This window comes from Lepidochelys kempii, chromosome 26, assembly GCF_965140285.1.
Source record: "Lepidochelys kempii isolate rLepKem1 chromosome 26, rLepKem1.hap1, whole genome shotgun sequence".
Lineage (NCBI taxonomy): Eukaryota > Metazoa > Chordata > Testudines > Cheloniidae > Lepidochelys > Lepidochelys kempii.
Genome location: NC_136405.1, coordinates 15,400,558 through 15,514,878, shown reverse-complemented (window position 1 = coordinate 15,514,878; position 114,321 = coordinate 15,400,558). Strand labels below are relative to the sequence as shown.

Genomic DNA, 114,321 nt, shown 5'->3' with positions numbered 1-114,321 from the left:
GGGGCAACCAGGCCAAACCGGAGGTCACAGCACCACTGAGGGTTGGTGCTCTTGATTTCTGGGCGTTCAACTGACCCCATGAGCCCCCAGGCTCAAGGCAGCCCTGCCGTGACATAACCTCCCTGTGCACAGATACAGTATCCAACGCGGACCGCCTGGGGCACGGGCTCTGCCCTGTGGAGGGTTCACCCTGGTGTCAACCCCCCCCGCCTCATTCGGCGCTGGGCAGGGGGCAGTGGAAAGGGGACCCAGGGCTCGGTGTGGGGGGCAGGGGGCTGAACGCGCATGAAGGGGCCCGGTGCCCCGGTACAGGGCAGCGCTGGGCAGGGGGCAGTGGAAAGGGGACCAGGGCTCGGTGTGGGCGGCGGGGGGCTGAACGCGCACGAAGGGGCCCGGTGCCCGGTGCTGGCGGCGCTGGGTAGGGGGCAGTGGAAAGGGGACCCAGAGCTCGATGTGGGGGGCGGGGGGCTGAACGCACATGAAGGGGCCCGGGTACAGGCGGCGCTGGGTAGGGGGCAGTGGAAAGGGGACCAGCGCTCGGTGTGGGGGGCGGGGGCTGAACGCGCACGAAGGTGCCCGGTGCTGGCGGCGCTGGGTAGGGGGCAGTGGAAAGGGGACCAGCGCTCGGTGTGGGGGGCGGGGGCTGAACGCGCACGAAGGTGCCCGGTGCTGGCGGCGCTGGGTAGGGGGCAGTGGAAAGGGGACCCAGGGCTCGGTGTGGGCGGCGGGGGGCTGAACGCACATGAAGGGGCCCGGGGCCCGGGTACAGGGCGGCGCTGGGCAGGGGGCAGTGGAAAGGGGACCCAGCGCTCGGTGTGGGGGGCGGGGGGCTGAACGCACATGAAGGGGCCCGGGGCCCGGGTACAGGGCGGCGCTGGGCAGGGGGCAGTGGAAAGGGGACCCAGGGCTCGGTGTGGGCGGCGGGGGGCTGAACGCACATGAAGGGGCCCGGGGCCCGGGTACAGGGCGGCGCTGGGCAGGGGGCAGTGGAAAGGGGACCAGCGCTCGGTGTGGGCGGCGGGGGGCTGAACGCGCACGAAGGGGCCCGGTGCCCGGTGCTGGCGGCGCTGGGTAGGGGGCAGTGGAAAGGGGACCAGGGCTCGGTGTAGGCGGCGGGGGGCTGAACGCGCACGAAGGGGCCCGGGGCCCGGGTACAGGGCGGCGCTGGGTAGGGGGCAGTGGAAAGGGGACCAGCGCTCGGTGTGGGGGGCGGGGGGCTGAACGCGCACAAAGGGGCCCGGGGCCTGGGTACAGGGCGGCGCTGGGTAGGGGGCAGTGGAAAGGGGACCAGCGCTCGGTGTAGGCGGCGGGGGGCTGAACGCGCACGAAGGGGCCCGGGGCCCGGGTACAGGGCGGCGCTGGGTAGGGGGCAGTGGAAAGGGGACCAGCGCTCGGTGTGGGGGGCGGGGGGCTGAACGCGCACAAAGGGGCCCGGGGCCTGGGTACAGGGCGGCGCTGGGTAGGGGGCAGTGGAAAGGGGACCAGCGCTCGGTGTAGGCGGCGGGGGGCTGAACGCGCACGAAGGGGCCTGGTGCCCGGTGCTGGCGGCGCTGGGTAGGGGGCAGTGGAAAGGGGACCAGCGCTCGGTGTAGGTGGCGGGGGGCTGAACGCGCACGAAGGGGCCCGGGGCCCGGGTACAGGGCAGCGCTGGGTAGGGGGCAGTGGAAAGGGGACCAGCACTCGGTGTGGGGGGCGGGGGGCTGAACGCGCACGAAGGGGCCCGGGGCCCGGGTACAGGGCGGCGCTGGGTAGGGGGCAGTGGAAAGGGGACCAGCGCTCGGTGTGGGGGGCGGGGGGCTGAACGCGCACGAAGGGGCCCGGGGCCCGGGTACAGGGCAGCGCTGGGTAGGGGGCAGTGGAAAGGGGACCCAGGGCTCGGTGTGGGCGGCGGGGGGCTGAACGCGCACGAAGGGGCCCGGGGCCCGGGTACAGGGCGGCGCTGGGTAGGGGGCAGTGGAAAGGGGACCAGCGCTCGGTGTGGGGGGCGGGGGGCTGAACGCGCACGAAGGGGCCCGGGGCCCGGGTACAGGGCGGCGCTGGGTAGGGGGCAGTGGAAAGGGGACCAGCGCTCGGTGTGGGGGGCGGGGGGCTGAACGCGCACGAAGGGGCCCGGGGCCCGGGTACAGGGCGGCGCTGGGTAGGGGGCAGTGGAAAGGGGACCAGCGCTCGGTGTGGGCGGCGGGGGGCTGAACGCGCACGAAGGGGCCCGGTGCCCGGTGCTGGCGGCGCTGGGTAGGGGGCAGTGGAAAGGGGACCAGGGCTCGGTGTAGGCGGCGGGGGGCTGAACGCGCACGAAGGGGCCCGGGGCCCGGGTACAGGGCGGCGCTGGGTAGGGGGCAGTGGAAAGGGGACCAGCGCTCGGTGTGGGCGGCGGGGGGCTGAACGCGCACAAAGGGGCCCGGGGCCCGGGTACAGGGCGGCGCTGGGTAGGGGGCAGTGGAAAGGGGACCAGGGCTCGGTGTGGGGGGCGGGGGGCTGAACGCGCACGAAGGGCCCCGGGGCCCGGGTACAGGGCGGCGCTGGGCAGGGGGCAGTGGAAAGGGGACCAGCGCTCGGTGTAGGCGGCGGGGGGCTGAACGCGCACGAAGGGGCCCGGGGCCCGGGTACAGGGCGGCGCTGGGTAGGGGGCAGTGGAAAGGGGACCAGGGCTCGGTGTGGGGGGCGGGGGGCTGAACGCGCACGAAGGGGCCCGGTGCCCGGTGCTGGCGGCGCTGGGTAGGGGGCAGTGGAAAGGGGACCAGCGCTCGGTGTGGGCGGCGGGGGGCTGAACGCGCACGAAGGGGCCCGGGGCCCGGGTACAGGGCGGCGCTGGGTAGGGGGCAGTGGAAAGGGGACCAGGGCTCGGTGTGGGCGGCGGGGGGCTGAACGCGCACGAAGGGGCCCGGTGCCCGGTGCTGGCGGCGCTGGGTAGGGGGCAGTGGAAAGGGGACCAGGGCTCGGTGTAGGCGGCGGGGGGCTGAACGCGCACGAAGGGGCCCGGGGCCCGGGTACAGGGCGGCGCTGGGTAGGGGGCAGTGGAAAGGGGACCAGCGCTCGGTGTGGGCGGCGGGGGGCTGAACGCGCACAAAGGGGCCCGGGGCCCGGGTACAGGGCGGCGCTGGGTAGGGGGCAGTGGAAAGGGGACCAGGGCTCGGTGTGGGGGGCGGGGGGCTGAACGCGCATGAAGGGCCCCGGGGCCCGGGTACAGGGCGGCGCTGGGCAGGGGGCAGTGGAAAGGGGACCAGCGCTCGGTGTGGGCGGCGGGGGGCTGAACGCGCACGAAGGGGCCCGGTGCCCGGTGCTGGCGGCGCTGGGTAGGGGGCAGTGGAAAGGGGACCAGCGCTCGGTGTGGGCGGCGGGGGGCTGAACGCGCACAAAGGGGCCCGGGGCCCGGGTACAGGGCGGCGCTGGGTAGGGGGCAGTGGAAAGGGGACCAGGGCTCGGTGTGGGGGGCGGGGGGCTGAACGCGCACGAAGGGCCCCGGGGCCCGGGTACAGGGCGGCGCTGGGCAGGGGGCAGTGGAAAGGGGACCAGCGCTCGGTGTGGGCGGCGGGGGGCTGAACGCGCACGAAGGGGCCCGGTGCCCGGTGCTGGCGGCGCTGGGTAGGGGGCAGTGGAAAGGGGACCAGGGCTCGGTGTGGGCGGCGGGGGGCTGAACGCGCACGAAGGGGCCCGGGGCCCGGGTACAGGGCGGCGCTGGGCAGGGGGCAGTGGAAAGGGGACCCAGGGGTCGGTGTGGGCGGCGGGGGGCTGAACGCGCACGAAGGGGCCCGGGGCCCGGGTACAGGGCGGCGCTGGGTAGGGGGCAGTGGAAAGGGGACCAGGGCTCGGTGTGGGCGGCAGGGGGCTGAACGCGCACGAAGGGGCCCGGGGCCCGGGTACAGGGCGGCGCTGGGTAGGGGGCAGTGGAAAGGGGACCAGCGCTCGGTGTGGGCGGCGGGGGGCTGAACGCGCACGAAGGGGCCCGGGGCCCGGGTACAGGGCGGCGCTGGGTAGGGGGCAGTGGAAAGGGGACCAGGGCTCGGTGTAGGCGGCGGGGGGCTGAACGCGCACGAAGGGGCCCGGGGCCCGGGTACAGGGCGGCGCTGGGTAGGGGGCAGTGGAAAGGGGACCAGCGCTCGGTGTGGGCGGCGGGGGGCTGAACGCGCACGAAGGGGCCCGGGGCCCGGGTACAGGGCGGCGCTGGGTAGGGGGCAGTGGAAAGGGGACCAGGGCTCGGTGTGGGCGGCGGGGGGCTGAACGCGCACGAAGGGGCCCGGGTACAGGGCGGCGCTGGGCAGGGGCGTGGGGCACACGCGGGGTGCAGCGGAGGCTGAGCGGTCTCCGCTCCAGGGGGTGCAGGGGGCGCCCCTGGGCGATTGGGGGGGAGACGCGGGGCTGGTCCCGGGGCGGGGGCCGGGGCCGGGGCCGTCTCCCGCGGCTGCCCGCGCTCGGCCGGGCGGGGCCGGGGGCGGTCTCAGGGCCCGGCGCCGCCGCTCTCCGGCGCTGGGCGAGGCGGGGGCCGATGGACGCGGGGCCGGAGGCGGAGCGGGGCCCGGCCTGGGGCGGCTGCCGGCCGGGGGGGCGGCTCGACATGAGCCACGGCTTCGTGCGGCACATCCGGCGGAACCAGATCGCCAGGTACCGGCCCGGACCCCCGGGCCCGGATCTCCCCGCCCCGGGACCGGCCCTGGACCCCGCCCCCCCCCGAACCGGACCCCGCCCCCCGAGCTCCCCAGGACCGGACCGGACCCTGTCCCCGCCCCGGGACCGGCCCTGCACCCCGCCCCCCCGAACTCCCCGGGACCGGACCCCGGATCTCCCGGGAGCGGACCGGACCCTGTCCCTGCCCCGGGACCGGCCCTGGACCCCGCCCCCCCGAAACCGGACCCCGCCCCCCGAGCTCCCCAGGACCGGACCGGACCCTGTCCCCGCCCCGGGACCGGCCCTGCACCCCGCCCCCCCGAACTCCCCGCGACCGGACCCCGGATCTCCCGGGAGCGGACCGGACCCTGCCCTCGCCCCGGAACCGGACCTGGACCCCGCCCCCCCGAGCTCCCCGGGACCGGACCCCGCCCCCCCGAGCTCCCCGGGACCGGACCCCGGATCTCCCGGGACCGGATCCTGACCCCGCTCCACCGAACTCCCCGAGACTGGACCCCGGATCCCTCGGCACCCGACCCTGCTCTCCGGGACCGGAGCCCGCCCACCTGGTACCTGAACTTGGCCCAGACCCCGCCCCCCTCCAAGTGCAGGATCCTGGGCGCGGACACGCCCCCAAGTACCTGACCCCGGCCCCCCACCCCCACTCGGCTGGGACTCCTGGTCCTTGCCCCCAGAGAACCCCCCACCCACCCACATGGGAGCTCCCAGCCCTGCAGACCCCCCCGCACCTCCGGCTGGGTGCCCCCCAGCCCTGCCTGTATAAGGCCGGAAAGGGCTGGGGGAGCTGGACCCTCACTGGGTGCAGAGCTGGGAGACCCTGGCTGTGGGGGTCGGAGTTTGACGCCTCCCAGGTCATGCCTGCCCCTCCCTGGGCACATTTTGGGTTACTGGCATGGCATCTATGTGCCTGCCAGTTCTCTGTTCAGCGGTGGAGTCTCGGGGGACGGGGGGGATGGCAACTGCTAACGCAAACAGCAAGTGGGATGCCTCTCTCCAGCCAGGCCAAAAGGGTAGATGCCTATCCCCCACTCCCCTCTGCAGACCCTATAAGGGGGGCCACTGGAGAACAGGGTAAGATGGGGAAGGTAACACCCCCAGCCCCACCGCACCAGCCCCTCGCCCTGCCACCAGACCTATGCGAACCCACCCCATGTGCACCCCCTAGGCTTGACGAATCAATGGCATCTCCAGGCAGGCCTGTCCCGGCTCCCAGCCCCGCCAGCCCCATCCCCAGCCGCAGCCCCAGGCCTCACTCTCCTCCCCATCAGGGACGACTACGACCGGGAGATGAAGCAGGCCAAGGAGAAGGTGAAGAAGAGGCACACGCCAACCCCGCCCCGGCCCAGGAAACCTGACCAGCAGGTGTACCGCCCCTGCCGGAGAAGTGAGCACGGCCGGTGCCCTGCCCTCTGCGCTCCCACTGGGGAGCGGACGTGGCACGTGTCCAGCAGAGCGGGGGTGCCCCGCCTCAGCTGGTGTTGGCGGGGGCCGCCGGGCGTTGTTAGCTCCCGCGCTGATCCAAGTCACTGAGTTTGGTGGAGGCGAGTCCAGGCTCCCCCCAGCACCGCGTCTGCGCCTTTGGTGCGATGGGCGTCCGTTCCAAGGGGCGGCTGGCTGACCAGCCAGAGTTGGGCCGTGGCCAGGCCGAGGGATCAGGTTGGGACCGGCCTGGCCAGCCCTTTCCTTGGTCACTGGCAGCACCACAGAGCAAGGGTTTAACCACGCGGTCCCTTCGCCCGGAGCCTTGGGTCCAAATCTCAGTGACGGTCGCCCGCGGGACCTGGCTCTGGGCCTCCTAGCTGGTGCCCATCGCAGTCCAAAGATGATCACAACTGGCCACTTCTGCTTAGCAGGATTCTGAGGGGCTGTGGGTCGGGAGTGAGGGGCACCGGCAGAGCTGGTGGGGAGCCCAGGGCTGGGCTAACAGGGGGCTGCGGGTCAGGATTGAGGGGGACCAGCAGGGCTGTGTGATGGGGAGCCCAGGGCTGAGCTAGCAGGGGGCTGTGGGTCCGGAGTGAGGGGCACAGGGAGAGCTGGGGGGAGCCCAGGGTTGGGCTAGCAGGGGGCTGCGGGTCGGGAGTGAGGGGCGTTAGACCAAGACCCCTTAAATCTGACAGATACCTGGTGCCAGGTTCAGGGACTCCATTTCCAGACTGCTGTGCCCGGGCCCTGTGTTCTCTGGGTGGGTGCAGGCACCATCTGGCCACACTCTCCTAATCAGCTTCCTTTTGCTCCCCAGGTCGAGTGGACCCAGCCTGCGGCCTGGAGTATGAGGGGTCTAGCGAGAGCAGCTCCAGCACCGAGCCAGATCCCCGCAGCACAGAGCTCTTCTGCCTGGAGTATGAGGCTGACAGCGGCGAGGTCACCTCGGTCATTGTACACCAGGTGGGTGCCTGGCACACCAGGCGGGGGTGGGAGCTAGTAGGGAGCTGACCCCAATGACTGAGCGAGGTGTTAGGGGGCTGCAAGGAGCAGGGTGTGGAGCTCGGCGGGGGGCGCCGTGCTGTGGGGGGGGGCTCAGTGGGGGGCCCCGTGGTGTGGGGAGCAGGGGGGCTCGACAGGGGGTGCCGTGCTGTGGGGAGAGGGGCGGGGGCTTGGTGTGGGGTGCCGTGCTGTGGGGGGGGCTCAGTGGGGGGCCCCGTGGTGTGGGGAGCGGGGGGGCTCAACAGGGGGTGCCGTGCTGTGGGGAGAGGGGAGGGCGCTCCGCCTGGGGCACTGTGATGTGGAGAGTGGGGGGGGGCTCAGCAGGGGGTGCCATGGGGAGTGGGGCGGGGGGCTCAGCAGGGGGTGCCATGATGTGGAGAGCAGGGTAGGGGGCTCAGCAGGGGGCGCTGTCACAGGGTAGGGGGCTCAGCAAGGGGCGCTGTCACAGGGTAGGGGGCTCAGCAAGGGGGCGCACCCAGTGTTCTGTGCGGTCCCTCCATCCTGTTGGTGTCTCCCCATCTCTTGTGCTCTCCCCTTGCTCCCCCGACTCTCCAGGGGCAGAAGGCACCAGCCGATCCCTCTCCCTTCACATGCCAGCTGCCGGCCCAGCAGCCCTCCCCTCCCACAAACGGGCCTGGACCCGCAGACCCCATGGCAGAGGCTGCAGCCAGCACAGAGTGACGGAGAATTGTCCAGCTGGGGCGTGCTGGGGCCCTGGCACATGCTGCCCGGGGTGGTGCAGGGAGCTGGCATTCAGCTGATTGCTCCACTGGGACGGAGGGCTGGGCGCATCCGGGAGCTGGGTGGCAGGAGTTTCCGGAGCTGACCGCGGGCCCTGCCCCTCTTGCTGCAGGATGACAGCCCCGAGGAGGTGACGGAGAAGGTCTGTGCCCAGAGCCCGCTGGAGCCGCCCCTGCATGAGGCCCTGAGGCAGCGGGTGCAGGAGGAGCTGCGGAAGCGGCGGGCGAAGCGCTGAGGCCCCGTGGCGGCCGTGCTGGACGGGGAGCCGGGCGCACGTGGGGAGCTGCGGCACCTTGGCTGGTGGGAGCTGGAGGCTCTGGCCCCAGGGAGCAAGGACCCGGCTACCCCAAGCTCTGATAGACTTGCGGAGCGGGTTTGTTCCCTACCGCTTCCAGCCACCCCCAGCAGCCAGGGCCCAGCACTGGTGCCCCCCGGAGGAGCTGGCTGCTAGGTAGGGGATCCTGAGCTGGGCGGCCTGGGGGCTCCTGGGAACTGGGGCAGATGAAGCCCTGGGCACAGCCTGGCGGGAGGAGCCTCGCCCAGCCTCGTAATGCCTGGAGGGTGCACTTGGTGCTGACAGGCCCCATGAAGCCACTCTGCCCCCAGGGTCCTCCAGCCTCCCTTCCCCCAAGTTCCCCTGCTCCCCCTCCTCTCAGGCTCCCCCCACACCCAGCCCCCCAGCCCCCAGGGTCGCGCAGCGCCCAGTCCCCCTGGCTCCCCCATCAACCTGTTCCCTGATTTCCATGCCCCCAGGGTCCCCCATCCCCGTTTCCCCAACTCCCAGCCCCTGGGGTCCCCTCTCCTCCGTTCTGTGGGTGGCTGAGCTGCTCAATTCCTGGGGGGCTCACACCCAGGCAGACTGTTGTTTAAGGGAGCTCTGTGGCTGGTTGAAGGTGCCAGGCTGTTGGCCAGCAAACAGCACAGGACCTGGCAGCTGGGGCCGTGGCCGGAGGACACCGGGATTGGTCTGGTCCCTGAGAGGTTGCCACGGGCCCCATGCCCCCACCCAGGCAGGAATGTGCCACTGAGCCCTTTAGGGGACGCCCTGTGTCCTGGGTGGGGGAACCGGCTGAACCCCATTGGATCTGCCCTACATGCATGGTGGAACCGCCCCCTCGGAGCCGGGCTGCGTCCGGCATCTCAATTCTAGTGCCTGTTGGCCCCAGGGGCGCTGGAGAAATGAATGAGCCCCGTGCTCCAGTGCCATGGCCGGCCAGGCCTGCCCCAGGGAGCTCTCGGCACCGGGACCGCAGGGCCCTGTGCTCACAGCACCAATAAACACGCTGACAAAACAGAACCAGGGTGTGTAGTAACGAGCATTCCTGTGCGACCCCTGTCTGGATGGGGATCACTGGGGCCGCGCTCTGGGGGTGTTCTAGCCCCCAGCCCCCTTAGTCTCCCAGGCTGCTGGTCCTTGTCCATTTCAGGGGTGGGGCGAGGATAAGTCAAGTCTTATCAGCCTGGCCCAGCTCACCCAGCAGAGCTACGAATGGGTCCAGCTCTCCTGAGCACCAGCATGGTGCCGTCACTGCTATGCCATGCTGCCCCCCATCCAACTGCTGCCATGGGCCAGCAGCTCTTCCTTCCCCCCGGGGTCTGGAGAGGCTTCGGCTGCCGTCCCGCCCCTTGATTTGTTGGGGAAACTGAGGCGCAAAAAGCAGAAATGACTCGGGTGAGCTCAGGCAGCCAGTCAGCAGCAGAGCTGGGAACGGAACCCAGGAGTCCGGCTTCCCTGTCCTACGCACTGACCACTGAGCAATAAGAGCAGAAGGCAGCTCTTGTACTGCCCAGTCCCTGCTGGTGTTAGGTCGCCCCCTCCCCCAGGTCTCTCCACGCCAAATCAGGCCCTTGTAGGACCAGCTCGCCCCCTGCGCTCACTCCCGGGTCACGTCGGGTCATCTCCCCTGGGGGCAGAGAGGTGAGGCCACCTGAGGGAGGGTATAATTCCCACTAGGGCCTGCTCTGGGGCAGGGCAACCCGTCCGCTTCTCTGGCACATCGCGGTTTGGGGGGCAGTGATCAGTTTTCACCAAGCCCAGAGCTCGCGTGAGCCCAAAGGAGAAGATTCTCGCCCCCGAGGTGGGTTGGTAGATGGGCCTGCGGGAGAGCTGTGCCCTTTAAATGGAGCGAAACCATTGGGATTCCCAGTGGATTGGGAACCGGTTCAAGCTGACATGCAATCAGTGTGTCCTCATGGGGGTGATGCTGGTTTCACTAAACTGGCACAAATCGTGGGTGGGGGGGCTGCCTTTCCATTGTGTGGAGTCCCAGGTCCTGTCATAATCCAGATACTCACTCAATCCCGCAAACCTTTCTGGGCCTGGGTCACTTTCAGAGCGTGCTCATGTCTAGCTACGCACAGAATGACTGTGCCACTGAGCTCTGCAGCCGTAGATCTCAAAGCGCTTGCAATGGGCACCATGGCTACCCCCATTTTACCAATGAGGAAACAGGCACGGGAAGGGAAAGTCCAAGGGTCACCCAGCAAACCAGTGGTCTAGCCACCTGGCTTTCCTGAAATTAAAGGGAAGAGAATAGTCACCTTTCCTGCAATGGGATTGGGCCACGCAGCCATTTGCACACAACGGTTGCACGGCCAAATACTTGTCCTTCTGCCACGTTCTCGCAGTGATGGGGGTCTGCGGGGGGGTGGGAGCTCTGGGAGGCACACCATTTTTGCACAGAAAGGTGGTCTTTGGGTGTCTGTTTACCATTCAGAGTTTACAGCCGCAGTGTCCGAGCCGGACCCTGCCTGCTGGCTGTATTCCTGCGGCATCTCAGTCTTTGTTCTGAACCACCAAGGGAATGTCCAGCCCATGGGATAGTGAAGAAACCCCTGAAAACGTGCCCTGTGAGATAGCACTGCCTGCCTGAGTCTGCAGAGAGCCTGCAGCAAGGGCTTGGAGAGCTGCGAACACGGCACTGATCCCAGTGAAGTGTTGACTCCAAAGCCCGTTGATGGCACTTTCAGTGTCTGTATTCGGTGTCCCATTGCGGATTCTTTGAGCAGCTGGAATGGGGGTGGAGCGCTCTCCCGGGTGGCGACGGCTGACGGGAAGAACGGGAAAGATGCCCAGTGCCAAGGGAGTGGGGGGGAGAAATGGGGCAGGGGCAGGGCTGGTCTCCAGGGAAGCAGAGGCTCCCATCAGGCCACGCTGGATGCGAAAAGAAGGGCCTGGGAATAACGACGAGAGTTGCTACCTGCAGGCCACGTTCTCCCCCTGTCTCTGTGCAGCTCCCCTTGGTGTCAGTGGCGGCTCCGAGGGAGCCAGGGTGTCCTGGGGCCATGGCCAGGCCACGGAACGTAGCATCCAACCATGTTCACCAAATGAGCTTGTCAGCAGGGGTTTGTAACAAGCCTTCACCCGTTGCTGCCCCCAAACACTGCTGTGAATCCAGGGCTCTAGACCACCACCAAGCGCATGGTGCATAGCCGGCTGGGCCCCAGGGGTTTGGTCATCCGGAGCAGCCGTGGGTTAACATAAGAATGGCCAGACTGGGTCAGACCAAAGGTCCATCCAGCCCAGTATCCTGTCTACCGACAGTGGCCAATGCCAGGTGCCCCAGAGGGAGTGAACCTAACCCGTAATGATCAAGTGATCTCTCTCCTGCCTGCCATCTCCTGACAAACAGAGGCTAGGGACACCATTCCTTACCCATCCTGGCTAATAGCCATTAATGGACTTAACCTCCATGAATTTATCCAGTTCTCTTTTAAATCCTGTTATAGTCCTATCCTTGACAACCTCCTCAGGCAAGGAGTTCCACAGGTTGATTGTGCGCTGAGTGAAGAAGAACTTCCTTTTGTTTGTTTTAAACCTGCTACCCATTAATTTCATTTGGTGACCCCTAGTTCTCTCAGATGGGTTTGGAGATCAGTTATTTGCCTGTTATCCCCTGTGCCTGCAGGCATGTGGCAAGCTAGGGGAAGGACCCAACTGTCCTGGGCCCTCTTACCTGTGAGAAGCACTCTCCTGTTTCACAACCCTGGAGCCACAAGGCCTCTAGCCACAGCTCGGGTCCAGGGGGAGCGACCCCCCTCTAGGCAGCCTGTCTCAGCCCTGCTCGGGGGGATGCGCTCTAGGGAGCGGAGGGGATTCAGCCGATGGCCTTCCTGCTGGGACTAGCAAGGAGCGGTGACCGGTGCCGAGAGGGCTGGGTTTGTCCTGTGGACACCTGCCCTGCTACGACCTGCACTGAGTCCCTTCAGGCTTCCTTTACAGCAGTGGGCAGCATAAGCCAGATTTGAACCCAAGGGAGAGGGGATCTGAGTGTAGGGCAGAGCATGACTCCCACCACTGGGAGTCTGCAGTGCCTGCCAGCCAGAGATCCCCAGCCACTCCATGCGGGAGCGACCTAGCTGCCCAGTGGCGCAGGGCAGTGTCCTCTCCTCCAGGCTACAGATGGGGAAACTGAGGCACAGAGTGGGGAACTGGTGTGTTGAAGGTCAGTGGCAGAGATGGGGCTAGACCCCAGGAGCCCTGAGTCCCTGCCCCTCTGCTCCAGCCCAGGGACACGCTTACTCCTGTAGCTGCTTCGAGCTCCGACCTGATGAATTCCCATTTCACTCCCCCCATATGCACCCAGTCTGCTGTCAGCAAAGTCCCCGCCCTGCTCCTTGCTGCTCTCATTCACCCTGCACCCCAGGCAGCAGCGCGGCCCGGAAACCGACAGCCACCTGCGCTGCCCCCTGCTGGTCCCTACCAGGAACCTGGGCTTCATCATGCACCTAATTGCCTAGGCAGGCAGGCAGCCCGGGAGCTGCAGAGCAGGTGCTGACAGCAACCCACAGAGCTGTCAGGAAGGGCCTCACAACACCGGGGCCTGGAGTTGGAAGCAGCCAGTGAGGAACAGGTCTTGGGTTGTCAAATCCATGGTCTCCCATCCCAGGGCCTGGGACAGCCAGGGTAGGAGCGATTTTGGGAATAACCAGGGGACTTGTTTATAACCTCCCAGGCTCGGCTCTGGCGTATCTCCCCCTTCCCGCTGGCTGGGATGCTGGGGTTCCCAGGGGGATGTGGGGAACCGACAGTGCAGTCTTGGCTGCTGTCTTGGAGGCCCGTGCCCAGGTACCCTGGCCAATTGATGGGGGGCCCAAAGACATGGGCACCCCCATGCCGCGATGTGCTCCGCCTGGCCACCCAGCGCTCCTGCTGGGGGGCAGGGGAAGCCCCCACTTCCCAACCTCATTTCCCCAGCAGGAGCGTGGGGGGGGGCCCACTTGCTTTGGTCCAGAGCCCCACAAAAGCTTAACCCGCCTTTGCTTGGAGGCATGGGGTCAGTGCTGGCAGGGTCCTGGAGGGCAGAAAGGGTGAGTTGCAGGCCACAGGCTTCTCCAGACCTAGGGAAGACCCGAAAGCAACCAGTGCCCCACTGACACTGTTAGGGGGCTTATTCCCTCACTCTCCCACTTCCCTGGTCCTTCTCACATGAACAGAGAACGACAACACCCGAAGTCCAAAGGTGCAAACAATTCAGTGTTCATTGGGGTGAACTTCCAGCAAGCTTCAATCCAAGTTCCTTTTTCCTTATTTTCAAATCCCAGTTTACTTCCTGTTTGCCCCTAATTTATAGAGTAATATTCTTAGCTATACCTTCACCAATCATTCTACTGAATGGTTACCTAACCAATCCTAACATATTGTAACATGATTAGCTAACCAATTACATCCCACCACCTTAATTAGTTTACACCCAGCAAAATTAATTATTCAGCAGACAGGAACAATCACAGAACCAGACAGATCATGCAAATAAACAATAGCAAAGTGAGAACTATAATTACAAAACAATACAGAAGTGAGGATTTCACAACTACATCTATAAAGACATGACCAGCTGTGTCTACCGATAAGTGAGGTCGTACCAGACAGAAAACTATCAACCTAAATTTCCTTTTACATCTTCTAGGCTCGTCCCTTTCTCTGGAGGTGATCGATCGGATCACCTTCCTGACAGCCCCCGATTGACTGGTTTGCAATGTGAGGAGGTGACCGGTCGCTTCCCAGCGCATGGCTGCCTCTGCTGCTTAGCCAAAGGCCTTAGCCTACGCACAGGGCCTCCGACTGTCACGGTGCAAGAAGGCCCTTACGCAGATTCTTTCTTGTATACCTCTATTACTAGGTAAATGATAAACATAGACCTACATTTTTAGAGTACAGGCCTTTACAGGCAGGCCTGAATATCTAGATCCTAACACTCCACCCTTTTTTTTTTCTTTTTTTCTTTTGGGATCCTCCTGCCCAGGTATCCCTGGAAAAGCATAGGACGTATGGCGACACATTTCCTGATAGGGCCAGGCCTCAAGCTGGAAGGTGTCGATCCTCCATCTGTCCCACTGCCCCTTGTGTCGTACCGTGCCCTGCACCTTCTCTCGTACGGGCATACCACACCTATTCCAATTAGTGTTCCAGACTTGCCAGTGTAGTGGCCCGAGAAGGTTGGGTCCGGGCTGTCTAGTACACTGGGGGCGGAGGGCTTACTACATTACTTATAGGTTATAATTAGTGGCTGTTCTCTAGGGGGTTGTGCCCCCCTTGATCATTTCCATATGCAACGTAACACACCAGTTAATACACCAGCTGCCATGATAATCCACAGCAACCCCGAGAGTCCTGACCACTGCAGTATGGTCCGACATCCTGGCCACCACCAAAAACACTGCTTCTCCTCCTTCGATAGGGTTAAAATTTTGTCAGCGCCATCCTGTATTGTAAGTGCGTCCAGCTGTTGGCTCTTGCAGCAAGTTGCTCTTATAATCTTTGTGTACCTTTGTCCATATTGTGTGTCCATTGAATATCCACAGTGGAGTTTGGTATTGTCCAAACCAATTCAACTACTTGGTACGGCATGGGGTAGTAGGTGCTGGGTCAATTGTTTACAACGATTAGGTCCACTGATCCACTGGTGCACCCTAGGCCAGGTGGCAGTGTATAGAAGTTCATAATTTGGTCATACACTGGAAGGATTTTGCCTCCCAGTGTTATATTGCAGGATTGCATACATTCCCAACAGAATACACCCTACCCCATGTACATTTCCCCAAAATGCCCCCCCTTTGCAATAGGCCATTGATCCTGCTCCTCCATAGTCATAGAAGAGGGGCACATCCATATTCCTCCTCTGGATATGCAACTGCTTAATGTGATGACAGTCCAATTTACCCCACTGCACCCTCCCCCCCCCACCTATTTGCTAGTGGCTCCCAACGCGCTCTCCCTTCCCTAGTTACTCCCATAGGATTCAAGGGAATCACCTTATTTGCATTTCCTTCTCAAGGTATCATAGTAACAATTACACAAGAACTGTCCCCACAGGTCGGGGATGTTATTTTCCAGGTAGATGGGTATGTTTTTGCAATTGTGAATAAATATGGGCTAGCCTCCCGATTTAATACTGAAGGCCATTGTTCTGACCAAGCGTCTCTCATAATAGCCATCAACATTATTAACTGAGCATTTTGAGTACCTACACACACTTCTCCCCATGTTAGCCTTCTGAAGCCATCCCCACCCATGTCACCAAGTCCCCTGCCCAGTGAGTTAACTGCAAGTTTACCTCGACTGTGTCCTCCACCCTGTGGCAACTGCCAATACTTGCTGTGCCTTTAATTCATTAATTTGTTGTTGAAATAAGAGGGATTTTGTGGTGAGGAATGTGGCCTGATCCACTCCTCATTATCTGGTTTACATGGCTGGCAGGAATGGGGCAAGGCCCCTGACCCCAGCACTCAGCAGAGAGAAGGGTCGCCGCTGGCGTGACCGGAAGAAGATCTCGCCCACACAGAGCTGGTGGCATGGGGAAGCACTGAGATTGGGTGGGTCCTTTCCAGCCTCTCCGAGAGGTGGAAAGCTTCTGGGCCAGACATGCCAAACCTTAGGGAAAAAAAGCAGAAATTGGGCTTGTTTTTGTCTTAATTGGCTTGTGAGTTGCTTGTTGGCTTGTAGCTTGTTTGGCTTGTAGCTTGTTGCTTCTTTTTTTGATTAGCTCCTGGCAAGCAGGGGCAAGAGGCAAGCAGAGGAGAGAGTCAGGGGTGCAGAGCGGGCCCACCACAGACCCAGACTGCATGTCAGGGGGATCTAGTCACATAGAGTGTTGGGGTTCTTGGGGATTGGCCTGTGTTGGCCTTGTCTTGAAATGGGAGTAGCTTGATTTTTGGCTTATTGTGACAGTCGGGGTGCTTATTTACCACGTGAAAGTTGGCAGCTGTGTTCTGGGCTGATCCACTGCCAGGCTGTTTGTCTGGGGACGGTTGGATACATCGGGGCGGAGGGAAGCCAGCAGCCAATGGTGCACAATGCGAGCAGGGCACCCCGGAATGCATGGCAGGGCCAGGGACACAAGCCCTGCGCAGCCCCCACCCAGTAATATCTGTTCTTCTCCGAGTGCTTGCTCGTATCGATTCCAATTAGGGGTGCGCGCTGCGTGCACGGCCGTCGGAGGATTTTTACCCTAGCAACACCCGGTGGGTTGGCTCTGGAGCCCCCTGTGTACGGGGAGACTTTGGCAAACCAGTAAAGCGCCTGAAACCACTATGGCTTATTGCTAAAGGCAGCCAAGCCAGCAGGCTGTAAATTGGCCATTCAGCACTCTCAGTTTGACCAAGGCAGGAGTGGGGGGGGGGGGGAGTTTTGGGTGCCACAGAAAGGGCAGCTTGACCCCGTGTCCTTCCTGATAAGAATTGTGTTGAAGTGGCTGATACATGCATTTTTGAAGAGCAGGATGTGCCCCAGGAATGTCTATTGGGGCCTCAAGGCTGCAAACTCTGGAAAAACCCACACCTGGTTAATCGATAATCAGAAGGAACCTCTTGCTTGACTATTGAAACTGCTTACTTAACAAGTTTTCTTTAAGGGACATGTCATTCTATTACTAATGTATAAATAAGCGGGGAAAGTTTGAGGTAGTTGGACTCCTTTTGGACTCTCCCTCTGGATACATCTTGCAGTCCCCACCTGCAGACGGAAGATTTGGCCACCGGAAGCCTGCCGCTCTGCCACTCGAGAGCCACACTCAGCTTTGGTAATTATCAAGGGTTGGGTGTGTTTTACTAACTTTTTGCAGACGTGTGTAAGTGCTTGAGACTAAGTAAAGTTTAGCTTTAAGTGAAAGCACTCGTGTTGTCCTGTTTGTGCCAGCCATCTATCGGTCGGATGGCCGTGTCTCCCCTGATTTATTCCCTGACACCACCTCACACCGAGTAAAAGTTACCAAGAGCTTTGGGTTGAAAGAACCCCGGGTAACACCTGGAGTGGTGCCTTCATGGCGCTCGATATATACCCCAGCCGCCCCAGCGCCCCTCAGTTCCTTCTTACTGCCCGTGACAGTCGTTGGAACTGTGGAGTCCTGCTTCGTTGCTCTCCACTCTCCTTAGCGTATGCCTCATAGTTTTGCTAATAGTTCATAGTTAATAGTTGTAGTTACAGTGTTTAATAGTTATAGTTGTTAGTGTTAGTAGGGTTTCCCCTCCTCCCTGATTCTTCTCTCGGGCTCATGGCCAAGGCTCCGGGATTCAAGCCCTGCGGTTCCTGCTCTAAGCCCAGGCCAAAGGGCGACCCCCATGACTCTTGCCTGACGTGTCTGAGGGAGCCTCATAGAATCACAGAATATCAGTCCTGGAAGGGACCTCAGGAGGTCATCTAGTCCAACCCCCTGCTCAAAGCAGGACCAATCCCTAATTTTTGCCCCAAATCCCCAAATGGCCCCCTCAAGGATTGAACTCACAACCCTGGGTTTAGCAGGCCAATGCTCAAACCACTGAGCGATCCCTCCCCCCCAAGCAGAGAAGTGCAGGATCTGCAAAGGGTTTTGTCCCTGGACTAGGAAGGAGCGGGACTTTCGTTTAAAACAGCTCCTCTTAGCCCTCAGCCTGCAGCAGCGCGCCAAGATCCAGCATCGAGCGCTTCGGGGCACGGCACTCCAGGGGCAGCGGTAGGAACGGCACCGCGGTTGGACTCTGACCAATGTTCCCTCTAATTTTTGACAGGCTGTGTGCGCAAAAGAATTTTTCTGTGCAAATGTTTGTGCACGTGGTGTTTTGCCATGTGTGCGGGGTTTGGGATCTGTGTGCGCACAGCTTAGAGGGAACAGCGACTCTGACCGAGACCCGCAGCACAATGTTCCCCGGCACCATCAGCCCAGCACCGCTCCCATTCTCCTGGCCAGAAGCGGCACCGGAAACCGGAAAAGACTGGCCCACCTCAGCAAAGACCAGCCTCCCTGGAACCGCCCGCGGAGACACATCCCGCAAGGGAGCGTCTAGGGGACAACCTGCGGCTTTGGCACCGTTGACTCCAGCACCAAGGTCAGAGCTGTTGAGTCCGGTGCCCCTGGACTCCCCGACTTGCAGCGTGGTTGAGGTCCGGTTGCTCTCTACCCCAGATACCTTCGCGGCTGCAAGGGATCTTATTGCCTTGACAGTATCGGCGTTCCCGTGGCACCATCCAGGGGCAAGCCAGCGCTCATCCACCCGCCGGCGCCGTCGGTCGAGCTGCGACACCGATCCCATTCTCGGTACCGTTCCCGCTCCCGACGCCGCTCGCAGTCCTGCTCTCCGTCGCGACGCCAGTCGTACTCGCGGAACCGGTCATACTCACGACCCCGCTCAAACTCCCAACACCGGTCTCGGCACCGCTCCATCCGCCGTCAAGGAGCAGATCCCGGACCCAACGCCGCTCTCGACGCCGGTCATCATCTCGGCCCAAGTCCAGATCCAGGTACTGTTCCAGATTCCAGTACTGGTCCAGGTCGCGGCACTGTTCCCCAGCATCGCGGCACCACTCTCCATCGCCTCATCAACATGGCTTGGCGCAGATCCGCTCGGCAGCCCCTTGGCCATCACGTTCCGCTTCTCGTTCTTCAGGATCGGAGGCGGGGTCGCGTTTCTTGGAACACCGCCATTTGGACCACAGCCACCTGGACTCAGGGGCCGGACATTGGCAGGTCAGGAGCAAGGTCCTGCTCAAGAGTCCACTCAATGGCTGTTCTGGATGCCCTGGGCGTACCACCAGGCCCAGGGTGCTCCGTCTGGGACTTCTCAATCAGCCCTGTCCAAGCCATGAGTACAAGAGGATACTGCCAGCCAACCTGCCCTTGGAAGTATGGAGACCATGATGGCTTCTCTCCCTGCTTCAGGTCTCCCTCCAACTCAGGGAGGTTGCTGGCCCTGAGGTCGCTGGCCCAGCTCCGCAAGAGGCCCCAGATGACCCTCTTCCTCCTGTGGCCTCCTCCTCACCCAACGAGGCAGTGGCGGGCACTGAAGTATCGGGTCCCCCTTTGATAGACCTCCGCGCCCACCAGGACCTCCTGCGCAGGGTGGCGCGGAATATGAGCCTGCAGGCAGAGGAACTCCATGCTGAAGTTCAAGGAGTTAGTACCTCCTGAGTCCAGAGAGGAGTTTGGGGCTTTAGCAGAAGAGGGCAAAACAGTGGCACAGACCTCGTTGCAGGACTCGCTGGATGCTGCGGACTCCGCCGCACATACTTTGTCCTCAGGGATCACAGTGAGGCGTATCTCCTGGCTGCAAGCCTCCGGCCTGCCACCGGAACTTCAGCAAACATTGCAGGACCTCCCCTTTGATGGAGCGTGCCTGTTTTCAGAAAAGACCAATTCAAGGCTACAGAGCCTTAAGGACTCAAGAGCGATAACGAAGTCCCTGGGCATGCACACACCAGCTACCCAGCGGAAACCCTTCAAAGCCCAGCAGCCTCCACAGCGCTCCGATCCCCCTCTTTGGCCGAGGCAGGAATTTTATAGGAGATGGGGGAAAACCCCCAACCACCAGTCCGGGCAGGGCCAGGGCCTATCCAAGCCCTCGACAGTTCAAAACAAACCTTTTGAAGGGACGCCTGAGGACAATGTACCGGACCGTGTTCAGGATCCTATCCCACCTTTCTTGAATCATTTATCCTGTTTCCACCGTGCTTGGTCTCACATAACCATGGATCATTGGGTCCTCCGCACAGTGGAAGCGGGATATTCTCTCCAAATTTCTTCCTCCCCACCCTCCTCCCCCGTCTCTCTTCAGGGACCATTCTCACAAGCAACTCCTTATTCAGGAGGTTCAGACACTCCTCGCCATGGGGGCTATCGAGGAGGTTCCGAGGAAACTAAGGGGCAGGGGGTTTTACTCCTGATATTTCCTAATCCCCAAGGCAAAGGGCGGGCTTTGGCCCATTCTGGACCTGCACGGAGTCAACAAGTACATGGTAAATTTGAAGTTCCGCATGGTCTCCTTGGGCACCATTATACCTTCCCTGGATCCTGGAGACTGGTGCGCAACCCTCGACATGAAGGATGCGTATTTCCACTTAGCGATTCATCCAATGCACAGACTCTTCCTCCGCTTTGTGGTCAACCACGAACACTATCAGCTCCTGGCCCTTCCCTTTGGTCTCTCTACGGCCCCCTGGGTGTTCACCAAATGTATGGCAGTCGTGGCGGCCTTCCTTTGTCGACGACGGATGCAGGTATACCCTTACCTCGATGACTGGCTTATGCGGGGGCGCACCAGAGAACAGGAGTCCCACCTTAGTTTGGTCTCGGACACGTTTTGTCCGTTAGACCGCCTCCTCAACGTGGCAAAGTTGACACTAGAACTGACCCAGAGAATAGAATTCATCAGGGCAGTCCTGGACTCTGTGCAGGCTCGAGCTCTCCTGCCAGACTCTCGTTTCCAAGCTATAGCGAGCCTCATCCGGAGCCTTCAGAGCTTCCCAACCTCATCGGCAAGAAGTTGCTTGAGTCTTTTAGGACATATGGCTTCCTGCACGTACGTGACCATGCATGCCAGACTTCGACTACGCCCATTACAAGCCAGGCTGGCATCAGTCTATCGCTCAGGTCGAGACAGCCTGAACTTGGTGGTCACCATCCCAGAGCAGATCCTAGCTTCCCTCCACTGGTGGCTAGATCCTCAGGTGCTATGTGAAGGAGTCCCCTTCCACAACCCTCAGCCCTCCTTGTCCCTCGTCACAGACACATCAGCCCTGGGATGGGGCGCCCACCTCAAGGACATTCAGACACAGGGCCTATGGCCCCCGTCTGCACTCTTCCTTCATATCAACCTCCTGGAGCTGATGGCGGTACGCCTTGCCTGTCAAGCCTTCCAGGATCAGCTGTAGGGTCATTGTGCGGCCGTCCTCACAGACAACACCATGGCCATGTTCTCCATCAACAAACAAGGGAGGGCCCGTTCCTCTGTCAGGAGGCCATTCGACTGTGGGAATTCTGCATAGCCCACTCTATTCACTTGGTGGCATCCTTTCTACCCGGGGTCCAGAACACGCTGGCGGACCACCTGAGCAGGTCCTTCCGCTCCCATGAGTGGTCACTTTCGACCAGATGTCATCCACCCCATCTTCCGAAGGTGGGGGTTTCCCCAGGTCGACCTGTTCGCCTCCCGCAGCAATCGGAAATGCCCGGCTTTCTGCTCCCTCCAAGGCTGCTCCCCGGGCTCTCACAGACGCCTTCTTGCTCCTGTGGATGGGTCGACTATTTTACGCCTTTCCCCCTTGTGCACAGGGTCTTGCTCAGAGTGCGCAGGGACAGGGCGCGAGTGAGTCTGGTGGCTCCGGCGTGGCCCAGATGGCACTGGTTCACTGTGCTGTTGGAGCTCTCTGTGGACACTCCAGTCCCATTGCCGCCTCTTCCCGACCTGATTACTCCGGATCACGGTCGCCTCTGCCATCCCGACCTGCGATCTCTCCACCTCACGGCATGGATGCTGCGTGGCTGAACCCTTCAGAACTTCTCTGTTCGGAATCGGTACGGCACGTGCTGATGGGCAGCAGGAAGCCCTCCACTCGGGCCACATATACAGCTGAGAAGAAGCAGTTTTCATGCTGGTGCACTCAGCACAACACCCCCCTCTCCAAGCGTCCGTGCCACTCATTTTGGAGCATCTCCTGGACCTAAAACAGCAGGGCCTGGTGGCATCCTCTGTCAGAGTTCACCTGGCGGCCATCTTGGCTTTACACCCGGGTGCAAATGGCCGCTCTGTCTGCGTCAATCCCATGGTTGGCAGGTTCCTCAAGGGCCTGAACCATCTCTACCCACAGGTTCGAAAGCCCCACATGAGACCTTAACCTGGTCCTCTCCAAATTCATGGGGTCCCCGTTCGAGCCGCTAGTCACCTGCTCTCTTTTATACCTCTCCTGGTAAACGGCTTTCCTTGTTGCTATCACGTCGGTGAGGCGTGTCTCTGAGCTCAGAGCCCTTACCTTGGAACCACCCTACATGATCTTCCATAAAGATAAGGTGCAGCTTTGGCCTCACCCGGCCTTTCTTCCCAAGGTGGCATCTGCCTTCCATATCAGCCAGGACATTTTTCTTTTGTTTTTTTATCCAAAACCGCACGCCAGTCACCAGGAACAGCAGCTGCACTCCCTTGATGTCCGTAGGACCCTTGCCTTCTACGCTGAGCGTATGAAGCCATTCAGGAAAACGACCCAGCTCTTTGTTGCGGTGGCGGACCGGAGGAAGGGCCTCCCGGTCTCCTCTCAGCGGATCTCTTCATGGATCACGTCCTGCATCTGTGCTTGCTATGATCTGGCCGGTGTTCCGACCCCGCCTCTCACTGCTCACTCCACAGGGGCCCAGGCCTCGGTGGTGGCTTTTCTGGCCCAAGTGCTGATCCAGGAGATCTGCAGAGCCGCAACTTGGTCCTTGGTACACACTTTTGCTTCGCACTATGCCATCATCCGGCAGGCCAGAGGCGATGTGGCGTTTGGTACAGCAGTCCTACAATCCACGTTGCTTCACTCCGACCCCACCGCCTAGGTAGGGCTTGGGAGTCACCTAATTGGAATCGATATGAGCAAACACTCGAAGAAGAAAAAACGGTTATTCACCATTGTAATGGTTGTTCTTCGAGACGTGTTGCTCACGTCCATTCCAAACCCGCCCCCCTTCCCCTCTGTCGGAGCAGCCGGCAAGAAGGGAACTGAGGGGGCGCTGGGTCGGCTGGGGTATGTAGCGAGCGCTATGAAGGTGCCTCGCCAGGGGGCTCCACAGCCGACCCACCGGGTGTTGCTAGGGTAAAAATTCTCCAACGGCCGTGCACGCGGACACCCATTTGGAATCGGTATGAGCAGCACATCTCGAAGAACAACCGTTACAACGGTGAGTAACCGTCTTTTTCTCCTTTTCCTGAATCTGTGTGGGACACGAACACCGCCCCCCACAGCCCGGGCTCCTGAGCTCAGCCCTCCAAGGCCTGGGCTCAGCCCAGATCCAGGATTTGGATCCTGAGCTGGGACCTCTAATTCAGGACTTGGACCTGTGGCAGGACCCTTGGCCCTGACCAGGGAACCTCCAGTATTACCCCCCACCCCAACCTGTGCCGAGGACAGGACTCGAACCTGCAACGAGGGAATTCCCGAGGGAGGGGGACCATTGACTCCCCCTCCCCATCTCAGAGATGGGTCAGTCCAGCCTGACCCCCTATCATTCAAACGTCAAACCCCGCCCCTTCTCAGGGATCCCTGTCCGTCGCAGAAGCCCCGCCCCGTCCAGTGGAGCTGTGCTCTAGCCCCGCTCCATTCTATTGGGCGGGGCGGGGCGGGGCCGGCGTTCGGCCCGTCCCGGCTGCCGTCGCTTCGCGCGGCATGGCGGGAGTTGTAGTCCTGTGCTGGGGGTGGCTCGGAAACCACAGCCCCCGTCGGGCCTTGCGCGCCGCGGTCAGCTGCGCGGGGGCGGGGCCGGCCTGGCCCGTTCCAGGTCCGTGTGGAGCCGGCGGCTGCGGCGCGGTGGGGCCGGGCCGGGCCGGGCCGGGGAGCGGGTGAGAGGCGCCCCCGCCCGAGGAGCCGCGCTTGGCCCGGGCCCCCCTACCTGCCCCTCCCCCCCGGCGCCGGCTCTCCCCCCCGGGCTCTCCGAGCGCGCGCGGCGGGGTCTGGCCCGGGCCCGAGGATAACCCGCCCCGGGGCCGGCGGGCGGGCGGGCTGAGGCTCTGTCTCGGCGGGCGCGTGGCGGTCCCGCTGCTCGGGGGGTCCCTCGGGGCGGGGCGGGGGCGGGGCCCTGCGTCTGCCCCGGCCGCCGTGGCTCGAGCGCTGTTCTCCCGGGCCGGCCGGAGCCCCGCGCCAGCGAGCCCGTGTCCTTGAACCCCTGCGCCTGGGGAGGGTGCTGAGCCCTTGGCTTGGACGCCAGCAGCGGGGCGGGGAGGCGAATGTCCTGCTTCCGTGGCTGGGTGTGCACAAGGAGCTGGAAGGAGGAGGAGGAGGGTTTGGGGGGGCCTGTAGCTTGGGGGGGGGCTCAGTGGCAGGGGGCTGTGTCGGGGGAAGAGGGGTGTTGTATCAGAATGTGGCCACGCAGCCGCAGCGCAAAGCGGGGCACCCAGGAGCACAGGGGAAGGCTGGGCTGGAAGAATCTGCAGCTGTCCTATGCCCAAGAAGTGGCTCCCTACCCCTGATGTCTGCTGCCCTCCTGTGACGCTTGCCATGTGTCCCAGCATTGGCCCGCATTGTGCCCTGGGTGCAAGGTCATGGGTGACTGGGGGAGGGCTTTGTAGTGCTACCAGGGACTTTCACTAAGTGCCAGGAGGTGGGAGAGCAGCGGTGCAGTGCGGTGCTGTGTGCATTGGCTAAAGCTAGGGGGTGGGCCTGGGGACTCCTGGGGGGGTGGGATGACGGACACTAGCTGTCCAAGGGACGTGGCTATTAAAGAGGAAAATGGTCCCAACCTGAGGGGCTCCAAGGCAGGTGACATCCCCCCAGCTGTGTAACAATGGGTCTGGCTGCTGCTGGTTGACATCTGCCCCCCTCTCTCTCTCTCTCTCTCTTCCAGGCAGGTGCCTTCAGATGGTTCCGACTGGAGGCCTTGGGTTGTAGCTGGTGCCCACCCATTCCCCCCCCTTCCCTCGTCTCTGAGCCCCCCCCCACCCCCACATGTTCTGTACCTGGACTCCCTAATGACAGCCTGGATCATCCTCCCCATTAGCCTGTCCACCTTCTCCATCACCGGGATATGGATCGTGTAAGCAGCCACTTCGCTCTGATTTGTGTACTGACGGGGGGAGAGTTAACCAATGGGGGCTGGGATCTGGCTAGTGAACGGGGTGCTCCAATAGCCCATGAGATTGGGTGGCTAGTCCATGGGCCGCTTCCTCTGACAGTCTAAGCCCAAAACCAAGTGACTTTGAATCCAGTGAAGAGCAGGTTCCTGCCACCTCCTCTCTCTTCTCCTTCCCTGCCCCCACTTTAGTAGCCTCCTATGCTATGAACTGACGGATGCCACCATGTTTTACTTGAGTCTTGGGTTCACTCCAGTTCTGCCCCCTCCTGGTGTAACAGTGGCTGGCGGCTGTCTGGTGTGCCCCCAGCCCAGCTCAGATTCCAGAGTGGCCGCTGTCTGGGGTGCTGGTGGGGGTCATGGAGGGAGCACTGAGGTTTGCTTCGTGATGGGGTGGGGTAAATGGAAAGGTTTGGCAGGACTGGGGTGCAGGACCCCAGGAGCAATTACTTTGGGAGGTGCAGATACCACTGTTCCAATGCTGGGGGCACCTCTGGGACCCCTCTGAGCCCTGCCCCGATGTGATCAGGGCATGAAACTAGCATAAGCTGTGTGATGAATCCTCTGTCGCCAGGCTCCATCAGCAGCGAGCCATAGTTACCTGTGGGCCTGGCCAACATCTTGCCACTTCAGTATGTTCCCCTTGGCCCCGTGTCTGACACGGGAGCCTCGGGGGGAGACGGTTAACTGGATCCCCTTTGCACAGGTAAATGGTGGTCACTACAGGGCTCAGCATTCTTGTGTCTGACCCGTGGTATCTGCTGAGTTTGGCTTCAGGACTGGCCTTAGGAGCCCAGAACAGGACTTCCTGCCTGCAGGCTGAGCAGCTCGGGGGCTGTGTTCCAACCCAGGGCAGCAAAGGGTCCACTGACAGCTGCAGTGCTCCCACGGGTGTGGCCCTCTGGCACTTACCCACCCCCTCCCAGTGATGGGGAGCTACCAGCCAGTGTGTTTTCAGGTGGCCCCAAATGCTAGTTGAGCTGGGCGGGGTCCCTCTCCTAATCCTCCTCAAGGTAGGGCTGGCTGCTGTGTCTCCCCCACCCCTCCCCACAGTCGTCAGCACGGCTGCCTTGACAATAGCCGCCCTTGTCCTCCTCTCTGAGAGAGCCCAGTGTGTCCCTAACTCACCCTGCAGTACCAGGGTCCAGCCACTGGGGGGACCCGTGTCCGCATCCACAGGGGCAGAGCCAGAATCACCCCAAGCCGTGCTGGGCTGAGTGCCCCTCTGCAGGAGGGGAGCGCCGGGGGGCTGCCAGTGCCAGGGGCAGGATCGAGGGGAAGGGCCTTGCAAAGCTGCCCAGGAAACGGATGGAATTCAGACGCAGAGCGATAACTTAAGCATAAGCCCCTGGATCTGGCTGCTGCCTCACCTACAGGGCCCCCTACCCCATGAGGCCTCCACAGAGCCTACTGGGGCAGGCTGGCAGGCCCGCCGGCCTTCCGGGACCCCCTCACTGCCCCTGAGAGGCTCTTGCGCACACTGGGTGCTTAGAGCAGCCAGCAGTTGTTGCTGATGGCTCCAGCCCTGGCCTGGAGCCTTGGCAGTGAAGGTGACAGCTTGGTTAAAGGCAGGGAGGTGTGAACTCATTATAGATAGTGACCGGAGGCTTGTGCAATTAAGTAGAGGGTAGCTCAGAGCCCCCCATATCTCACCCCCAGCTGCTCCTGGGGTTGGTGAAAGCCCACCCCAGCACACACACGCTCTCCCGGAGGCACTCGGATATTGCAGGGAGTGGGAAGGCTGTGCCAGTTTGGCCCAGTCTGGAGTGGCAGGAGCTCAGGGGTCGGGGGGAGGCCCTGCCAGGGCTCAGCACCAGCTGCTCTCACTGACTGTAACTGGAGGTGGGGACTTGGGACCCTGATGGGAAGCAGGGCCGGGTGGGGCGGAGGCAGGAGTGAGGGCCCTCAGCTAGGGGGCCTGGTAGATGCGGTGTCAGGCCAGGCCATCAAGGTCAACCCCATCTGCTCCCCCAGTAAAAGGAGGTATGGGGGCGGGGGGCTGTGCTGGGCAGCTCTGCCCCCAAGTGAGGCAGGGGCCAAAGGTGGCTGGAGGCTCCACAGAGAAGTTTGCCCTTGACTTTGCGTGTCAGGGGACCGCTGACCTTACAGGGTCCTGGGCAAGGAGCGCAGGCCTCCGCCTGCGCCAGGAATGAGCCGAGGCGCCTGCCGGGCTGCCCCGAGCAGTGTGGACACAGGGCGCAGCCCTTGGCCCCTGCTCAGGGAGGGATGGGCAGGGGGTCGCAGGCCAGGAGCTCAGCTGCCCCCCACCAGCTCCCAGGCCTTTCTCGTGCTATCAAACCGTAGTGCCCTAGCCGTGCCAGTGCGGGAGTCGGGCTCCACGAGGGTCATGGCAGCGGCACTGCTGTGCCTTAGAGCTGCCCCCCCAGCCCTGCTCCCCACGGAATAGCCCCTCACCCGCATGTCCTTCCTGCCTTTGCCCACTGGCCTGCCAGACTGGATCAGGCTCTGAGCTGGTGCCCCCAGACCCTCTTCATTCTGCTGCCACCAGGAGCACGAGTACCCCTCTGCAGCCCCTCCCTGCCCCCCCCCCACGGTGCTCTTTGCTCTAGGGTGATGGGCACCAGGTGCACAGGGCTGCTGGGCAGGGTCCCCTCACCCAGGGCAACAAAGGGGCTGTTCTGCCCCTCTGTGCCAGGGAGCTGGTCTCTCCACCAAGGCGGTTCTGCCCGGGAGCTGGGGGGGTGGGATCTGGGCTATGTTGTGTGGACGTTCTTGGCGCAGGCCCAGGGAGGATGGCTTGTCCCTGCGCTGGCCCCAAAGGCGGCTGTTGAAGCTAAACAGCTGAGCGTGGCAGCGGACGAAGGGCACATTCCTTCACGTTGTCTTGGCTGCTGCTTGGCCCGGCTCCCCTGGTATCTTCCAGCTGGGCCGAGCGTGTGTCACTCCACCAGCAGCCCAGACACCAGGGCGATCAGAGCCGTCGTGCTGCTGGGGAAGGGGGGGATAGGGAAAGTTGGGGACCTCTCAGAATCGCTGGTAACTTTCCAACCCCCCACTCGGTCTTGGGGAAGGCAAGAGCCTCCGTGCACCCCATCCCCACGCAGGGTGGCAGCCCGTAAGGAAAGAGCCCAGCATTTGCAGAGGTCAGGAAAAAATTGTCTCTGTGCCTGTGAGCCAGGGCTGCTTGATGGAGACTCAGGGGGGCAAAGACTGAACCCTCGTGTGCTGTAGCCGGTTGCGCTTCAGCGCAGAGCCCTGATTGGGGTTCGGCGACGGAGCCCCTGGCTGCCAGCGCTGCAGCAAGCTCCAAAGCATGGAGCTGTCTGGTTCCTCCAGCAAAGCGTGAGCCAAGCAGCTCCCTGGGCAGGGCAGAGCAGGGCACTGGCTCATGTCCCTGGAGGGATTTGCAGGGATGAGAGTGGTGGGGCAGAGGTAGCTGGATATTTGGCCTGCATGGCACAGTGGGCAGGGGCTGGCTGTTCCCGTCGCCTGTGTCACGTACCCCCAGGTGGGCTGGATGAGGGGGGCGTGGATCGCAGTGCCAGGTCTCTCAGCCCCGGTGGCTGGCCTTCCCGGTGCTGTGTCCATTCCCAGCACCCCCCAGGCTCTTCAAGGCACCTGTCTGGAGATGGCCCCGTTACCCAAGGCTCGGCTGGGGGCACTGGATGCCTCTCAAGGGGTTCTTAAGTTGGGCTCCCCTGCTCCAGAGGCTGGGGAGGTAAGAAGGCTCCTATGGGACAGGAGGCCGGGTGGGTGCATTAATTCCGCTCACTAGATCAGGTGTCGTGACCCTGGCTCTGCTCCTCGCAGGTACGCCATGGCAGTGATGAACCACCACGTGTGCCCCGTTGAGAACTGGTGAGAGCAGCCCCCCGTCGCTGGCAATGCGCAGGCACTGCGGGCCCCCCCGCTTCCTTCCTTGCCCTGGCCACAGAGTCTCTGCTAACCGGTATGGTCCGGCTCCGGGCCAGCCCCTGTGCTCCAGTCCAGTTCCTTGGCCTGGGTCCAGAGTGCTGCCCCTGGGATGGAGGGAGCAGGGGGTGCCCAGGATGGTCCAGAGCACGGGCTGTAACCTGCCCCTGCCTGCCTAGTGGGTGGTGCCTGGCAGCAACCATGTTAGAAAGGCCCACTGGTGGGGGAAGTAGTCCCTCTGTGCTGCCAGGGGAGGGTGCCAGGGCCTCTGGGCAGCCTGGAGGAGGTGGGGCCATGTCTCCAGGCTCCCAGGACAGGGAGAGGAGCCCCTATGGTCTCCCCTGTGTATGGAGGGCACCATGCCCAGGGATGGGTAATATGGACTATACCACTGCTCGGGGAAGTGGCAGGGCAGAGGTCAGTTGCTCCTGCCCCCCATGTCCTTTCCCAATTCTCCCCGCCCCCCCGTGCTGTTCCGGCCCCTTTCATCCCCTTCCTACGCCCCCCTCCCCCTCCCCCCCCCATTTACCAATTGGTTTCAGGTCCTACAACGAGTCATGCTCCTCCAGCCCTGTCAAGCATGGCTACCCCAAAAGCTGCTGCACCTTGGAAGATGTCCCTCTGATCAGGTGAGGCTGGAGGGCGGTTGGTGTGATCGGTACCTGGGGCCTGTCGCGCTAGGGGCTGTGTCCCACCCCGAGGAGCTTGCAAGCCACTAGCCCATGAGGCGAGAGGAGCTGCACTCTCTGCCCTAAGTGAGGGATCTTCACAGCTCCCTCACCCCAGGGCAGCCCCAGCCTCGCTGGCTGCCTCACTGTCTGTCTCCTCTTGCCCCCATCCATGTATCACTCAGGGCTGGGGGCGGGGGGCTGTGGTTGCTGTTTGCTGGGCTTTCCGGAAGTGCCAGGCGCCCAGAGGCCTCTGGCAGCATGTGCTGGAATGAGCCGTGGCCAAGACTCCCCAGCCTCCCGCTGCCTTTGTGCAACAGGGAGATGGTGCTGTGGGCCACTCGACCCACAGCTGGGGGGCCCAGATGGACACCCACAGGCCTGATCCCCACCCTGCTAGGTGGGCAGCCAGCCCACCCGAGCTGTGGCATCTCCTCATGCCAAGTCACATGCAGCCTGCGTGGCATGGTGGCGGGGGAGTCAAGGAGAGGATAGAGGAGCAGCACACCTGGGGGGCCCAGGGCCTGGCGCAATGTGTTACAGGTTCCCCCGGGGTGCTACCTGGAGCTGGGGTACCATTGAGCCCTCTGACCCACCAGCCTGGGCTCCCTCTCACCCTGTGCTGCTGTGACAAGCTGCAAAGCCCTCCAGCCTGCACTTTCACCAGCATTCACACAGGTAGGGACACACCCAGCTGCAGTTACATGCAGGCTCTCTAACAGCCAGCCTCCCAGCTTGGGACCCCAGAGCAGTACCATCCTGCCCTGGTCCAATCTGGCCAGTATGTGGGTTTAATACCTGGTCCACCTCTCCCTCAATGTGAAGAGGACCATGCACACTTGTAGTAACCGAGCTGAGATTTTCCCCAGACACCTTAGGCAAATGTACACTGGTTTAGATTAAAACATAAAATAAGTTTAACAACTACAAAAGGATCGATTTTAAGTGATTATAAGTGAGAGCAAATGGATCAAAGCAGGTTACCTGGTAAATAAACAAAACCACAAACTAAGCTTAACACACTAGATAGGTAGGAGATGAATTAGCAAATTCTCGCCCTGAGTGACACAAGCTGGCAGATGCTTAAGGCACAAGCTGCCTTGGCTTTCCCAGGTTTTCATACACAGGGTAGAAATCCCTTAGCCTGGGACCATTACTTCCCCCAGTTCAGTCTTTGTTCCTCAGAGGTTTCCAGGTGTGTTGTTGTAGGCAGAGTGAGGTACCCCCATGTTGTCATTTCCCTCCCTTTATATCTTCTCCCCACTTGCTGGAAAGCTCTTTCTCTGTGACCTGGGTCAAACGGTTCCCATTGTATAGAGCAGGGGTCTCAAACTCAAATGACCACAAGGGCTACATGAAGACTAGTGCATTGGCCCGAGGACTGGGGCACTGACACCCCCTTCCATGAGGCCCCGCCCCGCCTCTTCCCACCCCTTCCCTGAAGTCCCCACCTCAGCTCTGCCCCCTCCCTGCCCCCAGAGGGTGCAGGAGGAGTGTGGGGTGTGGCAGGGGGCTTAGGGCAGGGGGTGTGGTAGGAGGCTCAGGGCAGGGAGTTGGGGTGCAGGAGGGGTGTGGGGTGTTGCAGGAAGCTCAGGGCAGGGAGTGCACAAAGGGTGCGGGTTGGGGTGCAGGGTGTGGCAGGGGGCTTAGGGCAGGGAGTTGTGGTGCAGGAGGGGTTCAGGGTGCAGGCTCCAGCCTGTTACCTGGAGCGGCTCCGGGGTGGCAGTGGTGCGCACCAGGGCCAAGGCAGGCTCCCTGCCTGCCCTGGCCCCGCTCTGCTCCGGGAAGCAGCCAGAACCACGTCCCTGCTGCCCCTGGGGCTCTGTGCACTGCTTTTGCTGCTCCTCCAAGTACCTCCCCCAAACTCACATGGGCTGCAGTTCCCTGCTCCTGGCCAATGGGAGCTGCGGGGGGACCTGGAAGCAATGCATGGAGCCCTCTGCCCTTCCCCCTTCCCCTCCCCAGGGATGTGGTGCCGGCAGCAGCTCACAGCGCCGGGGGGGGGGGCAATCTTGGCCCACAGGCTATAGTTTGCCCACCCCTGGCCCAGAGGTAGGCAAGGGGGGGGGGTTTGTGGGGAGCTTGGCGGGCCACAGGACATAGCCCCGCGGGCGGCATGTTTGAGACCCCTGGTGCAGAGCTATCTCTGAGAGGTTTCTCTTGCACACAGTTCCTGGGGTAATCCTGGTGCCTGTGTGCATTTTCTCAGTGAGCCATTAGCATTGTTTGCCCTTTTGACTGTTGTACCTGAAAGGCTGCTTGTGGGTGTTTTCAGCCTCACAACACATTTCAGTAGCACGTACCCAGCCCAACCTCATAACTTCACGTAGGACGGTAGCACATACAATCCAACGAGATATGACTGTCTAGCAGATCAAGACTTTTAGAAAGATACCTCACAGGGTGTGCTTGGTGCAAAACATAGCATAATTACATGACAGTGGTGAATACTGGGGTGCCAGGGTGCCACCATACCCAGGAGGCATGTGAGGGCCCAGGAGCCAGGGCGGTGAGATGGGCCCAGGAGCCAGGGCGGTGAGATGGGCCCAGAGGGGTGCTGGAGGGGGGTCACACCCACCCGCTTTCCAAGCCCACCACGGGGACGCGTGCGCTGCTCCAGCCATGTGCTGGCTTTGACGGCTTTCTCCTTGCCCTGCAGTAAGTGTGGCACATACCCCCCTGAGAGCTGCCTCTTCAGCCTTATTGGGAACATTGGGGCTTTCATGGGTAAGTGTCCACCCCACCTGGCCCACTGAGGAGCCAGGTTGTGGAGAGGGCCCCTCTCCTGCACCTGCCTGGGCCTGCTGGCCTCATAGCCCACACCAGGCTTGGCCTCCCTGCTGTGGGGCAGGATCTGGGGCTGCATTTGCTGATCTGGCTCTGTAGAAGGGACCCTTTGCTGTTCTGTCCCCAGGGCTGCCTCTGCATTGGACTGGGGCCCGACCTCCAGGCTGGGCAGACAGCAGATCCCCCCCGGGGCACGGAGTGGGCTGCTCCCTTCCCAAAGCAGCTCAGTGGTGGGTGGAAGGTTTATTTTGCAACATAAGTGCTGGAAACTCTCTGTAAAAATGTTATGCCTGTGGGATATGCTGGGGATCCCCCGGACCAGGGAGTGGGTCCTTCGCTGCCAGTCCTGTGGCCTCAGGAGCCCTCACACCAGCCACTAAGTATAAAGGTCTCACCTTGGCTTCCACTGGCCTGGTTACTCCTTTCATGGTGACCCCAACTGCCCTGCAGGTCCCCCGGCCTCCCCAAGTTCTTAACTACCAGACAGTTTCCCCTTTGATTTGTCACCCCCAGAGGTGTGACTCCAGCTCCCCAGTCACTGTGGGGGACACACTCCCCACAGTTTGCACACCAGCAAGCTGCTTGGGGTGAAAATAACCAGTTGATTTAATAGACTCCCCCCAGATTCAGAGCTGAGATAGTAATGGAGGGAACAAGCTTCCCCTTGCGCAGTCAACATCTGCAGGCTGTCCGCAGATTCCCCACGTGCCCCTGCCCCAGGCTCCAGCGCTCAGGCAGCCCCTCGAGGTCTGGGGACCTTCCACTGTAGAAGGGTGGGGGGGTTTCCCATCAGCCACTATCAATACTCACAGTGTGGGGGAGTGATGAGTTACCCCTGGGGTGCCATCTGGAAGTGGGGTCGCCCTGACCCACCCGCCTGGGCTCCCTTTATATAGTAGTGCTGGGACCAGCCTGTCAGGTCCTCTCCCAGGCTTCAGCACACGCAGAGGTGGGACACACCCAGCTGCAGTACATCTGGGAAAAGGGGTAAACAGGGAGGTGGCCGAATTTGCAGATGATACGAAACTACTCAAGATAGTCAAGTCCCAGGCAGACTGGAAAGAGCTACACAAGGATCTCTCAAAACTGGATGACTGGGCAACAAAATGGCAGATGAAATTCAATGTTGATAAATGCAAAGTGACGCACACTGGAAAAAATCATCCCAACTACACCTATAAAATGGTGGGGTCTAAATTAGCTGTTACCACTCAAGAAAGAGATCTGGGAGTCCATGGGTGGTGGGTATCATAGGCATGGGAAGGCGTTGCCTTCCCAAACAGCCTGCTGTCCCCTGGCCCCAGGGCCAGCTCTAGGCACCAGCAAAACAAGCAGGTGCTTGGGGTGGCATATTTCTAGGGGCGGCATCCCGGTGCTGGCCATGCTGCCCCTCGAAATGTGCCCCAGCTCGCCTCTGCCTGCTCCCCTGAGCGCGCCACCGCCGCTCAGCTTCTCCCCCGTCCCTCCCTCCCTCCCGCCCAGGCTTGCCGCGGGCCAAACAGCTGTTTCACGTGGCAAGCCTGGGAGGGAGTGGGGAGAAGCCGAGCGGCCGCGCGCTCAGGGGAGGCGGCGGTGCGGGAGGGGAGGGGAGCTGGGGCGGGGAGCAGTTCCTCTACCCCCCCCGCCCTGTTACTTCCTGCACTCCTCACTCCCCTCCACTCCGCCTGCTCCCCTGAATGCGCCGCCTCTCCCTCGCCTGACCAGGAGGGGGGAGAAGCGCAGTGGCAGCATGTTCAGGGGAGCAGGCGGAGGGGAGGGGAGCTGTTGCGGGGTGGAGGGGGAGCCACAGGAATCAATGGGAGTGGGGAGAATGCTGCATGCCTGGGGGAGGAGGCGGGGCCGGGGATTTGGGAAAGGGGTTGGGAAGGGGTGGAGTTGGGGTGGAGCCAGGGACGGGGGGGCATGAAGAAAAAGCGAGGGCGGCCAAAAATTGTTTTGCTTGGGGGGGAAATCCTAGAGCCGGCCCTGCCTGGCCCATACTCCACCCCCAGGTCCCATCCCACCTGCTGTTCCCTGGGGCAGGCTGGGGGCCACATCACGCTGCCCATCCTCCTGGGGCCAGGCCTACTCCACCTGCTCAGCGCTGGGGCCAGCAGCTCTGCCAGGAGGTGCCCTCAGGGGCAGGCTGGGGAATGCCAGGCCTGGTGGCGCAGCACTCTGAGTGGGGGCTGGGCTCTGGTGGGCATGGAAGGGGCGGGGCGGGGTTGGGGGCTAGCCTCCCCAAGCCAGGGGTTCACCCACCATCCATGTTGGAGTCCTTGTGGAGAGTTCTCTGCAAACATCCACTCAATGTGCAGCGGCTGTCAAAAAGCGAACAGAATGCTGGGACTTATTAAGAAAGGGCTGGATAATAGGACAGAAAATATCATAGTGCCTCTCTATACATCCATGGTACGCCCACATCTCGAATACTGCGTGCAGATGTGGTCGCCCCATCTCAGAAAAGATATATTGGAATTGGAAAAGATTTGGGAAAAGGCAACAAAAATGATTAGGGGTATGGAACAACTTCCGTATGAGGAGAGATTAATAAGAGTGGAACTTTTCAGCTTGGAAAAGAGACGGCTAAGGGGGGATATGATAGAGTTCTATAAAATCATGACGGGTGTGGAGAAAGTAAATAGGGAAGTGTTATTTACTCCTCATAACACAAGAACTAGGGGTCACCAAATGAAATTAATAGGCAGGAGGTTCAAAACAAAACAAAAGTATTTTTTCACACTGCGCACAGTCAACCTGTGGAACTCCTTGCCAGATGCTATGAAGGCCACAACTATAAACAAAACACGCAAACGAAGCTGAATATACTAATGGGATTGGATATGAGTCGTAATGTCTCATCTCACGTGATAGTTCAAGCAGGCTGCTGAGGGCCAGCTGCACTTGCTTACAGCTTAAAACCCAGGTGTTTCCTTCACAGGCTAAAAATCCCTCCAGCCTGGGTCCAGCCCTTCCCCCCAGTTCAGTCTTTGTTCCTCAGAGTCTCTTGGGGGAAGTCAGTGAAGAACCATGATGATGTCACTCCCCCGACCTTAAATAGCTTTTGCCTGTGGTGGGAACCCTTTGTCTCCAAGCGTGGTTCCCACACCTTGCAGTGGAAAATCACGGGTATGCCAAGGTGGAGTCCAGCACCAGCTGACCTGGTTACATGTCCCTGCAGTGCCGCAGCAGCCATTGCTCAGGGGCCATTTGTAGCATCCTCAGGAAGAGCCCCAGGTGGGGAAAAGCGCCTTCTGAGGCCTATTGTTCTCCCTTCTGATGCATTCATTTGAATGGGCCCTTCCCAGCCAGCCGTCTAGAACAGTGATTTTCAAACTGCCGGTCGGGACCCAGTACTGGGTTGTGGTGGCTCTGGTCAGCACCGCCGACAGGGCCATTAAAAGTCCTACGGGCGGTGCGGCCTGGCTAAGGCAGGCTAGTCCCTACCCGTTCTGACACTCTGCTGCACCCCAGAAGTGGACAGCAGCAGGTCCAGCTCCTAGACGGGGGGCCATGGGGCTCTGCCTGCTGCCCAAGCACCGGCTCCGCGCCGGAACCGGCCAATGGGACCTGGGAGGGGGGCGGTGCCTGCAGGAGAGAGCTGCGTGGAGCTGCTTGTGCGCCTCGGCCAAGGACACGGACCTGCTGCTGGCCGCTTCCAGGGCGCAGCGCGGTCCACGGTGCCAGGACAGGCAGGAAGCCTGCCTCTGCACCCTGGCTGTGCCACTGACCGGGAGCTGCTCAAGATAAGCCTGTGCCCCAATCCCCTGCCCCACCCCTGATCCCCCCAACCCTGGAGCCCCTTCCTGTATCCCAAACCCTTCATCCCTGGCCCCACCCCAGAGCCTGCACCCCCAGCCCAGGGCCGCCCCCTGCATCCCAACCCCTTGCCCCAGCCCTGAGCCCCTCCCACACCCCAAACCCCTCTCATCCCCAGCTCCATTGGGTCGTGGGTATCAACAATTTTCTTCAATTGCGTGTCTGGAAAAAAAGTTTGAAAACTACTGGTCTTTTGCCTAGTGGGCATCCCCAGGTGTAAACACATTTGAAATACAGACAAACAGGCAATGTTTCTCACTTCAGATACAGAAATGATACCTGCACACAAGTAGGATAATCGTATTCAGTAAATCAATAACCTTTCCAATGACACCTCCCATGCTTTATCTTCTATAAAATATATCAGCATTATGCCATAATAATATCGCTATGAAGAATATGGGGTGTGCTGTCACAGGAGCAATCCCTGGTTGTCTCTTTCCAGTGGCTTTCATGGCCCTTGTTGCCTTTCCCTGGGGTCTGCAATGCCTCGTTGCTGCAGCTGGGTTTTGTGAGCACACCTGGCTTCGGGGGGGGGGGGGGGCGCTTCCCTCAGCTGGTTGCGAGGTGGGGCTGACTGTTGCCAGCCTGGTTCTCTAGCCCCACACACCTCACGTCAGAGCCACGGCCCAGCCATGCAGCTGGTATCCCAGAGGAGGAGTGCCCCTGGTGTGGGTCTGGGGTCCTCCTGCTGTGAGGTAGCCCCCAGGCCTGCTAATGGCCTGTCTCTCGGCAGTGGTGCTGATCTGCTTCCTGCGCTATGGGCAGCTGATTGAGCAGCGCCACCGGTCCTGGGTCAACACGACGGCGCTCATCGCGGGCTGCACCAACGCTGCCGGCCTCGTTGTGGTTGGCAACTTCCAGGTGGGCTTGGGCCAGCACCCAGCAGAGCCAGGCTTTTCTCCTGCCCTGGTACCCTCAGCCTCCCCTCCCATGGTTGCCATGTGGCCCCTGCCTCCCCTCCCCCAAGCTGGCTGTGATGTCCCTTTGCTGGGGGGAGGCTGCTGCCTCTCTGGCCATGGGGGGTGGGCAGATGCTAGCTCCCCAGAAGGGCTGGCTGAGAAGAGAGGAAGGGGCTTGGTAGCTGTGGAGTGGGGCCTGTCCGGGGCATAGGGGGTGATAGGGAAGGCAGCGCAGAATGGGAGGAGCTACTGGGGTGCAGAAGAAGCAAGCCTGGGATGGGGAGCGGGGTTTGTGCGGGGCCCCCATGGCGGGAGACCAGCCAGGCTGAACTGGTGGTAGGTAGCCGGTTCCCGTGGGGGGGAGGATTGGAGCAGCAGTGAGGGGGGGGGGCTGGAGAGGCTGGAGGGACAGGAATGGACCAGGCTCACTGCTGCCCCTCCCTCTGCTCCAGGTGGACAACGCCAAGTCCCTGCACTACATTGGGGCGGGCATCGCCTTCCCGGCGGGGCTGCTCTTCGTCTGCCTCCAGTGCATCCTCACCTACCACACTGCCGTCAGCGCGCTGGATAGCTGGATGGCACACCTCCGCGTCTCGCTCACCGGCGTGGCCTTCATCTCCCTCGTCCTCAGTATCCTTCTGGCTGCGGGGCTTGCCAGCCGCCCACCCAGCCCCTTCGCATCCAGGCAGGCAGGTGTGGCATGGCATGGGCTCAACATCCAGGAACATCACCTATGTAACCGTGGGGCTACGTCCTGCAGGCTGCACCAGGGAGCCTGCTGCTGGCTCTGAGTTAACGCAGCGGCCCCAGGTTCGATCCCTGGGCCCGATGCCCCCCCGGCTATCTCATGCCTAGGGAAGATGCTGTCGTGTCCTCAGAGGGCAGGGTAGTTCCCAGGGCTGTAGCAGAACATCAGGATCTCCCTGCTGCAGGGCAGGGGCATCAGCTGGGGCCATGTCTGCTGCTGAAGAGGCTATAAACTGGCAGCCCCTCTCTGAGCCCCACACGAGATGGCCTAGCACAGACACTGGGAAGGGCTGTGGCATACGGTGCCCTCTACAAGTCTGTGCCCACAGCAGGTTGGCTGACCTCCCTGGTGGCAGGGTGCCCCAGCATGCCAGGGGCTGGCCCTCTCCTGCTGTACTGATACATGGCAGGGTCCCCTGCCCCAGGCCTCACCTGTACCCACAGCCTCTAGTGATCAAGGGCTGTGCCACCCTGCAGGCAGCACCGGGTTAAAGATGCTCATTTGCCTGGAGCTAGAGCCACATAACCCTCCCCATGGGCACCTCCTGCATACAGGCTCGGGGGGCGTGAGCTGTAGGATACCCAGGCATGGAGGGAGGATGCCCAGGCTGGGGGCAAGGAAGGGTCATAAGGTTCATGCCAGGTGTGAGCTGGCCCAGGGGGCTCCTGGCATGCATACCCTCCCCTCCTCCTGAAGTGGGGGGCTGACCGCAGTCAGTCCCCGGGGGGGGATGAGGGGAGCTGGTACCCCTTCTCCCCATAGCTGATGGGGGTGGGGGGTCTCTGACTCCACCCCCTGCAGAGGCCACACCCAGTGGGTGCCTTTCCTTAGCCAGCCCCTAGGCGGTGTCTTCTTCATCCACGAGAGCCCCCTGCTGCAGCACCTGGCGGCCGTCTGCGAGTGGGTCTTCGTCATCGACATGCTGGTCTTCTACGGCACCTTCGCCTACGACTTCGGGGCCGTCTCCACCGACACCCTGGTGACGGCGCTGCAGCGGGCCAGCACCCGGGGCTGCAAGTCGCCCGGCGGCAGCAGCACCTCCACCCACCTCAACTGTGCCCCCGAGAGCATTGCCGTGATCTGAGCGGGGGCTCCCCCCTCCTTTATTTTGTACCAAAAAAGAAATTTTTTAAAGGAAAACACATTATTGGGGCTGCCCCCCACAGCAGGGCCCAGCCCAGCAGCACTCCCTGCTGGCCAGCCTGGCTGCTGCATCGACAGCCAGAGGGCACCCTGTGGTGGGGCTGCTAGCCTTCTCCTGCAGGGGCTGGCTCCCGGGGGCCTGCTGGGAACCGCCGGCCCTCACATCCGCTGCAGATCAGACCCCTGCCGGCAGTGGCTGCTCAGGGAAAGGTGACCGGAGCTGGCTGCAGGGCACGACTGCTTATGCTGCTACCCCACTCCGCTGAGGGCTTTACCACCCCAGGCGGGGCAGCCTCTCCTGGGCGGGAGGCCCTCTGCACAGGTTCCCTTACTCAAGCCCCTGCCCCACCCAGGAAGGATTTGGGGTAACCCCACAGCAAAGTGGGGGAGATGCACAGGGATGTTCCATGGTGTCTGACCTTGCTGCTTCTCCTTGGGAGGGAGGGTCTTTTCTCTCCCATCCCCATTAACCCCTCTCCTTCCTCTCCCCCTCCTGGGGGAGGTCTTGGGGGTGGGGTGGGGGATGAGGTGGTAGGGGGCAAAGAGCCTCTCTCCCCATCCTTCTGAGCTGGTTTCTTTTGGTAAAATGGTTTGGTATTTTTAGTACTTTTTATATCTATAGGTGTGTATAAAGGGACTTGTACGGGAGCAGCGTGTGCTGCTGGTCACTGGGGAGCTCCCTGCAGAGGAGCCCTGCTTACCTGCCGGGCCAGCCTTGGGCACGGCCAGCCAGGGCCCGGATCCCCCCTTGCTCATGACACCTTGGGGCCCCTGTGACAGGTGGCTGCCCCCTCCAGGCCGTGGGAGCTGCCCCACACGCCCCGGGGCAAGCCCTCTCCTTGTGTAAGGGTGTGTGTGCGCACGCGGGGGTGCTCTGCTGCAGATGGCTGGTTACTGAGCTGGGCCGGAGCAGGGGCACCCACCAGCTTTTCATCCAGCATGGCTGTGCCCTCCCTTCTCTAGATCTCCTCTTCCTCCCTCCCTCAGCCGAGCTTCCATTGTTGGGGAAATCATAACCCCCCTGGAGGCCAGGATTCTCCCAACGCCCTGCAGCTGGGTGCTCCTACCTAGGGGTGAGCAGAGAGCCCTGGGCCACACCAGGGACAATGCTGCCCAAACCCCTTTCCCATCGAGCTGGGAGGGGCAGCTGAATCCAAGAGAGGGTCCCCCGGGCCCAGCTCCCCCTAACTGGGGAGGGGTGTCACACCAGCAGCCTCATTAAACACAGATTATGAGGAAACAGCCCCAATCCCCTGGCTCGGAGTGACCCTCACCTCCCAGCCCCAGCTGTTCTGAGCCCGGTGTCAGTAGGAAGCAGGGAACACCGGGGCTGATCAGCAAAGGAGGGGCTCCATTCTCTTCAGGAGACACCCTATCACCCCGGTCCACCCCCCTGGCACCAGCAACATGCTGTGATCTCCCTCTGAACAGCAGAGAGGGCCTGGCCTGGCCTGCTGTTACCCCACCACTGGGGGAGCCAGAGCCAGGGACCCTCGGACAGCTGTTGCAGGCATGCCCCTAGGTGGGGAGGGAGTTCAGCCCCCAGGCAGGTTCCAGGCAGCCAGCTGGCTGTGGGGACTCTTTCAGGGGCCAAGGCTTAGCGCCCAGGGCAGGGTTCAGCACCCATGGGAATAAAAGAGGCCAGGAGGGTGGGTCTTCTATCTCCCCCACAGAGACGACTCCATACCCTAAGCCCTCCACCCCCATTCACACTCCATAAACGCTCTGGGTCAGAGAAAAACACCTTTAATCAGCCTGGAGAGATGGCTGGACAACGGGGGAGGGGTTGGTCAGTGTTACCCCTGCCCCTACCCCACAACAAAGTGGGGGAGATGCCGAGGGCTGATCCATGGGGATGCTGGGGTTGCTCAGCAAAGGAGGGGCCCTGTTCATGTCAGGGGACACCCCCTGTGGACCCAGCTCTGGAAAGGAGGCAACTTTGTACCGACGCTGAGGGGTCACCCCCACTGACCCAGAGAGGGCATCCAATGCCCCAGGCAGGTGGGGGGCCAGGGTGGGGCACCCCCCAGTCACGTGTACATGGCCCCATGCAGGTACTCCAGCCGGTGCTCGCGCTGCTCCCTCCGCACCTGAAACACAACCAGGACAGGCAGTGGTCAAGGCGAGCTCCACCGGCCCCACCTAGCACATGGCCACTGCCCAGCATGGACATCAGGAGGCCCATGTACCCCACCATGTTCCCCGCCCGCGCTGGGCAGTCTGCTGGGGCCCACAGCCAGACAGGGTGCAAGGTATTGGGCTTTGGTAGCACGTCACTGCGATTACCATCACGCTTCGGGCCAGACCCCCACACCATCATCATCCGATGCTGCCACCTCCAGCCTCTTCCCTGGGCATTGGGTGCCCTGTGACAACCATACCCCTGGCCGGCCAGGGCTGGAAGGGCAGAGAGGCTGTGGGTCAGCAGGGAGGGGCACCAGCAGAGCTAACAGGGATGGGGAAAACTGGCCCTGCTCCATCCAAATTACACTCCAGCCCAGCAGGCCCTGAATTCTCCCCCCTTCCTGGGCTCAGCGTTCAATCTTCTAATGCTTTGCTCCCTGGACACTTGGCTTTAACCATTTAATGGCAGGAACAAAGCCTTTCCGTGCACACCCACCCCTGCAGCAGGACCCCACGCTGCCCACCCCTGCCTCCCTGCAGGGGGCAGCGTGGTAACAAGCACCCCACCTTGTCTTTCTTGTATTCCTCATATTCCTGGTCATCCGTGGGCAGCTCGTGGCGGCAGAGAGGGCAGGAGTTGGTCTGGGGGAGAGAAGAGGAATCTCGCTGAGGCGCCGTCCCCTCGCCCACCTGCAGCTCTAGACCTTTCGGGTGTCTCCTTGGCACCGCCAATTCAGGAGAGGTCACTCCCCATTGTCTGTGCTTCCAAAGGCCTGGGTCCAGCCACAGCCAGGGTAGGGGAAGCACAGCTGGCCCTGCAAGCTTCTGAAAGGAGCAGCACCTACCTTCCCCAGCCAGGGCAGGATGCAGCCTGAGTGGAAAAGATGCTCGCAGGGCATCTTCCTGGCCCCCTCATCCTCCTCGAACTCCAGCAGGCACACGGGGCATTTCAGCCCTTTGTCTGGGCAGCGGCGCCGGGCAGCGGGCAGGGGAGAGAGAAGAGCATCAGGCTTGTCCTGTCCCAGGCAGCAGGCGCCCGGACCCGATGCCCCAGGACCCCATGGAAGGGGGCACCACGACCCCGTCCTGAGTGCCACAATCCGGCAATAACCCACCCCGCGGGGAGGGATCGCTCAGTGGTTTGAGCATTGGCCTGCTAACCCCAGGGTTGTGAGTTCGGCCCTTGAGGGGGCCATTTAGGGATCTGGGGCAAAAACTGGGGATTGGCCCTGCTCTGAGCAGGGGGTGGACTCGGTGCCTTCTCGAGGTCTATGATTCTAAGGGAAGCAGAGACCCCCGAGGAGCCAGGCAGGCTGCAGGCGCAGCAGAGCGTTTCGGTCAGCCGGACACCTGGGTCCCATCCCTTGGGGCAATGGGGCGGGGCCCTAGCAGAGCCCCCGAGCCCTGACCGGGGGCTCCCTCACCTGCCTGGGCCGGCGTCACCCGCACCGTGGGGAGGCTCAGCACGGCCCGCCGGGCGGCCGGCGGGGGCAGCCGCTGATCCCAGTCGGTGAAGCCCACGGCACCCAGGTCGATCTGCTGCCCATTGAACAGGGTCCTGCGGGGAGAGTCCGGTCAGGCGGCGGGACCGGCGGGGAGAGTCCGGTCAGGGGGCGGGGCCGGCGGGGAGAGTCCGGTCAGGGGGCGGGGCCCAGCTGGACCAGGCAGCGACCCTGCCCCACGGGGCGACAGGCTCCTGCGGGGGGGCGTCCCGGGGGGGCGTCCCGGGGGGCTCGGCCCCCCACGGGGGGCGGGGGGGACACGTTCCCTGCCCCCCATCCCCCAGGGGCTGCCCACGCGCCGGGTCCCAGCCCCCACCTGGCGAGCTCCAGCAGCAGGTTCTCCCGGGCGCGCTCGCCGGGCTCGCAGTTGTGCTCCTCGAAGTACGAAGCCATCGGGGCCAGTGACGCCTGCCCGGCCCGGCCCGGCCCAATGGCCTCGCGAGACGGCCGCGCCAGCCAATCCCCGCGGCCGGGGGCGGGGCTGGATGGGGAAGTAGCCGGGGAGCTAATCGCCCATTGGCCGAAGGCGAGGCACGCGAACGCAGCCAGGAGCCAATCGGGACGCGCCGTGCGGAGAAGGGCGGTGATTCGTGCGGGACTGTCTGAGCTCCCGGCCCGGACTGAGCTGGGGGGCGGAGCTGGGAGGGCACCGCCCTGGGGGTGCTCACAGCCTGGGGGGGGCAGGCACGGCCCTGGGGACACTCACAGCTGAAGGGGGCAGGCACCGCCCTGGGGGTGCTCACAGCTGAAGGGGGGGCAGGCACGGCCCTGGGGGTGCTCACAGCCTGGGGTGGGATGAGGCACTGCTTTGGGGAAGCCCACATCCTGGAGGGGGTGCTGTCCTGGGGCACTCCCAGCTGGGGGGGCCAGGCACTGCCTTGGAGGCGCTCACAGCTGAGTGGCACCATCTTGGGGATGCTCACAGCCTGGGGGGAGGGAGGTGCTGCCTTGGGGAGACACAACCTTGTGGTGCTCACAGCTGGGGGGGGACAGGCACCACCCTGGGGGGTGCTTACAGAGTGGGGGGAGGGGTGCTGCCCTGGGGGCACTCACAGCCATGGGGGGGCACTGCCCTGGGGGCACAGCCATGGGGGAGCACTCTCAGCCTGCAAATGGGGGTGAGGCACTGCTTTGGGGAAGCTCACTGCTGGGAGTGGAGTCATTCAGGATCATTTTTTTCAGTGTTATGGGGGACTTGGAAACAGGTCCCCCCCTTGGTGATGCAGAGTGCGTCTCCCCCCACTCCCTCCTTCCTAAACAGGGGTGGTTCATGCTCATCACTGAGCAACAATTCCTCCTAAAGAGAGACCGGCGAGGGTGTCGCCCGCAGAACCGCTCCGCTACCCGGAAGCTCCAGAGATCAGCCATGAGCTGTTAGAGACGTTTGCCTCCAGGTCAGGGGTTCCAGGCCAGCTCAGGGTGGGAATGGCTGGCAGGTCTTTGGTGGCCCTGGAGTTGGCGGGTCTCAGCCCAGTTCTTAGCAGACAGGTGCCCACGTCCCACACACTACGCATTGTGCTGGGCACTGTAGGTTATTTATGAGGTGTATTACGGTAATGCCCAGGAACCCCAGTCCTGGACCAGGACCCATCATGCTGGGCGCTCATACGTTATTTATTAGGTGTATTACGGTAGCACCTCGGAGCCTCCCTCGTGGACCAAGACCCCATTGTGCCAGGCGCTGTCCAGACCCAGAGCCAACAGACGGGCCTTGCTCATAGGTGCTGGGGGTGCAGGGTTTACAGTGTGGTTCACTGGCTCTCAGCACCCCTACTATACACATTGTTCTGCTCCAAAGAGTTAATCTACATATGAGATGAAACTACAGCTGGAGACAGACCAGGAGCACCAGGAAACCACAAGTGGCTATTGCCGTTCAGCCATGGGCTTGGCCCACCCACAATGTAACTGCTGGCGAGTTTGTTATAGGCATGATGGCAAAGGAGCGTGCCGACCGTGCTCCGAGCACACCCTCGCTGCAAGCGTCTGTGTCTGACTCTAAGAACATAAGAGCGGCTAGACTGGGTCAGACCAAAGGTCCATCTAGCCCAGTATCCTGTCTGCCGACAGTGGCCAATGCCAGGTGCCCCAGAGGGAGTGAACAGAACAGGGAATTATCAAGTGACCCATCCCCTGTCACCCATTCCCAGCTTCTGGCAAACAGAGGCTCGGGACACCATCCCTGCCCATCCTGGCTAATAGCCATTGATGGACCTGTCCTCCATGAACTCATCTCGTTCTTTTTTGAACCCTGTTATAATTAAGGGCACAAAGGATGCTTAACCTGGAGATCCGATTTGACTCTGGGGTGCCAGGGAGCTGGGGGAACAATGGGAAGGGATCGGGCACCCCTCGGCATGGATCGCTGCTGGGTGCATCTCTCTGTCCACCTCCATTTGTCCCTCCCCAGCAGCCATACCAGAAACACGAACATTTTACAAACAATCTGTCTTTACTGACCTGCCCTCAGCAGTGCTGGGACTGGTGCGAAAGGCTGCGGCGCAGGGCAGCGAGAGCTTTAAACAGATCTGGGGGCTGGTCTTAAAACCAGGTCTACCACCCACGATACACTTCATGAAGCACAACTGTCTGCAAACCTCTCCTCCCCACCCTACAGTAGTCTATCTAAAGCTTAAGGCACTTGTGAGCGTTTATCTACCTGACCTGCTGGGAAACCTAACGCAGGGGCCTTCTCCCTTGCTAGGGTCCCTTCCCAGGGACTGCGGGTGTTATTGTAGGGTTGCTGGGGCTGATCCCAATAGGTTGTTATTGGGGGATTGTATGTCAGAACTGGGCTGCACACATTGGTTTGTTATTGTAGGGTTGCTCTTGAGCCCTGGGCTGATCATTAGGGGGTTGTTTTTGTAGGGTTGCTCCCTGGAGCTGGGCTGTCAATATTGTTTCCTAGTGTTGTGACCCATCTCCAAAGGGGCCTTTCCAAATAGCTAAAGAAAATCCCCAGCTCCACTGGCAGCCCCGGCAGTCTCCCCGCGCGCTGTGTCCATATTGCACTGAGCCCAGGGCAGCTGCGTCCCTAGCAGAGAGGACGCTGGGTCGTCTCCTTCCCTCAGTCACCCTGCGTGGTGGTGGCCCGGCTCTCGGCGGCCTGGTTCCCGGCGGCCTGGTTCCCGGCCCCGCGCAGCGACAGCCACAGAACCACGGCCAGGATGATTAACGCCATGAGCACCACGACCGCCGCCAGGACTATCCTGTACTTCCTGTTCTCCCAGCGCTTCTTCTGCGCCACCGTCTTTGTCGTCTTGCTGAAGGCGGAGCTCTAGGAGGAAGCAAAGCGAGAGCTGTCAAGGGGCAGCCGGGGACCCGCCCCCAGGCCCAAGGAACTCACCCCAGGCTTCAGCTTCCCTCCGCTCAAACCCTGTACAGCCGCCACTTGTCACGCCGGGTACATCACTGCCCCCTGCTGGCCGGAGTCGGAACCGGGCAGCTGTGTATCATGGGGCCCATATTACTAACAGGAATTCTCCTTTTAGCCCAGCAGTGGGAGCCCATTTGCAAACCCATGGGTCTTGGATTCGCACCCCCAGGAAAGTGATGGTGCACGAGCAGCCCCCTCCCCCCCATTGTGCCCTGCCCCACTGCTCCCTCCCCCCCAGCACACCATGTTGCGGAGCTCATCTGCTCTGTCGTCCAGGTCACTGAGCTTGACCTCCCGGTCCAGCACCTTGGAGTAGTTGACCAGCATGATCTGAGTCACCTCCTCTGTCTCCTTCTGGCATCGCTCCAGGTTCTCCTCCACCTGCAGGGAGGACAGGGTTAAATACATGATGAAGCAGGACATTTCTTAATGTTTCCTCTGAATATTGTGGGGGTGCCTCAGTTTCCCCTATGCGGTTCTTAAGTATCTAGGGGGTGGGATAAGGGTGTATGATCGTTGCAGAGCCCTAGAGGGCAGGTGTGTGCAGGGGTCTGGACACAGAGAATGGCCGACACCCTGTTTCCTGGCAACTAATGGCCTGGGCCCTTCCCCCCTGCAAGGTGAGAACTAAAGGGGTTGGAGAACAAAGGAATCAGGTGCCCTCCTGGCCCGGGAAAGGGACAAAGCCCAGAGGAGGAGGGGCTGGAGGGAGTTTCAGTTTGGGGCTGGCTAGGGACATGGAGTGAAGGGCAGACGGGGTTATCTGGCTCACCGCCCCACAAAATGGACCCAGCTGAGGGGTCCTGTTCTCTGCACCTACAAGCTCTGTGTTAGACCATGTCCCTGTCGTCTAATAAACCTCTGTTTTACTGGCTGGCTGAGAGTCCCGTCTGACTGCGGAGTTGGGGGGCAGGACCCACTGGTTTCACCAGGACCCCGCCTGGGCGGACTCTCTGGGGGAAGCGCAGGGAGGGGCAGAGGATGCTGAATGCTCCGAGGTCAGACCCAGGAAGGTGGAAGATGTGTGAGCTGTGTGTCCTGCAGACAGGCTGCTCCCAGAGAGGAGGCTCCCCCACAATCCTGCCTGGCTTCCTAGGGAGCAGTTCCAGGGCATCGCCCGGGGACCCCATGACAACAGGATGGCTGGGCTTCAGTGGTCTGGGCCAGCTGAGGGGGCAGAGGGTCAGCGGGATAAACCCAAAGGCACATTGGGGGCCTCTTTGAGCCTTCAGGACGGCAGGAGCAGGTCCTGGGGGCTAGAGGGAGCTCACTGGTTCTATGACTTAACGACTGTTTCCTGAACTCTGCCACGCTGTGACCCCCAGCCTCATCTCCTACTGGGACCCCCCTGCAGGAGGGGGGCGGGGGGAGCCCACTCTGCACCCACCCAGGCAGTGGCAGCTCCCCACTCCGGTCGTCACAACCTGGCGCACCTGGTCCCAGCGCCACTCAGCCTTGGCCCCTCCATAGATGGAGACCCACCCCACCCCCCGGCACTCTTTGATCCACTGTTTGCCAACAGCTGGGTTAATCCCAAGCAACAGCAGCTGCTCCAGGGACCAGTTTGTACAGGGGGCTTAGGGACCAGACCAGCCTTCCCTTGTGGTCCTTTGAGGGAATGATTTTGAAAGCCAAAGGGTAGATGGGGGAGGGCTCCTTCTTCCCCATAGGTCGGGATATTGTATTTAGTGAGGCCTGTGGTCTCGTGTGCCCTACACCTTCAAATCCCTCAGAGCCATGCCAGCTGCAGAGACCACGGCCAGATAGTGTCTGTTACTTATGTTCTTTCTTGATTCACTTCTCCTTAACTCTGAGACACATCTTGCCCAAGAGGCCCTATTTGCTCTGTGCTGGGGAGGGTGCAGCCCCTGGCTGAGAAGTGCTGATCAGAGCACGCTCTCTCCGGCACATCCGGCCAGGGCTGCTCATGGAGGACCGGGTGGCCAGAGCAGGAAATATCCACAAAGAATAAATTCTCAGAGCAGACAAGCGGATGCCCTCTGACCTCCACAATTCCTGGAGTGATGTTCCTGGCTCCTGGGCTGGCGGGATTCAAATCCCCCTGGGAAATATTCTTTCCACAAAGAGGTAAAAGGACTCAGATCAGACCCCAGTCTAAGGGTGGAGACACCCGAGCTGGGTGGGGCGAGTCTGCTGAGCCAACTCCAGCAGGAAATGGGAACAGGGGAGGAAAAATCCTTCAGCGACTGCAGGATGCGGCGACCGGAAGCTAAGATCTCAGCGCAACCAGCAACAGCTGGGCTTCGGAGGAGAGACCTTCAGGAAATGCCCAGCACGCTGCAGGATGCGGTGCTGTCCCCTTGCAGTCAGTGCTGACCCCAAGGCAGCACAAAGGGGCACTATACCGCATGGAGCAGGGTGGGATCTGTGTGCCCAGCCCCACTGCTGCGACTACTGCACCCCCATCCCTGCCCAGAGCCGAGGATAGAACCCAGGAGTTCTGGCTCCCAGCCCTCCCTGCTCTAACCACTGAACTCTACTCCCCTCCCAGAGCTGGGAACAGAACCCAGGAGTCCTAACTCCCTGCCCCACCCCCGCTCTACCCAACAGACCCCACTCCTCCCAGCATGGCCAATGCACATGTCCACAGCCCCTCGAAGGCCCAGTAACGGATGCTGAAGATGACAACACACAAAACACCCTGCTGCTCTGAGCATCCCAACCCTCAAGCTCAAAGCTCCCCACAGATGCCCATCTCCTACCACCTGCTGCGTAGTCCCCCACAAGGTGAACAGGCATGGGGCTGTCGCCTGCCCCCCAGCCAGCCACCCCTCCCCATCTCACTGCGGGGGGGGAGGGCTGGGCTAACATATCCCTCTCACTGGGGGCTGGGGTTGGGGTGTGGAGGGCAGGGATTGGAGGATTAGGAGTTGGGGTACAGCGTGAGGGGGTTGGGGTGTGGAGGGCAGGGATTGGGGGGTTAGGAGTTGGGGTACAGCATCCGGGGGTTGGGGTGTGGAGGGCAGGGATTGGGGGGTGAGGAGTTGGGGTATGGAGTGTGGAGGTTGGGGTGTGGAGGGCAGGGATTGGGGGGTGAGGAGTTGGGGTACGGCATGTGGGGGTTGGGGTATGGAGGGCAGGGATTGGGGGGTGAGGAGTTGGGGTACAGCGTGAGGGGGTTGGGGTGTGGAGGGCAGGGATTGGAGGATTAGGAGTTTGGGTACGGCATGTGGGGTTGGGGTGTGGAGGGCAGGGATTGGAGGATTAGGAGTTTGGGTACGACATGTGGGGGTTGGGGTATGGAGGGCAGGGATTGGGGGGTTAGGAGTTGGGGTATGGAGTGTGGAGGTTGGGGTGTGGAGGGCAGGGATTGGGGGGTGAGGAGTTGGGGTACGGCATGTGGGGGTTGGGGTATGGAGGGCAGGGATTGGGGGGTTAGGAGTTGGGGTATGGAGTGTGGAGGTTGGGGTGTGGAGGGCAGGGATTGGGGGGTGAGGAGTTGGGGTACGGCATGTGGGGGTTGGGGTATGGAGGGCAGGGATTGGGGGGTGAGGAGTTGGGGTACAGCGTGAGGGGGTTGGGGTGTGGAGGGCAGGGATTGGAGGATTAGGAGTTTGGGTACGGCATGTGGGGTTGGGGTGTGGAGGGCAGGGATTGGAGGATTAGGAGTTTGGGTACGACATGTGGGGGTTGGGGTATGGAGGGCAGGGATTGGGGGGTTAGGAGTTGGGGTATGGAGTGTGGAGGTTGGGGTGTGGAGGGCAGGGATTGGGGGGTGAGGAGTTGGGGTACGGCATGTGGGGGTTGGGGTATGGAGGGCAGGGATTGGGGGGTTAGGAGTTGGGGTACTGCATGTGGGGGTTGGGGTGTGGAGGGCAGGGATTGGGGGGTTAGGAGTTGGGGTACGGCGTGTGGAGGTTGGGGTGTGGAGGGCAGGGATCGGGGGGTTAGGAGTTGGGGTATGGAGTGTGGAGGGCAGGGATTGGGGGGTGAGGAGTTGGGGTACGGCGTGTGGAGTTTGGGGTGTGGAGGGCAGGGATTGGGGGGTTAGGAGTTGGGGTACGGCGTGTGGAGGTTGGGGTGTGGAGGGCAGGGATTGGGGGTTAGGAGTTGGGGTACGGCGTGTGGAGGTTGGGGTGTGGAGGGCAGGGATTGGGGGGTGAGGAGTTGGGGTACGGCGTGTGGAGGTTGGGGTGTGGAGGGCAGGGATTGGGGGGTTAGGAGTTGGGGTACGGCGTGTGGAGGTTGGGGTGTGGAGGGCAGGGATTGGGGGGTTAGGAGTTGGGGTATGGAGTGTGGAGGTTGGGGTGTGGAGGGCAGGGATTGGGGGGTGAGGAGTTGGGGTACAGCGTGAGGGGGTTGGGGTGTGGAGGGCAGGGATTGGGGGGTTAGGAGTTGGGGTACGGCGTGTGGAGGTTGGGGTGTGGAGGGCAGGGATTGGGGGGTGAGGAGTTGGGGTACAGCGTGAGGGGGTTGGGGTGTGGAGGGCAGGGATTGGGGGGTTAGGAGTTGGGGTACGGCGTGTGGAGGTTGGGGTGTGGAGGGCAGGGATTGGGGGGTTAGGAGTTGGGGTACGGCGTGTGGAGGTTGGGGTGTGGAGGGCAGGGATTGGGGGCTTAGGAGTTGGGGTATGGAGTGTGGAGGTTGGGGTGTGGAGGGCAGGGATTGGGGGGTGAGGAGTTGGGGTACAGCGTGAGGGGGTTGGGGTGTGGAGGGCAGGGATTGGGGGGTTAGGAGTTGGGGTACGGCGTGTGGAGGTTGGGGTGTGGAGGGCAGGGATTGGGGGGTTAGGAGTTGGGGTATGGAGTGTGGAGGTTGGGGTGTGGAGGGCAGGGATTGGGGGGTGAGGAGTTGGGGTACAGCGTGAGGGGGTTGGGGTGTGGAGGGCAGGGATTGGGGGGTTAGGAGTTTGGGTACGGCATGTGGGGGTTGGGGTGTGGAGGGCAGGGATTGGGGGGTGAGGAGTTGGGGTACGGCGTGTGGAGTTTGGGGTGTGGAGGGCAGGGATTGGGGGGTTAGGAGTTGGGGTACGGCGTGTGGAGGTTGGGGTGTGGAGGGCAGGGATTGGGGGGTGAGGAGTTGGGGTACAGCGTGAGGGGGTTGGGGTGTGGAGGGCAGGGATTGGAGGATTAGGAGTTGGGGTACAGCGTGAGGGGGTTGGGGTGTGGAGGGCAGGGATTGGGGGGTTAGGAGTTGGGGTACGGCGTGTGGAGGTTGGGGTGTGGAGGGCAGGGATTGGGGGGTGAGGAGTTGGGGTACAGCGTGAGGGGGTTGGGGTGTGGAGGGCAGGGATTGGGGGGTTAGGAGTTGGGGTACAGCGTGAGGGGGTTGGGGTGTGGAGGGCAGGGATTGGGGGGTTAGGAGTTGGGGTACAGCGTGAGGGGGTTGGGGTGTGGAGGGCAGGGATTGGGGGGTTAGGAGTTGGGGTATGGCGTGTGGAGGTTGGGGTGTGGAGGGCAGGGATTGGGGGGTGAGGAGTTGGGGTACAGCGTGAGGGGGTTGGGGTGTGGAGGGCAGGGATTGGGGGGTGAGGAGTTGGGGTAAGGCATGAGGGGGTTGTGAGGTGCATTCCCCCATGCTGTTGGGGTAGTTCAGGGACAGTGCCCCCCTCCCTTCACCCAGCCATGGCTGATCCCAACCCAGCGCTCATTTCCCCCCGCAGCCTCTCTCTCCCACTGCCGGCTCTGCTCAGTTGAAGACAACGCTCAGGGCTCCCCCTGCCCACCCCTGCCCCAGCATCACTCCCTACGAGTCTGGGGGGCCCAAAGAGACACCCCAGGGTATTTTGGTCCCAGCCTGTTCTCACAGGCCATGGCCTGGTGCCAGCACTGGGCCAGGGGAGCATTTCCTGTGGGGCCCGAGGTGTCAGGACATCCGGCTGCTGGAGCGCGTCCCAGTCTCTGAGCCGGAGTGGGGCTGAGCCGAGTGGGTGGCCCGGGGGGCGGGGGGGGGTCGGGTTTGGTTACGGGAATCAGCCATGTCACTATTGTTTGTTCTAGGCTCCTTTGATTGATGCCTGGAGGCGGTTAGAGCTGGAAAAACAAGTCACCAGGGTAGGGATTTTCCAGCACTGCCAACATGGGCTAGGCCAGGGCCAAGGCCTCGGGCTGGGACCTACAAGATGGGGTTCAATTCCTGGCCTGCCATGGACTCCCCATGTGACCGCAGACCAGTCACTTCATCTGGCTGGGGCTCAGCACCCCAATGTGTAATGGGATCCTTCCTCCTTCCATCCCATCAGACCAAACTCTTTGGGGCACGGAGAGTCTCTGTGGGTCTCGGCAGCGCCCGGCACAAGGGGGCCCTGATCTCAGGTGGGGTCTGGGCAGTGCCCGGCACAAGGGGGCCCTGATCTCAGGTGGGGTCTGGGCAGCGCCTGGCACAAGGGGGCCCTGATCTCGGGCGGGGTCTGGGCAGTGCCCGGCACAAGGGGGCCCTGATCTCGGGCGGGGTCTGGGCAGTGCCCGGCACAAGGGGGCCCTGATCTCGGGCGGGGTCTGGGCAGTGCCCGGCACAAGGGGGCCCTGATCTCGGGTGGGGTCTGGGCAGTGCCCGGCACAAGGGGGCCCTGATCTCGGGCGGGGTCTGGGCAGTGCCCGGCACAAGGGGGCCCTGATCTCAGGTGGGGTCTGGGCAGTGCTCGGCACAAGGGGGCCCTGATCTCAGGTGGGGTCTGGGCAGCGCCTGGCACAAGGGGGCCCTGATCTCGGGCGGGGTCTGGGCAGTGCCCGGCACAAGGGGGCCCTGATCTCAGGTGGGGTCTGGGCAGTGCCCGGCACAAGGGGGCCCTGATCTCGGGCGGGGTCTGGGCAGTGCCCGGCACAAGGGGGCCCTGATCTCGGGTGGGGTTTCTAGGTGTGACTGGAATACATACAGCAACTGCAACCCCTTCCCATGGAGTGGCAACAGCCCCTGAGGTGGCTGGGGAGATCTGGATCACCGCAAGGGCTGAGACAGAAGGATCCTCCTTGCACAAAGGGGGTTTCTGAGCAGCTCAGAGAGGAAATACGGCTAATCACATGTGCTGAGCCCGTGCTGAAACAGGCAGGTGGGATTCCCCGGGCAGGGGGGTCAGAGGCCCACATACCAATGAGAGAATCAGTTTTGGGGGGCCCTGGGTTTCTTGGGGTGCCTGGGGCCTGACTTTCCAGGCTGCTGCAGGTGCTTGGCTCCTTGGAGACTCCCTGTCCTGCAGCCCCCACCCTGGGGTGTCCTCCCAGCAGAGCTGCGCCAACCCCTCACAGCCCAGGGGATGGGAAGGGGCACAACCTGCCCTGAGCAGAAGGGCCCCTGGCAGCCTGATCCAGGAGCCCCGGGGGGGGGGGGGAGAATAAGCCACCTTTCTCCCCTCCCTGCAATGGGGCACAACAACAGATAAATCCCCACAACCCCCAGGGAGTGGGTGCTCCGAGCAGCCAGTGGGCAGAACCCTCCTTCTTGTCAGGCAGGGTCTTTCTCCACCCTGCTCTCGGACGATCTCATTGTGCGTGCTCCCCGCTTGGCTGGGGCCAAGCCGCGGTTCGCAGCCAGGTCAAACTGCCCCCGCAGGTTAACAGCAAACTCCAACCCACCGATCTCAGGCGGGCACTGTGGATGTTGCTTTATTAGGGGTATTACGGTAGCAGCTAGAGGCCCCAGCTGAGATAGGCAGCCCACCATAAGGTACTGCTCAGACAGAGCCAGAGACAGCCCCCAAGAGCCGACAGCCTCATCAGAGAAGAGAGACAAAGGGCTGTTATCCCTCTTTCACAAATGGGGAAACTGAGGCCCAGAGCAATTCAGTGACTGGACCAGCATCTGTGCAGAGCCAGGAATTCAGCTGGTTCTCCTGAGGCCCAGCCCGACCCCTGATCTGCCAGGCCACTATGTGAATCTCTTTATGAGGCTCAGAGCCCTTGGCACTGACACCAGGCCCCCAATCTAACAGGGCTCACCGCAGTGGCTCAGGATCCTGATCCTGCATCACACATGGGGAAACCGAGGCCCAGAGCAGGGGAGGGACTTGCCTGAAGTCACCCAGAGAGGCAGAGCTGGGAATAGAACCCAGGAGTCCTGCCTGCCAGCACGGTCTGGTGGGAAAGCTCCAACTCCTGTGATGGCTACTGGGCTGCTCAGAGCAGCACGTCCCCAGGGAGCCTTGAATAATTTAAACACCACACACCAGCCCCCACCAGTGGGACGTCCAGCCACCCTGGGCTGGGCTGAGCCCCCCAGGAGGCAGCCAGGGCCAGCCGGCTTGCTCCTGTCCCTCCCTGTTCTTTGGCAAGGGGCCAGCCCCAAGGAGCCCCGGTCTCAGTCAGGGCTCTTGGGCACTGGGGGATTAACAGCGCTGGTGGGCATGGCAGATGGCAAATGCCCCTGCCCAGATGAGGCTGGCTCTCCCTGCCAGCACACGGCTGCCCCTTGGGGAGGAGCAAAAGCCTGTGAAAGTGGAAGCAACGGAGGCCGCAGAGAAGGGGTGGGGTGCGGCAGGGCAGGTCGCACAGCCCAGGACCTCTCTGCCCCATGAAAGGAAACAAAGCTGCTCAGCCACAGGAGCATGTGATCTACCCACATCCCCAGGGCCAGGCCCTGGGATCCCGTTTGCCACCGCCCTGCCGGCCGGGGGCTAAAGCTGAGCCTTTTGCAGTGGGAGGAAGGAGGGGCTGAGCCCTGGAGCCTAAACCAAGACGGGGGCCTCTCTGCGAGGTTTCCTGTTGCCTTTTGCAGCGGGGTGGGGGCAGGGGGCTGAGCCTGGGCTGTTTGGTGGAGCCGCCCATGCTTGCATGAGCTGCCCTGCTGGTTCCTAGGATCGGGCCCTGCAGCCTGCAGACAAACACAAAACTCCCTGGGAGGGAGGGGGGCAGGTGCCTCCGAGAGACCTGGGTGCTGTATTTACAGCCCAGCACAGGGAGGCTGGAGTCCACAGGCCAGATCCCTGGCTAGTGCACATCACACAGCTGGCTCACCCAGGTCTGGCCGCACGATGCCACATCCGGAGCACCAAGGCGGGTACAGAGCAATAGAACGGCCCTTCCTCAGAGGGAAGCTGCCAGACCCCACTCCTCGTAGACCCTCCCACTGCACAGGGGTCACAGGCCCTTCCTCATCTCCCCCTGGAGGGGCTGGGGCCAGGACAGGCTGCCTGCCAAAGCAGATTAACCCTGTAGGAACTGTCACATGCACCAGCATGGCCTCTGAAGGCCCTTTCTCCCGTGGATCAGAGTGGGTGAGACAGAACCACAGGCCTCCCCAGGACCTGCCCCAACAGTTGGGGGTCACTATGGGAGATCCAGGGGGCCTGACCCCTAGAGCTGGGGCGCACTCAGGCTTCCTGGCCCCAGAGAAGGGGTTGCAAGGGAAGCTAAGAATCATAGACTATCAGGGTTGGAAGGGACCTCAGGAGGTCATCTAGTCCAACCCCCTGCTCAAAGCAGGACCAGTCCCCAACTAAATCATCCCAGCCAGGGCTTTGTCAAGCCTGACCTTGAAAATCTCTAAGGAAGGAGATTCCACCACCTCGCTAGGTAACACATTCCAATGCTTCACCACCCTCCTGGTGAAAAAGTTTTTCCTAGTATCCAACCTAAACCTCCCCCACTGCAACTTGAGACCATTACTCCTCGTTCTGCAATCTGGTACCACTGAGAACAGTGTAGATCCATCCTCTTTGGAACCCCCTTTCAGATAGTTGAAAGCAGCTATCAAATCCCCCCTCATTCTTCTCTTCTGCAGGCTAAACAATCCCAGCTCCCTCAGCCTCTCCTCATAAGTCATGTGCTCCAGTCCCCTAATCAGTTTTGTTGCCCTTCGCTGGACTCTTTCCAATTTTTCCACATCCTTCTTGTAGTGTGGGGCCCAAAACTGGACACAGTACTCCAGATGAGACCTCACCAATGTCGAATAGAGGGGAACGATCACTCGTCCCTCGATCTGCTGGCAATGCCCCTACTTATACAGCCCAAAATGCCATTAGCCTTCTTGGCAACAAGGGCACACTGCATTGGGTTCTTCCGTCCTAAGTGCAGGACCCTGCACTTATCCGTATTGAACCTCATCAGATTTCTTTTGGCCCAATCCTCCAATTTGTCTAGGTCCCTCTGTATCCTAACCCTGCCCTCCAGCGTATCTACCACTCCTCCCAGTTTAGTGTCATCTGCAAATTCGCAGACTGATTTGGGGCAGGCGGAGACAAAGACCAGGGCTGCCTGGAGCTGGGATCAGGATGTGCCATTTGGCTTCTGGTTTACCCGGTCCCGGGGCTGGGGCTGGGGCTGGGCAGGAAGGAGCCTGTGGCGGGGCAGGGGACAGGAGAGCAGCTGGGCTTGCCACAAGCAGGGAGGAAAACGGGGCGATATAGGGGGGCACAAAGCTCAGTTATGCGGGGCCGGAGGGAGGCACCGAACTCGCGCGGGGGGGGGTATCAGGCATTGAACAGCACCATCTCTCCCCCCAGGCCCGCGGTACACCCGTCCCCCCAGCGCCCGGGGGTCAGACCGGGGACCCGTGACCCCGCAAAGCGCCCCGGCCCCAGCCCACCCCCGTGGATGGGGGGCCACGCAGGGCCCTGGGCAGGGCCCTGGGCAGGGTGCCGGGGTCCCCGCGCCCTCCCGCCCGCTGGAGGCGCCTAGAAACCGAAACTGCTGCCCGCGGCCACCCGCGCCCCTCACCATGGCGCCGGCTCTCGGGAAGCTCCGATCCGCTCTGCCCGGGGTCCTGCTGCGCCGGGCTGCCCGTGCGCCCCGCGCCGGAGCGTCCCACCAGTTGCTCCGGGGCCCTGGGCGCTGCCGGGCAGTCGGGGTTTTCCCAGCTGCGGACGCGGGACCCCAGGCGGCCGCCTCCGAGCCTGCTCCACAGCGGAGAGGGGAGCGCAGCGCAGCCTGGCGGGCGAGGAGCCGAGAGGGGCAGGCCACGAGAAGCGCCTGCCCAGGAAGAAAGAGCCGGCTCAGCCCCGCCCGCAGCGCACTTCCACCTGCCGTCCTGGCGGTGTCACTCCGGAGTCACGCTAAGGTCCACACTGGGTCACTCCGGAGTCGCACCGGGGGCAGTATTGGGCGCTGGGCTCTCAGCCTCTCTCTCTTTCCTTCTAGACTTTTCACTTTCACTCCTTTCCTACATCTATTCTGGAGTGACTCTGGCAGGGCAGGAAGGGCCGGATCAGCAGCCCGCAGGGGTGGACTTCTCTGGGCAATGGGCAGGGCAGTGCCTGGGCTGGGTTCCATATCTGGGTCTGCTGCTGCCCTGCTGGGTGATCTTGGCCAAGTCACCACCCCTCACTGTGCCTCAGTTTCCCTTTCTGCAATATGGGGATAATGACCCCTCCTTTAGTGAACTGCGTGGAGATCTGTGGATGGGAGCTCGAGACAGGCCTAATTCGGGGAGCGGACAAGCCTCACCTTTAGCCCCCAGCCCTGATTTGCTCCTGCAGCGTCTTTTGCAGTGGATGCAGGGCTCAGCTGTCATGAACCCAAAGGGGAGTCTTCCCTGAGATGCCCGGTGTAAGCTGGGTGCAGCAGGGACCCACTGGCGGCAGGTTGGAAGGGAGCTTGGAAGGGGAGGCTGCGAGGGGGGCAGAGAGACGGGCAGGGATCCATTAGGAGAGAGACTGATGGTGGCTCTGGGGAGGAGCAGCTGGCAAATGCTGCTTTGTAGTTAATTGCCACTCCTGGGACTTGCTCACAGTTTCCAGCTGGCTCGTTACTTTCTTTTCATGCACCCAAGTGAACACTGGACTCCCAGGCCAGCACGGGGGAAGCAGGAAGGTGAGTAAAGTCCACCCAGGGGGGAGGGCAGGGTGTGTGGCCTCCTCCGCAGCTTGTGGCAGAGACAGGAAACACTGCATGTCAGTCACAGGCCACCGCTGCCCCACCTGGCTGCCCTGGCCGCATGGCGAGGGGGTGTCAATTTCTGGTGCCTCACTGCACGAGCAGCTCCCCCTTGCCTCTGCCAGGCCACGTCCCTCACTAAAGGCTTTGGAGGACACAAAGCAGTTAGGGGAAAGAGGGAAGGTCCTGGATCAGTAGCTGTTTGACAGGGAACAAAGGGCAGGACTAAATGGTCCCTTTTCCCAGTGGTGAGAAGTGAACAGCGCGGTCCCCCCCGCGCCAGACTGGGCTGTTCAACAAATTCATCAATGATCCAGAAAAGGGAGTAACTGGTGAAGTGACAACATTTGCCTATGAACTAATATTGTTCAAGACAGCTGAGTTACGGGGGGTCTCCCTGATGGGGGGACAAAATGGCAGCTGAAATTCAACATTTCTAGGTGCAAAGTAATGCCCATTGGGGGAAACAATCCCAACCCCACAGAGATGGGGTCTAAACAAGCTGTTGATGCTCAAGAAGGAGCACCTGGAGTCATGGGGATAGAACTTCAGCTTAGTTCCCAGCAGTGATGAGAAAGATGACTAGGAATTACTAGCACAGGGATAGAAAATAAAACAGAAGTTATCACCCCCCAACACATACATCAATCCCTGGTGCGCCCAGCCCTGGAATCCTGTGTCCAGTGCTGGTCACCCCATCTCCAAAAGAAGAGAGTTTTATTTACCTTGTCCAATAATACAAAAACCAGGGGCCACTCAATAAAATGAATAAGCTGCAGGTTAATACAAACAAGAGGAAGTACTTCCTCACACAATGCACAATTAATCTGTGGAACTCCTTGCCAGGGGATGTTGTGAAGGCCAAAAGTATAACTGGATTCAAAAAAGAATGAGATAAGTTCACGGAGGCTAGGTCTCGCAATGGCTATTAGCCAGGATGGTCAGAGCCGCAACCCCATGCTCAGGGCGACCTAAACCTCCAACTGCTAGAAACCAGGAGGAGAAGATGGGTGGATGTCTCCAGAATCGCCCAGTGCGGTACTCTCCCCCTGAAGCTCTGGCCGTGTCAGAAGACAGGAGGTGCATGCAGCAGCATGGGGGCACTTATGTCTCAGGTCATGCTGCAGGGGACGCACTAAGGCCTTGCCGACAAGCAGAAGTGGCACTTTTGCAGGGTACCACCCAATGGGCATTCACGGCGGGGCAGTCACACCAGCCTGCGGGGTCAATAAGCGCATGGTGCATTGCTCACCTCTGCTGCCATGTATTGCAGGATACCAGCTGTGTGATGCGGGGTTCCCACTGGTGGCACAGGGGATTGTGGGAGCTGGGGGTTCAAACACCCGTAACCCGCTGGGCCAACGTCAGGAACGTTGGCATCAGCCCCATGGCTTTGGCCCAGTTACTCCTGAGATGGGGTCAAATCCGTCACTGATGCCAAACCCACTGAGCCTCAGGCTGTTGCACCTGGGGTCGCCCTGCCCCAGCGTGATGGTTGTTTACCGTTTAATTACCTAATGGGAAGTGGGCTCTAACGAGGCCTCTCAGCTCCCAGGGGCCAGGGAGGTGGCCGGGGAGTTGGCACACTTCCCTTCAACACCGTGGTGACACGGTTGCTGCACAGCTCCTGCGGGTGCTGGCTTAGGGCTTAGCGCAGGTAAGGTGGGTGGGGCGGGAACTGGTGCTCGGCTTGTCTAGAGCCAGGCTCAGCCCAGCACTCTCAGGCTCAGGGAGCTGGGGCCAAGGCCTCAGCTTTCCTTACACAGTAATTAAGGCTCTAGCCGTGGTGCTGTAAAGAGCCGGCAGAAGGTGGCTTGGGCAGAACTGATGCAGCCATGGGTCCCTGAGTCTACATGCAGCTAGTCTGCAGATGGCTGTGGAGGGCCCCATTCTCCTCCCCTGTGTTAACTCTGAAACCTAATGTTGACTGTGTAACTAGTTCACTGTAGATCAGATTCCATGGCACAGGAGGGGCTGATGATAGTAGAAAGAGCTGGACACTGGCTAGGCCAGTGGCAGTTCGGGTGTGTGGCACCTGATTGATGGCGCGGCCTGGTCTACGGGTGGCACTGACGAGCATGCCCCCCTCCCATTCCCCAGAGAATCTTTGTGGGAAAGAGGGCTCCAGGTGGCAGATTTCCACACGAGGCAGCGCTGGCTGAGTGACAAGGAACGGTCAGGCCACACACTGTGTCAGGTGCTGGCCCAGGCCCAGAATGTGTCCAACCCACCCGAGGGCTCGCAGCATGGGATGGGGTGTGCAGGGCAGACGAGCTGGCTGGGGAGCCTGCTGGGGGTGGGTTCAATGTGGGGGTATTGGAGTTTGTTGTTAGCTGCTTCCTTCTCCTGGGCCCAGGGAAGAGTTGGGGGGGGGCAGGGGTGTGGCTGGGGTAACTGGCATGTGGGGGGAAGGGCTCTGAACAAAGTGACCAGGACTTTGCCCATTTCAGGGTGTACCTGCAACAGAGGCGGATTTACAGTGAAACACAAGGGTGCCCTGGCATGCAGCCCCCCAGTGACAAGGAGCCCCAGGGCCGGGCAGCTGCGGGGGTAGAAGCTTGGTCCTGCCGGCTCCTGCTGCAGGCTCCGCCCCCACCAGCAGCCAAGCTCCCCCTCTCCCGCCTCCTCCCCCCCCCCCGAGCGTGCTGTGCTCCTGCCCCTCCCCCTCCCAGCACTGCCCCCACGGAACAGCTGTTTGCCAGCGCTCAGGTCTCTCCGGGGGAGGGACAGGGCCGCAACACGGTGCGGGGAGGAGGCGGAGAAGAGGCAGGGGCGGGGCCTTGGGGAAGAGGGTGGAATCGGAGCAGGGCGGAGCCCCCCCACTCCCCCTTCACATACCCCCACCAGCCCCCTGCCATGAGCTGCTCAGGGCAGGGGGCTGGGAGCACCCCCACGACCCCAGCCCCCTGCCCTGACCCCTGCACCCCCTCACACACCCCGAGCCCTGACTCCTGCGCACACACACCCCCACATCCCCACCTGCACCCCTCGCACCACACGGGAGCTGCCCCAGGTAAACGCTCCACACCCCAACCCCCTGCCCCAACCCTGAGCCCCCTCCTGCATCCTAAGTCCTGGCTAGACCCCGCACCCCAACCCCCAGCCTGCTCCTGTACCCTAACTTCCTCCCAGACCCTGCGCCCCCGGCCCCGAGCCCCCTCCTGCACCCTAAGTCCTGGCCAGACCCCGCACCCCATCACTTTTTACATATTTGTTTTTTATAAAAGGCTCTTCTCCAAAGCGCTTCACACGAGTCAGCTAAGGGCACAAACACTATTTGGAAAGATCATGAAGTGGTCTGCTGAGACCCTCAGCGATTTTCAAGTGGTCTGTGGAAAAATAAGTTCGACGACAAAACCAGTCAAGATCCCTCACTTTATTTTCATTTACTTCCTATTACTTATAGGAGGAGGAGGAAGGAAAAAAGGATGAAAAACGGGGGTGAGGGGAGATAAGAGCGAATGTTCTTTTCCTTGGCTGGGTCCGCAGGAGGGGCCCCAACAATGAAGCTGAGCACGGGGCCCCACTAACTCTAAATCCGCCACTGAACTGCAATGGGGGCGGGTAGATTCAGGGATGATGGGGGTGGCCATGCTGGATGGATCGGCTGGGGGAGGCCGGGGGCCAGTGCTGGGGCTGCAGAGGGTGTAGATCTTGGGGTGTGGGGGGGAATTGTGTGGGCACTGAAGGAGGCAGACCCAGCGGAGATGGGGTGCAATGGAGTAAACCCAGCTGAACAGTGCTGATGCCAGTCTCTGGCTCATTGCATCTCTGCCCTGGCAGGGACCCCGTGGGACCGGCCCTCCAGCCCTGAGGAGCTGCAGCCAACGCCTGAGGCTGGGAGCCACCTGGCAGTTCCCACACAGCTGCGGTTGCTTCCACCATTTTCCCCATGGCCAGGAGCTGCCAACCCACCCTCTACCACCTGCCTCCCTGAGCCATCGAGCCAGGCCTCAGCCCAGCCTCTGTGGCACCAGCCCAGAGCTGAGGCCCAAGCAGGGAATGCGAGCTGTTCCCCACACACTGAGGCAATTGTCTGTGTCACCCACCCAGGCTGCCTCTGGCACAGAAGTCAGCATCTCAGTGCCCTGGGCAGCTGTGTAGGGGAACACAGCGCTCCCACAGCCCCAGCCAGGAGGGAAAGCCCAGCCCCGGAGCCAGCTGCCCCCCTAGCAGATCCTGCCTGGTATCGTGGCTCCCACAGCAGCCAGTTCCAGCTGCTGCTGAGGAACAGGCGGAAAGCCCCTGGCCTAGGGCCTTTGTGGCGTCACCTGCCTATGGAGGGGGTTTTACTACATCCCACCAGCCGGAGGCTAGCTCATATCCTGAGGCAGAAGTGTAACAAGATAGAAGTCTCTGAGGTCCCCCTGGCAACTCTTATCACCAGCTCAATGTTTCAGCCTGCCCTCAAACACTGCTGAGCTTCTGGTCTCAGGGACATCCTGTGGCAGGGAGTTCCACATGGTAACACATGCTGGTGTGAAACACAACAGAGCCATGGCGGGGGAGCAGAGGGCATGGCCCAGCCACAAAAGGGTCAATCTGCTCACAGAAGCACCCAGCCCTCCAGATCTCTGACCAGCCAATGGGAGTTTGTGCCAATGATGGAATTGCTTCAAGCTAGTATCTCATTGGCTGAATGGGTTGCTACTTCTGGGAGGAGCTTGTTTAATTCTTGTATTTGTTTGGTTGTTTTAAGTATCCCCCATTGGATCCGAGCCCTTGATCAAACATTAAAACCCCAACAGCTGTTACTGCCCTCTGCTGCGTGGAATCAGGATTGCTCTCCTGTGTGTCATAGCCCCATAGTGCTAATGGGGATTCTCCAATAGCCAACTGAGGCAGAGGGGCAGCCACATCTCTCTGCTCAGCAGAATCTGGTTACCTATGGCTCGTGGCCAGGGGATTGTCTGGAAATGACTCCCAGAGGGTGCTGCATGGGGATCAGTGACAGTGCCCCCTAGTGGCTGAGCCCAGAGTGGACAGGAGGCCAGCAAAGGGCTCCTGAAGCTCTAGTGCTAGGGGCCCTGGCCAAGGGGGCAGGGATCCCATCCCCTCTCCCTGTGTGTGCGCATAAGGGGGGAGGGGGGGAAGGAAGTCACCCAGTAATCCCCCCTCCATTGGCTGCAGCAGATGGCCCTGCCCCACATGCTAGCCCCAGCCACTAGCCCCTAGTCCTCCCCCCGCTCTAACCCAGCTCTCACAACCAAACTGCTGCCAGGTTTGTGCCAGGAAAGATGGGCAGGAATCCTGGGTTCTCTTTCTGGCTCTGGCACGGCCTTGGCAAGCCACTTCCATGCCTCAGGTTCAGGGGGTGCATCATGGCAGATCCTCAGCTGGGAGGGGCCCCGGAAAGAGCCGGGGGCAGGGCTGGCTGCCGGGCGAGCATCCTGCGCTCTCAGCCCCGGAGGGTGAGGGGCTGAGGGTTACAAGTTGGTCACAGCCTGGAACGAAGGACCATCCAACACCCCTCCCACGCCCCGGGCCAGGCACAATGCCAGCCTGTGCAGTCCCAGCCTCTCCCAGCAGAGGGTGCTGTGGGAGAGAGTCCAGTGGGGCTCAGCAGACAGGGTACAGAGCAGAGGTGGAGGTAGGTTCCGTCCAATAAATCGCTACTCCCCGGTGAGGTATAAATACATTTATTGCAGGGAGCGCAGCCTGCGTCTGGGGGGGCGAGGGTGGGGAGGGGGGAAATCAGGAAGACTTGGTCTCCCCCTCCAGGGTCGGGGGGGTGGCGGCTCTGAAACTACTTCCAAAGCTCATTTCCACTGCTCAGCTCAGGGATCCCCCCCAGGTCCGACGGGGGAGCCTGCAAGTAAGACCCACCTACACAGCCAAACTCAGGGCATGTGGGGGAGGCTGGGGCGGGTTGAGGCTGCAACAAGGGTGAGGCTGCTCACCCTTCCCCGCTCCCCCAATCGACAGAGCACCCGCCAGCTCCCAGCTGTGCCCCTTGGCTGAGTCTCCCCCTGCAGACAAGAGGGGGTTTCTGCACCCCCAAGAGCACCCTGCCCCTCCAGGCAGGACAGGGGGTGCACCAACTGTCAGGGTGCCATGGGAGGGGTTAGCTATGAGAACCTAGGGAGTGAAGCCCATGAGCCCCCAGCCTGGACAGGCAGAGGTGGCTGACAAATCCCCCCGCCCCCTCCTGCAGGGATATCCCCTTCTCTCATTATTTATTAAGGCAAAAGGTAGATTGCTCCCCACAGGGCCACGTCCAGGTCAGGACAGAGCAGCCCTTGCCCACGCCCAGCTCTGCCCCACAGGAGGCACGGGCTGTGATGGTGGGGGGGAAGCATTCCCCAGATCCAAGCCCCTCACCCCAGCCCAGGAGTGCCTCCTCCCTCAGCTGGACTACAGGCAGCCGCACTGGGCAGAGGGGACAACCCCGCCCCCCGGGGCCGAGCTGGGGGTTGGGAGCTGCTCCCGCGTAGCTTGGCTCTGCCAGCCTGGGAACACCGATGGGGGTGCCCGGGAAAGGGTGTGACACAGGGTTTGGGGGAAGGAAGCTGGGCAGAGCCAGAGGGAGCAGGGGAGTTCCCCTCAGGGGGCTACAGTCCCCAAGGAGCTTTCATGGGGGCAATGAGGGTCAGAGTACAAGTGTCCTCCCCCTCCTGGCGTAGGGAGGGGCAAACTCAGAAGGCTGACAGGAGGCATCGCCCCCCCAGCGACCATCAGGCAGTGGGGGCAGGGAAGCTGTGGAGTGGGGGAAGAGGTTGCGGGGAGGGGGCGTGGCCTATGTGGGGATGACGTTGGTGGCAAACAGGATGATGATGATGATGATGATGGCCACAATGACACAGATGATGGCGATCATCTTGACGTTCTTCCACCAGTACTTGCGGGCCACCTTCTGCGAGGTCGTCTTGAAGTGCTCAGACTGGGAAGAGATGCCGGAGGGGCGGGGGGGTTAGCACCACGCTGACCCAGATCCTCCAGCCCCTGCCTGGCTTGGCCCTAGGCCGCTGGACAGCCCCCCACCTGCCGAGGGCAGCTCTAACCAGAGGGATGGGGGGGGGGGGGAAAGAGACATCTGCATCCCCTCAGGGCGAGGCTGCAGCTGGACACAGACTCACTGGGCTGGTAGATCGGGCCAGCACCGGCCTTAATCCAGCTCTACATGGGCCACCCCAGTTTGGTGCTGGGGTACCAGACGCGCCCGTTGGGCTGCGCTCGCTGCATCAGAGCCAGCACCGGTGGGGTTCGCCAGGACATTTCCTCTTGCTGCAGCTACACCAGGGCAGCAGTGGGCCTGGGCTCTCTAACACGGTGGATGGGAATCTGGCTTCCACCGCTTTCGCTCACGTGGGCAGATCTGCAGGCACGAGCAATGCCGGCAGGCGGGTCCACATGCGGGCACCGCCCCAGCTCCGCTCTGCCAAGCCAAGCCGGTGCTGGGAGCTATGGGCACGTTATTCCAGAGCTGACCCCTAGAGGAAGCTTGCAGCTGCTGGCACCGGCCCATGCTGGGCACCAGGTTGAGAGCCTCCGATCAGCCATGCCAGCGTGGGACAAAGGGCAGGGCAGAGACAGCGTCTCGCCGGCTGCCAGGGTTTATCAGCGGCTGAGCAAACAGCCCCTCCCCCCAGAGTGCGCGTCGTGCAATGCACGTGGGCAGGGACCAGCAGGATCCGAACCACACCCCCCCCCCCGCCTCCTGCTCGGCACCGTTTCCACGCCCAGCTGAGCCTGTGGGGGCAGCAGCCGGAGCCCCCAGAGCGAGGTCAGGGGTCATGGTGGTGCCCAGGCCTGTCTTAGTCTGGGTGGCCCCAGAGCCAGGGGCACCCGGTGCCAGGCCAGAACAGCAGCCAGGCCTTTGCCCAAACCCCCTATCAGGCTCCAGTCGCCACCCTCTGCAAATCAACTCCAGTCTTGAGGTTCCCCCTCCTGCTCCCCATGACCTAACCAGGAACCTCACGAGCACAGGATGGGGGTCTCCCCCAGCCTGCTGCTCCCCGGTCCCCTCCCCGAACCAGGGCTCACCGTCGCCTCCAGGTCCTCGGTCTTGTTCCGCAGGTGGTCCAGGTTCTCGCCCCGCGCCAGGATCCGCTCCACATTTTGAGACATGATGTTTTTCACCCCCTCCACCTCGCTCTGCAGGTTCTTCACCCGGTCCGTTGCCATCCCGCTGCCACCGGTGCCCTCCTGCAGGGAGAGCCCCCGCCAGGGGTCAACAGGAGAGCGGCTGCGGGAGCAGCACACGCGGCCCGGGCAAAACCTCAGGGGCCCAGAGAAGGGAGGCCCCAAGGCGAATGGGGGAAGGGCCCTCGAGAAGCTAAAGGGCTGCTGATCACAGGGCAACGCCCCGGTTCTGGGGTCCAGCTGCAGCCCTGTACCTCTGAGGAGCTCAGAATGCTTCACAGACTCCGTTTGAGCCCCAAAGCCTACTACAGGAGAACAATCATGTGGGGAAACTGAGGCAGCTGATGTAACAAAGGCAGGGGCAGAGAACCCAGGAGTCCTGTCTCCCAGCATCCCCACTCCCCTCTCAGCGTCAGGAATAGAAGCAGGTGTCCTGGCTACTAGACCCCTGCTCTAACCACTGGACCACAACACCTCAGCCAGCATGAGGAAGGGAGAGGAGAGAGCCGGGGAAGGAGGGTGCCTGGCCCAAGGCCAGGAGGGACACAGAGGCAGCGTTGCAGGCACAGAGGCTGAGGGAGGTCCCACAGGGCAGGACTGGGCACTGGGGGGGCTCTCTGGGCGACGGGGCAGAGCAGCCCCCGGGGTGATTGCGCTGCCCCACCCCCCACACTTATTACTGCGGAATGTCAACAGGGAACTTCCAGCGCGCGTCACGCCTCCAGGACTCACCCAGCCGGTCGGGTCGGTCCGAGCAATCTCCCCCCAGCAGTTATGCCCTCTGCCTGCAGGGGGCAGCGGGTGTGACACGGCCAGCCCAGTGTGGCCCAGGGCAAACCCCTCTGCGGCCCAGGGCAAACCCCTCTGCAGGGGTGGAGCGGGGGGTCTGTCTCCAAAGCCCTGCTGGGTCCTCTGCCCCCCGCAGAGCAGAGACCCAGCAAACGCAGCGCACCCAGGGGCCTGGGACAGTCCCAGGATGGGAGCACCCCCTGAGCCTGTGAGACCCGCAGGGGGGACAGGGTCAGAGCCACCCCCTTGTCTCCTCCCCCTCCTGCTGAGCCTGATCCAAGCGGCTGGGCTGGTCAGACCCAGGCGTGTCAGGCTGGGTGGGTCCCAGGCTGGAATCTCAGAAACGCTGCCCGCGGCCAGCGCCCAAAGTACGTCAGGCACAGGGGAGCAGAGCCCGCCCAGTGCCCAGGGCAGTGCTGCCCAGCGTGGGCCGGAGGGAGCCCCATGGGAGCCCCAGGGTCTGAGTCCAGCAGCCTGCAGAGAGAATCCCCGTTACACTGGCCCTGGCTGGCAGCACGACCGCCACCTCCCCTTTCCGGGCCCCCACTCAACCCCCAGCACCTGCTGCATTTAGCCCGACACTGATCCCCCAAATCTGACCCAGTTTTTAACCCAGGACTGGCCAGAGGTGGCCAACATGGCTCCAACACGGGGGAGGAGGAGGGACACCCCAGCCCCTGGAGAGTGGAACCCCAGGCCCCCCAGGAGGAAGCAGACAGGGTAGGGGCCAGAGCCCCCCTCCATTCCCGCCGTGTGGCTCCTTTAAGGGAAACCTCTCCACTGCCAGGGCACCTTGGCAACACTTGGGGCACCCGAGCTCCTTCCCTTAACCCTTCAGGTCCCAGGCCGCTCCCCCCTTCCCCCAGGTGCTCTGGACTGGGGTGTTCTGCGCAGCCAGGGCCAGGCATTAACCCCGTCTCCCCCGACTCAGGTGAATTAGTGACCCCAGATGCAGGTCACATTAATCTTTTGCCTTCTGCTCTTTGCTTTGCAGCTGCTCAGAGACTGCTCAGATGGACAGACCACAGCTCAGAGCCCTCTGCCCCCTCAGTGGGGGATCACGGCTAGTGGGGCCTCAGAGGCACCAGTCCTTTGGTAAGCACCCCCTGAAGACCCCCCAACCCCCAGACCCCTTCCCAGACCCCTGCATCTTCCCAGCCCCCGGCAGCCCCACACAGCGGGCAGCTCAGGCCAGGAGCCCCCAGGGTCTGTGGCCCCTTTTAGACCCAGCCTGGCCTCCATCCACCCCACCCGCCAGCGCTGCCCCCAAATGCCCACTGAGTCATCCCCCTTCCCCCCATCCCACCCTGGCCCCAAAATAGCCCTGCAATTCAGGGGGCCCTGTCCCCCACCGTGGCCGGCTCAGCGTGCAGAACAGGGCTTGGGGTCTGGAGTCCCCCGAGTGCGGCAGGAACCGTTAGGCCGCCCGCTTCCTCTTTCTAGGCAGCTCTGCAGGGATGGGATGGGGGGGCGGAGGGGGAGGGGCTGATAATGAGACCCAGCACCAGGGGGAGGGGGCGGGGAGAAGAGAGAGGGGGGCATGCAGCTCCTAGTCTGTGGATCCATGGGGAGCCTTGGCACGGGACGCAGCCAGGAGCCTGTTACTTTGGAAGTCGGGGTGGGGGTTCTCTCTGGTCTCAGGAATGACCCTGCTCCTGCGCCCCCTTTGAGAAGCTGCAGACTCTCCCCGCCCCTATTCCCTTCCTGGAAAATATTCCGGCTGCCCGCTTCCCCTCTCTACGCTGGCTGCACCCAGTCCCCTCCCCACAGCAATCGCCACCTGCGCCCAGCCCCTGCCCGGCCGCGTCCAGCCGCCACCTTGGAGACGGCCCAGGGAGCAGCCTGCAGCGCCGAGCGCGCCGTTCGGGTCCCTTGTCTCAGCAGCACCCGCTTCCTCCCTCTGTCACCCGGACCCTGGCCTGTGCCCCCCTCCCCCCAGCAGCCACCAGAGCCACAGCTGGGAGCCAGGACGCCTGGGTTCTCTCCGCAGCATGGGGGGAGGGGGGTGTTAAGTCGCTGCCGTGCCCTGGAGGGTTGTTAGCCAGGCGGGATCCCCGCCAGCCGCTGTTTCCAGTCCGCTCCCCCGCGGCCGCCGCTCCTGAGCCGGGCCCGGGCCCCTCCCCGCGCGGAGTCACTCCGCATCCCCTCCGGGCGCCGGAGCCCCGTGTGAATCGGCGGCCGGGGCAGATCGGGGCGGGCCCCCGATCCCGGGCACTCACCATGCTCCGCTCCGGCCGCTTCCTGGTGCGCTAAGTTTCAGCCCGAACTTCCTGCTTCCTGCAGCCCAGCCCGGCCCGGCCGGTCCGCAGGTGCGAGGGGCGGGCCCAGCTCCCGCCGCGGCCTTTAAAGAGGCACGGGCCGGGCCCAGCTCCCCGGGACGGGGCGGACCCAGCGGGGTTCGGGTCCCTCGGCCCCGCACAGAACCGAGGCACTGGGTCCCCAGCGATGGGCTCCAAGCTTTGCCCCCTGGCAGCCCCAGGCCACCCAGAGACCTGTCCAGGAGACCCAGCCCCCCTGGGGGGCAGCCCCCATCCCAGCAGGCTCGTTCTGTGCACGGGGCTAGTGCTTTAGGGTTAAGGCTGGGGCCTCCCCCCCAGAGGGCAGCGGCAGAGCTGGGGGGCCCAGGAGTAGCAGGGGCTGTGAGTCAGGGGTGAGGGGCATCGGCTGAGCTTGGAGAGGAAACTCTCCCGGGGGGGGGCAGCTCTGCCCACTCCGTGTCCCATCCCAGCCTGGCTGACGCCAGCTGGTACAAAATGCTCCTAGGGCTCAGGGCAGGGTATGCCCTGCCCTGGCAGGCGGAGCTGACCAGAGGCCAGCACTGCAGGGAGCAGATGTCCCGGGGCTGAGGCTGCTGAGTGGAGCTGGTGTGGACCCAGATCCAGCCCAGTCACTGAGTGGGACAATGGTGGTGCCTTGCTGGCAGACCGTAGGCCCAGACACATTGGCAGGGGCGGGGACTGCTGGGCCGCTGACCCGCTCTGGGGAGGAGCCCATCTATCTCCAGCACCCATCTCCTGCTTGTACACACCCACAAGGGGTTCCAGGCCCCTGCCCTGTGTTTGGCAGGGAGAGGGTTAAACTCCGCCCAGATCAGGGGGTACTGGGCTGCAGAGGAAGCCAGCTGAGGTGGGGGATGGGGCCCAGCAGCTACTGTCCCCCCTGGGTCAGGAAGCTGTGTGAAAAGGGTTTGGAGATTTTGACGGTGGGGAGGACAGTGGAAAGGGGCCGGGGCCTGCTGTGTGGCGGGGCTGTGGAGGATGCTGGTGCATGGATGGCTTTGCACGGCCTAGTGACTACCTGATCCGGGCCCCCCATGGAGCTGTTGGCTCTTCTTGAAGGCCTGGTCTCCCAGCAGCGCGAAGCCCTGTGTCACCCACCCTGCCTCTGGCACTGAGGCAGCATGGGGACTCCACACGGCTGTGTTACCACCTTACCCCCTGCTCACGCATCTTCATCTCCACAGGGGCACCTGAGGGTTGCAATCCTGCCATACCCTGCAGCTTTCCCACCCTCCTGCAAACAGAAGAGCCAGCAGGGCTTACAGAGGCGCAGCTCTTCTCACAAGAAGGCCTCTGGTGCCATGCTGCCCTCTCTCTGGGTTAAGGAGGCTGCTCCCCTCCAGCCTCCATCCCCCAATCACCCTCCACACCCTTTCCTTTCTGTTACAGTTGTAATCAACTCTCATGCTCCAGGGCTGATGGCCCCAAGGGTCAGGCAGGAATCCCTATCTTTCCATACAGTATCATGCAACAACTACAGACAGCATGGGGATTGGGTTTTCCAGGGCTCCTGAAGCAGCTGGTGCTGGAGACAGGGTAGGGCAGTGGATGACTCACTGTTGATCTGCTCTAGTCTTGCCTGCTTGCAACACTTCATTTAAACCTGATGGAAACTGGCCAGACGTAACCGAGGGAGAAAAGGGACAGACTCAAGCCCAGGACGAGGCTATTTCAGTGCAGTGTTTCCAGATGGCTGAATCTGAGCCCCGCTCTGTGGTAAATTAATCCAGCCATGCCACCTCCCCCCCTCCGACGTATCTATCCCATGCTGTCTCCCCCCACCTAGCCCTTTGTACTCTGATCCTTCCTCTTCCCTCTGGAATAGTTAAGTGTTGCCATTTAAAGTGAGAGCAGTGGGCATTGGAGTTAGCCTTCACTGGAATGAACGGGGCGTTCATCCCGCACGCTTGCTCCTATTGCTTTGGACTCAACAAACCCAGGCAGGCATCATTGCACTGGTTACCCTGAGGGCAAATCCCTCATCTCCGGGCGATCGGCTCAAGTTCTCTGCAAATTCAGGCAGATGCAGCCATGTCAGTTTTCCTCAGGGTCACCAGGAAAAAGTTTTCTTCATACCAAGAACAGATGGAGGCTGGATTTTGTTTTGTAGCAAAAGCCACAGCTGTGGGAAGTGTTGGGGAGATCTCTCTGTCCCTGTCCCTGCACCAAGCTGGTCCTTTCTGCCTCCTCCCCCTCAGGCCAGAGCCACAGAGAATGTAACATTTTGGGCTCTGTATAAATATTTGCCTCTTCCCTTCAGAGTGGAAGAGCAGGAAGAACCAGCCGGGCTCTGCAGTGGGAGCAAAAGGTGTTGGGGTTTGTACAGGGCTGGGGAGCGAAGCGAAGACCAGGCCGTGTCGCTGGCAGGATGGAAATGCAGCTTCCCTGGCAGATGAGAAATGCAGTTGGGTGGGAGGGAGATGTGGTTGGTGGTTCTGCAGGCCGCAGCCCCAGCAGTCTCTGTTTACAGCTTCCCAGCCCTGGGTAATTGTCACTATTAAAGTGTGTTGGTTTATGACTCTGTGAGGGGGAGGGATAGCTCAGTGGGGGGAGAGGCATAGCTCAGTGGTTTGAGCATTGGCCTGCTAAACCCAGGGTTGTGAGTTCAACCCTTGAGGGGGCCATTTAGGGATCTGGGACAAAAACTGGAGACTGGCCCTGCTTTGAGCAGGGGGTTGGACTCAATGACCTCCCAAGGTCCCTTCCAAGCCTGACAGTCTATGATCCGTGACCCAAAGCAGCAGCGCTGGTACCTGGCCCTTTCCTAGGGGATCCCAATGAGATTTACCAACATGAAGGCATCCTGCCTGCCCCTCTGAGAGGAGGGGTCAGTCTCATCGACCCCAGCCCATAGCAGGAGAAACTGAGGCACAGAGAGGGAAAAGGCCAGAGTCACACAGTGAGTCAAGAACAGAACCCAGGAGGCGTTGTATTAGGTTTGACCCCCCAATCCCCTGCTCAAACCCATAGATCACACTCCCTTCCCAGAGCCAGGCATGGAACCCCACTCCCAGAGCTGGGAAAACCCAGGAGTCCTGACTCCTGCCACCCCCAGCCCTAAGCACTATACCCCACTGGAACCCAGCCCTCCTGACCCCAAGGAGGACCCTTCTTCCCCCAGCCCACACACTAGTTCTGCCCGGTGCCTGTAGCAAACCAAGTTGCCACATTAATTTCACGGAAGAGGGGGACAATCTGATTGGCGCCCCACTCCGAACGAATGTCTCCTTATCTCAGGAGAAAGGAGAGGAGGCCTCGTGGCACCTTAGAGACTAACCGATTTATTGGAGCGGGAGCTTTCCTGGCCCACAGCTCCCTGCATCGGATGCATCACGAAAGCTACGTGTTAGTCTCCAAGGCGCCACGCGTCCTCCTTTCCTTTTGGCGGGTGCGGGCGAACAGGGCTGCTGCTCTGAGCCCCGCCGGGAGGGCTCAGCACCAGGCCGGGACCTGCCCCTCTCCGCAGGCTGCGCACCCCGCCAAGCGCGGCCAGCAGGGCCCGAGCCAGCCCGGGAGAGGCAACGTGGCGCAGCCCAGGCCGCAGGGTGGGGCCGGGCCTGGTCAATACACGGGGGGGCCCACGGGCTGCAGCAGGCGGGGAGCCTCCTTGCTGGCTGTAGCACGAGCCCCAGGCCAGCACTTGGGGGGCGCTGCGGGTCCCCGGGGGGAGAGGGCCCGGGCGGGGGGGCCCGGGGGCGCCAGGACCCCGAGCGCGGGGCTGTCTGGGAGCGGGAGGACCCAGGCGTCCGGGATAGGGCCCGCGGGGGGAGGGGCCCCGCAGCGGGAGGAGGCGGGGCTGGATGGGGCCCCGGACGCCTGGGTTCCGCCCCAGCCGTGCCGTGGGGAGGAGACCCCCCCGGGGCTGCCGGAAAGCGCCGCCAGGGCCCGCCCCGCGCTTGCGACACTCGCCCGCCCCGCGCTTTGCGGCCGCCGCGCGGGTGACGTGTCGGCGGCCGAGGAGCTCGCGCTGGAGCGTCTCCTAGCAACCGGGGCGGGGCGCGGGGACCGCGCGTGAGATGGAGCCGCAGCGGGGCCGCGCGGCAGGTACCGGGGTTCGCAGCCGGACTCCTGGGTTCCTGCCCGGCGCTACAGCCCCCCCCGCCCCGCCCCGCGCAGAGGGACCCGGCCCGGGAGGGAGCCGCGTGCTGGGTCCCGCCTGGTTCTCAGCCTGCCCGGGGCCGGGCTGCGGGTCGGGGGCCGGCGAGGGGGTGGGGGTCGGGAGTGGGGGGCGCCGGGGGGTTGGGGGTGCGGGGGCGCCGGCTGGGCCGGCGGGGGGCTGCGGGTCGGGAGTGGGGGGCGCCGGGGGGTTGGGGGTGCGGGGGCGCCGGCTGGGCCGGCGGGGGGCTGTGGGTCGGGAGTGGGGGGCGCTGGCTGGGCCGGCGGGGGGCTGCGGGTCGGGAGTGGGGGGCGCCGGGGGGTTGGGGGTGCGGGGCACTGGCAGGGCTGGCGGGGGGCTGCGGGTCGGGAGTGGGGGGCGCCGGCTGGGCCGGCGGGGGGCTGCGGGTCGGGAGTGGGGGGCGCTGGCAGGGCTGGCGGGGGGCTGCGGGTCGGGAGTGGGGGGCGCCGGCTGGGCTGGCGGGGGGCTGCGGTTCGGGAGTGGGGGGCGCTGGCAGGGCTGGCGGGGGGCTGCGGGTCGGGAGTGGGGGGCGCCGGCTGGGCTGGCGGGGGGCTGCGGGTCGGGAGTGGGGGGCGCTGGCAGGGCTGGCGGGGGGCTGCGGTTCGGGAGTGGGGGGCGCCGGGGGGTTGGGGGTGCGGGGCACTGGGAGGGCTGGCGGGGGGCTGCGGGTCGGGAGTGGGGGGCGCCGGCTGGGCTGGCGGGGGGCTGTGGGTCGGGAGTGGGGGGCGCCGGCTGGGCCGGCGGGGGGCTGCGGGTCGGGAGTGGGGGGCGCCGGCTGGGCTGGCGGGGGGCTGCGGGTCGGGAGTGGGGGGCGCTGGCAGGGCTGGCGGGGGGCTGCGGGTCGGGAGTGGGGGGCGCTGGCAGGGCTGGCGGGGGGCTGTGGGTCGGGAGTGGGGGGCGCTGGCTGGGCCGGCGGGGGGCTGCGGGTCGGGAGTGGGGGGCGCTGGCAGGGCTGGCGGGGGGCTGTGGGTCGGGAGTGGGGGGCGCTGGCTGGGCCGGCGGGGGGCTGTGGGTCGGGAGTGGGGGGCGCTGGCTGGGCCGGCGGGGGGCTGCGGGTCGGGAGTGGGGGGCGCTGGCAGGGCTGGCGGGGGGCTGCGGGTCGGGAGTGGGGGGCGCTGGCAGGGCTGGCGGGGGGCTGTGGGTCGGGAGTGGGGGGCGCTGGCTGGGCCGGCGGGGGGCTGCGGGTCGGGAGTGGGGGGCGCCGGGGGGTTGGGGGTGCGGGGCACTGGCAGGGCTGGCGGGGGGCTGCGGGTCGGGAGTGGGGGGCGCCGGCTGGGCCGGCGGGGGGCTGCGGGTCGGGAGTGGGGGGCGCTGGCAGGGCTGGCGGGGGGCTGTGGCTCTGTGAGCTGATCCTACGCCTAGAGCCCTCGCTATCCTGCTGTCTGGGACACTAGGAACCCCCCTCCCCCCCGAATAAAGAAGTGACCGGCCCTGCACCCCCACTCTCCCGGTTGGTTTGCAGCTGCCCTGCTGGCAGAGTCCTCGCCCGGCCGCCGGCAGCGCGATGGTGACGGGGCGCCGGAGCCCACCCAGCAGAGGAGCAGTTGGGCTCAGCGCTTGCTGGGCTTTGAATGGGCTGATGTGTCCAGCTGGCCCCGCTTCGTCTGCCTGCTCAACAGACCCACGGACCCGGCCTCCCTGGGCGTCTTCCGCTTCCTGTTCGGTGAGTGCTCTGGGCAGGGCACATGCCCCTGGCATCCCTGCCCCTCTGGGGAGCCTGGCTGGTGACAGGGCACCTCAGAAATCATTAGTGCCGGCTCTGAGTGTCCAGGGTCCTGTGTCCCCTGGGGGCTCTAAAGTCCCTTGAGTGCTCGGGCAGTTGGTGCTCAGTTTATTTCCCTTCTCTGGGTGCAGGAATTCCCCTTCCCTCAAGCCCAGCCTCCCGATCTCGGGGCACTCCAGGTGGGTCAGTGTTGTTCTCCCTGTTTATGGGAGGGAAATTGAGGCACAGAACAGCTAGAGGGAGAGCAGAGCTGGAAAGAGGACCCAGGAGTCCTGGTACTTTGCTCTCACTGCTCCTCGTGCTGCGTGGGGCTCCAGAGCAGAGAAGTGCAGGAGTCCCTCATCCCCTGGCCTGTCTCCGGGCCCAGCGCTGTCCCTGCTTAGCACAGTCCATACAGAGGAACCCATCCCTGGGTTACCCAGCCCCCACTGACTGGGGTGCGGTTTGACGGCCCACGTGGTGCTGCTGCAGGTCCTATCCAGAACCTCCGACGCCCCCCCAGCCAGCCACAGCCTCCCCACATCCCGTCCCACCCACCCTGCCCTGCCATTGTCTGGCTGCCAGCTGGTTCTGCTGGCCATTGGGGGCGGGACTAGTCCCTGTTCCCAGCCCTGGGCATTGCTGGTTTTGCAATGTGGTTAGGGCCAGTGTCCTCTGCTTGTGGGGGTGGGGAAGGACTTTGGCCTCAGAGTGCAGGGGAGGCCCCAATTATCAGGAAGGAGCAGATGTGGTGGTCCCAGCTCTCTCCCTCCAACACCCCTCCTTCCAGTCAGATCTGAGGGGTGCCCTCCCCTCTGGCCCCCCAGTGCTTGGACACTGGGGGTCTCCCCAACCCCCTGACTCTAGCCATCCCAGGGTGGGGTGGTGCAAGGCATCTTCCCCCCACCCCCAGGGCTCAGCCTAGGGATCCTGCATGGTTTGCAACAAGCCTGGTGGGGAAGGGGTTAAACCCTCCATGCTGGTCAAAGGGGCCGTGTCCTGCCGTGGGGGTGTGGGTCTCCTATGAGGGGGCTCCTGGACTTCAACAAGGAGGGTTCTGGGGTCATGCTGTGAAGCAGGGACAGGCTGGGTCAGCACTTGGATGGGAAAGCTTTTTGGAAAAGGGGGCTCAGTTGGGGGTGCTGTCCTCTCAGAGTCCGGGCTGACCCACTGTCCCAGCACGGTGCTAGGGAGGGGGCTGGGAGCCAGGACTCCTGGGTCCTGTCCCCAGCTCTGGGAGGGAAGTGGGTTAGAGTGGGGTGGGGGAGTTGGTAGCCAGGACTCCTGGGTTTGCTGCCCAGCCCTGCTGTCTTACCCTGGGCAAGTCCGTTTCACCTCACCCTGGCACCTTTCTCAAGTGCTCTGTTCACGTGATATGGCTCCTGCTGCCTATGGCAGTCTCTCCCGATCCTTAGTGGCCCCACTGGATCCCTGCCTGTGCTGGACCCCGGGGTTACTAGCAGGCTCCCTGCAGAGGCCGGATCTCCAAGCTGCTCTCTGGGCCAGACCTGGGGCTTCCTCCCAGGGCGGGACAGCAGGATCCCTGCTGCGCTGCAACAGCCAGTGAGATCAGCCTTGTGGGGAGGCAGGACGCCTGGGCTCCTGGGGGTGCCCCGGGCAAGTCCCATCCCCTTGCTGTGGCTCAGTTTCCCTGCCTGTGACAGGGAGGTCACTGCACTGAGCCACGGGGGTTGGGTTTGAGTGGAGGATCCTCATGCAGGTGTTTGTCGTCAGGTGGGTGTGTGGTGGGGTGGGGGTGGCTCCCGGCTCAGCTTCTGTGTGGCTGCCTCATCACCGGGGTCCTGTGGCCGGACTGGGCTGGGTGGGCAGCAGGGCAGTGCCCAACTGCATGGGCTCCTGGCCGCAATCCCTGCTCTGCCTCTGGGGCTTGCCAAGCCTGAGGGGCCCAGTTAGCTCTGGGCTGGACATGAGTGATTGAGCAGAGGTCAGGGGGACCCTCCCCAAGACTGACACCGCCTCTGCCCGTGTCTAAGGGTTGCTGATGGCCCTGGACATCCCGCAGGAGCGTGGCCTGAGCTACCTGGACCACAAGTACCTGGATGGGCTGGAGGTCTGTCGCTTCCCACTTGTGAACTTCCTGGAGCCCCTGCCGCTGGACTGGATGTACCTGCTCTACGCGGTCATGCTGCTGGGTGAGGGCACGGGGCCAGGGTTGGGCGGGGGCTGGAGGAACTGGAGAATCTGGGGGTGTGACGTTCCCCTCTGGTGCTGTCTAGACCAGTGATCTGCTAGGTCTCTCCAATCCTTGAGTCTGGGAGACAGCTTTATCCTGCTCTGCTGAGAGAACCCCCACTCCTGGGCTGCTCACGCTCAGCCTCTGGCACATAAGATGCTCCTTGGATTGTGCAACCGAATGACACTAGCCAATATCTCCGGTCCCAGACACAACCCTAGGAAACCTCTGTCTTGCAGTGTCCAGTTGTGCCCGCTGGATGCTGCCAGCTTATATGAGTTTGTCAATTTAACAAAGAAATTGATATGTACCAAGCTTGTTCTCTCAAGGGGAGTCTCTGACACACTGCAAACCAAACGTACTGCTTCAGGTAGAAACAACAAACAGATTTATTAACTATAAAGGTAGATTTAAGTGATTATAAGTCAAAGCACAAGAAGTCAGATTTGGTCAAATGAAATAAAAGCAAAACGCATTCTAAGCTGATCTTAACACTTCCAGTGTCCTTACAAACTTAGGTGCTTCTCACCACAGGCTGCCTGGTTGGTCTTCAGCCAGGCTCTCCCCTTTGATCAGCGCTTCAGTCGCTTGGTGGTGGTGTCTGTAGCTGTAGGTGGGAGAGAGGGAGCAGGGCAAAATATCTCACCTTTTTATCATGTCCTTTCTTTCCTCCTGGCTTTGTGCCCCCCCCCCTCCCCGAGTCCGGCGAGCATTACCTCATCACAATCCCAAACTGCCCAAAGGAAGGGGGTGACTCCCTCTAGCATCTAACAGATTCTTTTGTTGCTGCCTAAACCAGCGTCCATTGTTCCTGTGAGGCTGGGCTGGGGGGGCTGTGAACTGGAGAGTTTTTGCATGGGCTGGCTTTAAGCCATGAGGATACATTTTCAGCCACATAACTATATACATGAAATTATAACCTATAACCTTACTATAACATGACTGTAACAGGGTTCATAGTGGTATCCATGTTAGTCTGTATCCGCAGAAAGAATGAGGAGTACACATCCGACAAAGTGGGCTGTAGCCCACGAAAGCTCATGCTCAAATAAATGTGTTAGTCTCTAAGGTGCCACAAGTACTCCTTGTTCTTATTATTGTAACAATCACTGTCACATCACTAGAACAACCATGCTCAGGGCAACATGAGCCTTCCGAAGACACCCGACATGACAAACTTTGCATTGGATCCCACACAATCATGTTACAAAGATTAGAATCATAAACTATCAGGGTGGGAAGGGACCTCAGGAGGTCAGTGAGTCCAATCCCCTGCTCAAAGCAGGACCAATCCCCACTTTTTGCCCCAGATCCCTAAGTGGCCCCTTCAAGGATTGAACTCACCACGCTGGGTTTAGCAGGCCAATGCTCAAACCACTGAGCTATCCCTCCCCCCCATGGGGGTGTAGGGTGTTCCCCTGAGGTACAGAACGTCACACCTCCCCTCTTAGTTTACTGCAAGAGGGCTAGTCACTGACTAGGTCAAAGGCAGTTTGTGTTATAATTCTCTTGGCATCCAGCCATTAAGGCCATGAGGCAGCGTGCCTCAGTTTCCCCATTCACACACTGCAAACCAGGTTTTTTATGGTTTCTCTGCTGTGATAAGCTTTAAACCTGTTTACAGGTATTAATTGAAAAGTAGCATTATCATAAGGTTTCACATCCGTGTCGAAATTCTTATCCCCAAAACTTAACATTAATACCAAAATGGGTGTATACAAATATCTTTATGATACTACGCCCTCTGTTCAGTTAGTGTAGTTTGAGGTTAGTTTGTTCATTACCCATGGTGTCCTTTGACTCTTTTCCATGCAATCAGTCACTGGCTTTTCCTTCCCTCCAGCGTTTCGCTCTGTGTGGGCTCTTAATTTAATCATGTTTCTGGCTTTTTTGATATCTCGGGGTCTGGCAAGATAAGGGTCCAGGGGGATCCTGCACATTGGCTGGCCCTTTGGGGAGCGGTCTCCCAACCACAGGGCTGTACATATGTAGGAAATCCAGCTCCCTTTTCAGGTTACCCTGTGATTCCAACTCCCTGCACTGAATCCTTCCCTGCCCCCGAGAGGGCTGTGATCCCTGCTCTGTGGGATAAGTGTGTTTATCCTTTGATCAGATGCACCTTTCCCCAGCACCTTTTCCATAACTGCTCCATGTGTCTCACCTGCCTGGGGGACCCCCCCCCCCAAGAGCGTTAGATCATCTGTATTCTGACAGACGACCACTTGGCAATTTCCTGGTCCCAACTCCTCTGCTGTCACAGGCGTTGGAGCTGCATCTTGATGTAAAGAGACACAGTTACTTTCCAAACAGTTATCAGGAATAGCATTCTGAAAAACTGGAACCTGTATTGGGGTGCCCTCCACCACCCCTTTCTCTGTCCCTGGGAAGTCAGCTGTGTGACTGCTCCCCTCCGGGAGGTCAGTTACACAAATCCCTCTCAAAACCTGACCCAGCCATCCTGCTAGTGTCCTGGGCATCCTGCCCCAAGTGTCTAGGGTGGAGACATGCCTGTACCCCCACTGTTCCTTCCCCCGTTTCCTCCTCTGGGCCCCCTCCCAAGACACATTTCTCTGTGCTCCCTAGGAAGGGTTCTATCTTTTGTTCAGCTGCAGAACCCTGCCAGCTAACAACTGGGACAGTTTCCTTAATCACTGACCACCCCTCTCCTGCCCCTGCGCCTGAGGGCATGTCGCCTTCTGCTGGAAAGGAGCTTGTCTCAGCCCCTCCCATGCTTGGAAGCACCCTGCTTCCCTGTGTTACAGCGTCACAGGAATCCTCACCCACCTCAGTGGTTTCTGAGATTCCCTGCCCCTTCTCCGGGCTCTCCTCTGGGACCCATTTCTCTCTGCTCCCTAGAGCTGGGTCTGTCTCTGGTTCAGCTGAAATTTGCTGGCCGCTAACAACCTGGACAGTTCTCTCCCTGGCAGGCATCACGCCCCCATCCCTTCCCGAGGTGCTGTTGCCTCCAGCTGCAGTGCAGAGATTGGTCTCAACCACCCTCCCGCCTGGAACCATGTGGCTTCCCCCTGCTGCTGAAGAATCAAGGAGACTCCCTCCCATTCTCTCAGCAGTTCCCGAGACCTTCCCCTTTCCCTCGAGGGTCCCAGCATAACACTTGCTCCTGCTGCAGGCAAATACTTTAACCTGAGCTACACGGAAAAAATCATTCCCCAGGAGCAGGTCGACTAGGAGGTGTTCTATTACCCCCACAGTCAGAACACTTTCCAAACCTTCCCAGACCACATGGATTTTAGCTAGTGGCACAAGGAATCTGCTTTCACCCTCCCCCACAATCTCTGCCATTTGGCCAGGTAACATACTGGCCTTTGGGACCACACCCTGCTTAACCGGAGAGATCTGGGCCCCTGCATCCCTCTGCCCCAAGCGTTCCCTGCCATCGATTTGGGCAGCCGTTACATGCTCCATATCTGGTTCTGCAGAGGCTAACCTCACAAAACCAACATGATCGGTTTCAGTGTTGAGGGCAGCAGAACTAACAGGAGCTATTGGTTGCCTGCTTCCGCCCAGCACACGGCGTTTATTCCTCAGGCGATCAGTGGAATCACACCGATAGCACCTTCTGGGCTCGTCTGCTTTTACAGGAGGTTTGGGATAGGAGTTACCAGTGGAGGACTGTTTTGGGGTAAGGGAATGTTTAGGCTCCCAGCCCCCTTCTCTCTTCCCAGGGGCAAAATGGGATCCTCCCTCCCTCCAGTTTTAAACCCTCTTTCTGTGGCCTGCCCTCAGTAGATGCCTGAGTCTGTTCAAAGGCATCAGCAAAACAAGGCATCTCCTCCAGACTTTACAGCTTTGTCCCATAGACCAGAGGTGGGCAAACTACAGCCCACGGGCCACATCTGGCCTGTGGGACCCTCCTGCCCAGCCCCTGAGCTCCTGGCATGGGAGGCTTGACCCCGGCCCCTCCCCTGCTGTTCCCCCTCCCACGCAGCCTCAGCTCACTGCACTGCTTGCTCAATGCTCGGGGTGGTGGGGCTGCGAGCTCGTGGGGCAGTGAGCTGCGGACCCCAGCCTGACCCGGTGCTCTGTGCTGCGCAGCATGGCTGCCTGTCCTGGTGCAGCCGCGCCGCCAGCCACCGGTGCTCCAGGCAGCATTGTAAGAGGGCAGGGAGCAGGGGGGTTGGATAGAGGGCAGGGGAGTTCGGGGGTGTGGATAGGGGTTGGGGAACAGGGTGGTTGAATGGGGGCAGGGGTCCGAGGGAGGGCAGTGCGGAAGGAGAGGGGAGGTTGGATGGGGTGGTGGGGGGCAGTTAGGAGTAGGGGGGGTCCGGGGGCGGACAGGGGACAGAGAGCAGGGGCTGGATGGGGCAGGGGTCCCTGGGGGGCTGTCAGGGAACAGGAGGGTTGGATGGGGCAGGAGTCCTGGGCGGGAACTCTGGGGGGCGAGAAGCAGGGGGGGTCGGATAGGGGGTGGAAGCCAGGCCATGCCTGGCTGTTTGGGGAGGCACAGCCTCCCCTAACCGGCTCTCCATACAATTTCAGAAACCCAATGTGGCCCTCAGGCCAAAAAGTTTGCCCACCCTTGCTGTAGACACTGCTTTACATCAGCCTTACATACGCTTAGGCAATGCTCTTGAGCAACAAGATCCAACATTCCCTCAAAACTTGCCACCTCCTTGCCCCTCACCCATTTTCCCAACAAATCTTTGATTTTGTTTACATATTCCCCATACCAATATCCCCCTTAAGATTCCTAAATTTAACTCTGTATGTTTCAGGGGTGATCTGAAAACTTCGCAAAACAGTATCTTTAAATGTACAATCGTCTAAAGCATCTTCAATAGGCATTCCACTGAATACATTTCGAGCGTTACCAGTTAATTTTGCAATCAGGGTAGGAACTCTCTTATCATCAGGGATTTCATGTATTACACACAGCCTTCGAAGGTAGTCAGATATTCAGTCATATCATCGTCCTCTCTGTGTGCAGGGCATAAGTGTTCCCACCTGTGGATTTTTGGAGTGATAGGAGTCGTTGGAGTCAGGGGTCCTGGTTCTGCTTCTCTAGCAGGTCCAGCTGGTGTTTTCTCTCCCTCTCTTTTACTTCCATGGCCCTTCTGTGAGCAGCTGCCTCTCTGGCCGCCTCTTTCTTTTTCCTTTATCTCCAGTTTTTGCAGTTGCAATAATCTCTGGGGCTCCTGCTCTTTTCTACAGACTAAAAACCTTCGCAATCGCTTCGCTGCTTTCACTCATTTCCCTGCTTTTCTGTCCCGATTTCCCTTTCCCGAAATAAGCAAACAGAAAATAACAAACTGTGACCTCCTTCTGACAGTTCTTAGCCACTGCACTTCAGACTCACTTAAAATCACAAATATCAGTGCTTAAAGTGTGAACTTCACTTGGAGTAACAAGCTGCACATACACCCTCCTCGCTGCGCCACTGTGATGTTCCCCTCTGGTGTAATCCGGACCGGTGATCTGCTAGGTCCCCAATCCTTGACTCTGGGAGCCAGCCTCACCCTGCTCTGCTGGGAGAACCCCCACTCCTGGGCTGATCACGCTCAGCCTCTGCTATGTAAGCTGCTCCCAGCTACTTGCAACCGAATGACACTAGCCAATACCCCCAGTCCCAGACACAACCCTGGGAACCTCCGTCTTGCCGTGTCCAGTTATGCCTGCCTGACACTGCAAGCTTATATAGGTTTGTCAATTTAACAAACAAATTTATATGTACCAGGCTTGTTCTCCCAAGGGGAGTCTCTGACACACTGCAAAGCAAACGCACGGCTTCAGGTTGAAGAAAGAGATTTATTAACTATAAAGGTAGATTTAAGTGATTATAAGTCAAAGCACAAGAAGTCAGATTTAGTGAAATGAAATAAAAGCAAAACGCATTCTAAGCTGATCTTAACACTTCCAGTGTCCTTACAAACTTAGGTGCTTCTCACCACAGGCTGCCTGGTTGGTCTTCAGCCAGGCTCTCCCCTTTGATCAGCGCTTCAGTCGCTTGGTAGTGGTGTCTGTAGCTGTAGGTGGGAGAGAGGGAGCAGGGCAAAATATCTCACCCTTTTATCACGTCCTTTCTTTCTTCCAGGCTTTGCTTCCCCCCCACCCCCCACTTCAGAGTCAGGCAAGCATTACCTCATCGCAGTCCCAGACTGCCCAGAGGAAGAGGGTGACTCACTCGAGGGTCTAATAGATCCTTTTGTTGCTGCCTAAACCAGTGTCCTTTGTCCCTGTGAGGCTGGGCTGGGTTTGTCCCATACATGCCCTGATGAGGTGTGAACTGCCTCTCTGCTCTTGGAGAGTTTTTGCATGGGCTGGCTTTAAGCCATGAGGACACGTTTTCAGCCACGTAACTATATACATGAAATTATAACCTTACTATAACATTACTGCAACAATCACTGTCACATGACTAGAACAACCATGCTCAGGGCATCATGAGCCTTCCGAAGACACCCGACATGACAAACTTTGCATTGGATCCCACACAGTCATGTTACAAAGATGAACACGGGGGTGTAGGGTGTTTCCCCGAAGTGTAGAGCGTCACAGGGCGGTACTGAGGGATCAGAGGGTCACGGGCTGGGCTGGAGGGAATCGGGGGGACTGGGGGAGGTTGGGGCGGATCAGTGGGTCACAGGCTGGGCTGGGAATATTGGGGAGATCAGAGGGCTGGAAGCTGGGCGGGGGAGATTGGGGGGTGCAGTGTCTGAGGGGCCCTGACCAGTTTAAGATTGGGGCTCACGCCCCATTTGGGGGCAGGGGGCTTGCCAGGACCATCCCAGACACAGCCATGCCAGGATTGCTCTGCTAGCTTTTGGCCCTCTGCCCTATCCTGCCCCCCAGGCTGGTCCAGGCCCCTTGCAGGGCTAGGCTCAGAGCCATGGCCAGCAGAATGGTGCTGGCAGCATGGGGTCCAGGCTGGGGAGCCCCGGGGAGGGAGGGGAGATCCCTGGCCCCTGCTGAATCCCTCCTGCTCGTCCCAGGTGCCCTGGGGATCATGCTGGGCTGCTGCTACCGGCTGAGCTGCCTGCTCTTCATGCTGCCCTATTGGTACGTCTTCTTGTTGGACAAGACGGCCTGGAACAACCACTCCTACCTCTACGGCCTCCTTGGCTTCCAGCTCACCCTCATGGACGCCAACCGCTACTGGTAGGGTCGGGCTGGGGGTCGGCGCTCTTGAAACTGGCTTGGACTCGGCCCTTTCTCCCCTCGGATCCCCAACTCGGCCCCTGGCCACGCCCAGGACCCTGCCTGCCTGCTGGGTGCTGACACTGCTGCTGATCGTGGGGGCCCTGGCTGGGACCCGGCTGGGACCCAGAGTTGGGGGCCAGGCGGCCTGGCTCTGTCCCTCCAGCCAGAGGTGTGGCAAGGCCCCAGGGGCCCTGGTACCTGAAGTGGGGGGCCCTTCAAAGTTCCAAAGGCTCTTTCCCCTCCTGGAGAATGAGACGGGCTCCATCTTGGCACAGCGCCCAGTGCAGGCTGTGGGCACACAGAGCCCTTCTGTTCACACGGCGTGCGGGCTGGCTGGGACATAGGCTGCATTTCCCAGTGCAGCAGCCCTGCCGAGACGCCCTCACTCTGGTAGCTCTATCACGTGTGAGAGTCTCCATGATCCGCTTCGTGGGCAATGGCGCGGTGAGGTAAAGCAGCCGCCTGCAAAACCGAACCAGGTTCCTCCTGCCGCAGACTGTGCGACAGCAGTAGGAGATCTGCCAGGCTACTGCCGAATACACGTCGCGAGCAGGCCTGGGGCTCAGCTTCTGGGAGCCAAGCCGCACGCTAAGGGCCGGGCAGAGCCCAAGGGCGAGGCACCACTGTGTCCTTCCAGGGTCACATTGGTGCCCCTCTTCTGGAGCTGCATGACGGTTCAATAGGGATTGGGCCCCAAATCTTTATACCTGAACCCCCCATTCTGCCCAGGGGAAACCTTGCAATCTGAGCATCAGCTGCATCTGCTTTGCATTGCCCAGTCGCATGGCTAAGCCGCGTTGACACAAATAAACCTACCCCCCTTGGAAGTGTGGTCGCAGCTCCCCGATTAAACCCAGCCCAGCCCTACATCCCCAGCCTTTGCAAAGCTCCTCTGACACCTGGGCCCTTCTACATCACTGTCTGCGCCAGGCACTTACGGACTCTGCTTCCCTATCCTAGAAATGGCACCTGACCTGCAGCAGATCCAAATCCATGGGCCAGACGGGACCACTGTGCTCAGATAGTCTGACCCTGGATAGCACAGTCCAGGCAGGGCTGGCAGAGCTGCCGGGAGCAGTCCTGGAGCCATGGGTGGGGAGCAGCTGGGGAGGGGGCCGGAGCACTTCCCCTGTAGCCCAGCTGGGGGCCGCTGCCCAGCCTGCACTAGCTAGGCCGTGGCATAACTACCATGGGGCGCGCGGTGGGGCAGCCGTGGCTGCACCGCTCACCACCCTGGCTGCAGCCCCCTCGCTGGGCCGGCCGCACCCTGACAGAGCGGCTCCTTCCCCCAGGTCCATTGATGGGCTCAGGGACCCACGGAAGAGGAATGCCCACGTGCCCCTGTGGAACTACACAGTGTTACGCATGCAGGTACGGGCAGGGGGTGTCCATGGGTGCTGTGTGGGTCAGCCTCCCCACACCCACGCTGCCTCGCTCTGCCCTGCAGGGGAGCACTGCCTCGGCCCCTCTGTCGCTGTGTCCTGGCGGCTGGGAGGTGACTCCCAGCAATGCCCTCCGCCCTGGGTGCCGGTCAGGACCCCTGCTGGGGTGCGGCCGTGCTGGGGAAATGGGCCCCTTTTATCTGGAGTCACAGCCGGGGGCCGGCCCTGCTGCTGAAGGGGCGGAGAATGCTGGTGCAGTCCCTGGGGCTGGCCACTAGGGGCAGCAGCGCACAGAGCACGTCACTGCCTGGGAGGGTGAGCGCAGCAGGACTCACCCCCCAAAACCTCAGTGTTCTGTGATGGATTGGGAGAGGGGATGGCTTGGGTAGGGGGGCTGGGAGCCAGGACTCCTGGGTTCTCTCCTCAGCTCTGGGAGGGAAGTGGGGTCTAGTGGGTTAGAGCGGGGCAGGCTGGGAGCCAGGACTCCTGGGTTCGCTTCCCACCTTTTCTGTTGACTCACCGTGACCTTGGGCCCATCCCGTCCCCTCTCTGCCTCAGTTTCCCCACCTGTGGGGGAGGGATAACAATACTGAGGTGCTCTGAGGCCCTGGTAACATAGGTGCAGGTAGAGATTATCCCCCTCACCTGTAAATGGGGCCCTTCTCTGTGAGCTCCCAGGGCCGGCGCTCATCGGTTGTCGCTTTTTGCCTTGTGCTGGCTGGCACTGAGTGGCGGGGCCCCGGGGCCAGGCACTGGACAGACCCCGCGCTGGCTGGGATTCGTCACAGGAGCTTTGTGTCACCTAGATCTTCATCGTCTACTTCATTGCGGGCATCAAGAAGCTGGATGCTGACTGGGTGGAAGGCTACTCAATGGGGTCGCTGTCCCGCCACTGGCTCTTTGACCCCTTCAAGTGAGTGTTGGGGTGACGGGGGCTGCCCCGGGGGTTCAGCATCCCGCTGGGGTGCTGCCACGGCAGACATTGGCACTGGGAGCAGTTGGCCAGTCACTAACACTGATCGCCCAGCTTGGCCAGTGTCTGCACAGGGACCTCCGTCCCCCCTTCCACGACTCGGCCTGAGCTGGGAGCTCACACATGAAACACATGGGCTCACACCAAGTCACCCGCACACGAACAAAACAGGCCCCTGCCCAGAAGTTCCCCATCTGACATCAAGGGAGGCGGGCTGGCTCCTCTGGGTTTGCTTTGTGCCCCATGCTTTGGACGGGAGGGGGTCACTTACTGGCACTGGGTGACATGGGACTGATGTCTGACTCCCCTGTGTCGCCGGGCATGGCCCTCCTGTATGCTGGACCCCTGCCATGCTGGGCAGACCATGGTGGTGGGGAGAGTTGGGAGATAGATGCCCCCCAAGTCTTTGCACCAACGGTACAAACGCAGGACAATCTGCCCCAACCTCCGAGATCTGGGGTCCTGAAGGCTCAGGGCTGGGATCTAAATGGGACCAGGCAGACCCGGGCTGGGGACCGGGACTGTAACAAAATGAAGGGGACATAGGGAGAGGGAAGGGGCCGTGGAAGTTCAGGATGGGGTGGGGGCTGGGGGGTTTGGTGCTGTGTGCGCGGGGGCTGGGGCCTGTATTTCCCTCTCTAGCCCAGCCAGGGCAGCCATCGCCCCCCGGCTGCCACTGGTCAGTGCCATCGAGGGGCTATGGCATGACCAGCCCTGCATCCCCAGGGGCTGCTCGGATACGGGGCTTGGTGCTGCCATGGGGCGGAGAACACAGGCGGTCCAAGGAGGGGGGCAGGCGACCTGCGGGCGGCTGCAGGGGAGAAGGCTCCCTAGTCGGGGCAGAGGGTGGGTCTCACCTTCGGCGTGCTCCCCAGGCTGGTGCTGTCAGAGGAGATGACCAACCTGCTGGTGGTGCATGGCGGGGGCCTGGTGCTGGACCTGACGGCTGGTTACCTGCTGTTCTTCGATGCCACCCGCCCAGCGGCGCTCGTCTTCGTTTCCTACTTCCACTGCATGAACTCACAGCTCTTCAGCATTGGTGTGGGGATGGAACCCAGGAGTCCTGCTCTCCATCCCCTGATGCCCACATCCCCCTCCCAGCACTGTGGAGAGAACCCAGGAGTCCTGGCCCCAGTCCCCCCTGCTCTAACCCACTTGACCCCCCTCCCCTCCCAGCACTGGGGAGAGAACCCAGGAGTCCTGGCCCCAGCCCCACCCTCTAACTCACTCAACACCCCCCAGCACTGGGGAGAGAACCCAGGAGTCCCAGTCCTGCGCTCTAACTCACTCGACGCCCCCGCCCAGCACTGGGGAGAGAACCCAGGAGTCCCAGCCCCGCGCTCTAACTCACTCGACGCCCCCGCCCAGCACTGGGGAGAGAACCCAGGAGTCCCAGCCCCGCGCTCTAACTCACTTGACGCCCCCGCCCAGCCCTGGGGATAGAACCCAGGAGTCCTGACTCCCTGCTCTAACCCCTCCAGTCCAGCCCAAGTGCCCTGCCCAGCCGTTGCCCCTGGCCTTGCCCGAGGGGAGGGGAGTTCCCTGGCTGACGTCTCGGTTCTCCCCACAGGCATGTTCTCCTACACCATGCTTGCCACCAGCCCCTTGTTCTGCTCCCCGGACTGGCCGCGCCGCCTGGGTGCCAGGTTCCCGGCCTGCCTCCGAAGGCTCCTGCCCTCCTTGGAGCCGCCGCAGCCCAGCGAGGCATGTGTGTACGGGGGGCCTGAGCGCAAGGGCCGAGGCAGGGGGGAACGAGGGCCAGGGCTGCGCCAGAAGCTGGGGGCCCTCTTCACCGTGCTGTACGTGCTGGAGCAGTTCTTCCTGCCCTACTCCCACTTCATCACCCAGGTAGGAGCCCCCACGCAGCCCAGGGCTCCGGGGACTGCTGTGGGGAGGGGACGGGGGTAGGAGCCCCCACGCAGCCCAGGGCTCCGGGGACTGCTGTGGGGAGGGGACGGGGGGTAGGAGCCCCCACGCAGCCCAGGGCTCCGGGGACTGCTGTGGGGAGGGGACGGGGGTAGGAGCCCCCACGCAGCCCAGGGCTCCGGGGACTGCTGTGGGGAGGGGAGGGGGGTAGGAGCCCCCACGCAGCCCAGGGCTCCGGGGACTGCTGTGGGGAGGGGACGGGGGTAGGAGCCCCCACGCAGCCCAGGGCTCCGGGGACTGCTGTGGGGAGGGGAGGGGGGTAGGAGCCCCCACGCAGCCCAGGGCTCCGGGGACTGCTGTGGGGAGGGGAGGGGGGTAGGAGCCCCCACGCAGCCCAGGGCTCCGGGGACTGCTGTGGGGAGGGGACGGGGGTAGGAGCCCCCACGCAGCCCAGGGCTCCGGGGACTGCTGTGGGGAGGGGACGGGGGTAGGAGCCCCCACGCAGCCCAGGGCTCCGGGGACTGCTGTGGGGAGGGGACGGGGGTAGGAGCCCCCACGCAGCCCAGGGCTCCGGGGACTGCTGTGGGGAGGGGAGGGGGGTAGGAGCCCCCACGCAGCCCAGGGCTCCGGGGACTGCTGTGGGGAGGGGACGGGGGGTAGGAGCCCCCACGCAGCCCAGGGCTCCGGGGACTGCTGTGGGGAGGGGAGGGGGGTAGGAGCCCCCACGCAGCCCAGGGCTCCGGGGACTGCTGTGGGGAGGGGACGGGGGGTAGGAGCCCCCACGCAGCCCAGGGCTCCGGGGACTGCTGTGGGGAGGGGACGGGGGTAGGAGCCCCCACGCAGCCCAGGGCTCCGGGGACTGCTGTGGGGAGGGGTCGGGGGGTAGGAGCCCCCACGCAGCCCAGGGCTCCGGGGACTGCTGTGGGGAGGGGAGGGGGGTAGGAGCCCCCACGCAGCCCAGGGCTCCGGGGACTGCTGTGGGGAGGGGAGGGGGGTAGGAGCCCCCACGCAGCCCAGGGCTCCGGGGACTGCTGTGGGGAGGGGAGGGGGGTAGGAGCCCCCACGCAGCCCAGGGCTCCGGGGACTGCTGTGGGGAGGGGACGGGGGGTAGGAGCCCCCACGCAGCCCAGGGCTCCGGGGACTGCTGTGGGGAGGGGAGGGGGGTAGGAGCCCCCACGCAGCCCAGGGCTCCGGGGACTGCTGTGGGGAGGGGACGGGGGTAGGAGCCCCCACGCAGCCCAGGGCTCCGGGGACTGCTGTGGGGAGGGGAGGGGGGTAGGAGCCCCCACGCAGCCCAGGGCTCCGGGGACTGCTGTGGGGAGGGGAGGGGGGTAGGAGCCCCCACGCAGCCCAGGGCTCCGGGGACTGCTGTGGGGAGGGGAGGGGGGTAGGAGCCCCCACGCAGCCCAGGGCTCCGGGGACTGCTGTGGGGAGGGGACGGGGGGTAGGAGCCCCCACGCAGCCCAGGGCTCCGGGGACTGCTGTGGGGAGGGGAGGGGATGGGCCCCCGGAGAGGAAGAGCTGGGGCCAGTGGAGGGCAGCGCTGGGAGCACACAGGGAAGGGGCAGTGGGTGCTGGGGTGCTGCTCCTCCAGGGGCACGCTCAGCCGGGGGGACAAGCCAAGACCCCTGGCCTGGCAGCGATTGTGCTTCCCCCCCATGTAGCCCTGGCTGATGCTTTGTGGCAGGTCAGCCTGCGCCCTCCCCAGCCGGGTGACTTCCCCTGGGAGCTGGGTGGCCACGATGGCTGGGCCCCCCGCCCGGTGACCAGTGGCCCATGCGAGCTGCACAGACCCAGTGGGGTGCCCATGGTAGATGCGCCACAGCAGCCATATCCCCGACTGCCCAGCAGGGGGTGGCAAAACAGCACAAAGCAGCTCCCTGGGAGAGCGGCTTGAACCCCATCGGATGCTGGGTTGGGGGGATCCCCGATGCATCCCCCCAGCGGGCTCCCGATCCCCCCGTGCTTCCCGCCAGGGCTACAACAACTGGACCAATGGGCTGTACGGCTACTCGTGGGACATGATGGTCCATTCCCGCTCCCACCAGCACGTAAAGATCACCTACCGGGATGGTGCGACTGGGGAGCTGGGCTACCTCAACCCCGGGGTAAGTGACCCTGCTGCGCTCTGGGGCGGAGCCAGGACCCCTGGGTTCTATTGCCGCCACTCCCTGTCTCAGGTTCCGGCTCTGCGCAGCGAAGGGGACTGGACAATCAGTCTGGCCACCTGTGTCCAGCGCCCTCACCGTGGCTGGCTGTGTTTGGTGCCCCAGAGAAGGTGGACATTAATGGTCATTAACAATATTAATTAGCATAGACAATGGGGGCTCCTATCTGAGGGTCTCAGGACACTAAGCAAAGGCGGGCCCAGGCCATCCCTGTTATATGGATGGGGAAACTGAGGCATGGGGAGGTTTTTGACTGAAGGTCACAGAGGAAATCTGTTACAGAGCCAGGGCTAGAACCTAGGAGTCATGGCTCCCAGTGCCTCCCACCCCCCAGTCTAACTCACCAGACTCCAGTCCCTTCCCCAAGCCCTGGATAGAACCCAGGAGTCCTGCTGACTCATCTTCCCCAAACTCTGCTTATTGGTGTGTGGTTCCCTCCCCTTGTGTCCCAGCCGGAGCCACCTGGCTGGGATGCAACTGTATCTGGGGCTGGGAGTCAAAAGGGGGGGTTATTGGTTTGTTTAAATTCCCATGGCGTGAAATGTGGGATTCAGGCCTGGGGGAGGGTCTCTGCTGGGGTTCTCCCAGTCCTGTGCTCAGGCATGACTCTGTCCCTCAGCAGATGATCTGCCTTCTCTGCTGGTCTGCCTGAGCCTTGCAGACATGACTGAATTTCCCTGCCCCTGTTACAAGTGGGGAAACTGAGGCACTGAGCAGGGAAGGGACTCGCCCAAACTCCCCCAGGGAGTCAGCCGCAGAGCTGGGACCCAGGAGTCCTAACCCACAACCCTGTGCCTTACACAGAGGCCTGGCCTCCCTCTGAACCCATGGCACGGGGAGGTCAGAGCTGACTCAGCCCCGAAAGGCTGCCGGCTCAGAGGCAGAAGCTCGTGGGGATGGAAATCTCTTGAGCCCCTCCCTGTGCCCTCAGGCTCCCGGGACTTGGGGGGGGGGGATGCCCCAGGGGCTCCCCAGAGCTGGGTGTCTGGCACCGGGCTCACACGTGTCCGGCAGGTGTTCACGCAGAGCCGGCGCTGGAAGGACCATGCTGACATGCTGAAGCAGTACGCCACCTGCCTGAGCCACCTGCTACTCAACTACAACGTCTCGCAGCCTGAGATCTACTTTGACGTCTGGGTCTCCATCAACGACCGCTTCCAGCAGAGGCAAGTGCGAGGGCCCAGGGGGCCCAGGACAGCTTGGGCAGCACACAGCTGCTGCTGGGGTCCTGCCTGCCTGTGCTGGCTCAGCATCACACACACGTGGACCCAGCCAGCCCCACGCCCGCCTTTGGCTGTCCTCCATGAGGGCGAGGACGGAGCAGAGGGAGGGACTGCTGGGTAGCACTGCACAGAAGGACTGTGTGTATATTGGGGCAGGAGGCTTTGGCATTGCCATGCCCCAGCACAGGGTGTGCTGGGTCCCATCACAGACCAAGACTGGCAGTTGGCACTTCAGGGACTTGATGCCCCTTCTGGCCTGCGATGACCCCGGGGCCGGCTGCAGTTTGCTGCCTGGCAGCCAGCGCTGCCTGCTGCCCCAGGGGAGACAAACCAGGCGGGGAGCTGGGTACCAGAGCATCCTGCCAGCCCAGCCCCTGGCATGCTCACTGGGTCCCGCTTGCCGGCCAGGCTCTTCGACCCACAGGTGGACATCGTGCGGGCCGAGTGGTCTCCCTTCCGCCACACTCCGTGGCTCAAGCCGCTGCTGGTCGACCTGTCCCCCTGGAGGACGAAGCTGCAGGATATCGAGAGCTCGCTGGACAACCAGACTGAGGTGGTTTTCATCGCTGATTTCCCAGGTACCTGCCTGCAGCCCGTTCCCTGGGGGGCTCCTGTTACTAACAGAACAACCCTCCTGGCTCATCAGCAGGGCTGGAACCCGGCACCTTCAGAGCACAAACCTCAGCCACTGCAGCTTGACCTCAAGGAGCTGCTCCATTGCCGGGGGGCTGAAGGAGGCTGTTAGCCTCTCCTGAGGAGCTGCTGCCAGTGTGGGTCACGGGTATGGGGGTGGGTCCCAGTGGGGCTGTGCTCACCATCCTTCATGTCCCCTTCAACCCTCCCAGGCCTGCACCTGGAGAACTTTGTGAGTGAGGACCTGGGCAACACGAGCCTGCAGTTGCTGAAGGGGGAGGTCGTGGTAGAGATCGTCAAGGAGCAGAGGAACTACACGCTGCAGGAAGGGGACAGGATGCAGGTGAGGGCTGGGCTCAGGGGATGGACGTGGATCCCAGCCTGTGTCCCCGCCTGGCAGGAGGAGAGCCATGGAGGGTGGCTGGTTGGTTCTGAGCCCAGGTCTGCTAGATACGCTGGGGGGGCCACGGGAACTGGGCCTGAGGGTTCTGGCCTCAGATCTGGGGGAGGGGATCCTCCCCCCAAGCTGGGAGCTGTGTTCTGGCTCAGCATGTCTCCGGGCGGGGGCAGAGAGTTGGCTGGTTCTCAGCCCACTTGGCCTGCTGCCACTTGCTGACCCCGCCCCCCCGTGTCCCAGCTGCCCCCAGGCGAGTACCACAAGGTGCACACGGTGTCGCCAGAGCCCTCCTGCTACATGTACGTTTACGTCAACACCACGGACGTGGCCCTGGAGCGGAACCTGACCGAGCTGCAGGAGCTGCGGGACAAGGTGCAGAACGGCAGCGGTGAGTTTCTGGGGCCCTGCTAGCTGGGGGCACCTGGCTCCTGGCCGCTGGGGCCGGCACTCCCCCTTGGCCCAGATCCCCTGGAGCCCTGCTGGGGGGCGTAGCGGGTGGAGATCCCTCGCGCTGCCTGCCAGTGGCTGTGTCCCTGCCAGGCAGGCAGGAGGTGCCGGTATTCCTGCCATGGGACGCTTCCCTGTGGCGTATGGGCCCCTGGGGGTGAGACGCCATCTCAGGCCTGCCCCCTGGTGCAGAGACGGAGCCCCTGCCCCCAGAGCTGCAGCCCATCCTCGATGGCGCCCTGGGGGACACCCCGCAGCCGGACCCCGTCGTCCAGGCATTCGTGCGACGCCAGCAGCGACTGGAGGAGCTGCAGAGACGGCGAAACGCCACGCTCGGGGCACGGCTGCAGCGCTTCGCCGCCAGGAAGTGCTTCCTGTTCCGCCGGAGGTGAGTGCCCGGTCACACGCCGGCCCCCCTACCGCCCCCCCGCCGTACTGCCCCCCCCCACGTGCCAGCCCCCCCCCGCCGCCCTATCGCCCCCCCTGCCGTACTGCCCCCCCCACGCGCCAGCCCTCCACCGCCGAACCTCCCCCCCCGCTGCCGTACTGCCCCCCCACGTGCCAGCCCCCCACCGCCGAACCTCCCCCCCGCCGTACTGCCCCCCCCACGTGCCAGTCCCCCACCGCCGAACCTCCTCCCCCGCGGTACTGCCCCCCCCACGTGCCAGCCCCCCGCCGAACCTCCCCCCCCCACGTGCCAGCCCCCCGCCGCCGAACCTCCCCCCTGCCGCCGTACCGCCCCCCCTCGACGTGCCAGCCCCCCACCGCCGAACCTCCCCCCCACTGCCGTACCACCCCCCCGAACCTCCCCCCGCCGCCGTACCGCCCCCACCACGTGCCAGTCCCCCACCGCCGATCCTCCCCCCCACTGCCGTACCGCCCCCCCGAACCTCCCCCCGCCCCCGTACCGCCCCCCCTCGACGTGCCAGCCCCCCACCGCCAGTGCCCCGCTGCCGAACCTCCCCCCCACTGGACCTCCCCGGCCACAGTTCTGCCACTGCACCCACCTCCTCACAGTCAAGGGCCAGCACCTCACCGCTGTACCCTGCCCCCGCCCCCCCATCACGTGATCGGCCCCCACCACTGCACCCATCTCCTCCCAGCCACGGGCCAGGCCCCCTTCGCACAAGCCATGACACCCTAGCTGCCAGCCCTTCCCTACTCCCTCTACCCCAGCAACATGAACCACCCCCCCTCTGAGCTGAACACCCCTGCAGATGCCCCTCTGGGCGCATCTCCAGCCCTTGCTCTTTCTCTTCCCCTCACAGCTTCCTGATGACCTGGATTTCGCTCAGGAACCTGGTGCTGGGGCGCCCGTCCCTGGAGCAGCTGGCGCGGGAGGTGGCCTATGCCAACATGCAGCCGGAGGCGGGCGTGGCAGGGACAGAGGGGGTGCAGAAGGAGCCAGAGCGGGCTGAGCTCTGACCTTGGGGGGATGGCCCAAGGACACATTGCAGACAAGGGATCCCCTCCCCCCAACCTCAGCTTGATGGCCCAATGCTCCCTGGGATAGGCGCACGTCCTCAGGTCCTCCCGCTTCTGCATGGCTGATAGGGAGCAGTGCTCACGCAAGAGGGACGAGCAGGGCTGGGAATGGGCCACGAGGCCCCTGCTCACAGCCTGAGCCCCTGGTGAGCGTCAGGCCTGGGCCCACAGCGCACACAGCCTGAGCCCCACGCTGCCCACGGCTTGGCCAGCTGTCTGCCCCAGGGAGAAACCGAGCTTGGGTGGAAGGGAATCGCCCCACAGCCTGGCTCGGTGGCAGCACCTACTGCCAGCAATATGGGGGAGAAGTGTGTGAACGGGTGGGTGGGTAGAGCACGGGGCTCGGAGCCAGGACTCCTGGGTTTTCTCCCCAGCTCTGGGTGGGGAGGGGAGTCGAGTGGTTAGAGGAGGGGTCTGAGGTCAGGACTCCTGGGTGCCATGCCTGGATCTACCATGGACTCATTGTGGTGCTGGGGACAGACTTGCCCAACACTGAGCTACCTCGTGGGGAGGTTGGCCAGGTTGGGGTCATTCGGCAGGCGGGGCTGCTGTCTGATCACTGGGGGTGGGGGGAAGGCTTCTGTCTCAATGGTCTTAACCCTTTTCTCCCAATAAAGCGCCTTGTTTCTAAACCTGGGGCTGTTCCCTGTGCACTGCCTGTGGGATGGGGTTACCGGCAGCCTAGCTTCCCGTCCACACTGGCTCTGCCTCCCCTGCCAAAGAGTTTGCGTGGGGCGGGGGTTGGAGCACAGGATGTGGGTGCGGCTCTGCTGGAAAGTTGCCCTGTCTGGGTGTGTCAGTTTCCCGGTCTCTTCCGCAGTACCAGAGCTGTTGGGCTGGCTGCAGGAGTGGCTGGGGGAGTTCTCCAGCCTGAACCATGCTGCAGTGTGCCCTCTCTGTGCTGCTGGGCACGGGGGGCTGAGGCGTGGGGCAGGACTCCAGACTCTCCTGAGCGTGTTTAGCTGACTTGCCTTGTGGCTGCAGCCTGGTCTCTGTGTCCCCCAATGCCTATAGGAGCCCTCCACAAGAAAGGCAGCTCAGCCTCTTGCTTTTAACTGCAACCCCCCTCTCCCCCCGAGGTCCTGCCCCCCACCCAGGCTCCTGCTCCTACCCAGCTGCGGATCCCCACACCATGAGTGTCCTGTGTGGGTGCCAGAGGAGGCTCTGTGCCCTTCCCTGCCCTGCGGGTAGGTGCTGTGGGGGTGAAGCTCTGTGGAAGGCACTGCAGGGCACGGTTACCCCTTGGCCTGCGCACAAGCGAGCTCCCTGCCATGCAGCCTGCCCTGCAGGGAACAGGCAGCGACCCCCAGAGCTGCCTCCTGGCAGCAAGTGTTGCCGGAGCCCCCCAGCCTGGGCGTTTTGCATCGGCGCAGGGCTGGGCGCTGGGAGTGACACAGCAGAGCTGGTTACAAACCTGACCTGCTCTCTGGTGCTGCTGACTCCATCTCCAGCTGCCCCGACTTCCATGGTGTTTTCAACCCTCCTGCCACTCCCCATGGCACCCCCCCCACTGAGCCCCTCTGCCCCCTAGCACCATGTGCCTCTATCAGATTCCAGCTTTCAGGCCTGTGCCCACTGGTGCTCTTGTCCAGCCGTGAGGGGGGGCCTGGCAGTGCCATGGGCTCTGTAAGGCTGGTGGGGAGCGGGGCAAAGGTTCTAGCCAGGCTGTGGGAGACACAAACCTGCCCTCCTCCCACCCCCACCATTAAAGGAACCCCACAGGAGGCAGCTCCCTGGCTCCGTCACAGTGTGACTCCAGCCAGCCCCCCAACCCCTCAAAGGGGCTGGTTCCTGGGAGCCAGAGAGCTCACTGCCCCTGGGTGGGGGTGCAGCAGGGCAGGACTCACCACTGCGGCCTAGACAGGTTTTGCTGTGGGGTGGGAGTGCAGGATTGGGCCCCCCCAGCACTGTCTCTGGCTGGACCCTCCCCCCACACACCTGGGGGCAAGATCATCCTCCCACTGCTGTCAGCCCTGCTCACCTGGAGCAATCAGGGGCAGCCAAGGCAGAGAAAGTCCCTCGAGGACTGTTTGGATGAAGATGGCTCCAAGAAAGAGGCTTAAAGGCTTTAGCTTGGGCTGGGGGTAGCTAAGTGGAGCAGGAGGCCACAGGCTGCCTGCGCGGCCCCAGGTCAGCAGCACTGGGAGGCTCAGGCCCCCTCGGCACGGACAGCATTAGCCGGCCTTAGAGCAGTCGGGCCTGGAAGCCAGGACACCAGGGTTCTATTCCTGGCTCTGAGACAACTGCGGTCCAGGGGTCAGAGCGGGTGGGGGCAGGGAGACAGGGTGCCTGGGTTCAGGGCAGCAACACTCAGTACAGCTTCAGACAGGCGTAGCCCTGTGACTCAAACAGCCCTTAAAGCCTTTCTCCCGGGCAGCTCGGTCTCTCTCCAGGCGCTGTGGGTCACTGACGGTCCCTTTACCTATTACAGGAAGTGGCCCAAATCCCTCTGCTGGGGGAAGCCTGGGGCAGGGACAGCAGGGGCCTGTGAGTGACAGGCACTGGCGGAGCTGGGGGGGATCAGAGGAGCATGGTTGCTGGATCAGGCCCATGCCAGTTATGTGTAGGTGCTGTTTGCCTGCAGGCTGGGCTTTCTCCTCACATCCTTGATCCATGAGCTATTCAAGAGCTGGCTCACAGCAGGGCCTGTGTTCACGCCCCAGGGCTGGGTGGTGCCAGAGCTGGGGGCAAGCTGTGGGTCCCTGCCCAGTTTAAACAGACCATCGCTGGTGCAGGATAGGCTGCCCCCTGCCTTGACACGGAGGTTGGCTCTAACAGGAAGGTGCAGTGGGGCCTGGGTGGAGCCAGAGCCCACCAGTGCCCAGAGAGGACAGGACCCAGCTGAGCAGGGAGGCCTGGTTCAGCTGAATAAGGGAGCAGGCAGGCTGGGCTGGCAGAGTGCAAACGTCACCATCACTGTACAGGGCTGGCCCTCGCCGCTGTTCACTGTGCACCAGCCCTGCCCCCAAGGGGCTTTGGTGGCCAGAGCGCAGCTGGACCAGGCCCTCAGTAGAGGGCTTTGCAAGTGCTGGATCAGCAATCCCATGCTCCACAGGGGCTGGCCTGTACCTCAGCTGGTTACAGACTGCCTGAATTAAACTGAACAGGGGTGTGAAAATGATCTCCCAGGAGCACCCAAGGGCCCTGGGCTGAGCTGCCACCTCTGATTCCATGGGGCGGTGAGGCTGCTGCTCAGTGTGAAGCCAGAACGACTCCTCTGGGGGCCATGGAGTAACTCCGGCCTGACACCAGCACCACTAACCAGGGAGCTGAGGGTTCCCGGCATCTCACCCAAGCTCTGGCCCATGTTTCCCCACTTGTAAAATAAGGCTTCGGAACAGGGGCCTGGTGCCCAGGGCAAAGTGGGGAACAGCTGCGACCAGCTCTGGGGACAGCATGTCCAGCACAAAGAGCTGGCGCTGGCAGAGCCCACCTGTCGCAGCTGTAATACAGTGAGAGCTGCAGCCCTTTCCCCTCAGCCCCCTGACCTGCAGATCAAGTGCTGCTCTGGGCCCCGGAAGGGACGCCCCTTGATGAAGCTCCCCCCACCCCCAAATGCAGGGACACTCCCACCTGTACAAAGCATGGTACCTCCTAGCCAGCCTGTCCTGCTGCCCAAAACCCAGGGATTGCCTCTCCCCCTGCCCCCCTTTGACTAGTTTCTGTCCTGGTGGCTGTGCCGTTCCCTGGGATGGATTGGGGGTGAGATCTGCCCTGAACACTGGCCCATAGGAAAGGATTCCTGGCTGCTTAAAGCCCAGGGCTGGACAGCAGGACAGTCCCGCTGTAGCCCTGGCTCTGCCCTGACTCAGACAGTCTGCAACTTGGCCATAACCCTGAGCTCCAGGGCACATGCAGAGGCGTGGCTCCCTGACGTGCATGGAACACATGCCCAGAGCCTATTAGCAGCCACCCTCTCCCGCAGCCAGATCCTGTCATAAATATAAAGCAAAGGGTAACAACCTTTCTGTATGTAGTAAAATAAAATTCCTCTTGGCCAGAGGTACAGAATCCCCTTATGTGTAAGGGGTTAATCCGTTCAATTAACCTGGCTGGCACCTGACCAGAAGGACCAATGGGGAAAGAAGATACTTTCGAAAGGGGGGGGGGGGGGTGAGACTTTGTTTTTGTGCTCTCCCGGCAGAGACCAAGCAAGTAATCCAGGTCCTACTGAAATGATACATGTAAGATTACAGAAATAGTAAATAGCAAGGAATGCATTAGATTATCTTTTGTATTAGCATGTGAATTTTCCCTGTGGTAAGAGGGAGGTTTATCCCTGTTTTTTTTATAACTTTAAAGTTTTGCCTACAGGGAATCCTCTGTGTTTTAAGTCTTACTACCCTGTAAAATTACCTCCCATCCTGATTTTACAGTGGTGCTTCTTTTAACTTTTTTTTCTTTATTATAAAGTTCTGTTTAAGAATCTGATTGGGTTTTAGTGTCCTAAAAACCCAAGGGTCTGGTCTGTGCTCACCTTGTTTACCTAGCTGGTTGGTAGATTATTCTCAAGCCTCCCCGGGAAAGGGGGTGAAGAGGCTGGGGGAGGGGGGGGGAGAAATATTTTGGGGAAACAGGAATTCCAAGTGGTCCTTTTCCTGAATCTGTCTAACTCACTTGGTGGTGGCAGCAGTACTCATCCAAGGACAAGGAAGAATTTGTGCCTTGGGGAAGTTTTTAACCTAAACTGGCAAAAATAAGCATAGGGGGTCTTTCATGCAGGTCCCCCCCATCTGTACCCTAGAGTTCAGAGTGGGGAGGGAACCCTGACAGACCCCCTCTCTCACCAGCTTGTAGAAAGCCTCTTAGCTAGGTCATCCCGTTACCCCCTGGCCACACATTATGCTCTGGCCCTGACAGCAGACAGACCCAGATCTGGCCAGCAAGCTTAGAGAGCTGGCCTGACCACCACAGTAGCAAAGTGTCACATGCTCATTAATGAATTCATTCTCAAAGCCCCCCTGCAGGGAAGGAGGAATCATCAGTCTTCCAGCAGGGAAACTGAGGCTCCAGGACACACTTGCTCACTATCCCATAGGTCAGTGGCAGGGCTAGGGTACTGGCCTGGGTTCTAGTCCTAACTACAGACACAGGCTGGTGGGTGTCTATTAACATGAAAAATCCCCCTCCTCCCCCAGGCAACAGCTCATTCATAAGCACCCTTTGCTTTCACCGCTGTGGTCCAGGACCAGTTCAGCCTGAAATGCTCAAATAGCCAAAGGGCTGCCTTTTATTTAGTCCCTCCCTTTTATCATCTTCTACTTCCTGTTTTCACCACTCCCTTCCCAGCAGCTGGCTTCAAATCAGCCGACAGCTCCCTAGCCCAAAGTTTCCTTTTGAGTCCGGAAGCTTTGACCCCAAGTCTTGGGGTGGGGTATTGGGGTGTCACGAGACTGAATCAGTTTTAACAGGCACAGCTCTGCATACAAGAACCACAACAGCTCACATTTACTGCAAGCTACTTAGCTACCTTGACAAAAATCTTCACTTCCAGCATTTAACAGCACTATAGCATGGAGGAATGGCTGCTTCACATAACACTGGCCCCACTTCAAATGGGGCCATAGTTCTTGGCCAATGTGTCTGACTTGCTCAAAACACCGACCTCTGCAAGACTCTGGCCCTATTACAACAAAGGCAGGCATTTCTTGCTTAAGGTGAGCCATGTTTTCTTTCAAGGGGGCCATTTAGTGTCACAGGGTAGCACATCCATCAGCAAGGAGTGATATGAACTTCAGGACCAGAAGGGAGAGCACCAACTTGAAATCAAAAGGCAATGCATCAGAAGTAGATTCTGCTGCTACCTCTGTGTCCTGACAAGCATAACTCCTTCACTCTTCAAAGGATTCCTTAGTCCCTGCTGCTATAAATGACCCACAAACTAGAGGGGGTTCCAGACACAAGCTCAATAGGAAAACTCAGACTGAAGCGTCAAATGCTCATGTAAGCTAGATAGTTACTGTGCTCTAAGGTGTCCCTTGTAACACTAGTAGGTGTGTATTTAACCAGAGCAATCGGATGTAGGTTTGGGTGCCTTTTTCAATGGCAGTCATCTTTGCAACACAACTCAGAACCTTTCAGTGACACCAGCTGTAACTTCACCAAGTCACTTACATTAGCTATTTCAAATGACTAATTACTGTTTGTTTATAATTAAGACAACATGTAACAAGTGATACTATGTATTACTGCAAACTGCTCTCCAGCCCCTGGGAGCAGAGCTGAGCCCAGAGAGCCCATGTCAGGCCTGTGCCCAGTAGGTAAGGGCAAGCACAATCTTCCCCCTTTAGCAATGTGGTTCTCAAAGTTTTGTACTAGTCAGTGACCCTTTCACATGGCAAGCCTGAGTACAACCCCCCCTTATACATGAAACACACCTTTTCATAAATTTAAAACCATTATAAATGCTGGAGGCAAAGCAGGGTTCTGGGTGGAGGCTGACAGCTCACAACCCCCCATGTAATAACCTTGCGACCCCCTGAGGGGTCCCAAACCCCAGTTTGAGAACACCTGCTCTAGCAGGAAGAAATCGAGATCAGTCATGAGCCACCTTTTCTGAGAAAGCTCATGGCAGCTGATGGGTTAACAGACATAACTACCTTCTACACATTACATCTCACAAAGCAGTGGATGTATTGTATCTTGACTTTAGCAAAGCTTTTGACACGGTCTCCCACAGTATTCTTGTCAGCAAGTTAAAGAAGTATGGGCTGGATGAATGTACTATAAGGTGGGTAGAAAGTTGGCCAGATTGTCGGGCTCAACAGGTAGTGATCAACGGCTCCATATCTAGTTGGCAGCCGGTGTCAAGTGGAGTGCCCCAGGGGGTCGGTCCTGGGGCCGGTTTTGTTCAATATCTTCATAAATGATCTGGAGGATGGTGTGGATTGCACTCTCAGCAAATTTGCGGATGATACTAAACTGGGAGGAGTGGTAGATACGCTGGAGGGCAGGGTTAGGATACAGAGGGACCTAGACAAATTGGAGGATTGGGCCAAAAGAAATCTGATGAGGTTCAATAAGGATAAGTGCAGGGTCCTGCACTTAGGACGGAAGAACCCAATGCACAGCGACCGACTAGGGACCAAATGGCTAGGCAGCACTTCTGCGGAAAAGGACCTCGGGGTGACAGTGGACGAGAAGCTGGATATGAGTCAGCAGTGTGCCCTTGTTGCCAAGAAGGCCAATGGCATTTTGGGATGTATAAGTAGGGGCATAGCGAGCAGATCGAGGGACGTGATTGTCCCCCTCTATTCGACATTGGTGAGCCCTCATCTGGAGTACTGTGTCCAGTTTTGGGCCCCACACTACAAGAAGGGTGTGGATAAATTGGAAAGAGTCCAGCGAAGGGCAACAAAAATGATTAGGGGTCTGGAACACATGACTTATGAGGAGAGGCTGAGGGAACTGGGATTGTTTAGTCTGCGGAAGAGAAGAATGAGGGGGGATTTGATAGCTGCTTTCAACTACCTGAGAGGTTGTTCCAGAGAGGATGGTTCTAGACTATTCTCAGTGGTGGAAGAGGACAGGACAAGGAGTAATGGTCTCAAGTTGCAGTGGGGGAGGTTTAGATTGGATATTAGGAAAAATTTTCACTAGGAGGGTGGTGAAACACTGGAATGCGTTACCTAGGGAGGTGGTGGAATCTCCTTCCTTAGAAGTTTTTAAGGTCAGGCTTGACAAAGCCCTGGCTAGGATGATTTATTTGGGGATGGGTCCTGCTTTTGAGCAGGGGGTTGGACTAGATGACCTCCTGAGGTCCCTTCCAACCCTGATATTCTATGAAGAGCTTGTACAGCCCCCACTCAGGCTGCCCTACAGATCATGGATGTTGTATTTAACCTGACAGGACAGCAGGCCACAAGGCACATGCTGGAGTTGGGCTAAATTATAGTTAAATGACTTTTTTAAACCCAAAGCACCCCTAGCAGTGACAGTCTCCATTAACTGCTGCATCACTACAGCGGGCAGTGTAAGGCACTCAGGGGTAGTGGGTATTTAGTGACACCTGGGAGTTCAGTGCCTGATCAAATTGCACAGTCCTAGCTGCACTTTGAGGCCACCACCTGTACTGGCATAAACCAGGGTTGCAAGAGGGGGCCCTAGCCAGTCTGGTATCAGTAACAGATTGTACCATACCCCTGGAGATCAGTACTAGGAGCAGTCCCTGAACAGACCACAACACAGGCTGAATTTCACTGTAGGCTTGGATCACAACCATCCTGCCCCCCATGCTTCTCCTACCCACCTCAGTTATAAATCAGGAGAAGCGGCGAGTTGGAAGTTCTATCCCCAGCCTTAAACTAAGGCACTAGTCTTTCCACAGCAGGGCAAACAACTGGCCTTGAGGAAGCCATCCTCCTCTGTCCCCCAGCCCCAGATTGGGTTCCCCTTCCCACAGATGTGACCCCACCATGACTCCAGCCAAGCTATGAGCATGTGCTTGGCTATGCCCACCTAAACATGATGCATTGTTCCAGATAAAGTTTGAGCAGAGACCCTTAAGGTAGAACCTAGCACTTTATTCAGATCTTCAGTTAATTGGTGGGATTTGAAGAAGCAGACATACGTAATAAACCTCCACAAAAATAGATCACGAAAGGCACTTTCCACTCAAGGCAGAGGCCATGGGATAAGCATGTAAACAAGCTGGCTTCTCTGTACAACACCAGCCAAATCAGCTTCTCCCATGGCCAGTTGCCCTAGCTTTGCCCTCCCCCTTATGTTTACACCAGCCAGACCCCCTGTAGGTGTGACCCAAGGTTTTTCTGTAGGACACCTTGGCCTATCAGGGAATGCTGGAAACATGGCAAGGAATCATGGTGTCCAAAACAAAAAAAGAAGTGTTAAAAAGCTGCCATCTGAGCCAAGGGCTTCTCTGTACTCACACCCTGCCCCAGAGAACAATAAATAAGCAATTAGAAAAATGTTCAAGTATGAAGGGTTATTTTTGCCATCTCTCCTCCCCTCCAAATGCACCTGTGGCTCTGAAGGAAGCTGGCTTCTCTGTAGCTACGCCAGCCGTTCAGAGCACGAATTGGACCTGGCTTTGAAAATAAAACAAAGTTTAAAAACCCAGGAGGAGTTCTGTGCAGTGTGGAATTCTCCAGCTTTCTTATAAAGAAAAAAATTACTCTGGTACCAAAGTGTTCAGCCTACAGACCTCGGTACTGCCTGGGGACTTCTCTGTAGTACATCCCCAGGCTGCCAAGGGCCCGTTTGTTAGACAGGAGATGGTGAGGTTTGGCTAGTGCTGAAACCATGCATAGGATTGATTATCTTTTTAAAAACCTTATTACGTACGTCCTCCAAGAAAGACAGCTGAAAGTGGAGAGGTTAAAATCTGGTGCTACTCCAGGTGGAATTAAGAGCATAAAGCACCACAAGTGGGTAGAGCAAGAACTGCCTTTGAATAAAAACCGCGGCAGGCTGGAGCTCATGCAAGGCTAGTCTGCCAGGGGGAAGCGCTCCCAGACAAAAGCTACATAGTCAGACTGACCAGGTTACGGGGACTAGAGGCTTTACATTCTTAGACACCACAAAAATCATGCAGCTCAACAGGGCTGGGGCTGGACAGATGCTATAATGAACCACAGATTCCACAGGCATGTTACAAGGGCAATTTCTCAGTCAGCATTTGAAGGGGAAATTCACTGCAGTTCTTAGACTTTCAGGGTTAGGTTCGTGGGCATACAACAGATCCAATCTTAAAGCATCATTTACTAGACAGACTGATGTCTGCTCATCTCTAGGCAGTTACACAGATAGCTTGTGCTCACTAGTTCCACTAATAGAGTGAGCACGATGCCAGAAATAGGAAGAGAGAATCTAACTCGTGGTCCCCATAGAATTAATAGCCATGGCAATGGACGAAGTTTGCTGAGTAAGAGCTGAACAGGAGGACAGGATAAAGTTAGGGAAGAGGGGCTCTTTCCCCCAGAGCCTGAAAGCTTCTCTGTAGCCTACGCCAACAGGTCTGGGGAGAAAAGCCTAACACTTTCAATATTTTAGCTTTTTGGGCAACTCCCATGGGAAGCTGTCCCTACCAAAGTGGCCATAGGCTGCGGTCCTCTGATAAATGGGCTTCTTCAGATCCAGATCCCTGGAATATACAAGTCCTTAACTTAATACAGAGCATTCAATCACAAGCAAAGCAAAACAAGAGACAGTTTTCAGAAGCTCTGGTTTAGGTGAAGTTTTTTGACTCAGCAGGGGCAAGTCATGGAGGCAGACACTCCGTTGGTGGAGCAGGCTTGGAACTGCATGCGCTGTGTGGGAGGCCAAGACACCTTCCACCTTGCTGTAAACCCAGACTCAATGCAACTGGATTCATTCACTGACTTGGAGCCGCCTCTCTTCCCCTCGCTTCCTTTTAAGAATCAGTTGTCGTTTCTCAGGCTGCTTTGTTTTTTAGACCGTGTCCTAGACACTTAGCTAGTTGCAGTCCAGTCTGAACTCATCCTGAGAAACTACAAGCGTCCAATCTCACATGAGGTCATATGATACTTACCCCCTTAGAGGGCTACAGCACATCAGGACCTGGTGATCCATTTGGTGGAACCACTTATCTCTTCTGTTTAAGCAGCTCTTGTCCTAGCCCAATGGCTGCTTCTGACTTTAAATCGGATGCTTCCAGCACAGGTTGCAAAACAGGCATGAATGCAAACAGCAGCTCAACATTGCACCCAAAAGATTTGCTAAGATGGTTAGGCACCCAAGTCCTGCTATAGAATGCAGGATTTTGAGTCCAGGAGCATTTAGCACCCAATCCAAAGGCAGCCTCAGCCTTCAAGCACCATTAGTGCTCTCCGATACTTAATCCGAGAGGCCACCTGCTTGGTTACAGAGATGGGGTTAGCTACCAGAGGCAGTCCAGCGTGGACAAGCGCACTTCTACTGTTAGCGTGACATGGTAAGGAATCAATTCCAGCAGCATTTGTACCATCAGTCTAGCCCTGGTCTTTCATTCCCTACTCATTAGTGGCTTCAGATTTACCTACAAGCAAGTAGGGAGCTATTCCCCCCTCTGCATGCATTACCATCTTTACCTGACAATAACCCCAGGGCGGAGGTCAAAGTTCTTCTTCACAATCTCTAGCAGCTCCCGCTCACTCTTTGGAGAAGTGCCATAGTGGAAAATGGAGATGGACAGTGGGTGGGACACTCCAATCGCATAGGAGACCTGAGGGCAAAGGACAGTTTAAACACCTCAGAGGACTTGCTGGAGCAGATGACCATGTGGCCCCCCCGTCTAACACTCCCTCACCCCACATTCTGAAGGGGTACTTTGATCCTAGTAATGCAGGGGCTCATCTACCCACTCAAATACTTCCAACAACTGTACCTCCACTCTCATTCTACATGCCAGTTACAGTAGTTACAAGAATGATCAGCTCTCCGTTCAGCTGCTCTGAAGGTATGACCCTGTTCATATTACTCTCTACACTGGCCAAACTCCCCTTCGGATCTTACCTTCTATTCCTGGGTTTTTCTTTGCTCTATTCTCTCTCTAGAGTCTATCCTGGAAGGGACACCCAAGCAGTGCAGCACACTGCAAGTTGGTCACTGCAGCAATGCAGATAACGATCCATTGCGTTCTAGGTTATTACTCCTTGGTTTGGAGAGGATTGTCTATACAACCAAGAATAGCAGTTGCACTCCCACGGCAAGCTTCAGTTATTCACCACCCTCACTGTCAGCTGCCTTCCAAATGCCATCCCACCAGCTTGTGCTGATGGAAAAAATGGGCTTCCCAGTACAGCTAGCCACACCCCTTTCTTCCCTTGGCACAGCAGCCCCAAAGATCTTTGGCTCAATACGGCTTTAAAGGGAGACCCTGCCAGCCATCAATACCACCAGTAAATCCATCTCATTTACGAACATCCCTCTCCAAACTTGAGGCCAAGCCATACCTGGACAAGCACTCTCCTACACAGGCCAGCCTTGACGAGGGACTTGGCTACCCAACGAGCAGCATAAGCAGCAGAACGGTCCACTTTGGTGTAATCTTTCCCCGAGAAAGCACCTCCTCCATGAGCACCCCAGCCGCCATAGGTGTCAACGATGATCTTCCGGCCAGTCAAGCCAGCATCTCCCTGGAATTAACAACCCCCATTAAACTGGACTCCATTTAGAAACACCTCAGTTTAGAGCACAATAGCCACTGCTTACACTAACTTAAAGCCTAATCCTTGCATGCACTGAAGACAATGTTTCACTTTAAGCGTAACTGTACAAATGGCAGCTGAACTATACCAGCTCCACTTGCTCCAATACTCTCGTTTGTTGAGAAGCGTTTACTCCACTGAGCTCTGCAGAGCCATTAGTTCTGGGGGAGAAAACTGGCTTGTAAGTCTGCACTGGAGGCCCCCATTAGCCTGGCTATGATCCCATACTGCTAGAGACGGGGAGTTTTGGAAGACTGGTCACCCTCAATGCCTGCATGTAGACTAGACACACCCAAGTGAAACACACAAGTCCATTCCTTGGAGGATTGAATCAGTCTTACCTGGGGACCACCGATGACAAAGCGGCCACTTGGCTGCAGGTGGTAGATTGTATCATCATCCAGGTATTTTGCAGGCACAACAGCTTTGATCACTTTCTCCTTTAGGGCATCCCTCATCTCATCCAAGCAGACCTCTTCATCATGTTGAACCGATATGACAATCGTGTGGACTCTAATAGGGATGACAGCGCCACGGTCCTGCATGTACTGCACAGTCACCTGAAAGGATACCCCAGACCCGGAGAAGAAAACCAAGTCAGGGACAAGCACATCTACAGCAGATCCTAATAGGGGACAGCAGTGCTCTCCATACCCTCCAGACTGCTAAGTAGGAATGAGAATACAGTCTAGTTTCGTTTCATTATCGGTCCTCCCCCCCCCACAAAGGCAGAAATTCATTCTGCTCTTAGCTTACTAGAACCAGGCTCTCTCGCACATGCCCATACTGCAGTGTATGACAAGGCTCCACTTACCTGAGTTTTAGAGTCGGGTCGCAGCCAGGGCAGGGTGCCATTGCGACGCAGGTCTGCCAGCTTGGCATTCAGCTTGTGCGCTAGGACAATGGTCAAGGGCATGCACTCCTCAGTTTCATCTGTAGCATAACCGAACATCAAGCCCTATGGGAGAGAAGAGGGGTCTGAAACCTCAACTTCAACAGAACCAGCTATTGACAAGTGCCAAGTATTGTCCTATAAACAAGAAAACATTTCTGCAAGCTGGGAAACAGCTGTTACTAGAATACTAACCTGGTCCCCAGCACCAATATCCTCTTCACTCCTGTCTAGATGGACTCCCTGGGCAATATCAGGAGACTGCTGCTCCAAGGCTACCAGCACATTGCAAGTCTTGTAATCAAACCCTAAAACACAGCAGAATCTCAGATTCACAGAATACCTGCACCGTCCAGCTACTCCTAGAAAGTTTATAATTTGTTCCTTAGAACACCTAGCAAATTGGTTACAGATACTTTTAGAAGCCAAAGCTAGAAAAAAAGCTTCCCAAACCTAGAACAAGGGGCATGAGGCACTTACCTTTAGAAGAATCATCATAACCAACATGCTTGATTGTATCACGCACAACTTTCTGGTAGTCAACAGCAGCTCTGGATGTGATCTCACCGGCCAGGAGGATCATCCCAGTCTTTGCAACAGTTTCTAGAAGAGAATAAAAGGATATTCATCAACTTCAGTGTCACTCAAAGAAACAGCTCTCCTAAGGTAACAAAAGTGCATCTAATAGGTGAAATTCCTCCCCTTTTCTAGGCTAGGTATCCTCACCACAAGCAACTTTGGCATCTGGATCCTGTTTAAGGTGGGCATCAAGGACAGCATCACTGATTTGGTCACAGATTTTATCTGAAAAGAAATCAAACAGCCAATCACTCTCAATGCACAGTGTATCTCACTGAATCCCTTTCTCTTTCCGCTCAATATGTTTAACTTCAGCCAATTCTGGGAGTCTCCATGCCAATTTGTCAACAGAAAGCAACAACTGCAGTGTTACACAACACCAGGCAGAAGTGTTATCTTACACTGTAATTTCCTGTCCCTCAGATGCAGCACTTGTCCCATACTATTGAGGTGTTTTGGGGTTTTTTGGGTTAGTGTGGAATCCTAAGCATTTTCTAGTGGAACTTTTAGGATCAAGTTACTCTTATGTCAGGGCTTAAATTTAGCCACTCTTGCTCTCTCTTTGTGATGTATCTATAAGACAGGATTTTGAGTGTGCAATCCCGGCAGCTCTGAATAGGACAATGCACTGCATTGCCAAGGGATTTACTTAAGCACCCACATTACAGCAGCATCTGATCTGCAAGTGGTTCTGCCCTCAAACAGAAGATAACAAATCGAAGATAACAGCTGCAATTTGGTTTGTACAGGTGTTTAATTTTAGAAAACTGCCCTGACAAAATGGCCACTTGCAGCAAGACCACTCTAGATTTGCACATGTGCAGCAAGAGACTGCATGTGCCCAACGTAGCCCCAATGACGGAATTTGAACTTGCAATACTGTAGGCCGTAGTCATGTTGCCAGTAGCCATGGCTGCCAAGAAACAACCAAGTTGTGAGCAGCAAGCAGCCAGCTTGAGACTGCAGAACTGGTTTCAGCTGGTCAGCCAGCCTGCGCATAGCTAGTCGCTCTAGCATGACTGCTGCAGACAATTATTCTAGAGCAACCTGAAACCCCTAAGCACTAAGGGCTTTGCAAGAATTGTTCAAATTCTGTGATGAATAAGCTACTCACTCAGGGCTAAATGTCGTCCTTGACAATGACCTTTCAGATCAGATTTGGAACAGAGTGACAATTTTGTGTGCTGTACAGGAACGAGATGGAATAAAGGAAAGCCTGACACTGAGCTAGCCCCTCCCATCATCTTTAACCCATTCATTCCTCGGATCTTTCACCAGTCACCTTGAACAGCAGAGCTGGAAATGATGTGACAATAAGAATAATTTTCTCGACCACCCAGGGAGGGAAAAAATTCCCCCGGATGTCATTTACAAAACAACACAGTCTTTTACACCTCCAGGAACGATTTGTTTTACTAACAGCCCCCAGGTAATAAAACAGACTAAAGGGAGGATTTAATGACATCACAAAATTTCTGGTTAGGATAACTATGCCAGCATCAATCATTTGAGCACTGCTGTCCCTAGTCCTGTAGTGAAGACAGACTGATATTAGAGGAAGTAGTTTTTGAAACCAGTTCACCTGTTTGGCCAGACCATAACTGGCCAATGGTTAGGAAAAGGTAGTGACTGATACACAGCAAATGCCACTGAACAGTCGATTAAGTTCATTGTGCAATGTGAAAGTGATTTATAATGGACCAGAGAATGGGAATCTAAATAGAACAGGGCCCCAAAATGGAGATTGCAGTCAGAAAAAACACAACGTTGTTATACTGAAACAATGCCAGGACTGAGATAGAACATTCATTCTTTGTCATGGAAATGAAGGAACCTATCAAAAGCCCATTGAGCAGTGACCTCTAAATTGTCCAAAGCAATTCCTCACAGCCTCTGACACTATTTTAGACACTTTCTGCAGTGGGTGAGGAAAGGTAGTGATCGGTGAGCGCTGAAGTCTGAAACACAAGGCTATGCAAGAGAATATACACCATCCGGATTTATGTCTTTATTTAAACCTCAGTTACTGCGTTCAGCACCCACTGAACTCCTCTCTTCCCAGAAATACAGCCCCGGAGCGGGAGACGCGCGGCGCACCCGGCCCTCACAGCACTTGCGGACACAGAGGAGGAACAGGAGTCAAGGGGAGATGAAGGGACTTGCTCGAGGTCACGAAGCAAGTCAGTGACAGAGCTGGGAAGGGAATCCAGGCTGGCAAGTGCGCGGATCGCTGCGGCCTCCCTGCGGGCAGCGCGCTGCGACGGCAGCGCCGAGCACAGCGCGCCCGGGGCGGCTGGGGCTCCCTGCCCCAGGAGAGCGAGCGGCCGCAGGCGGCAGGGACCGGGTGCGAAGGGCCGGTGGGTTTCCGGGACAGCAGCGGCAGGCGAGCAAAGGGACCAGGGGGCTGCAAGGGGCCCCGCGGAACCAGGAGGCACCGGTGGTCTGCGGGGGTCGCTGTACGCGGTAGAAGAGCGGAGGCAAGGTGCTTCGGCGCCCCCCCCGCCCTCCCGGGGCGCCGCGCCGCCCCCCCCCCTCCCGGGGCGCCGCGCCGCCCCCCCTCCCGGGGCGCCGCAGGCTCGAGACCCCCGGGCGACCCTCGCCCGGCTCCGGCACGGGAGGCTGATGGGTCCCATGGCCCGGAGCCACGATCGCCCCCCCCCCCCCCCGCCGCGGCGGACACGGACCGTGGCCGGGGGAGGGACCCGTCCCCGCGCGGGGACCACGTGCCGCCCGGCCGAGCCTGCAATGCGGCGCGCGCCCTCGCGGATAATGGCGGCGGGAGCGCGCGCCCGGCCGAGAGTTTCATCATCCCCCCCCGCCCCCCGCCGCCCAGAGACAGGGCTGCGCCGCGCGTGCACGCGCCGGGCGCTTCCTCCGGAGGAAGAGGTCGCGCGGCCGGGCCGGTTTCCCGCCTCGGAGAACGAAGCCGCGCCCCCGCCCCTCACCTGGGTGCCCCTCCCCCACGGACTCGGAGGTGAAGAGGAAGCTGCCCTCGTCGATGAAGGCCTCGTGGAAACCGTTGATCTGCCCGTTCATGGCGGCACCGGAAGGAAGCGGCGAAAGAAGGAGGACGCTCCGCAGACCTCTGCTCCGCCAGAATGAAAGAAGCGCCTCAGCGGCACCGGTATTTATACGCTCCCGGCCCCGCCCCTGGCAGGCCCCGCCCCGCCCCGCCGCAACGCGCCAATCTCGGGGCGGGCGGGGAGAGCGGATTCGGACTCAACCACACTCCGGGGAAGGGGGCCACGTTACATAATAAATCCCCCCTCCCCCGGCACACCGACCAGCTCGCTCCCAGCCGGAGGGAGGGGATTTCTCATAACGCACCGTAGGGCAAGACGACAATTCCCGTCCTTGACGCGGCCCGGGAGGGCAGCAGAGGGAGGTGCTCCGTCTCCCCCGCGCCTCTGCCACTTGCAGGGGTCCCGGACGAAAGGCACAAGCTCGAGCCGACTGTCGCCGCAGAGAGGCGCCGGAGGGAAGCGCTGCTGCGCAGGCGCAATGAGAGCCTCCCCTCACGCCTGGCCGAGCTGTGACCCTCCCGCCCGCTGCCCGGGAACTTGGAGGGGGAATGTGGCTGATGCGCCTGCGCAGTGTGCCTCGCGCGGTCAGGAGGGCGGCCCTGACCCGCTCTGGCGCCCATCTTGGTTTCCTCTTCGTCCAATCCCCTGAGCAACCAGACCGCCCCCCAGCCCCTCTCCTCCGAGCCCTCCCCCGTGCCCCCCAGCCCTGTACCACGTGCCCGTGCCCCCCCGCCCCCCGTACCACGTGCCCGAACCCCCCCCTCCACCCCCCGTGCCCCCCAGCCCTGTACCACGTGCCCGTGCCCCCCCGCCCCCCGTACCTCGTGCCCGTACCCCCCCTCCACCCCCCGTGCCCCCCAGCCCTGTACCACGTGCCCGTGCCCCCCCGCCCCCCGTACCACGTGCCCGTACCCCCCTGCCCCCGTACCACGTGCCCGTACCCCCCCTCCACCCCTCGTGCCCTCCGGCCCCGTACCACGTACCCGAACCCCCCCGCCCCCCGTACCACGTGCCCAAACCCCCCTCCACCCCCCGTGCGCCCCCGTACCACGTACCCGTCCCCCCGCCCCCGGTGCCCCCCCAGCCCTGTACCACGTACCCGTCCCCCCGCCCCCGTACCACGTGCCCAAACCCCCCTCTACCCCCCGTGCCCCCCAGCCCTGTACCACGTGCCCGTACCCCCCTGCCCCCCGTACCACGTGCCCGTACCCCCCCTCCACCCCTCGTGCCCTCCGGCCCCGTACCACGTACCCGTCCCCCCGCCCCCGTACCACGTGCCCAAACCCCCCTCCACCCCCGTGCCCCCCAGCCCTGTACCACGTACCCGTCCCCCCGCCCCCGGTGCCCCCCCAGCCCTGTACCACGTACCCGTCCCCCCGCCCCCGTACCACGTGCCCAAACCCCCCTCTACCCCCCGTGCCCCCCAGCCCTGTACCACGTGCCCGTACCCCCCTGCCCCCCGTACCACGTGCCCGTACCCCCCCCTCCACCCCTCGTGCCCTCCGGCCCCGTACCACGTACCCGTCCCCCCGCCCCCGTACCACGTGCCCAAACCCCCCTCTACCCCCCGTGCCCCCCAGCCCTGTACCACGTGCCCGTACCCCCCTGCCCCCCGTACCACGTGCCCGTACCCCCCCCTCCACCCCTCGTGCCCTCCGGCCCCGTACCACGTACCCGTCCCCCCGCCCCCGTACCACGTGCCCAAACCCCCCTCCACCCCCGTGCCCCCCAGCCCTGTACCACGTACCCGTCCCCCCGCCCCCGGTGCCCCCCCAGCCCTGTACCACGTACCCGTCCCCCCGCCCCCGTACCACGTGCCCAAACCCCCCTCTACCCCCCGTGCCCCCCAGCCCTGTACCACGTGCCCGTACCCCCCTGCCCCCCGTACCACGTGCCCGTACCCCCCCTCCACCCCTCGTGCCCTCCGGCCCCGTACCACGTACCCGTCCCCCCGCCCCCGTACCACGTGCCCAAACCCCCCTCCACCCCCGTGCCCCCCAGCCCTGTACCACGTACCCGTCCCCCCGCCCCCGGTGCCCCCCCAGCCCTGTACCACGTACCCGTCCCCCCGCCCCCGTACCACGTGCCCAAACCCCCCTCTACCCCCCGTGCCCCCCAGCCCTGTACCACGTGCCCGTACCCCCCTGCCCCCCGTACCACGTGCCCGTACCCCCCCCTCCACCCCTCGTGCCCTCCGGCCCCGTACCACGTACCCGTCCCCCCGCCCCCGTACCACGTGCCCGTACCCCCCTGCCCCCCGTACCACGTGCCCGTACCCCCCCCTCCACCCCTCGTGCCCTCCGGCCCCGTACCACGTACCCGTCCCCCCGCCCCCGTACCACGTGCCCAAACCCCCCTCCACCCCCGTGCCCCCCAGCCCTGTACCACGTACCCGTCCCCCCGCCCCCGGTGCCCCCCCAGCCCTGTACCACGTACCCGTCCCCCCGCCCCCCGTACCACGTGCCCAAACCCCCCTCTACCCCCGGTGCCCCCCCAGCCCTGTACCACGTACCCGTCCCCCCGCCCCCGTACCACGTGCCCGAACCCCCCCTCCACCCCCGGTGCCCGCCCAGCCCTGTACCACGTGCCCGAACCCCCCTCCACCCCCGTGCCCCCCAGCCCTGTACCACGTACCCGTCCCCCCGCCCCCCGTACCACGTGCCCAAACCCCCCTCTACCCCCGGTGCCCCCCCAGCCCTGTACCACGTGCCCGAACCCCCCCTCCACCCCCCGTGCCCGCCAGCCCTGTACCACGTACCCGTCCCCCCGCCCCCGTACCACGTGCCCGAACCCCCCTCTACCCCCGGTGCCCCCCCAGCCCTGTACCACGTACCCGTCCCCCCGCCCCCCGTACCACGTGCCCGAACCCCCCTCTACTCCCGGTGCCCCCCCAGCCCTGTACCACGTACCCGTCCCCCCGCCCCCGTACCACGTGCCCAAACCCCCCTCTACCCCCCGTGCCCCCCAGCCCTGTACCACGTGCCCGTACCCCCCTGCCCCCCGTACCACGTGCCCGTACCCCCCCTCCACCCCTCGTGCCCTCCGGCCCCGTACCACGTACCCGTCCCCCCGTACCACATGCCCAAACTCCCCTCCACCCCCCGTGCGCCCCCGTACCACGTGCCCGAACCCCCCTCCACCCCCGTGCCCCCCAGCCCTGTACCACGTACCCGTCCCCCCGCCCCCGTACCACGTGCCCAAACCCCCCTCTACCCCCGGTGCCCCCCCAGCCCTGTACCACGTACCCGTCCCCCCTCCCCCGTACCACGTGCCCGAACCCCCCCTCCA

The 114,321-nt window shown here is 61.1% G+C and overlaps 7 protein-coding genes across 23 annotated transcripts; 3 read left to right on the top strand and 4 right to left on the bottom strand.

Moving 5' to 3' along the window:
* Positions 1-4,431: 4,431 nt before the first annotated feature.
* Positions 4,432-9,085, top strand: C26H2orf68 (chromosome 26 C2orf68 homolog). The gene is made up of 4 exons (XM_078850663.1): positions 4,432-4,599; positions 5,892-6,007; positions 6,863-7,008; positions 7,901-9,085. Exons 1-4 carry the CDS (start codon positions 4,484-4,486, stop codon positions 8,021-8,023), a joined length of 501 nt encoding a protein of 166 aa, XP_078706789.1. The 5' UTR covers positions 4,432-4,483; the 3' UTR covers positions 8,024-9,085.
* A 7,441-nt stretch (positions 9,086-16,526) lies between these two features.
* TMEM150A (transmembrane protein 150A) lies at positions 16,527-38,707 on the top strand. 9 transcript variants are annotated; one of them, XM_073324798.2, is made up of 8 exons: positions 16,527-16,808; positions 24,567-24,755; positions 28,563-28,610; positions 29,207-29,293; positions 31,992-32,059; positions 36,654-36,781; positions 37,272-37,449; positions 38,410-38,707. In XM_073324798.2, the coding sequence occupies exons 2-8, from the start codon at positions 24,691-24,693 to the stop codon at positions 38,649-38,651; spliced, it is 816 nt and encodes a 271-aa protein (XP_073180899.1). In that variant the 5' UTR covers positions 16,527-16,808; positions 24,567-24,690; the 3' UTR covers positions 38,652-38,707. The 9 variants fall into 9 exon arrangements, with proteins under 9 accessions (XP_073180899.1, XP_073180902.1, XP_073180901.1 ...); XM_073324800.2 differs by lacking the exon at positions 16,527-16,808 and adding an exon at positions 23,482-23,565 and having other exon boundaries at positions 29,234-29,293; XM_073324797.2 differs by lacking the exon at positions 16,527-16,808 and adding an exon at positions 23,482-23,565.
* Positions 38,708-40,440: 1,733 nt separating this feature from the next.
* On the bottom strand, positions 40,441-42,821 carry RNF181 (ring finger protein 181). The gene is made up of 5 exons (XM_073324808.2): positions 42,653-42,821; positions 42,259-42,392; positions 41,680-41,795; positions 41,402-41,476; positions 40,441-40,800 (listed from the first exon to the last, which is right to left on the bottom strand). The coding sequence occupies exons 1-5, from the start codon at positions 42,727-42,729 to the stop codon at positions 40,741-40,743; spliced, it is 462 nt and encodes a 153-aa protein (XP_073180909.1). The 5' UTR covers positions 42,730-42,821; the 3' UTR covers positions 40,441-40,740.
* A 1,948-nt stretch (positions 42,822-44,769) lies between these two features.
* Positions 44,770-56,627, bottom strand: VAMP5 (vesicle associated membrane protein 5). The gene is made up of 3 exons (XM_073325152.2): positions 56,323-56,627; positions 45,956-46,093; positions 44,770-45,613 (listed from the first exon to the last, which is right to left on the bottom strand). The coding sequence occupies exons 1-3, from the start codon at positions 56,323-56,325 to the stop codon at positions 45,404-45,406; spliced, it is 351 nt and encodes a 116-aa protein (XP_073181253.1). The 5' UTR covers positions 56,326-56,627; the 3' UTR covers positions 44,770-45,403.
* A 6,473-nt stretch (positions 56,628-63,100) lies between these two features.
* On the bottom strand, positions 63,101-70,374 carry VAMP8 (vesicle associated membrane protein 8). Of its 2 annotated transcripts, none has more exons than XM_073325150.2 (3): positions 68,568-70,374; positions 65,461-65,622; positions 63,101-64,357 (listed from the first exon to the last, which is right to left on the bottom strand). In XM_073325150.2, exons 1-3 carry the CDS (start codon positions 68,568-68,570, stop codon positions 64,214-64,216), a joined length of 309 nt encoding a protein of 102 aa, XP_073181251.1. In that variant the 5' UTR covers positions 68,571-70,374; the 3' UTR covers positions 63,101-64,213. The 2 variants fall into 2 exon arrangements, with proteins under 2 accessions (XP_073181251.1, XP_073181252.1); XM_073325151.2 differs by lacking the exon at positions 68,568-70,374 and adding an exon at positions 67,701-68,459.
* Positions 67,347-95,008, top strand: GGCX (gamma-glutamyl carboxylase). Of its 4 annotated transcripts, none has more exons than XM_073325143.2 (15): positions 67,347-67,443; positions 74,207-74,407; positions 76,441-76,599; positions 83,591-83,756; positions 85,091-85,169; positions 85,987-86,093; positions 87,029-87,192; positions 87,724-88,001; positions 89,996-90,127; positions 91,202-91,353; positions 91,819-91,988; positions 92,256-92,386; positions 92,681-92,828; positions 93,080-93,275; positions 94,156-95,008. In XM_073325143.2, exons 1-15 carry the CDS (start codon positions 67,362-67,364, stop codon positions 94,310-94,312), a joined length of 2,322 nt encoding a protein of 773 aa, XP_073181244.1. In that variant the 5' UTR covers positions 67,347-67,361; the 3' UTR covers positions 94,313-95,008. The 4 variants fall into 4 exon arrangements, with proteins under 4 accessions (XP_073181244.1, XP_073181243.1, XP_073181241.1 ...); XM_073325142.2 differs by lacking the exon at positions 67,347-67,443 and adding an exon at positions 71,267-71,526 and having other exon boundaries at positions 76,470-76,599; XM_073325140.2 differs by lacking the exon at positions 67,347-67,443 and adding an exon at positions 72,559-72,671.
* Positions 77,075-111,130, bottom strand: MAT2A (methionine adenosyltransferase 2A). 5 transcript variants are annotated; one of them, XM_073325145.2, is made up of 10 exons: positions 110,956-111,130; positions 108,158-108,235; positions 107,912-108,034; positions 107,627-107,739; positions 107,354-107,497; positions 106,881-107,099; positions 106,285-106,467; positions 105,421-105,554; positions 82,547-82,624; positions 77,075-77,247 (listed from the first exon to the last, which is right to left on the bottom strand). In XM_073325145.2, the coding sequence occupies exons 1-10, from the start codon at positions 111,044-111,046 to the stop codon at positions 77,166-77,168; spliced, it is 1,245 nt and encodes a 414-aa protein (XP_073181246.1). In that variant the 5' UTR covers positions 111,047-111,130; the 3' UTR covers positions 77,075-77,165. The 5 variants fall into 5 exon arrangements, with proteins under 5 accessions (XP_073181246.1, XP_073181249.1, XP_073181250.1 ...); XM_073325149.1 differs by lacking the exon at positions 77,075-77,247 and adding an exon at positions 78,900-78,915; XM_073325146.2 differs by lacking the exon at positions 77,075-77,247 and adding an exon at positions 81,483-81,605.
* Positions 111,131-114,321: the final 3,191 nt, after the last annotated feature.

Coding starts and splice junctions, on each gene's coding strand:
- C26H2orf68 (XM_078850663.1), top strand. CDS start 4,484: ATGGACGCGGGGCCGGAGGCGGAGCGGGGCCCGGCCTGGGGCGGCTGC. Junction 4,600..5,891: donor CGGCGGAACCAGATCGCCAG/GTACCGGCCCGG, acceptor CCTCCCCATCAG/GGACGACTACGACCGGGAGA. Junction 7,009..7,900: donor CCTCGGTCATTGTACACCAG/GTGGGTGCCTGG, acceptor CTCTTGCTGCAG/GATGACAGCCCCGAGGAGGT.
- TMEM150A (XM_073324798.2), top strand. CDS start 24,691: ATGACAGCCTGGATCATCCTCCCCATTAGCCTGTCCACCTTCTCCATC. Junction 36,782..37,271: donor TTGTGGTTGGCAACTTCCAG/GTGGGCTTGGGC, acceptor CCTCTGCTCCAG/GTGGACAACGCCAAGTCCCT. Junction 37,450..38,409: donor CTTCATCTCCCTCGTCCTCA/GTATCCTTCTGG, acceptor GCCAGCCCCTAG/GCGGTGTCTTCTTCATCCAC.
- RNF181 (XM_073324808.2), bottom strand. CDS start 42,729: ATGGCTTCGTACTTCGAGGAGCACAACTGCGAGCCCGGCGAGCGCGCC. Junction 41,477..41,679: donor TCCTGCCCTGGCTGGGGAAG/GTAGGTGCTGCT, acceptor TCTCTCCCCCAG/ACCAACTCCTGCCCTCTCTG. Junction 40,801..41,401: donor AGGAATACAAGAAAGACAAG/GTGGGGTGCTTG, acceptor GTTGTGTTTCAG/GTGCGGAGGGAGCAGCGCGA.
- VAMP5 (XM_073325152.2), bottom strand. Junction 45,614..45,955: donor CAGATGAGCTCCGCAACATG/GTGTGCTGGGGG, acceptor GCTTCCTCCTAG/AGCTCCGCCTTCAGCAAGAC.
- GGCX (XM_073325143.2), top strand. CDS start 67,362: ATGGACAGACCACAGCTCAGAGCCCTCTGCCCCCTCAGTGGGGGATCA. Junction 76,600..83,590: donor CTACGCGGTCATGCTGCTGG/GTGAGGGCACGG, acceptor TGCTCGTCCCAG/GTGCCCTGGGGATCATGCTG. Junction 92,829..93,079: donor CAAGGTGCAGAACGGCAGCG/GTGAGTTTCTGG, acceptor CCCCTGGTGCAG/AGACGGAGCCCCTGCCCCCA.
- VAMP8 (XM_073325150.2), bottom strand. Junction 64,358..65,460: donor CCGAGGACCTGGAGGCGACG/GTGAGCCCTGGT, acceptor ATCTCTTCCCAG/TCTGAGCACTTCAAGACGAC.
- MAT2A (XM_073325145.2), bottom strand. CDS start 111,046: ATGAACGGGCAGATCAACGGTTTCCACGAGGCCTTCATCGACGAGGGC. Junction 107,740..107,911: donor TTATGATGATTCTTCTAAAG/GTAAGTGCCTCA, acceptor GCTGTGTTTTAG/GGTTTGATTACAAGACTTGC. Junction 77,248..82,546: donor GACCAACCAGGCAGCCTGTG/GTGAGAAGCACC, acceptor TCCCACCTACAG/CTACAGACACCACCACCAAG.